The following is a 144,179-nucleotide window of genomic DNA, read 5'->3' on the forward strand; positions in this document are numbered from 1 at the left end:
GCCTGTGAACTTAACTATGTGTAGGTGAATGTTTAATTATCGATTCAGCTAGGTTACTTGCAAATTGATAACCAAACAGAAGATTGAATTTTAATTTAATTTGGAACCATAATTGCAGCCCAAAATTCAGAAAAAATTATTACATTGGATGCAACACTGAAGTGAAAAGCATTAGGTTCAGAAGAGCATAACATAGATCTGCAGGATGAGAATTTATAAACTGAGCAAATATTTGTTGCTGGAGCATTATCTTCATATTTTTAAAGCATCAACCAAGTGACTTATAGTACCTAATTAGAGAAAAATACACACGGATACAAAGATGAGTTTCGTTTTCTCATCGAGACATCTGGAAAAGGATTGCTGGTCATACTCCAGACAATGCAATTAAGGACGGGAGAAATGGCCAAATCCCTTGGAACAGATCGCACAATTTTCAAAGCTAGGAAAGTTTGCTGTGATGATTCATACATCATGAATATCTATGTCTCAGATACTGAGCATGTAACTTTCAAAGGCTTCCAGCTGACTTCCAAGAGAAGCTGTTAACTTCCAGAGATACATAAGTCTTTTAGGGAGAAAAGGAAACCTTCAATTTAACTAAATAGGAAATGTAGATGAAATCTTGATATTCTTTGATACGCCAAAAATTATAAAGTCAATCCTAAATGTGCTAAAGCAGTCAGGATCATGAGCACAGAATATAAAAAGCAGTATTTTTCTGTTATGTAACTGCATATGCCTGGAAGCGATTCAGGAGAAGATTTGGATCCTGAATTATTAAGAACATTTGTATATTCTCCAGGGGCAGGAAGTCTTATTACATAGCTGATGTCCAGAGGCCTCTAGCCTATAAATAGGGTGTCTCACTTGTCTCCTAAATTCTAACAATGAGCTAAAGGAGGAGAGCAAGAGCTAAAGGAGGAGTAAGAAGGAGATGCTAAGAGGAGAGAAATGAATAAATGGCCTCTAATATTTGAGAGTCTGCCAGAAGAGACAGCAAAAAGACATTGAAATAAGGTAAGCAGAGAGAAGGGGATGGGGGAGCCAATGGAATGTGCTATCAAGGAGGCCAGGAAAAATTTATGTTTCTAGAAGGAGGGAGTGACCAACCATTAAATGCTGCTGAGATATCGAGTAGGGTGAAAGCTGAACCATGTCCACTGAATTTAGTTACAGGCAGCTAATGCAGACTGAAGGAAAGTGGTTCTCATGGAATAGTGGATCAGAATACAGGTTAGATTGGTCTGAGAAGTTAATGGACAAATAGTGGAGACTAAAATTAAATAACTCTTCGTGTAAGTCTAAGTGTGTAGAAGACATGAGCTGAAGGAGCCCTTAGGGTGAAACCTTTTTAAAAATTTTTAGATGGAAGAATTTAAATGTAAAGTTATCAGGAACAGAATAATTCACTGTGGTTCAAACTGCAAGTTATGACTCATTAGTGTGTTGTGACAGTAATTTAGTGAGTGGGGACCAGCATTGAAGAAAAAAAAAAAAAAAAGAAAAGAAAAGAAGACAGAATATCAGCATATCATGCATAATAAAATAATCTTATCTTAAGAAATTTTGTTTAGGGGGCACCTGGGTTGCTCAGTCGGTTAAGCATCCGACTGGCACAGGTCACAATCTCACAGCTTGTGGGTTCCAGTGGTCAGCTCAGAGCCTGGAGCCTGCTTCGGATTTTGTATCTCCCTCACTCTGCCTCTCCCCCACTCATGCTCTGTCTCTGTCTCTCTCTCAAAAATAAATAAACATTTAAAAAAAAAAAAAGAAATTTATTTGTATAAATTGTCTACTGCAATCCACAGTAAGAAATATTTTGTATATTTATACATGATACATCTTATGTATATTGTAAATATATTGTATATATTATATATGACACTTATAGTATACATGTATAATATGTATATATTGGGCTGCAATGTAATATATATTTCTTATTGTGGGCCACAACAAAACTTGTTGTGGGTTGCAGACACTCTGAAAGCTAAAGTATTAAATGTTGGCACACATTCTGGAGAGGGAGGGGACACAGATTACATGTAGAGGATCTGGCCTTCAAGAAGAGGAGAAACATGTACTTTTTTTTGTATTAGGAAAGCAGGAGGAGATGATTGGTATAAATGCAGGTTAGTGATATACTTGGCAGCAGAATGTTGGAAGGAAATACTTTTTGATGCCTCCGATCATTGTAGTTTAATACAATGGAATCATCTGCTGAGAGTAACTAGTAGAGAAAAAGTATCATGGTTTATAAATAATGGATGAAATATGAAATATTTGTTATAGAAAGTAGATCAAGATGATTAGAGAATGATACTAAGATTGTGTATTTGGGGGGTTGGAGGGAGGGGAGGGTGGATGATGGGTATTGAGGAGGGCACCTGTTGGGATGAGCACTGGGTGTTGTATGGAAACCAATTTGACAATGAATTTCATATTAAAAAAAATAAGATTGTGTATTTTTTGAATTCGTAGGCGTGTCAATCCATTTAGGAGTGTTCAGGTATCTGAATGTAGATACAGACACAGGGAATAAAGATTGTTGGGTTCAGGGTTGGGGTTTTTCCCATCGGGGGCTTTGAGAAAATGAATGGACAAGGGAGGTTAGTGTATTGGTACCAAAATAACTGAAATTAAAGATTGTAGATCAATCAAAAATATAAGGAGTTTGATATTTTGGAATAAAAGTAAAGAGGTCAGTGGAGCTGGAGGCTCAAAGACACTGAAGAATAGCGAGAGTTGAGGCTCCTGAGCAGGCATGTGGAGTTTTCACCAGAGTGTGAAATGTTTGTGATTTTGGAAGTGGAAATTATTTCAGTGATAATTTGTCAGTGGAGACAGTATGAAATATACCATTAATGATAAGGAAGTCATGGAACCTTTAAAATAAGATGTTGGGTAGATTGTCCACATGGACATTGAATTTTCTGAGATCATGGCAGAAATCAAGGAGAAAAGGGATACTCTGAGCTAGGTACCAAAATCTTGAGTGAATGAGATGAATTGGCCAAGAGGTTGGTAGATGAAAACAATGAGGAACGGGAGTTTTTAAAAGTGTATGGAAGAGCTTTTGTGGAGCAAGGCAACAATGAGAACTCAAGCTCCACATGTAACCCATAAACTATCAAAGAAGATAATATTGCCCAAGAACATCAGCTCTGGATTCAGACTGCATGGACTCCCTTGATGGTTTTGTCTCTCTATATAGTTCTGTGACATTGAGAAAGTTGTTTAATCTCTCTCTCTCTGCCTCAGTATCATACCTCTAAAACATGAATAAAATTACCTACCTTGTAGGACTGCTGTAATAATTAAGTGAAATACATTTATGAAATTTATATATGAAATAAATTCATGTATAGTATAGGTTAGTGCTTGTACACAGGAAATACACAATAAATACACCAATAAATACACTTTACTGTTACTATTGGCTATTATTTTCTAGAATGTTTGAACAACCTCTGTTTGGGAGAGCTATAAAAGGTTTCTCAATAGTCACCTAATTTTTTTATTTTATTTTATTTTATTTTTTATTTATTTTTTAATATATGAAATTTACTGTCAAATTGGTTTCCATACAACACCCAGTGCTCATCCCAAAAGGTGCCCTCCTCAATACCCATCACCCACCCTGCCCTCCCTCCCACCCCCCATCAACCCTCAGTTTGTTCTCAGTTTTTAACAGTCTCTTATGCTTTGGCTCTCTCCCACTCTAACCTCTTTTTTTTTTTTTTTTTCCTTCCCCTCCCCCATGGGTTTCTGTTACATTTCTCAGGATCCACATAAGAGTGAAACCATATGGTATCTGTCTTTCTCTGTATGGCTTATTTCACTTAGCATCACACTCTCCAGTTCCATCCACGTTGCTACAAAAGGCCATATTTCATTTTTTCTCATTGCCACGTAGTATTCCATTGTGTATATAAACCACAATTTCTTCATCCATTCATCAGTTGATGGACATTTAGGCTCTTTCCATAATTTGGCTATTGTTGAGAGTGCTGCTATAAACATTGGGGTACAAGTGCCCCTATGCATCAGTACTCCTGTATCCCTTGGATATATTCCTAGCAGTGCTATTGCTGGGTCATAGGGTAGGTCTATTTTTAATTTTCTGAGGAACCTCCACACTGCTTTCCAAAGCGGCTGCACCAATTTGCATTCCCACCAACAGTGCAAGAGGGTTCCCGTTTCTCCACATCCTCGCCAGCATCTATAGTCTCCTGATTTCTTCATTTTGGCCACTCTGACTGGCGTAGTCACCTAATTTTTAAAAAAAATTTTCGATGTTTATTTTTTTGAGAGATAGAGAGAACACAAGCCAGGGAAGGGCAGAGAGAGAGGGAGACACAGAATCCGAAGCAGGCTCCAGGCTCTAAGCTGTCAGCACAGAGCCCGACGCGGGGCTCGAACCAACGAACCGTGAGATCATGACCTGAGCCAAAGTCGGACACCCAACTGACTGAGCCACCCAGGCCCCCTCACCTAATTTTTTAGTTAAAGTAATGTTTGAGGAAGCTGGTAGTGTTGTAAGGATTTACTGGTTTTATAGAAAGAGTTCCAGAAAGCCTAGTGAAATTATTTTGGAGGCAAAGAAAGTATGAGTGGATGCTAGATGAGGGGACAGACATACTAAGAATCACAGACATGAGAATAGAGCTAGGGACAGCTTAGAGAACTTGTGTTCACAGTGACACTGCCACAATGACATACAGTTCACACTGAACTCTCACAGAGGCTGGGATAGAAGGCACGGATATGAGGCAAAAATGCATTTAGTACCAAGAGTTTTTGGATAAAAGAAGGATATTTTGGCCTTACAGATTTCATGCATATGTGATCTGGAAGAAAGATCTTATAGGTGTGGAAAAGGTGCAATATTTCCTTTCCTTCTAGTGCCATCAGCTACAATGAGAGCAACTGTTCCTAGCAACAATGGGTAAATGAGCACAAGCCACATGGTCTCTCATGGAAGTAATAGAAGATGCACATTGGCCATAATTCCCAAACTTATCCAACTGGTATAATTCCCCCTCACCCCAATCACCATTGTTTCTCTATTTTCACAAAAGTCATTATCATAATCTTAAACTAGTACATTCTTCTGTACTTATTTGTTTTGTTTACTTGAATTTGAAGACCATGAGAGCAGTGATTCTATCTCTTTTAGTATGGCATCTACAATGCCCAGATAGTCACCATGTTGTCAAATGGAGGCTATGCCTTCTTTCAGTTCAGGAGACTTATATACACTAATACATGGAGTTACTTTGCCTTATAAAAGTATCATATTGCTGTGCAGTGCCTACTACTTGATGTAATTTGCCATTTGGAATTTCTCTTTCTTATGATCCAAAAAAATGGAATCATGATGAGTCACTAAGCACCAACTAATGGTTTTGTTGTATAATAGTGTAAATAATTGTATTCTGTCTAAATTTAGAATTATTTCTGTGAAACTTCACACATTTTTTCTTTCCCTTAAGTCCTCAGCAAGATAGAACATTTGGTTCATCCAAAGTGCTGTGCTTGAAAAGATGCAGAGGAAGTTTGACAACTTACCAATGCATTCCTCACTACACTGGCCTCTGCACCCCTCTCTGACTTTCTTTCACAGCCCTCAAGATGAAGTGAAATTTGTTGCAGGATTATAAAGATCCAGTAGCTTCACGAAGAATTCAGAATCTTTGGCATTTTTTTTTGCTGGGAACAAATGGTCAATTGGAAAACTATCCTCAGCAGAAATGAATAGACATTACGGAAAGCACAATTTTCTAAATAGCAATAAAGTGGTAACTTCATATAGACGTTTGCTTTAATAGTCCTAAGGGATGGCAGGTGTTTTTTGACAGCAAAGGCCAGATTCAACATTTTTTAAATTAAGCATCTACTAAGATTCTTCATCATGATTCATAGTTTGTAAAAGGATTATAATAAATGTTGACATTTCTATCTTTTGTTTTATTCTCTGCTCCTTTTCAGCTTGCTTTGTTGAAATTTCTTAAGGCTTAACCTGGGCTCTGCTAAATTATCTTTATTCACTCTTTACCTGTTCCAATTTCAACCTGTATATACAGTTCATATACTCTCCTAAGATCCAGATTCATATATCCAATTGTCTTCCTGACATATCCACTCAAAAGGGCTGACGTTCTCTCAAATTAAACAAGTGCAAGAAGAGATTTACTGTTCCTTATTCACCAAACCGAGTTTCTTTGTCTTTTCCTCACTCTATTTGGCCCCACCATCCACTTACTCTGTCTCATAAAGCAAAAATGTTACTATTTTTCTTCATTATTTCTATTTCATTAGGAAGGCCAGTCAAATCTACTTCAAAGATATGTTTGCCATGTGCCCACTCCTTCCACCCATCTACATCAAGTCACCCATTAACCCTTTCTGTATTACTTCAAGTGTCTCCTGACTGTATTGACTTCAGTTTCGGAAAAGCTTTCCTTCCCAGAGAAAGATCACGTCTCTTTTCCAATTTTTTGCTCTCATAAAGTGTAAGGTAGGGCTCTCATGAGCCTGGCCTGGGTCCTACGGGCATCCCAGAACCAGGTACTAGACCAGGTGGAAAAACACTGCTCTAATTTGTCAAGAGCAGCTATGTGGAATTCTGGTTCAAGTGGAGTCAGCTCTACTCAATCCACAGGGACAGAGAGATGGGAAAGATAATTCCCTAAAGGAACATCAAGGCACTGTTTCCAACAGAAGAGGAAATAGATGTTGGGAAGGCAAAAACAATGTAGGTGTACTACTTTCACTGTCGCCTTCCTGCAACACGTTCTCCGTGTATCAGATCAAATGCATATTTTTAAAACTCAGGTTCTGTCATTTCATTACCTTTTAAAACTCTGTTCATGGTTATTCTTGCATTTAAAACACATTTCTAACCCCTTGTAATGGCTGCCAAGTCCAGGCAGTATCTGGAACCGGCCCACTGTTCAGTCTTATCTCATGCTACTTTCTCCTTCACCCACCACACTCTTCCATGAAAGTTATTTTTATAGCAAAATTATTTTCCCACATCAGGGCATTTGCACTTGCTGTACCTCTACTTAAAAGTATCTTTCGCCCATTCTTGCTATCCTGTTCTTCTTATCCTTCATGTCTCCACTCAAATGTCACTTACCCAGAGAGGCTTCTCGGCCTACACACCCCTACACTCTTAGTTTTCTACTGTGGAGGCTATCTCTTTCTTGCATATGCTTCTCACAAGCTCTAAACATTAGTGGCTTTTGTCTATCTTCCCAAATGGCATAAAAGCTCCAGAGGAGAAGAGCTATGTTACCTTTTTTCATCACAAACTCAAAACTTCCCACAATCTCTCTGGGTCAATATAGTCTGAATCACTGAATCCTTAGGGCTATTTCTGCCATTGTTCATTTTGTATATTTACTTACACGTCCCTGGATACCTGCAGTGCTGCATCAGCTGCTATAATATCTAATTGTTTTTGCCACTAATCCTCTGTAATGTTTATTCTATAGCAGCATTAACAAAGTTCTTTAGTCAATTACTTATTTTCCTATCTTTAAAAAATACCTTTATTTATAAATATATATTAGTCTTATCTGTCTTCCTGTAACATTACATTACATTCCTTCTCCGCAAAGGAACAGATCTAATTTTATCCATTTTTAAATCAATATATCCTCCAGTTACTGTGTCACGTAAGCTTTATTTTTCTGGTTTCTTTACATTTTCAATACCTTGTAAGGTCTGAATAGGATACATTTACAGTCTAGACCATAGCTCATGAAAATGTAAGATAAAGTGATAGCATAGGTTTTAAAATACCAAATGTAGAAGGAAGAGAATACAAATGTTTCCGTTTATACCTTGGAATAAAGTCAACTAAGAAGCACATCAACTAGCAGTATTCAATGTATGGACAATATTTATCTACAAATATGTCAGGAAGAAGAGGCTAGTGATATTTTTTACTGGACTAAACAGTATAATTACAAGATTATAATCATATAAGGCTGTGCCCATTCCCTTTTTTCAGGCATAAGACTTTATCACATACTTTTGGCATATAGAGTGTATAATTTTTATTATGTGGTGAAACAATTATAGTAAAGATTGACTAATCAAATGTTTTTAAATGAGGATTAAATAAATTGCCTGGCATTAAAAATGTTTAATGATAAATCAGAGTATAAATTACTTTTTAGAAGTGGATTATGGATTAATTTATAGTTTTTTTGACTTAAAATTTAATGTAAAAGCTATTACTATAGTGTAAAATTTAACATTATCATTAACATTTGTATGATGTACATTCTTCAGGTAGAAATCAAATTGTTGTCAGGGGCTTGGCAACAGACATGTTGAATCAAGTCCAGCGTGCCATGGTTCTGTGGAAGGATCAATAACGAGTATTCTCAACAACGTACCAAGAATTGTTACAGGCATGGAGTTAGGTACAGAAATCAAGGGGACAGACAGTTATTGCAGAGAAAAAAAAAAGGTGTTCAGCTTCATTGATATTGAAAATATTTTTTATATGGTAGATTTTGCCAGGCATTTTGTGTTTTAAGCACCTTTCCACTCCTTTCAAAAATAGTCATAAAATTATTAGGAGGCAAATCACCTGTTTGGAGTCATTACACCTAAATTCTTACATGGATCCTTCCTTTCATACAATTGTGCTTAGGATTTTTCAGATCTTGTCAATGACAGTACTACAGGGCTATCAATTGGTGCTTTTAAGAGATCTTCAAGAGAAAATAAAAAAAATTAAACAGACTAATTTTTAGAGCAGTTTTAGGACTACAGAAAAACTGAGCGGTACATTTAGAGACCTCTCATAGATCTCCTCTCCCCTGCAGAACTTCTATTATTTTTCATTATTTTTAATGTTTCTTCAATTGTTATACTAGAGAACTGGCAGAATTCAAATATGACTTCCATAAATAAAATTTACTCTAAGCATCTCTAGAGCTACAAACTTTAGAGTCATGATTAAAAGTATGGTCTTCAGTATCAAATAGTGGCATTTGTGGTCAAATCCTGTTTCTGTTGCTAGTTAGCTATGGAAACTTGAGCAAGTTTGTTAACTCTTTTGAGCCTTAATTCTATTGTCTGTAATGTAGGCATAATAATAACCACCTCATGAGGTTGATGTGGGGATTAAATTAGATTATGCAAATATAGCATTGATACAATATCTATCATAGTAAAGAGTGGGTGCTATTATTTTTATTACAAATGAACAAATGTCATTTTTTATAGCATGTTATGGAATTTGAGAAATATTTAAGGAAAAGTTTAAGGATACTTAATTTATGGCGGAAAAGTAAAGTAAAAGGTAAAGGAGAACCCTGGGCTTTGGAGTGAAATTGTTCAAATCTCAGTATCACTACTGAAAACTGGGTGACTCTGAACAAGTAGTTCACATTACCTGATCCTCTATTTCTTAAACTTGAAAATGGAAATATTGTTACTTATATTTAGTCTTGAGAATTAAATGAGATAATATATCTCCCAAAGTGTGTTTAACATCATTGGCCAAAGCATCTGATTATACTTCCATAAGAAACATGCATATACATAGTAACCTTTTCTGATTGTGTGTGGTGATAAAATAGAACTATGAAAAGTGTGAGCTATTTGATATAATTCATTTGGGTGCTCAACAAAGCTTTTTATTTTTTTTTTTAATTTTTTTAATTTTTTAATTTTTTTAAAATTTACATCCAAATTAGCATTTAGTGCAACAATGATTTCAGGAGTAGATCCCTTAGTGCCCTTTACCCATTTAGCCCATCCCCCTTCCCACAACCCCTCCAGTAACCCTCAGTTTGTTCTCCATATTTATGAGTCTCTTCTGTTTTGTCCCCCTCCCTGTTTTCATATTATTTTTGTTTCCCTTATGTTTATCTGTTTTGTCTCTTAAAGTCCTCATATGAGTGAAGTCATATGATTTTTGTCTTTCTCTGACTAATTTCACTTAGCATAATACCCTCCAGTTCCATCCACGTCGTTGCAAATGGCAAGATTTCATTCTTTTTCATTGCTGAGTAATACTCCACTGTGTGTGTGTGTGTGTGTGTGTGTGTGTGTGTGTATACACACACATACCATATCTTCTTTATCCATTCATCCATCAGTGGACATTTGGGCTCTTTCCATACTTTGGCTATTGTTGATAGTGCTGCTATAAACATGGGGGTGCATGTGTCCCTTCGAAACAGCACACCTGTATCCCATGGATAAGTGCCTAGTAGTGCAATTGCTGGGTCATAGGGTAGTTCTATTTTTAACTTTTTGAGGAACCTCCAAACTGTTTCCCAGAGTGGCTGCACCAGCTTGCATTCCCACCAACAATGCAAAAGAGATCCTCTTTCTCCACATCCTCGCCAACATCTGTTGTTGCCTGAGTTGTTAACGTGAGCCATTCTGACAGGTGTAAGGTGGTATCTCATGGTGGTTTTGATTTGTATTTCCCCGATGATGAGTGATGTTAAGCATTTTTTCATGTGTCAGTTGCCATCTGGATGTCTTCTTTGGAGAAGTGTCTATTCATGTCTTTTGCCCATTTCTTCACTAGGTTATTTGTGTTTTGGGTGTTGAGTTTGATAAGTTCTTTATAGATTTTGGATACTAACCCTTTATCTGATATGTCATGTACAAATATCTTCTCCCATTGTGTTGGTTGCCTTTTAGTTTTGCTGATTGTTTCCTTCACCGTGCAGAAGCTTTTTATTTTGATGAGGTCCTAGTAGTTCATTTTTGCTTTTGTTTCCCTTGCCTCCAGAGATGTGTTGAGTAAGAAGTTGCTGTGGCCAAGATGAAAGAGGTTTTGCCTGCTTTCTCCTCGAGGATTTTGATGGCTTCCTCTATTTTGAGTTTATTTTTGTGTGTGGTATAAGAAAGTGGTCCAAGTTCATTTTCCTGCATGTCGCTGTCCAGTTTTCCCAGCACCATTTGCTGAAGAGACTGTCTTTATTCCATTGGATATTCTTTCCTGCTTTGTCAAAGATTAGCTGGCCATACATTTGTGGGTCCATTTCTGGGTTCTCTATTCTGTTCCATTGATCTGAGTGTCTGTTCTTGTGCCAGTACCATACTGTCTGGATGGTTACAGCTTTGTAGTATAGCTTGAAGTCTGGGATTGTGATGCCTGTCAAGAAAGCTTTTGACAAATTTCTATACCAAAATTTACCTACATATAAAACTCCTAACAGATTTCTAACTGTGATTTTATCATAATTGACTTTACTAAGGTATTGTAGGTAAACAGAAATAGCCACATCTCTGTGGAGACAGTCGTCGTGCCATATACCCTTACCCTTTCCCTCTATCTATATTCAAAGGGCTCCATAGTTCTCAGCTGTACGATCTTGGGTTAGTTACCTATCTTTGTATGTTTTCACAATTCAGCTATAAAATATTTATTATGGCAGCACACTTAATAATGCAATTACATATAAAAGATGTGTGTGTGTGTGTGTGTGTGTGTGTACATACACACAAAGCTCTTGCATGGCCCCTGAAGGTGAACAAGTTAACAACCAAAGTATAGAATTTAGTAGGGAGTCAAGAGAGAAGGGTTCTCTTCTCCCTGAGAGTGGAAGGTTTTTCTTCTAGCTTTTGTGCTGGAGTGTTAAAGACAAGTGCGTGCTCTGCTTGGGAAGCTCTCTGTTTAGAAAGGTCAAACAGATCTATTGCAGGGCCAAGAGTAAAGGAGATATGGAATAAATTTGTAGAGTTGATCCTGTCTAGGATTTAAGAATGAGAGTTGAAAAGTTTATTGCTTTGCAGAAGAGAGTAAACAGAGCTTGTAGAAGGCTTAGCTAAGAATTAAGAATGTGCATACAGGTGGCATATTTGACATCATATTTCTTGTCTTGAGAGAATAGGAGAAATATTCGAGGGAGTCAAATTTCTGGCTAATGATTACCAAAGCGGTTGTAGGTTTTGTCCCCCACGGGATCCAAACTAATTTAACACTTTTAATGACAATACTTAATAACATACGTTGGTTTTTGCTCTGTTTGCTTTGTTTTGTTTTACAAACAGCACTAAGTTATGAAGCAGTGTAAAATCAAAGTTCCGAGAGACTTAGAGGCAGATGAAGAGACTGACTTTTAGGTAGGTTAGCATCATTTTAGGTAGAATAGCATCCCCAATTCTTACCACGCCTCATGACAGAGCTTGGGTGAGTCCATGGTTTTCCCTGCCGACTGGTCTTCTCAGTACACCATGATGAAAAGCAGTAGATGGAGTTCTATGCTGTCAAGTGCAGAAATACATCCAAATAATAGCTACATAACAGTAAACAGTAAGATTTAAGTAAGCATTACATTTTCAAAAAATGTTTTATAAGTGCTGGTGACATTTGAAGAGTGGCCAGCCACAGGTGCTTTCTGATGGATCTTTTTTTGTAGGACGTGGAAGCAGGTGATGGGGAGACTTCTACAGGAATGGGGTTCGTGAGAAGACTAGGTCCTCTCCCTGTCTTTTGAGGATGCTAAAAGTTTCTATCCTTTTCTGTCTGGAAGCTATACATTAAAAGATACGGTTCTGAGTCATTCTAATAAGATAATCTTTGTATTTTCCAATCAGTTCAACTGTTTGATAGTATTGTAAAAATACAGCCATTTAGTGAGCCATGCAGTTTCTTCAATGCTGAACATTTTTGGTACTATCTGACAAAAATATTAAATGAAAGGCATTTATATATTTAAAATATATCTAACATGTATTTACAAAAATCTAATACTTGTTTAGGTATGCAGAAATAAATACATGAGGAAAGGAAGTGAACCATAAACTCATTGACAAATCATGAAAAATGACTGCTTCACATCAGTGCATATTGCCCAGAATATGATTTTTTATTTCTTAAAGCACAGTGATACATAAATATAAAGAGGAACAGTAAAAGAAAAAGCAAAGTATTGAATGCTCTGTAACTGCGAGTTTCATAATCTACAATGACAAATACTAGAATAGTTGCTGAGGGTAGATCATTGGCATTTCTTTAAGTGCCTAAAGGGCATCTTTTACTGGGAAGTAAGTGCTTCCAGTATGTCATTGGATTTATGATTATACTGGCTTATTTCCACCTAGTATGTTTACATGGCGCTTGAATTTCAGTTTACATTTAGTAATGTGTTTAAAACATTTTCATTTATTATCAATCTGATTTTTCTGGGCCTAGCATTTGTTGATAAATGCAGGGGAAATTGCATATCAACAACCTGCAACTTTGTCAGGGTCAGACAAAATCAGTCCTCAAATGTTCCTGCTCACGCTGAACAAAGCTGCATTTTTGGTGACACGGGTGATTGATGTCTCTAGTCACCTGACAGCATATTTTATTTAGAAAAGATTATGTCCTCCCTCCCCAGTCTTGACCACATGGTCAATTTTTAACTAGGCTCTTTTGAGAATCCTTAATTTCCTGATTTTTTTTCTTCACATCTTATCTAATCTTCCAATGTCCAACCTAAGGTAGATCATAAAAGTGTATATTTTTAATTTCTATTCCCAATCTTACAAGCATTTACAGATATGGCCATTAAATTGGCCTGATTAACACTGGGTCCAGTTTTATCTCCCTTGCTAAGAATGGTCAGTTCTAAAGAAATCAAAAGGAAACTAAAATGTATTGACTGGCATTGAGTTGATATTTAATATATCTTTTTAACCAATTCTACCTGCATGATACCTATGAAATTCACATCCTTCTATTTTTTCCACTGCTTTTACTTAAATTGAATATTCCAAGTATTTTTGGATGACTGGCTTACTGGAAGAAAAAAAACCTTAACAAATTGTCTTATGTCCAGTGTAGGTACATGAATTCATTTTAGATGTTGCTCTCATATGGATATTTCTAAGCTATAGTTCTTATCATATTATGCTTTTATTCAAAAATTTGGAGTGGCTTGTCATTGTCCCATGGTAGATTGCAAAGAGGAGTGAGCATATTTAAGTGAAAACACAAGATGATGCATTATGATATGGGAGGAACAATATTAAAACTTTACTTGTATTATTATAGTAATAAAGAATATATACTTTATAAATGAGTAAACACATTTAAAAGTGTGGGGTGAGATACTTTCTAATAAAAGTACATTGTTATTAATATTGGAAACCACTAGTGTTTAGAATGATATCCAGGTTACTTAGCAGGCATTCATTTTCTCTAGAACCTTTACCTTAAATATCTCTTTGCACTGTATTATCATTCAGTCTTTATGATAGTAAAACTGAGATGATTTTACCACAGAAAATCCCTACTTTCCTTCTGCCTAGAATGTGTCCTTTCATCTGTAGGCTCTAATCTTAACCATTTTTCAAATTCCAGCTCAGAGGCTAATTCCTTTGTAAATATTTTAGTAGTTAGAACAGCTTGATTATAAATAACAGAGAACCACTCAAATTGGTATGATTAATAAAGGAAATAAAGGCTCGTGCCACTGAAAAATTAAGATAAAGGGAAGGCTTCAAGTGCATTCATCAGGCCCCAAAGTCATTTATCCGTGATGCCCTTGACTCTTCATTCACGTGATTGTTCTCCTCAGGATGGTTTCCTTAATGGTTACACAATGTTGCAAGGATTCTAAACCTTACATTTGCATTCCACATCATGTAGAGCAAGAAAGAGAGAACTGCCTCCCCCCCCCCCCCCCCCAATTCAATAAAAGTCCTTGGCTTTACACTGAATTAACTTAGGTCATCTGCTCACTCATGTGGCCAGAGAAATGATGATTAGTTTAGGTCAGCCAGGGCCTACTTTTAAGTTAAGCTAGTCAAGGTCTACCCCTGGAACTGGCAGGTCATTAATTTCATGGCTGCTTCATAATGGAGATAAAAACAATGTATTCTGAGTAGGTAGACAACAATGTCCACCATAAGCCTTAAGTCATTTACCAGCTAAAAGTAGACTCTTCATCTCCTGAATTACGATGACACTTTGTTTATGTATTGTCTTTTACTCTTATTTTTCCCTTGTGTTATTGCAACTTTCTTTCATATTTACCAGGCTTTAAGCTGCTTAAGGGGAAAGTGCCTATATCTGATTCATCTTTTTATCCACCTTCCTCCTGTCTAGCATCTGGCATAGTGCTTTGTTAACTTATTATTATCTAGAACAAACGAATACATAAATGAAAAATAAGCACATGATTGAATGATTGTGTAAAATCGTTACCTTGAAATATGTTTCCTTTCATTAGAAGATTTCCAAGCAGGTGTGCCTGGGTGGCTCAGTCACTTAAGTGTCTGACTTCAGCTCAGGTCATGATCTCATGGTTTGTGGGTTCGAGCTCCATGTCAGGCTCTGTGCTGACAGTTTGGAGCTTGGAACACGGAGCTTGCATCAGATTCCTTCTCTCTCTGCCCATCCTCCACTCATGCTCTGTCTCTCCTCTGTTCCTCAAAAATGAATAAATGTTAAAAAACTTTTAGAAGGTTTCCAAGCAAAGTGTGGTTCAACATATTCAGATATGGAAAGGACTTATTCATTAGAGAAAAGCTGGATATAATTATCACTAAGAAAACTTCCATTTCAACAGCTTATATATTTAAGATTTGATCTTCTGAGAGAAGGAGTATCTTTTAAATGTCTTCTTCTCAACTACATATGTTTTGTAACCCACAGATAGTCCATGAAAAAATACTACTTGTGCAGAATAAAACAAAGGAAAGTACAAAGTGATTGGGAAGGATGGCATGTTAGCCTGCCAAATATTATGCTTCTCTGAACAGGAAGAAACTTGACCTTGGACATTTCTTGCTTGCATTTAAATGAATAATAATCACTTAACACTATTACTAGACAAATTAGTTGGCCTTCTTTTGAAAAGATAATTTCTTCTCATCAGAATTTTAATTAAATGAATAAAGTGTTTTTAAGGTTTTTAGTTTTTGAGCTTCCAGATTCATGTTGGATGAAGATTTTGTTTCATTTAATATAGAAGCTATAGTTAATGAAAATTATTTTTATATAACTTTACTTATCAGAAATCTCCCCCATCCCAATGCTTCATTCAAACACTGAATATTAAATCCAAATTGATCTCAAGACCCACAGACACCATGGCCTACCTGAATGAGTACTCCGTGTTGGTGGCTTACCATCAAAAACTGAACCCATGATCTGCCCCCATCAAAACAGCTTCTCTTCTGTTAGGTGTCTTGGTAAGTGACTTTTTCATCCATAGAGTTGTTCTTTTCAGAAACCAGGGAGTCTTCTTTGACACTCCCTCTACCTCATTCACTCATATCCAATTCATTATCAAATCTTGTCAATCCTGGGGCAGCTGGGTGGTTCAGTAGGTTAGGTGTCCAGCTCTTGATTTTGGCTCAGGTCACGATCTCACAGTTCATGAGATTTAGCCCTGCATCGTTGGGCCCTGTGTCACTGCTGGAGCCGGGCCAGCTTGGAATTCTCTCTCTCCCTCTCTCTCTCTCTCTCTCTGCCCCTCCCCCATGTGCTCTTTTTTTCTGTCTCTCAAAATAAACAAACTTAAAGAAAATCTTGTCAGTTTTACTTCCCATATTTACAAAATGTGTGTCTTGAATGCATTCACTTCTCTCAACCTCTATTGCTACTACTCCAGGCCGCCATTATCAATTGCCTGAACTTTGAAAAATAGCCTCCTAACTCATTTTCCTGTTTCTAATCTTGTCTTTCTTCATTCTAGTACCCATACTTTCACCAGAGTGTTAAAAAAAAAACCCACTAAAAGCATTTAATAGCTTTCCATTGCTCTATAAACATAAATTCTGTAAAATTTAGGCAATATAGCTCCCACCTGTTGATCAATCCTTATCTTTGACTAATCCCTCTCTCTTACTTTGCTCCATCCACACTGACTACTTGGTTCTTGAAATACACAAAATTCTTTTGACTACATGGCCATTGTACATCCTGTTTCCTATACGTGAGACATTCCCTTTGCCTCCCCCATCTCCCCCTCTCTCTCCTTCCCTCTTTCCCTCTCTCTCTGTCTCTCTCTCTCTCTCACACACACACACACACACACACACACATAATTTCTTCCTAGCCTAGCTAACTCCTACTCATCTTTCAAGTCTCAGATTAAATGGTATTTTTTATTTGTTACAGAATCTTTCTCAGAACCTTTTATCAGATTAGGCTAACTCCTCCTGTTATAAACTCTAATAGCTTTCTGTACTTTTATGTAATTGCATGTATAACAATCACATTAAATAATATTGTGCAATTATTTGTTAAATATATGTTTTCTCCTTTATATTATAACTACTATGATGGCAGGCACTGTGTCTTTTCTGTTCATCATTGTATCCCTACTACCTAATATAGTCCCTAACCTTTAGTATGAATTCAATAAATATATATTTAATGAATGCATAACAAAAGAATGCATAACAGAAGAAAAAGATTTGTTGAATGATTCTATTTGTCAAAGCATAGCTCAAAACAAAGAAAGATAAGATGTGGCCACCGAGGAAGGGAAAATGTGAGGCAATAAGTCACAGTAAAAGTGTTGTCCACTTGAGTTTTTAAAAATGAGGTCTATAACATCGCTATTTTTCTCTGCCTTTTACCTTCCAGGCACTGATCTTAACTTTGCTTTGTTTGTTCATAAACCAGCATTTTTTTCTAGCCTTATCCTCTCTCCAAATTAATCTCTATGTCACTCACAAATTTCTATTGATTTTTTCTTTGTAATATCACTACACTTGAAAAAATCCCATTGGCACTACCATATTGCAGAGCACAATTATCTTATCCTTCGTCCTCTACAAAAATCTCCTAAAATATCTTCCTACCCTCAATCCACATAGCACTGTGATGCCAGATTAATCTTTGCAAAACAATTCTCTGTTCATGTTACCCACAGGTCAGAAGTCTCTATTTGCTCTGTCATTCTATAAAATAAATAGAGGCACTACTTTGGCCTTCTTCACCTTAATCCCAAATTTTCTGTCTCTTAGTATGAACACTCCATATATTCTGCATATAGTCTTGCCTCCACAATTTTGTTCATTCCTTTCTTTCCTACTTTACTTGCTTTGTACTCCAAAATATTTCCTGACTACTCCTGTTGACAATCTCTCCTTTCCCTGAAGTTTGTTCTCACCTACATTCTGGGATAATCACGTAATACCATATCATAGTTTATATCAGTTATTTTTATTTTAACATAACCTCAACTAAACTGTTAATCATTGAGAACTTTACTATAGCCTCATCATTCTGGATAGTACCTGGTAATGTAATTGCAGTCTCTTGTAACTCACTGTAGTGCTAACATTTAGAACAGAATTTAGTACATAATACAGCTTAATGAATATTTATTGCTGCTGCTGCTGATGCATATTACTTAAAGAAGGAGAGGTGGGCAGGATGAATAGAATGTCTTGTGAAATGCCAAACATGCAGAGTATTGCTAGTAGAGAAGCTAATTGAATTCACCAGCCTTGAGATTCCTAACAGTTTGTTGGTATCAGCATTAGTTGAATCATTCCCTGATGCAAGAGAGTCTGAGGCAAGAGCATTTCAGTAAAAAGAATGGCATGACCAAAGGTTCCAGGGAGGGGAAGGGGTGGAAATATGTATGAAAGATGGACTCATTTGATAAGAAGAAGCGATTGCTCACTCCGTGGAGACCATTATCTTGTAGGGAAAAAAATGAAGCTGTGTTTATGTGACAAAAATATCTTGAAAATCTGAATAAAAAGAGTTTTTCTTCTTATACCAAACTGTCTTTTTTAATTTTTTAAATATTTATTTACTTTAGAGAGAGAGACAGAGGCATAGAGAGAGAGAGAAGGAGAACACAAGTGGGGGAGGAGCAAAGAGAGAAATGGAGACAGAATCTGGAGCTGGCTCCAATCTTTTTGAGAAACCGAGAAAATTTTGGTCAAGAGAATAATAGAATTGTAGTATTTGTAGATATTTAGCAAACTAGGTAAGAAAAACTATACAAACTGAAAACCTGAGCCCAATCTCCTATTTTTCCATCCATATGTCAAATAGTGGGGTCATTTGCTGACAGATAAGTGAACTAATTTTTGATATTGCTGTACTATAAATACTGTTGTTTTATAAATCCAAGCTGTTGCTTGTATAATTTGGGTATTTTTTTTTCTTTTTAGGTGAGATGTTGGTATTGATCAATAATAAACTAGAAAGGAGTAAAAAAGTTAAAATCCATGGTATTCAATATTTACTATAAAAATATCTTTTATATTCTTAACTTTGGGGATGAAGGGAGTGTCTATAAATACAATAATTATGAAAGACTATTTTCTGGTTAATCGATGTTTAGCACATCTAACTAATATAAATTGGCTTCTTAATGATAAGCCAATATCTTGTTCTGATATTCAGAGGAACATTTGAAAATTTGATATACTCTGTTCCTTCGTCCTTAATATAATTTTATTTACATATTTATGTACTTTTTAGATGTTACCAGGTTAATCTGAGTTAATCTTGAATATTAAACTTTGCACTCTGTAAATAACATGGTTATGTTTTAAGATTGTTTTGATTCCTTTTGGTTTTTATTGGTCCTAGGCCTTTGCTGCAGGATGTACTAAGTAATGAAAAAACCGGTTATGGAAAGTATGTAAACAGGTTGTTTTCATTTTGTTTTGGTTTTGCTTAAAGTGTGAGCTTGGGGTGTTCCAAGGCATTCAAGTTACCATGCTGGTTGCTTTTCCATAGATGTAAAGTATCTAAGATAGTTACCCACAGAAGTGTTCACATCATCTTAATATGTCCCCATCTTCCCCTGTAGTGACCAATGTTACCTGTGATGACAAACTTATATTTGGTACCCGTAGCTTAATTATTCATGCCCTCGTCATATTCAAGAATATAACCAAGTAGGGCAAAGCAAGGGAGTAAGGTACATGGGCCCATAATAGTCCCTTCCCCAAATTCAGCATTTTTCTTTGTGATCTGGTGACCTCTTAATCACTTTTCTTATTTTCTTTTTATCTATCTATCGATTGAGAGAAAGAAAGCATGCACAGGGGAGGGAGGGAGGGAGGGGGGGGAGAGAGAGAGAGAGAGAGAGAGAGAGAGAGAGAGAATACCAAGCAGCCTCCACACTGTGGAGCCCGGTGTGGTGCTCAAATTTATGAGCCCTAAGATCATGACCTGAGTCAAAATCAAGAGTCAGACACTTAACTGATTGAGCCACCCAGGTGCCTTCACTTTTCATTTTGGATCAGGAAATGGTGACATTATAACATCATTTGTGTTTAGGTGGTGATAACTATGTATCTGAACTGTGGTCATATGAAGTTGACAAGTCCCTTCCTAAAAGATGGGATGGTGACAAAGCGAAGTAACCTTGGGAAAATCAGAGACTTCCCTGGCAGACGAATGAAGTCTTCCATGGCCTCCTGCTTCCAAGTATAAGAGTACCGGAAGGTAGAAAAAGTGTATGATTTCACTTTTTGTCACACTCATTGCTAGTTGAGTAAAAACATTTATATTTATTTATTTATTTATTTATTTATTTAATTTGGATTGATTTTAACAACTTGGGAAAGCACTGGAAATATACATTGCTTTTCTAGTGGTCTAGCTGGTATTGCTCTAGTCTGGAAGGTTGAATGCATCGAATGCTCATTTAAAAGGACCTAATGGTCCTAGAAAGATGGATCCCTGTTTCTGGTTGAAATTACATTTTAATAGAATTCTGACAAAACAATATGCATTTTAATAAGTTTTGTGAAATGGCAACATTGTCAACATACAAAATAAATAGCAAGAGTGATAGTAGTTTTTGAATCAGCAAATGTAACTGGAAAGTTCTGGAATATTGTGAGGAGCTATAGAATGTTTAAGTCAGGTCCTGGCTTTATGTTTACAGTAGTAAAGGAGGTTTTGAGATTTATAGTCAAGATCTCAGAAGCATGAGATACATGCTATTAAAAATAGTTATCTGAACTGTGGGGTTAGGTGATGTAGGGAAGAATGCAGTGAACAGACCACAAAGTGGGAGATGAATTGCATGTAGATTATCATGACACACAGAGTTGTGGTCTGAGAGTAATGCTTTAGATTTTCTACTTTTCCTGCTGTATCTCCAATATTTCTACGTATGTCTAGATCAGGAGTTGGCAAACATTTTCTATAAAGGGACAGATGGTAAATATTCTAGGCTTCCTAGGGTATATGGTCTCTGTTGCAAATACTGACACTATGGCCACAGATTATGCATGATAAAATGGGAGTGGTTGTGTTTCCACATGACTTTATTTACAAAAATAGGAGACAAGCACAGTAACTATTGTTTGCTGACACTTTGTCTAGATTCTTACTTACCAAGTCAGATCTTGCCTGGATCATCACATTAGCCTCCTTCTTATCTCTGAAAAAAGTATTTATATCTTTATTCATTTGTTCAAGAAATTCTATAGAACAGGTAATACATATGAGACACTGTATCATACAACACAGATACAGTTGTGAAAAAGATAGATGACTTTCTTTTCTCTAGGAATCTAAGAAACATTGATAAATAAAGAATCAAGTAAAAAAGCTAATGAAAACTTATTTTAAGAATTATAAAGGAACTAAATACCATGATATGAAAGAAATTAATTGGAGGTAGGAGATCAACTTTAAATAGTGGCCAAGGAACGCTTTCTGAAGAAGGTGACTTTAAAGCTGAAACCTGAATGACAGGGAGAAACAAAACAAAACAAAACAACAACAAAACCCCAGCCATATCACAAGGGTGGGGAAAGTGCATTCCAGGAAAGAGAAATAAAAAGTATAAGAACTCTGAGGTGGGAAGGTGCTTGATATGTTCTGAGAATAGAAAGGAAGCCTATGTGCCTAGAATGGAGGAAAATAGAGGTATCAGATGAGGTTGGAGATGGAGACAGTATCCAGAACAAGAAGGCCCTTGAAGGTCATGGTCATGTGTGTGGAATGTTTTCTAATTGCAATGGGAAACTGCTGAAAATTCATTATCAGTGAGGTAACATGATCTTATGTATGTTTTACAAGAATATTCTGGCTGCTGGATAATCAATGAAAGGGGAGGTATCTGCAATGGCTCAGATGAGTGATTCTGAGAGTGGTTGTAGTGTAGAGAGTGACAAGAGGCTGGATTGGATATGCATTTAAAATAGAAAAATAGGAATTGCTAATATATTGGATACGGAAGTTAGGGGAAGAGAGGAGTCAAGGATAACTCCTGATGTTTGAATTGAACATCTAGGGGGCTGGTGGTGATATGTACTGAGATTGGGAAGAGGGGAGAGAAATGGATGGGAGGGCAGTGAATCACGAGTTCTGCCTTGGCTAAGTTGGGTTTGGAATGTCAATGAGCATTTAAGGAAAAATATAAAATAGGATATAGGATATGTTTGCACTTCAAGGGAGAGTTCTGGACTAAAATTTTAATTTTGGTGGCAGTAGCATATAGATGGTATTTAAAACTTTGGACCAGGCATCTGCTTCTGGCCACATGGAATAAAGACCTGGATATACCTGTACACCTTAAACAAACAAACAAAAAGAAAAAAATGTTCAAAAAAGTAGTTTTCAGACATTGAACAACCAGCATCTGAGAGAAGGAAAAAAGATGAGTCAATCCTACTATTGATCTAACTTATTGCCTTAAGAGAATTTCTAGGACTCAGTACAAGGAGAGGGAACCCAAACAGAGCCTCACAGTTTTCCTGAGTTGAGAAAACAGAGTTGAGAATGCAGAAAGAAATTTATAGTGCAACACGCTGGGCAAGAGAGCAGTGGATAGTAGGACAAAGCTCTAGAAACTTAAAAGGATTCCCCTCATTTTCAGCTGATTACTGAGTTCTGATCAGCACTTGAAGTGAGCAAACGCCCCAAGCCTGGAGAAAGAGTAACAGTCTTTGATACTTCCTCCTCCTTCCAGCAGGTAGGACTTACAGGGGAGAAACTGGCAGATACTTCATCACGTGATTAAAGTCAACATTGTCATAATAAGACACAGTGATATCATGGATCCACTGATCTAATGTGATGAAAATCACACCTCTCCTTTGTGGTATTACTTCCAAAAGTCTACAATGCCAGTGTAATTATGAGAAAACATCAGACAAACACAAAGTGAGGGGCATTCTACAAAGCTTATGACCAGTGTTCTTCCCAAGTGTCAAGGTCATGAAAAATAAGGAAAAACAAGGAACTGTCACGGACTGGAGGGGTCTAGAGATGTAACAACTAAGTCCATTTTGGTACCTTGGAACAACAAAAAAAGTGGACGATCATGGAAAAGCTGGGGAAATCCAAAGTACATTTGCAGTTAAAAGTACTGTAGTGATGTCAAATTCTCACTTTTAATAATTATACCTTGGTTCTATGCGATAGTAACATTAAGGAGAAGCTGAACGAAGGGTATGAGATTACCCTCTCTACCATCTTTGCAACTCTTCTGTAGGTCAAGAATTATTTCACTGTAATTTTTATAAAAGAGCAAAATTAAGTAAGACTCTGGAAACAATAGAGCAGAGCACGACACATCACTGGTTGCAGCCTCTCTGATTATCCACACACAAGAAAACCTCAATGATATTCATCCAGTCCTTTGATATAAGTGTATTGGGGTAATACAACAGGCCAAGCACTATGCTATGATTGGTTTATAGAAGCAGATGAAAGATATGTGTTATTTTAGTTGCCAAAGAGAATTATGAGTGTTATAATAATGGGTATTGTGGGTACAGGGATATTGAAAAAGTTTGAATTTGCAATGATGATGAAACTGACTTGGGGCTCATCCATAAGTGTCATTGAATCATCTTCAAGATCTGATTGTCTTCAAAGTTGATGTGTAATGGGAAAACCAAGGTTTCATAGAAAAATAGCAAAATTACAACTGAATAGTTATAATCTTGTATACAACTAAAATGCTTCTAATTTCTAATGTTTGTTCAATGATCTTTTTTTTTCCCACTGGTGTTTTATGATCATATGCATTGTAGGCTTTTTCATTGCCTGAGTGAGTTTTGGTTTGATCGGAGTCAGGAGCATAGAGAAAGCTTGCCAAAGCTTCCCAGGTATAGGCTGAATGTTCTTGATGTATTGATCAGTATTCATGTTGTGAAATCAATATCTGTGGTTTTTTTTTCTGTAACACTTCCAATATTCCTATTCTGTGCCTCCTATTAAGGAACATACGCAACAGAACTACATTTCTACCTTTTCTTCATTCCTTTGTGGAAGGTAATATTTAAAAAGATTATTAAATATATTAAAATAAGTACCCTGAATTTTGAAAGAGTGAAGAAAAGGTATTTATAAGATTTGTATGCCTCTGGAGTCCTCCTGGGATTTTTTGCTGGCAGCATAGCCTGTAAATATTTAATATTTTCCAGAAATTATCCTCAGAGGCTCAATCCATTAACTCAAGTGCATGCTACAAAAACAGATTTGTATACTATCAACAGCACATGAACAGAGGAGGGAAAGAAAATGAAATGGTTTTTCTATCAAGTACCATGATTTAGAAATCTCTGTTCTATGGATTCAGCTCAGTGCTTAGCAATACTGCAAGTTCTAAATTTAATTTGTTGAAATTAGTGAATGAACGAATAAATGAATATATCAACCAGGGTTTCATTTAAAGAGCTTAAAGCATCGCAACCTTTTCTTTGTCTCTGGCAATGTCCTTGGTAAAACTATTACAATACCTGGTGCTGTTCAACTATTTCAGAAATGTTTCCTATATACCAGTAGATGGCAGTCCCTCTTTATTTCTCATTTCTTTATTGAGAAAAAAAAAGGAAGCAAGGGACTGCAAAAGAAAGGGATGGAAATAGAAGCAGATAAAGATAGATATTTAAATGCAGCACATTGTGTTTAATTTTTATGAATGGATTTTTAAAAGTGAATTGTTAGGAAGTAGGGAAAATTAAAAAAATGTTTTAAGTTAATTGGAAACAAGACATCAAACACAGTTGACTTTATGCTAGCTCATCAAATTTCATACCAATGTGTTACATTTTGATTAAATGACAACTGTATTTCTTTCTGAAAATAAGCTCATCAATAGCCACGTGGAATATGTGGTTTTCCATGTAAATGTCAGCCAGTTTCTTGTCATGCTGAGTACTCAGGTGAGGCAGGCTTCAATTATTAAGGTTTTTGGGCTGCACCTTTGCTATCAGCTTGCTGCTTTGGGGAGTGCTTAGGGAAAGCCTCAAACTATTTTTATCTCCAAAATGTTTAAAATTTGTTGAGCAGCTCAGGATGCTACAGACATCCGGACAAATGCATGCCCTAGCACTGAAACATAATATGGAAAACTGCCCCAACAGGAGCTCATTAGACATTTCCACAGAGATTACCAATATGTGAAACACATTGATGCATTCAAATTGCATTTCTGCTACAGTAGTTGCCAGGGAGCAAACCGAGATCACCAATTTCATTTCCTTTAGAAAGTATCTTTATTTGAAACCTAAATCATGGGTTCTAGAATAATTTCCTCAACCTCTTCCCCTCATTACATTCATCATTTCTCCATCTACTCCAGACCTCTCACCCTGACCTTCTTCCAATGGGAAAAAAATGACTAACTCCTGGAGAACAATTCAGAATTTCAACTACTGGGTCCAGTTTCTATTTTTTTTTTTTTTGTATCTTCCTATTTTGTCCATTCTACAATTTGTCAACAGGTAAAACCACCACAACCTTAAATGAGTTCTAATTCATATAACCTTTGTTAACCAGAGAATACAAGTCTTGGTAAAAATGCATTTGTCTTGAAAAGGTGTATCGTCTCATATATTTCTCATAAAATTCATTCTTCTCAAAATGTAAACTGCTATGTGGATAGTTTGACAAATTTTATATTGCAAAATTGTGCTCAGATCTATGTCTGTATTTAGCTGCTATATTTAGGAGATATATAAAACCAACTACATAGCTATAGTAGAACTAGGAAATGACAGGAATGATATAAACAAATTGCAAAAGACACAGAAAAACACTTCCTGTTCACAATGAATGTATGTGTTTTCCCTTGACCTGTCTGGAGATAATAGTCAGAAGGCAAACAAGTCAACCACTACAGATGCAACTCTTATAGTTTTTGATGTTTGAGTATGTTTCCCCATTAGACTTTGAAATGGTTGAGGGCAAGAAACATTTGCATTAATTTATTCATGTAATCATGCTTTTGTCAATCACTTATTGCATACTTAATATGTGACAAGTTGGGGATAAAAATGACAAAAATGCTGCAAGTGCTGCCTTTAAGAAGCTTACAGTAAAAAAAAAAAGCTTACAATATGTAAAGGTAAAAGAAACACATAAAAAATAGGGTTAATAGTCATAGGTTCCATGATAAGAGCATGTATTGACTACAGTGGAATCACAAAAGATAGTGCTTTTCTGTTTGCTTGGATGTAACGTCGAGTGATGGAAAATTTCATTTGAGAGGAACTCCTGAGCTATTTGGAAAAATGTATAGTTCATCAGATTGACAGACTGCTATGTAAAATATTCTATACAGTTGGACCAGTGTGGAAACAGGTATAGGGTTGTTGATTTGCAAATTGGAAATTTGTGTGGGGCAGTACAAAAGATAAAGCTGTAATTATAGGTAAGGATATGGTCAGGAAAGCTTTTAATGTCATGTGATGGAATTTGGACTTTATAATGTGGGTAAATGGAGTCAGGAATGAATTTTATGCATGGAAGTGACAAAACCTATATATATGTGTGTGTGTGTGTATATATATATATATATATATATATATATATATATATATATATAATTTGGTGGTGAAGCAAGAAAGGAATTCATTTCAGGGAGCCTAACACCAAGAAAATAGCAGGCTAGTGCCTCAAGACTGTTTCCCAAATGGCAAAACTACTTCTAGGTTTGTATAAGGAAAACGTGAGACAAAGGTCAGTGGGTATGTTCAAGTAGGCAAGCTTAGTGGACAGACTCAGGGATGGGAATTTGGCAACAGGGAGATCTATTGGAAGACTTTGCAATAGTTTAGGCAAGAAGTGGAGGATGAAATAACCCCAGGAAGATAGGTAACAAGGTCAGTTTTAGATACATTTAGATTGGGGTGCATGTTGGGTTTCCAAGGAGAGACAAATGGCCACACATGGAATCGAGGGAAATCTAATCTCTAGATTAGAACTGTGGATTTGGGATCTACCCATGGGTCTATCCATGTAACTGATAGCCATGTATATGGAGTTACTGAAGCTATATATATGGATGAATCATCTAGAGAGAGAAAAGAAGGGAAGAAAGGATACAACATTGGGAAATGTAACATTTGAAGTGTAAATAGACAAAAAGGAACTCTAAGATGAAAAATATAAAAAGTTAGGAACGGCAGATAGAATGGATTTAAGGAAGTGAAGGTAGAAACAAGCAGGCAACATGACAAATGCATCAGAGGTAAAATAGGGTAAAAATTGACAGAAGTCTATTGAATTTGGCAATTAGAAAGTAATGAGAGTCTTTTACATGGTGGTTTATATGGAGTAGCAGAGTATAAGCCTGATGGTTGAAGGTTGAAGAAGGAATGGAAGGTAAGGAGAAGGAGATAAATATGTAGCTTTTCCTTTTAAAGAACTCTATAAAGAGAAGAAAGAGATACACCCAGAATCTTTCATAGGACCTGGTAGTGAGTGGGTGTTAATGTGTGTCTTTGGAAATGAACTTACCAAGTATACTTTGTCAACACTACAATCTTATTTGCAGACATAGTGAGCCATGTGATATCCATAAACATTCATGTTCAATAATTGGAGGTCATTCTTTTAAGACACAGGTGGAACAGCCTGTGTGTAGTTTGGTCAAAGATTAAAGCTCATGTCCTTTATGGGGACACAGAGTGGAATTTTTAATTCTACCTTGAAGAATGCTCTGATTTCACCACAAGGATGGGGTTTTTCCTTGCCTAGTATAGTTTGGTGCTGCAGCTTGGGAACAGGTTTCCATGGACTATCTAAATAAAACATGAATGAGAGTGTAAAGACTGGATGGAAGTGAGGAGGGCTATTAACTCATAAACTGTGAGAGCTGGAAGAATCCTCAGAGATCATCCGATCACAAGTTTTTCAAAACTTTTTGTTTTATTAACAGAATCTCATTTGACCAAATAAGTTCACATGTGTAATTCTAATGTACAACACTGATAAAATTGGAATTTAATTAGTATAAATTTATCTTATAAATTTAGATTTAAAATAGTCTGTTTTGATGAACACAAATGTCTAAAAATCTGAACATGGAAGTTGTAATTATATTAGTTACAATCTCCAATTTTATTTCTATATTTTGCTTTGATTGTACTGTTCAGAGAAAATCCTGGATCACACAGTAAGTTGTTATGAATGGTAACTATTTTTTAAAACAGATCATTTGGAACCTTAGGACACTCATCAAATAGTCTATCTAGAAGGGCAGGGAACCTTAACATTTGTCTATTCATGCATGGATTGTAATTAAGACTATTATGAAGCACCTTCTCAGTGTATTACAATGTATGAAGTCCTTTGAGGCTTAAATTTAACTTCATAAAGGCTGACTCTCTCATAAATCTTTTACTGAATGATTATTGTACAATGAGCTACAGACATGGAGATGAATAAAGACACAGCCTTTGCCCTTAAGAAATTTACAGTGAAGAGGGAAAATTAGATTCATTAAAATAAAAGCATCAAAACATCAAAGGTGGACTAAAAGAAGCATGCAGCAATGTATAGACTACAGTGTAGAAACAAAAGAATGACAGAGTAGCTCTGTGAGGTTATGAAAATGAGTTCTATGAAGCTTCCTGGAGGAGGTGACGCTTTTACTGTTGTGATGGATGGGTAGGATTTCACCAGGTTTGCAAAGGTAGGGAGAAAACTAGTAGCTGATAAAGGATATTTTGCCTACATGATTGAAAAGATCTCCCACCATTTTGTAACAATTGCTGGGAGAGTAAAACCTTGGTTTGTGAGCATAATTCATTCCAGAAACATCCTTGTAATCCAAAGTACTGAATATCAAAGGGAATTTCCCCATATGAAATAACAGAAACTCAGATGATTTATTCTACAACCCAAAAATGTTCATATAAAAATTATTACAATACTGTAATATAATACAAAATAAAGAAAATATAAAGAAAAATAAATTAATCTGCACTTACCTTTGAAAACCTTCATGACTGGTATGAGGGAGACAAGAGAGAGGAGGGTTATTGTGTAGGACAACTTTCACTATCACTAATGGAATCACTGCAATCTATTGGCTCAATGGAATCTATTTCTGCATGGGGGCCATTGTACATTCTCGCATGGATGTTGACTACAGCACAGTATTAATAAACTCTTGTCATATACTGTATTTAATGAAATTGGCAATAAGGCAGCAGAGGAGAGGGTATATATCTGCAGGCAGCCTGACTTCGAATAAAGCAAAGCATTCCTAAGCTTACTCTTGTACAAAAAAGCAAAGGACTGTCCATAGGTGCTTTGAAGTGACCAAAAATACACTAGTTCCAGTTGTGGGCACCTTCCAATGTTCTGAAAAATCACTGATTTCTGCCAAACACTGTAGCCTGGGACCAAGCATTCAAGCATGGGATGATCATCCACAATCCCACAGTGAATGAGCGAGAGAGAGAGAGAACCGTGGGCTCAGTTGTGATCATTTGACATTGGCCTCACATTCTACTTGTATTGCAAAACACCACTTGTTTATCAGGTTAGAATTTATTAAAAATGTTTGCTCGTCTTGAGAAACACTCACAGAACAAGCTACTCGCAATCCAAGGTTTTACTGTATTTTGTCAGAGATACAAAAGTGAGTTAACAAATAATTCTTTTACACTAACAATAAAGTCAGAGCCTGATATTATTATGACATGATATATAGTGTGCATTTACTGTACATGTTACTCTACCATGAAGAAAATATGGACCAAACAGAAATGCCCAAACATTGAGTGATGTTTAATTGTGTATGTTGTCTGAGTGCTTTAGCATGGACTCTGTATGTAAGCAGACATGTACAGGCTGGGATTGAAATAAAAGGTCAATATTATAGCCTAAGCTTTATAGCTAATGACCTACATATAAAAATTCGTATGTAAGTAAACAGAGAAGCAAACTAAACATCATTTTCCAAGTTTATACAAAGATACATTAATATACTGGAGATCAGAAATAGGTAAAACTTTGGCTTATAGTTCATTTTAATGTTCACGTACTCATTTCTAGTTTAAGTATTTAAAAAATTGAAATATTTGAATATTTAAATATTTAAAGAGATATTTGTACACTCATGTCTATAACAGTGTTGTTATTCATGATAGTCAAAGGGTGGAATCAACCCAAACGTCCATCAACAGATGAGTGGATAAATAAAATGTAGTATATACATACAATGGAATGTTATTCACCCTGAAAAGGAAGGAAATTCTGACACATGCCACAACATGGTTTATGAGCCTTGAGGTCATTATTCTAAGTGAAATAAGCCAGTCACAAAGGACAAATACTATATAGTTCCATTTATCTGAGGTAGCTAGAGTAGTGATACTCATAGAAACAGAAAGCAGATTGGTGGTTACCAGGGACTGGGGGAGGGGGAATATGGGGAGTTAGTTTAATGGATATAGAATTTGGACATTGCAAGATGAAATGTTCTGGAGATTGATTACACAACAACGTGCATGTACTTAATACTACTGCACCGTGCACTTAAAATAGCTAAGATGGTAAACTTTTTAAAAATGTTTATTTATTTTTGAGAGAGAGAAAGAGAGAGAATCAGAGCATGAGTGGGGGAAGGACAGAAAGAGAGAGAGGGAGATGCAGAATCCCCAGCAGGCTCCAGGCTCTGAGCTGTCAACACAGAGCCTGATGTGGGGCTTGAACTCATGAATCATGAGATCATGACCTGAGTTGAAGTAGATGCTTAACCGACTGAGCCACCCAGGCGCCCCAAAGATGGTAAATTTTATGTTATGTGTATTTTACCACAATTATATACACACATAACTAGAATAAAATACTTATGGAATCCCTGCAGCCCCTCTGGAACACAATGTAAAAGTCATGGATTTATTGGCTTTGAGGTGGAGCCTTAATTCAGAGCACCTGACCACTTTGCCCACGTGTGCCTAGTGTTGGGGGTGGAGCAGGTCTAGGGCTTTTTCCACCTGACTCTAAGTTCAGAGTTCTTTCCACAATAAAATACTTTGTTTTTATCCTATTTCTATAGGATGAAATAGAAAGCCTATTTCTATTAGTGGCACGCATACAAATAAAGGAGATTAGTACCTATTATGTCTGTGTTGATCTTTGCTTTGTTCTAGCAGATAGAAAAAATACCATGTTTGAGTATGCATTTTGAAAAGAAAGCTAGAAAGATACAGATCTAAAAGAGATATTTACACTTAAAAGGTGCATTAATTTATTCCCATACAAATAATTTAAACAAATAGGAGTTTCTTTTAAACTTGGATGTCTTAAATACCATATGATTTCACTCATATGTGAAATTTAAGAAACAAAACAGAAGAACATAGGGGAAGGACAAGGAAAATAAGATAAAAACAGACAGGGAGACAAATCATAGGAGACTCTTAAATACAGAGAACAAACTGAGGGTTGCTGGAGGGGTGTTGGGTGGGGGGATGGGCTAGATGGGTGATGGGCATTAAGGAGGGCACTTGTTGGGATGAGCACTAGGTGTTGTATGTAAGGGATGAATCACTAACTTCTACTCCTGAAACCATTACTACACTGTGTGTTAACTGACTTGGATTTAAATTAACAAAAAAACCACTTGGATGCCTTGATTTTTTTGTCTTATTATGGGTAGGGCACAAATATATTTGTTTGGTTTATCTTAGGTTAAACTGTGGACATAAACTTCTATTACAAAAGGAACGAACAAAAAAAATGAATTTTATATGAGGCCTGACTTAATTATTGTACAAGAGGTTTTATGGCATTTTAGAAATGAGTGGCACCACTTTCTACAATACTGCATCTTGTAAAACTAAATGGCAGAAAATTAAAAACAGATTGAGAACATGTTTAAACTTAAAAAAAAAAAAAAACTCTTATACTCCAACACATTTAACCAAATATAGATTAACTCTGGGAAAACCTATAACCACTGCAATTTGCTTAAGTTGTGTTCACATGCCATCACATAACCAGAACAAAGCCTGCGATTATGCAAGTAGTAAATGTAACAGCATTCCTTAAAGATCAATTGTACATGTCACGGTATAATAGTATGTACTTAATTCATTTCATAGTTATATCCACAATCACATTTGGATTTGGAAAGAAATGCAAGGTTTTTTTTATAGTAATTAAGTACCTGTTAAACATATTAGAATGCATGAAGTGCTTTGAGGCTTAACGCTAACCTAATAAAGGCTCCTCCTCAAATGGTTAATGGAAAGACTAGATATCATTAGCATATATTCTGTGGTAGCTTGGTGAACAACTCCCTCAGTGCCTCTCCCTCCCTCATTTTATCTCTGCATTTTTTTTGTTTTTTCTTCTCCTATCCTCCTGCTTACCATGTTTTACCCACCTATCCTTTCATTTGTTACTCATGTACTAACTGTATAGTTGGTTTACAAATGTTCTCTTTGTTCTCAGTGAATGAGTGTGTGAGACAATGAAGTGTGTGGAGAAGCTAAGGGCAGGAAGAGTGACAAATGGTAGATTAATTCTGCAACATGGCTGAGAAGACTGAGGCTTTTGATTTCAGCTGTGGTTTAAATATTGGGAATTGAACAGAACACTGGGAATAGATGTACACAAAATGAATTTGAAAAGAGGCATTAAAAAACAGATATTTATTTTAGCCTGGAAAATGTAATGAAGAAATAAGAAAGCAATACTTTACCAAATGTAAAGAGAAAGACTCAATCCCTGGTTTTTCTAGAAAAATTAATCTCAGCAAGGAACAGATTTGAGAAATATATATATTAATACATCCGATTCTAAGATTATTGTATATAGCCCATGCTTCCTCAAAATCAAACATCTATTTTTAGAATGTAAGTTTCCTGACAGTATGATAAATCTCCAGTTCCCCTGGGGTGGTTTAGGCTAAGGTATTTTGGTTAATGGAAAGTTTGTGTTGACTGAGGCTTGCCAAATAGCTCATATTTTTCACTGGATCCTAATGTTTTGAAACTCATAACAAATAATTAACATTTATTAAGTGCCTCCAATAATTACTGATCCCTTAGCAGGCCTTCAAAATTGAAAATACAGCATCAGGATTCTTCAGGCCTCTGTTTGGTATTCCATCATTTTTTAAAAGCATCCCAAATTTAATTAAAGAATCATTAATATGTTCTTAAAGAGGCCTGCTTTACTGGTACTTGCACAGTGGCTTTGTAACACACTCCTTATTTTAATGATGCAGTACATTTGTAAAACACCTTGTACGTGCAGCTCGGAACATCTTGAACGCAGGCTCTTAGCTTGTTCCCTTTTGAATCCTCAGAATGCTTCTCTGCATATAGTAAACTATTTTCAATAACACTGAATTTGTGACTTTAGGCTTTTCTTTGCAACAGAGGAAAGAGTCTACATTCCTGAAAGGCTACCGGCTAATGATATTTTCTCAATATGATCTGTGTCCAAACAGGATCAAGAAATATTTGGTCTCGGGTCTTTGGTCTTGGTGGCTCCCAAGTTAAGCATCCCACCCTTTGATTTTGGCTCAGGTCATGATGTTGCAATGTTGAAATGGAGTCCTTCATCAGGCTCCATGTGTGGAGCCTGCTTAAGATGATCTCTCTTTCTCTCTTTCCCCATCTTCCCCTTTCCCTGACTTGCTCTCTCTTTATCTCAAAAAAAGAAAAGGAAGGAAGGAAGAAAGAAAGGAAGAAAAAAGGAAAGAAAGAAAGAAATATTTGCTCTCACTAAGAAAGATATTGAAAATGAAACAAAAAAACCCTTATCCTACATTGCTCTAAGCTGCTGGAATTGCTACATTTGAAGTTTCTGGTTCTCAGCCTCAGAAATACTATAACATGGCTGAGGACAATTTAGATAAAGCACAGGCAACTTTTATTAGTAGAGATCAGAAATTATAAGCTTTAATTTGATGGACCTTAGTTATAAAAGAAATCTTATATTTGAATTGGATAGCAGACCTAGTGAAGAAAATAATTTTGACTTATTTTCTTCTCATAGGTACTTAAGTGACATGTGAAACTGCCCTTCTAAGCAACATAAAGAGAGCAAGAAAATATTTACTTTCCTTGATTATATTAGTTCTACAATTAAGAGTTGTGTTGGAATATAGCCAAGTAGGAATCAGTTACTTAAGTAAAAATCTATACATACTCCATTTCTTATCATGATTACATGAGCTTCTCTCTTTTGTTTTTTGAGGAGAGAACAGCCCAAGATATTCAACTATTTATGAACTTTTTGGTCAATCACCCAGAAACATAATATTTATATATGAAGTTTGTGATAATCAGTAACCTCATAAAATATGTTTGGTATAGGTTATTGTATTTGCTTACTTAGTCAATATTTCTTTTTATAGAAAATTGAATTTAGTTACTTACGCAGTAAATGAATTTATTAGCCTTAGGAAAATTAACTTACTGCTCTATAAATGAACTCCACCATCCTGTAATCAATTCAACACGATGTGTGGGTTCTCTGGTTTAAAAGAACATTTTGAATAGCTCTCTTCTGTAGCTGCCAAAAATTAGTGTTGGCTTTGACAGATTTAATTCAAATACAATCGTAAAGCCTGGAGCCTTGTGTGACAATAGCTTAAAATATAAGACTTTGAGTTAGAGAAGATAAAATCTTGGAGTAGTAATCACCTAAGAGTAAAAACAAAAAAAAAAAAATCATGAAGACAATGGATAATGTTAAAATTGACTTATTTACTTGAATAACTCAAACTTGAAAGAATAAACTCAAGACAAATGAGAGTACATAACTAAATTCTAAGAGATGTTAAAGGCTTAACCACGAATTAGGTTGAAAAGATTTTAGTTAAATCAATGAAGGATGAAGTCAAGATCAAGGTAGGGAAATAACACTAAACTTCTGAGTTTGCATTAAGGGAAATTACTCTGCTTCTTGACCAAAACATCTTTAGATGCTACCATCAGAGAAGCATTATTGGACTAGATAAAATGAATTATTCTGGCTAGTATAAGAAATCTGCACATGTAAGTAATTTGCTAAATATTTGCAATTAGATGATGACATTTACAACATTTAAAAAAAATTCTAACTTCTACCATCAAACACGCTGTTACAGAATTTCCCTTTCTTGTTTTGGGCAATCCCATAACTTTCTGGTCACTTTTGGGTAAAAAAAAAAAAAAAAAGAAAGAAAATCCAGTCCAGTCCAGCACAGTTTAAATCATGTGAACATTTTAAGCACCTATTCTTCCCTTTGCAAAATAATGGCTAACCCTCAGTCTGAGGGTCTCCATGTGAAGAAGGACATAATCAACTTTTCATTTGTCTCTTGCCTTTTTCTAGGATCAGGGGTGGGGAAATGGGCAGAAGTCATTTTACTTAATTAGTGGTCTTGTAATCCTCTTGGCTTTCAACGAGACGGGTAATGGCCGGCATCTAAATGGTGACTTCTTCATGTAGAACGTGTATAAGATCACTGGGAATTTTGGAGAAGGTTTTCCCGCTGAAGAGTTTCATAATGAGGAACCTGATCTTTTCAGATCTTCCTCAGAGACTTATGATTATACTATGATAAAAAAAAGAATACATCCTGTTTGTGTGAATATCATTATAACTAGTATTTATTTAATGGTTGACAGAATTACAGTTCCTCTCTTTTTCTCATAGATATATAAGGGCCAATAGAGTGTATGGACATATGCGGCAAAAAGAAATGAAATTCATACATAGTTCACACCTAAGACAATTTTTGTTACTATGTATTTTGAAGTGCTCAGCACGAAAATAACTTTCCCCTCCCCTCAAAAAGAGCCTACTTCTCAGGAGACTGAGAACACTTCTTCCATTTAAAGACAAATCCTTTACTTTGAAAAATAAAATAGGATAGCTTATTAAAAATTCAGTTTGCTACATCTGATTGAAGATTCAGTCCAAAGCCAGTTTGAAAGACTCGCATTTTAATTTTCATGTCGTAGTTTTTAATTATGTATTTATTTTATGCAGCTTTTAGTGTTCTGACATAGTTAAGCAATTGTTGATAGGTGTGTTGAATTTACTAAGACTTCCTTCCTTACTGAAATGATCTATTTCTGTTGAGCTGCCAGTTAAAGATGATCTCACACTTGCTGACACATTATTAGTGATGGGTTGTTAAAGGAATGTTGATATTTCTTTATACTGTTTATTTTGCTTCTTCATATATCATCCTGACCTTATTTACTTTGCCCTTTGCACACCTTTTGTTTTCTTTGAGACGGACATAGAATAAGTGTTCATAAAATCAGTTATGAATTATGGGGGAAAATCCAAATACGAGTTAGCTGTTTTACAACTAACAGACCTTCTCTTCTAAAAATATAAAAATTAAAATTAGAAAGCCCCCTTTTTAGGTCAAAATTTTCTCTTATTCATGGCGACTATTTTGTGTTTGAGCTACTATATACTTACAAAATGCTCTGTTAAAATTTTTCTAATACTTTATTGTTATAACAATGATTACAATATATCATCTAACTGAAATTATTTTTCAAGTTTTTAATCTACTTAGTGACATCTTGAAATCATTTCATTCATTTATTCATCCTTCTACATTTTTTCCTAAACACATGTCATATGCAAGCATTGAGCTAGATCCCGGAAGATGTGCTGGCAGCTTCGAGTCTGAGTGTGGAGGTAGAAAAGGGAAAAAAGAAATGTAAGTATAAACCAGAAAATTAGACATTGTGATGAGTGTCTGAAGAAAATAAGCACAAGGCTCTTAACAGCACTTAGTACATTGTAAGTTTGTATGACAAACTCACCAATCATTTGATGTCAAGTATACGATACACACATACATTCTCACCCCCTTAATAAATCACTATAGTTTACTTAAACTTTTAAAAACTGGGGCACCTGAGTGGCTCAGTTGGTTAAGCGTCCGACTTCGGCTCAGGTCATGATCTCACGGTTTGTGAGTTCGAGCCCCATGTTGGCCTCCGTGTTCACAGCTCAGAGCCTGAGCCTGTTTCAGATTCTGTGTCTCCCTCTCTCTGACTCTCCCCCATTCATGCTCTCTCTCTGTCTCAAAAATAAATAAACGTTAAAAAAAATTCAAAAAAAACTTTTAAAAACATTCAGTCAAATATAGCCTTTCAATTTTGACATCTGTATTATTTAAAAATTATCCCAGAAGCATCAGTATCACCTGGGTCTTATTAGAAATACACATTTTCAGGTCCCACCCCAAACCTATGGACTCAGACACTCTGGGGTGCTACTCAGAAGTATTTTAACAAGTCCTCCAGCTGACTCTGATGAGCATGCTCATGCTAACATTTTGAGAACTACTGATTTAAATTTTTTCTGGAAAGCCTCCCTAAACCCTCCACAGTTGAGTCTAAGTATATAGGCTTCCCATGTGTATTTCCAACACACGGTCAGCAAGCTACAGCCCTCGGACCAAAACCAGCCTCCAGTTTGTTTTCTCTAATAAAAGTTATTGGGGGGGGTGCCTGGGTGGCTTTGTCAGTTCAGCATCCGATTTTGGCCTAGATCATGACCTCGTGGTTTGCGGGTTCGAGCCCCGCATAGGGCTCTGCACTGATGGCCCGAGCTTGCTTTGGATTCTCTGTGCCCGCCCCCTCTCTCTTCTCCTCCCCCTACTTGTTCTGTCTCTACCTCTCTCTCTCTCTCTCAAAAATAAACTAACAAAAAGTTATTGAGGAGGGCACTTGTTGGGATGAGCACTGGGTGTTGTATGTAAGCGATGAATCACAGGAATCTACCCCCAAAACCAAGAGTACACTGTATACACTGTATGTTAGTCAACTTGACAATAAATTATATTAAAGAAAGTTATTGGAATACAATCACATCCATTTGTTTATATACTGTCTATGGTTCTTTTAAGCTGCTGGGTGAATGCTGATGAGCCTATTTCCTATCTGCTTCTTTTCAGGAAAGAAAAGAAAAAAAAAAAAGCTGCTTCCTGCTCCAGTACTATAGCATAACACTTGTCACACTAAATGACCATTAGCTGTTTACTTACTGTTTTTTTTTTTATTGCCAGCACTTTCCTGGATTCTAGGCTGCTTTCGCAATAAAACAAAGTTTCTGTCCTCACAGAGTTTACATTCTGGGGTGGATGGGATAGACTGAACAAATAAATGTAATTTCCTTTAATCAACAACAGGCTTGGAATTGTGGATTGTTCACTATGGTGCCTACGCCAGTGTCCGGTCCACATTGGACATTCAATAACTGTTAAATAAATGAATTACCAACGAATAAGTGAATGTGTGCCACAAAGTGACAGGAAAGGCAGTTCTGCTTGCACATGACAGTCAAGAATGTAGCTGAGCTGTCTTGGAATTATTTCACTCTTCCTTACTCATAACTGATATCCTGAGATTCTGCATTTAGTGAGCCTCAAACCTCATTTGGTGTTTTGGATTGCACAAAAATTGTTACAGAATTTAGAAAATATTTTTTAAAAAGTAACTCAACTCTAAAATTTAAAGGAATACATCCTTTTAGGAGAGCAAGCAGGGGTTCACAAATGTGACAAGTACAATGAGTCATGACCATTTCTGCAACTCCAAGAGTTGGGAATCATCACATTCTACCTTGCAATGGTTTTGTAAGATATAAGCTATAGATATGATATGAAAGGATACTCTGGGTCTCGGTTGAGTAGTTCATTATACAAAGCACTATGATAGCATATGTGAAAAATGTTTGTACTGGGTGTGTAGCGATTTTACTTTATGTTGTTTATATCAAGAAGAAATTAGTCTCACATCACTACCAATTATATATCAATCATCCTGATGGTAAAATTCTGATCTAATATATTACTTTGTTCATAGGCAAATTCCATCTGATATGGCAAATAAGGAATTGTATTTTACTTCATCTGTATAAGGGACAATGAAAACTGCTACAAAAGTAAATCAAGGGCTTGAAGTGGTCAGTGACTTTCAGATGGAAATAAGAATATTACAGCCAGCTGAAGCTTTCTTTGCATTTGGAACCAAATATTAAGTCTACCTATGATAATGACATCTAGCCAGTGAAGGAGCCAGATTATTCATGCCTACTTTGATTTGGTTTACTATTAAGTAAAATTGAGATGTTCAATGTGTTTTCTAAGTGACCATTTCTTTTTTTTTTTTTTAATTTTTTTTTAACGTTTATTTTTGAGACAGAGAGAGACAGAGCACGAACGGGGGAGGGGCAGAGAGAGGGAGACACAGAATCCGAAACAGGCTCCAGGCTCTGAGCTGTCCGCACAAAGCCCCACACGGGGCTTGAACTCACGGACCGCGAGATCATGACCTGAGCCGAAGTCGGACGCTCAACCGACTGAGCCACCCAGGCGCCCCAAGTGACCATTTCTAATTATGTGACTAGGTAATCAGCCTATTCACAAAAAAGCTCCAGCAGCAACAAACAGATTCTGGTGTGAGGGGGCTAGAGAGATTGTGTGACTCAGTCCCTAATCAAGCACATGGGTATTCAGCACAAAGCTGAATATATAAAGTACATATGAAGTGCTTAGCACAGTGCTCGGCATACAGTAAACACTAAATAAATGACTGCCATTATTATTACCCACAATCTGAAGAGTGAACATTAGAGAGGGACATGTCCTCTGATTCACAGGTAAGAGATGTCACATCTAGAAGGTCGTCTCTTCCTCCAGCAAGAAAAGACTTATGGAAGTGATATCATTTGAGGTAAGTCATAAATAATAGTTAATATCTGAGAGGTAGAAACAGGAGCAAGTTCAGAGACAGAGGCAAGCTAAGTGCTTTTGCTGCCCTCTGCCTTCTCTTACAATTACTCATCCTGAGTAGAGCACCTTCCAAAGACAACTGAGCCTGGGAGAGGAAAACCAGGTTTTCACTTTGCTGAGGTCTTGGCAGAAGGCACATCTGCAGGACATTACTCTTATCTGGGCCTGCCTACAACTTGCATCCTAGAGAGAAAATATCGTAAACAAATTAGAGCTCTGTGCTTCCTGAAAAGGGGTTGTTCCACTGAGATCTGTGGAGCACTGAGAAGAAAGCTAGCATCTTTCCATCCACATTTGTGGTCTTATAACAACCTACTGGTCTCTCAGGTCCCCACGTTGCTCCCCAGAAGCCAAGGAGTTTGGGAGGGTTCTCTTTATCTCTTCAACTAGAAAGATATTAACCTTTATAATGGATGAGAGTAGAGGGGTTTTCTATTGAGGACTTAATAGGTGACCAAAAATATGAAGCTGGTACATGTCCTGCTCAGAGGGCCAGAGACTGCAGGTTTCCCACCAATTGTGGCATTGGCATCACCTGAGCTGAAAGCAAAGGGAAAGGAATGCATTGGAGAAACAGAGTGCCCATGGAAAGCCATGGGTAACCATTACTAGAACATAAAACTTCAGAACTTCTAAACTGACAAGGGAAAATGATAACAGTAATTGGATCAAATAAGTGAAATCAAGTTTGAAAAACATAAAATGAAAAATATAAAAAATATAAAAGAAAAATATAAAAAAGAAAATAACAATGCATAATGAATAGAGGCATTATTGAATGAATTGTGCTGTATCTGTGCTTTGGAAGTTTATGCAAAATTGGAGAAAATTAATACAAGTTATATAAGTTGACCTGGAGATATTTCTGTGAGGTATTAATGAGTAAAAGAAGCAAAATGTAGAGAATTATATATAATTTGATCACACTTTTATAAAACTAGCAATGGAAAATCTAGATAATTATAAGTTGGTATGCATGAATATATTTGATTGGTTTATGTATGATTATATGAGCATGAAGAAAAATGTATAGTAATAAATACTAGATTTCTAACGTGAATTACAGGGTAGGAGGTAGGGAGGGCTTATATTGACAAGAGATAATGTAGATAAACATGCAAGAAAGAGGGGGGATGAGGGAGTCAAGTAACAGGAAAAGAATAATCAACGGTAATTTGATCAAATAAGTAAACAAAACAAACTATAGTAAAAATTGCATATATGAATGGGAAACATGTTTATGCAATTAAAATCATTAGGACAAGTCAGTTAAACAAAAAGAAGTTAGGATAAGAAGAAATTTAATAATCACACTTGAGTGTGCGTGTGTGTGTGTGTGTGTGTGTGTGTGTGTGTAGCCACAGGAAAAAACACGGAGAGATAGAGAATATAGAGAACTCTTCACAGAGACAGCAATTTATTTTTTTATGTCCATGGAATATTTTTAAAATCAGTCTTCTGCTTGCTGACAAAGAATAAATGCAAACATTTTATTTACTTTAAAAAATTATTTTTTAATTAATTAACTAATTAATTAATTTATTTATTTATCTATCTAACATTCAAGTTACATAACATATAGTGCAATAATGATTACAGGAGTAGATTCCAGTGATTCATCCCCTACATATAACACTCAGTGCTCATCCAAATGAGTGTCTTCCTTAATGACCCTTGTCCTTTTAGCCCATCCCCCTACTGACAGCCCCTCCAGCAACCCTTAGTTTGTTCTCTGTATTTAAGAGTCTCTTATGGTTTGTCCCTCTCCTTGTTTTTGTATTCTTTTTGCTTCCCTTCCCTTATATTCATCTGTTTTGTATCTTAAATTCTTCATATGAGTGAAGTCGTATGATATTTGTCTTTCTCTGACTAATTTCGCTCAGTATAATACCCTCTAGTTCCATCCAGGTAGTTGCAAATAGCAAGATTTCACTCTTTTTGATTGCTGAGTAATACTACTTTGTAGATATATACCACGTCTTCTTTATCCATTCATCTTTCAGTGGACATTTGGGCTCTTTCCATACTTTGGCTATTGTTGATAGCACTGCTATAAACATTGGGGTGCATGTGTCCCTTCAAAACAGCACACCTGTATCCCATGGATATATACCTAGCAGTGCAATTGCTGGATTGTAGGGTAGTTCTATTTTTAACTTTTTGAGGAACTTCCATACTGTTTTCCAGAGTGGCTGTACAAGTTTGCATTCCCACCAGCAGTGCAAAAGAAATTCTCTTTCCCCACATCCTCACCAACAGCTATTGTTGCCTGAGTTGTTAATTTTAGCCATTCTGTCTGGTATAAGGTAATACCTCATTGTGGTTTTGATTTATATTTCCGTGGTGATGAGTGATATTGAGCATTTTTTCATGTGTCTGTTAGCCATCTTTTGTCTTCTTTGGAAAAGGGTCTATTCACGTCTTTTATCCATTTCTTCTCTGGATTATTTGTCTTTTGGGTGTTGAGTTCGATAAGTTCTTTACAGATTTTGGATACTACCCCTTTATCCGATACGTCATTTGAAAATATCTTTTCCCGTTCTGTTGGTTGCCTTTTTACTTTTGCTGATATTTCCTTAGCTGTGCAGAAGTTTTTATGTTGATGAGGTCCCAATAGTTCATTTTTCCTTTTGTTTCCCTTGCCTCCAGAGACATATTGAATAAGAAGTTGCTGCGGCCAAGGTCAAAGAGGTTTTTGCCTGCTTTCTCCTCAAGGATTTTGATGGCTTCCTGTCTTACATTTAGGTCTTTCATTCATTTTGAGTTTATTTTTGTGTATGGTGTAAGAAAGTGGTCCAGGTTCATTTTTCTGCATGTCGCTGTCCAGTTTCCCCAACACCATTTGCTGAAGGGACTGTCTTTATTCCATTGGATATCCTTTCTTGCTTGTCAAAGATTAGTTGGCCATATGTTTGTGGGTCCATTTCTGGGTTCTCTATTCTGTTTCAGTGATCTGTGTGTCTGGTTTTGCACCAGTGTCATACTTTCTTGATGATTACAGCTTTGTAATATATCTTGAAGTCAGGAATTATGATGCCTCGAGCTTTGGTTTTCTTTTTCAGGAAGAAAAAGGTTTTCTTTTTGGCTATTCATGGCCTTTTTAGGATTATTTGTTCTAGCTCTGTGAAGAATGCTGGTGTTATTTTGATGGGGATTGCAATGAATATGTAGATTGCTTTGGGTAGTATTGACATTTTAACAACATTTGTTCTTCTAATCCAGGAGCATGGACTATTTTTTCCAATTTTTTGTATCTTCTTCAATTTCTTTCATAAGATTTCTATAGTTTTCAGTGTATTGATTTTTCACCTCTTTGGTTAGGTTTATTCCTAGGTACTTTATGGTTTTTGGTGCAATTATAAATGGATTGATTTCTTGATTTCTCTTTCTGTTGCTTCATTTTTGGTACATAGAAATGTAACCAATTTCTGTGCATTGATTTTATATCCTGTGACTTTGCTGAATTCATGGAACAGTTCTTGCAGTTTTTTTGGAATCTTTTGGGTTTTCCACATAGAGTATCATGTCGTCTGTGAAGAGTGAAAATTTGACTTCTTCCTTGCTTATTTGGATGTCTTTATTTCTTTGTGTTGGCTGATTGCTGAGGCTAAGACTTCCAATACTGTGTTGAATAACAGTGGAAGAGTGGACTAACAGCAACAAAGACACCACCAGAAACTCTGGTACACCACCAGAAACTCCAAGTCTACCAGCTACACAATGGCAATAAATTCATATCTTTCAGTACTCGCTCTAAATATCAATGGACGAAATGCTCCAATATAAAGACATAGGGTAACAGAATGGATAAGAAAACCAGACCCATCTATTTGCTGTTTACAAGAGACCCATTTTAGACCTAACAACACTTTCAGATTGAAAGTAAGGGGATGGAGAACCATCTATCTTGCTAATGGTCACCAAAAGAAAGGCAGAATAGCCATACTTATATCAGACAATCTAGATCTTAAAATAAAGTCTGTAACAAGAGATGAAGAAAGGCATTATTACCAAAATTATGGGGTCTATCCACCAAGAAGTTTTAACAATTGTAAACATTTATGCCCCAAGTGTGAACACCCAAATATATAAATCAATTAATCATAAACATACAGAAACTCACTGCTAATAATACCATAATAGTAGGAGACTTCAACACCCCAACACCCCACTTACAGCAATGGACAGATCATCTAAACAGAAAATCAACAAGGAAACAATGGCTTTGAATGACACACTAGACCAGATGGACATAGCAGATAGATATATTCATAACATTTCATCCTAAAGCAGCAGAATACACATTTTTCTCTAGCACATATCTGGAGATGTTCTCTAGTGGAACATCTCCAGAATAGATCACATACTGGGACACAAATCAGCACTCAATAAGTACAAAAAAGATTGCAATCATATCGTGCATATTTTCAGATCAAAATGCTATGAAACTCAAAATCAACCACAAGAAAATATTTGGAAGATAAGAAATACTTGGCGACTAAAGAACATTCTACTAAAGAATGAATGGGCTATCTAAGAAGTTAAGGAGGAAATTAAAAAGTACGTGGAATCCAATGGAAATGATAATACCACAGCCCCAAACCTCTGGGATGCAGCAAAGGGAGTCCTAAGAGGGAAGTATATAGAAATCCAGGCCTTCCTAAAGAAGGAAGAAAGGTCTCAGATACACAACCTAACCTTACACTTTAAAGAGCTGGAGAAAGAACACAATATAAAACCCCAAATCAGCAGAATATGAGAAATACTAAAGATTAGAGCAGAAATCAATGCTATCAAAAAACAAACAAACAAACAAACAAACAAACCAGTAGAACAGATCAATGAAACCAGAAGCTAGTTCTTTGAAAGAATTAACAAATTTCATAAATCCCTAGCCAGTCTGATCAAAAAAGGACAGGACTCAAATAAAGTCAAGAATAAAAGAGGCAGTATCACAACCAATACTGCAGAAATGTAAACAATAATAAGAGACTATCATGAGCCAATAAATTATGTGCCAATAAATAGGGGAATCTGGAAGAAATGGACAAATGCCTAGAAACATAAACTACCAAAACTGAAACAAGAAGAAATAGAAAATTTGAACAGACCCATAACAAGTATTAAAGAAACTGAATTACTAATCAAAAATCTCCCAAAAAACAAGAGTCTGGGGGCAGATGCCTTTCCATGGGAATTCTACCAAACATTTAAAGGAGAGTTAACACCTATTCTTTTGAAGTTGTTCAAATGAAAGGAAATGGAAGGAAAACTTCCAAACTCATTCTATGAAGCCAGCATTACATTGATTCCAAAACCAGATAAAGACCCCACTAAAAAAGGAGAACTGCAGACCAATTTCCTTGATGAACATGGATGCAAAAATCCTCAACCAGATACTAGCCAACCCATTCAACAATACATTAAAAAATTATTCACCACAACCTAGTGGGATTTACACCTGGGATACAGGTCTGGTTTGATATCCATGAAACAATCAATGTGATACATCACATCAATAAAAGAAAGGACATGAACCACATGATCCTCTTAATAGATGCAGAGAAAGCATTTTACAAAGTATAGCACCCTTTTTTGATAAGAATCCTCAAGAAACTAGGGATAGAAGGATCAAGATCATAACCATATATGAAAGACCCACTGCTAATATCATCCTTAATGGGGAAATCTGAGAGCTTTCCCCCTAAGGTCAGGACATGTAAACACTTTAAAGTAGAGATTTTACAGATCATGTTCTCAGATAGTTAATCTAACAATCTAGAAGTTCTTAAAAATTAGCTACTTGGAATTTAAGAAACAGTCTCTGCAACATGAATTCAAAAGTGAAATGACAAAGTAGAAAGTTATCAAAGGAAAATTCTTTACACTAAAACTCATGGGACACAGTTAAATCCATTCTCATAGAAAATTGTACATTTTAAAATGGCTTTGTTATTAAAGAAGAAAGACAAAAAATACAAGAACTTAGTATTTATCTTGATAAATCAGGCAGAACAAACAAAATATGCTAAAACAAAGTAGTGGAGACAATACATAAAACTACTATCTGAGAAAATAAAATAAAAAAAGCTGTAAATAAATCTGAAAACAGATTCTTTAAAAGATTAATAATATAAATTGTAAGCTCAGTTAAGGTAAAAGTAAAAAATATACATTAGGATGAAAATGGAGATATAATGCATATACAAGTGAGATTTAAAGAATTATAAAAATACTCTAATTTGAAAACCTAGATTATGTAGATGTTTTCTTAGCAAAAAGATGAATTACCAACACTGACTCATGAATAAGCAGAAACTTGAGAAATCAGTTATTGTAAAATAGATTAGAAAGGAAATTTTAAAATGTGTCTAAATAAGGAACCATAAGCAGAGTTTCGAAGATGAGTTTTCTCTAAATTTTAGAGGATAGTTTTAATTTATTTAAATTACATTAAGAAAATGAGAGAGCTGTTAAATCTGTTGTATAAAAATAACATTAATTTCAAAACGTTAATACACAGAGAAAGAAAATATAGTTTAATGGTACTTTGAATTATAGATGAAAATAAAATTATCAATTGGAATTTAGAAGTGAGACATTCATAGACAGGATTGCAGGAATATGAGGGTGAGTACAAAATCAAGAAAAACACAATTCATGATGCCAAGATAATAGTGGAGAAAACCAAATTCATATCACCCTAGATCCTGAAAGTTCTTTGATGAAATTTAGCAGATATTCTTAATGCTGACTAAAATAAGAAATTACTTGAGTAGGATAGTGTTTACTTGTAAACAATGAGAAGCCCATTTTCTTATTATTCAAATTAAAAAATATATTTTAGCAAATGTAATAAGAAAAGAACATTAATTAGTATTAACATTGGAAGAAAATTATCCAAATTTTTGCTAAAAATTGAAATCTAAGAAATCTAAAATTTTCTAGTCACTTTAAGGAGAATTTTCAAAGTGGTTATGTACCTTAAAAGTGTACAGTCACCAATACCTATTCTTTATATGTGATGCAACTAGCTATAAATGGAAATGGAATTATCCTATTCAAAACAGCAACAAACACTATAAAATAATTAGGAACAATCTTAAAAAGACCAGTTTGAGACCTATATGAAGACATCCATAAAATATTTCTGAAGGGAACTAATCAAAACGTAGACTAAAGGAAAGATGTACCATGTTCTTAATGGGAACACTTAATATCATGAAAGTGAAAATTCTTCTTAAATTAATATACGAATTACAAGAAATTTTACCTAGAGGTTCTAAAATATTTTCTTTGGAATTAGACTGAAGTAATCTATACTTTTCCTAAAAGAAAAATATTCAAGAACAAAATATTGGCTTAGGGATGTATGAAGAAATTAGTAAAACAGAAAAGAAGTTTTAGTTATAGGCTACAGCATGTGTATGTGAACGTATGCAAGGTAAAGTAACTATTTCTGTTCACTGCAAAATGATGATTTATTTTTACCAGTAGTAGTATTAAAAATGTCTCTCCTTCTGGAAGACAAGAGAGTCTGATCTCCTCCATATTCTTTTTCTTTCTTTTCTTTTCTCTTCTTTTTTTTTCTTGAGAGAGAGGGCATGTAACTGGGGGGAGAGGGGAGAGGGAGAGAGAGGGAGAGAGAGGGAGAGAGAGGGAGAGAGAGGGAGAGAGAGGAAAGGAGAGAGAGAATCTTAAGCAGGCTCCATAGTTAGCACAGAGCCCGCCATGACCTGATCTGAAACCAAGAGTCAGTAGCTCAACTGACTGAGCCACCCAGGCGCTCCGTTCCTCATACTGTTATGCATAAATACACAAACACACAGAGACAAATAAATAAATAATCAGTAAGTAAAACAAAAGAAAACAAAACTCTTAGGAAAAATGTTTGTAGAATATTTGTATAATCTATAAGTTTGAGGTCTCTTAAAATAAGATGGTATATTCAGACACCAAGGAGCAAAAGTACACATTTAAATTTGATAGAGAAAAATTGGAATTTCAATAAACATACCATGAGTGAAGTCACATATGTGATTGATTAGAAGAAAACTTCAGTGTACATAAAACATAAAGCCTTAAAATTCACAGTATATAACCAACTCTTAAATTTGATAGCATAAAGACAAACGATAATAAAAATAGGTAAGGGATTGGTTAAATACACAAGCCACAGAAGAACAAATTCAAATGGCCAATAACCATAGGAAAAGATTTTCAGACACACTAACAGAAAAATGCAAATGAAAATGATACTGAGATATCTCTTTTCACAAGTCATATTGGCAAACAAATCACCTACAGACTGGACTGCAGCTGAGTCCTTCTTCAGATGAAGCCCCAGAATTTTCTGTATCCACCAACCAGGCCAGAGGAACCATTTTGCTGTCATAGGTGCAGAGATCACACTTGGAAAATAGTATTTCCTGGAAATTCCTAGCAACTTGCTGCACAAAACTGAGTACCTAAGAATAATTACAAGTGTCTTTATTGTTCAGTATCTATATACAGCCTTCACAGTTCTTATGAGAGTGAATATATTAATCTGCAGACATAAATAATCTCGTCAGTTAACTCAGTATTACATCAACAAATGATCACTTGGAATTTTTTTTTAACAGAAGTTTCTTTGGGTTGAATTAGTGTAAATCGATCTACTGAAGCCCAATCTTTAGAATATAACTTTTAAAACCCTACACGATCTGCACTCCTGCCAACCCATCTCCGTTTCCTCCCTGACTTCATTTACTGTCACTTCACCCTTCCTCCACTTCGCACCATCTACAGTGTCGTCTTCGTTTACTTAAAAAGCATGAAACTTGCCCTCACTCCAGACATTTGCACTATCAAAAGGTTCTTCTGGAAATGATCACCTGGTATCTCCAAATTTATACTTCTATGACATGTACATAGCAGTTTAAACAACTTGTTGTTTGGAGAAATATGAAATGATGTTAGACTAAGTATGTTCACTTATTCATTTAGTTTTCAATCATTGAATATACATTTATTGAGTTTCTATTTTGTGCAACAGAGGCATGAAGTGTCAAAAGCTCGAGGAGAATATAGGATGATCTTATCGACCTCAACTTACAAAAAATACTGAAACTCTAGGCCCAGAGAAGTCGAGTTGCTTGTCTAGTACAAAACTTCCCAAATGACAAAGCAAGGGCAAGTTCTCCTTGTTCCCATTCTCCCTGCTACACTTTTACTAATGCTATATTCTTAAGAATTTACCAGAAATTTAACAAATTAATAGATCAAAAAATCACTATTGGTGTCATTTTAGGACTAATTAATATGTTTGCATAGTCAACATTTGTGTCACTCAAGACTCACTAGCTTTGAGGAGGTAAGGGGCTATATGGAATTCACTGACAATATCTTTCCATAATCAAAAAGAAAAGCATTCAAACCTTATCACATGCTCCTCCAAATTTGCTTACAATGTAATTTCATCCTTGTTAGCTCTAAGTATTATTGAAGGGAATTGAAACTGACAAGCCTCCATGGTAATAGTTTATGAAATTAGATTAAACATTTATTGATTAACAAACCAAACTTTATGCCGCATTTCAAAGTAAATCATTCAAAAGTCTTATAACTAACGAATGTAGCACAGAATGTAAATCTTCCACTTCATACATTCTAAGCTTTAACATGTGAGGAGATAAAAGTCTGGTGTACTCCACAAATGACAAAACCTGCTACAGATCAGGTTCTTGCCAATTTCCATACATTTCCATTGAGCTGAGGGGAGAGGGAGGGAGGGGGACTATGCGACATAAATCAGGCATTTGTGCAGCAACTGTAAGATAGGAGTACCCATATATATCTTTAAAAATGTTTACTTATTTTTGAGAGGGGGGAGGGGCAGAGAGAGAGGAAGGAAGACAGAGGATCTGAAGTGGGTTCTGCACTGACAGCAGAGAGCCCCATGAGAGGCTTCAACTCACTAACCCAAAGATCATGAACTAAGCTGCAGTGGGATGCTTAACTGACTGAGATACCCAGGAGCCTGACATAGTACACATATTAATAGATTGAGGTGTTTTGTTTTCCATCTTAAGTATATTTAAAGTAAATTATAGATAACATGTACTTAAATATTGTATTTGCAGTAACTGAATTAACTCCAAGATATATTTCAGATATGGAAGAAGGTGGGTAAATTTTGTAAGAGAGCAATACAAAGGTTTTGTAACCTATCTTATTTTTTAAAACTTGTTCGGATTTCAGTTGGCCAATCCCTTTTACTAAGGAATAAGGAAAATACTGATAAATACAAACAAAACAATATTTGCTATTGACAACACCCCCTCTCTCATTTTGGCAAGACTATAATTCTTTAAAACTCTTAATTATCATCATTCATGAGTGAATCACCTCTAGAAATTACATAGTTATGAAAATTGCTGTCAGGCTTCTAATATATATTCAATGTAAAAAGACCTTACTATGGAAGTCAGTTATTTAGGAGGTAGTGGTTCAAAATATTAAGTTTATATATACTTGTGCATTCATTTATTTAGTAAATATCAATTAAATATCCATAAAAATGCCAGGATCCCACCAGGTGTTGGAGATACAAGGATTAAACAAAAGACTCATCTCCTGTTCTAATGAAGCTTAAAATATCAAATTGGTAAATTGGCAAATATAATATAGTAAGATAATTGGTAAGTCTTCAGCTAACCAAACAAGATGAATTTTGTGGTCTTTACTGTTGAGTCCCTTAAAAAAATGTTATACACCTACTTTGTAGCTGTCACTTTTTTCATTTATTATATGAAAGGGGAAAAGCCATTTGTGGTAGATTTTATTGTCCAAAAATGTTCAAAGAAGTATTTCGAGTCTTCCATACTCTTCCAATGCTTGCTATATCACCATCAAGACTAGGGATCTATTTTCTTTCTCTTTCAACTTGGAAGGGATGGTATCTGTTTTGACCATAAAAGTATGGTAGATATGATACCATGCAACTTCAAAGACTAGATGTAAAAATTACATCGTTTCTGCCTGCATCTCTCTTAGGACCAACCACCATGTTATGAGAAGCTCTGGTTAAGCAGAGGGTCATGTGTTCAGTTTTTGATTGACAGCCCCACTGAGGGTCTCCACAGGTAGCCAGTACCAACTAGGAGATGTGTGAGCAAGCAAGTTTTCAGATGCATATAGACACTGAAGATGCTGAGTGGAGCAGACAGTAGCTTTCTCTTTCCAAGCTCTACCCCAAATCGCACATTTGTGAGTAAAATTCTTTTGGTATTTTAAGCCATTAAGTTTGAAAATTTTCAATGCAGAAATAGATAGCTGGCTCAAAGTGTCTCCATATCTAAACTTTGATTCATTTCAGTAAAATACTTCTGAGAGTACTATATAGTGTAAGAACGATGCTCCTTGGAAATTGACATCTACTACTCTTTCTCCAAAATTGCCTCCTGTTACTCATATATACTGTTTATATTCTAGTGAAATATAATCTCTTACTTTTACCCTTTACTAACTCATTGCAGATATATATATATATATAGATATATATATATATATTTTTTAAATACTTATTTTTGGAGGGGAGAGAGAGAGAGAGAGAGAGAGAGAGAGAGATCGTGAGCAGGGGAGGGACAGAGAGAGGGAGAGAGAGAATTCCAAAGAGGCTCCGCACCATCAGAGCAGAGCTGGTCACAGGGCTTATTCTCACCAACTGCATGCTCAACCAACTAAGCCACCCATGCACCCCTCATTCCAGAGATATTTAGTGAACACCAACTATGTGTGCAGCGTTTTGCTAGACACTCATTTCCCCTGAACACACTATGCCCCCTCATAACTTCACCTCTTTGTACATACTGTTCTATCAGAATAACTTTCTGTACCTCTCTGACATCCTTCAACCTACTTCTATAACCATCTCAGATGTCACCTCTATGGTGAAGACTTTCCTTACTCCATTGGTAGTAACTCGATTTTTCTTGTATTCAGAGAACTATGCATATGTCTGTCATTGCTCTTACACACAATTATGATTCTCAAGTTTAGTCTAATTTCTTTATTAGAGTTTGAGCCTCTGGAGGTCAAGAACAAATATCTTTAGGAATCTTCTGGTCTCTGAACTTTAGTGTCAGGGACATATTAGTTTCATAATACACAATGGTTGAATATTGTTTTTTTTTTTTAATTTATTTTTGAGATAGAAGAGAGTGTGTGTGTGCGTGTGTGTGTGCGTGTGTGTGCGTGCATGTGTGTGCACTAGCAGGAAAGGGGCAGAGAGAGAGGGAGAGAGAATCCCAAGCAGCCTCTACACTGTCAGCCCAGAGCTCAAAGCATGGGGCTTGACTCCATGAATCATTAGATCATGACATGAGCCGAAATCAAGAGTAGGACGCTTAACCCATTGAGCCACCCAGGCACGCCTGAATATTGTTAAATAATATTTAAATATTAAGTGCTGGAATTTTTGGTGCTTTTATCTTAAGAGTATTTTTAGTATTTTATGAAAGTACTGTTGTACACATGATAATACCAATTATGTCATTAGTTATTGGAGGTACTGAGCTAATTAACAAATTTCATATATGTCACCATGAATCTAGCAAGTAGTAATAGTTTTTGTCCACAACTAGCCTCAGCTGATTTTAACAACTTAACAGAGATTAAAGATTTTATTGCTTATTTCTAAACTCAAATTTTTTTTAGTTTTTTGATCACTCTAACATGATTCCATAAAAAAATTTTCTTTAACTTATGAACTGCAACAATGAAAATAAAAGTCTCCTTAATGTTCAACTAACACACATTTTTCAAGAAGCATTCAGAACATTTTCTGCTTAATAGGATGTTTCATTCAAGTAAATTGGTATGATTGTTAATGGTACTTTTCTTTTTAATCATAAGAGTCTTCTGTACTAGGAACTGAACTGTTACCATTTACTGAGCTACAGTTCACTGGAAACAAGAAGGAGATGGAAGGCCTTTTCTTTGATCTTCCTATTTCAAAGCTCAAATTGGGGACACTTATATACTTTTTAGTTACTTTCTAAAAGGGTTCATTAAGAAATAATGTCATAAAATCAATGACGTTAGTTTCAGCATTGTGAACACGACCATTATCAGATACATAGGGAACCTAAGGGCTCTTTAGGAAAAGTTTCCTAAAATGTGAGTGCTACTTGGATGGGAGCCTCTGGGGATGAGAAGGAAAAAAGTACATAAAATAACTAATTAGGACTATGCAAAATAGCCTAATTATGTGGACTGAATCAATCAAATGGTGCCCTTAACACTCGGAAAAAAATCTTTTTCTCAATGTTCAATCATTGAAGCTGTATTATTTGCACAGAACAATAAGTGGTTCACTGGTAAAAATATTTCAATGGCTCTTCCATATTGTTGTTTGGTTTCATGTGTCTTAATTTCTATCCCAGAGACACTTTGGGAATATATTATAAATAAACACAGAGATATCTCACTGAGAAGATAGCTCTGAGAAATGGGGCATTTTTCATAAGTAAAATTTTTATGCAGACTTAATTTGTTCCCAAGTAGAATAGATGCCTATGTATTGTGATTTTAGGGAAATCTGATAATGACTCTTACTTTTTCCCATGTTTGCACACCCAAATTTAATATTCTCTGGTGGCTGAATTTGTTTTCTTTTTTTTTTATGAGAAACATATATATATATATTTGACATCTAGATTGAGAATGTGAGAGGCACCTAGGTGGCTCAGTTGGTTATTGGTTAAACATCTGACTCTTGATCTCAGCTCAGGTCTTGATCTCAGGGTCATGAGTTCAAGCCACCCCCCCAACCCCCACCCCTAGCAAACACAAAAGATTAAGAATGTGACTATTCTAAGGAAAAGAAATTGATAGTGACTGTGGGTCTTATTAAGTTTTAAGTGGTTAATAATACCTTTTTTTCTAGAAACAGATTGTAGCAGAGTGGACTATGGACCATGGAGAAGAAAAAGGGGCACTGATAGACAAGTTTGCCCATTTTATCATTTTGCCTGGGACCAGCTCCATTCCCACATAAGTAAAACATCCATTTAAACAGTGAGCTATATTTTGTTTCTCATAGAAATACATCTAAAATATATTATGAATCCTCTTGATCTTTACAGAGAGTATACTGCATAAAACATAAACTTTCTTCATGATCTAGAGTCATTATTTTGTTTTTCTCTAAATTATCTTAGATTGTGATATTTTGTCATAATTCTGTTGTCCCACTTCTTAATGGCAGCTGTCCCAGCTCTGTCTATCCCTCACTATCTCTCATATACTCAGTAGCTCTGTATGTTCAGAGTCACAACATCCTATGCCTCAGTCCTCAGTGTAGTATGTGGTCGCTGTTACTTGACCTCTTTAAGTCTTGTTTAGGTGGCTAATGACAGTACTTCCTAAAGGGATGGTGCTGAGAACAATTAATTAAATAAAACAAAAATGAAACAAATTTTCCAGGACATTAAGCCAGTAGCTTGAATTTTGAGGTTATAAAAATCTTTCCAGAGGGTACATTGATAACTTTTCTATCATAGGATGTTCCTAGGAGGTTGGAGGTACTTTTCACTAATATTTAAGTGTAAATGTTGTTTAGGAGAGAGAGAATTAGGATGCTTGCCAGAAGAGTGGGTAGAATCGTAGTTTTCCATACTAAAATCAAAGAATAAAGTATAAGATCAATCAATGTATAATTATCTCATGAGGTGCATTTTTCTTTTGTCTACCTACACGGTAGCCCTTTGGCGTTAATGCCTGTGTTTGGTTATTAAACTGGTATCACTGACTACGCTTTCTACCATGACAGGTGCACAGCTAGCACAAGATCGAGGGGAACAAAAGTGTAAAAGGGAAATTCTCTTGCCTTAGATACTGTGGGGCTGCCCCTCCACTGAAGTCTTGGGAAGTGTCCACGGGATTTGCATTCCAGAGCATCATTTCCTAGTTGAAGGACTTTGGGAACCTAAAGGGAATTTTTAAAAGGTCAGTTTTTAGTTGCTTACGGCCTACCTCTCCTTCCTCAGACAGTTATTGCTGACACTCAGCACAGTCATGGAGAATATACAATTAAGAATCCTGCTCGGCAAGTCACCTTTAAATTCCTATATTTTATTTGTCCCTTAGCATCTATTTGGAGTGCTACCATATTGGAACCTTGAAGGCATATGATCTTTATTATAATGGCCACTCTCCAAGGAAATATATGCTCTAAAATAAAAGGCAGGCCACTGTGACAAAAAGTATCAGGACTTCCACTCTCCCATCAGATCACTATACATAATCTTCAAGGCTCATCTTTTCCTGGCCTTTATCTTCTGACTAAAAACCATTAGTGGAGAACAATAGCACATTGATAACCCAATTACTTGGGGTTCTTTCATCCTGAACATTCTCACACCAAATAATTTGGGGGACTTATAAATAGTCAATTAGACTTGGAGGGGAGGAGTTGATAGTGAGTGAATCAGAGTTTATCTAATATTCCTTAGGAGCAAACTAGAGGGTGAGCTTGACACCCACCTAAGGACAATTTTGTTCTAGGATCACATCTTCTTATCTGAAAAGTTCTCAGGTGGTTTGGAGGGGAGTATTGTCACAGTGCAACTGGCTTTTGAGAGTTACATTTGACAAAACTGAAGTAATTAAGGATCACTGGCATTTTGTTAAGCTATTCAAGGGAACTAAAGAACCACGCTGATGAGAAAACAATGCTTGCTTGTTTTGAATCCCAATAAGACTGCCTCTTTGTTATAATGCTTTCCATAGAAACCTCTTGGAAAAGTATATGATTCCATTCCTGACACTAGCATCCTTCGGAAGAGATCAGAAAATTTAAGCTATGGTCTTCTTTAAAAAATAAACATTAGATTTTGCTTTTAAGAGAAAATAAAATAGTGGGCGTATAAATATTGATAGCTTATGGGCATATTCAGATGTAATTTTTAAAGACATTTGGTTTAGACACTCTAACCTTAAGTCTGATGGTATTTGACTTGACAAGATATTGACCAAAACGATCCCTGATTCATCATCGTTGATGAGGAGTAGTCCAATGAAATAGGCTAAGCTCATTTTCTCTGAAGTCAGTCTTTGTCCCCTCCCTTCTTTTTCAGAGCTGATAATTATCAAGAGTCCAAACCTTAAAACTCCTCAACAAGTAGGATGGTCTTGACACAAATACTGCCAAGCAGTTAAGGGTCTATTTTAAACCTTCAGACACATAGTGCCACTTAGATTGATATTTTAATACCAAACATCATTACAGAGAAGACTCACAAAATAGCAAGAATTATTATGGATTGAGTTCACTGAAGGAATTGGAAGTCAGGTCAATGAAGAAACACAAGACGTGGCCAGGGAATGTCTATTTCACATTGGCAATTTGTTCTAACAATTCAGCCTTAGATAAAATGTTCAGCGATTTCATGCACACCCACATAGTAATGCTAGTAATTTGTCATTATATCAGGAAAGCAGCCCAAGTATGCTTGCTCTTACGATATTACTTTTGTGGTGTCACCATGACACATTCTTATGATCAGTAGTTTTGTTAAATTTCATTTGGATTAAACTGACGTTGCTATACATATCTTAGGGAAAAAAAGTCTTCTGGCCAACTTTTTTAGAGGTTGAGAAAAATCGACAGATTATGTGCAAAGACTAGCGACAGTGGAGATATCAAAGAAATAGTGTTTGAAAAAAAGATTTGAAAGGCAAGACACATAATCGTGCAAAGAGGGCTAGTAATAAGTAATTGTACAAAAAGAATGATATAACTCATGTTATAGTTTTTAAGGAGTTAGCAAAATGAATGAACACCATGAGCAGGGCTGGTCAAGAATGGCATTAAAGAAGTGGGGCTTCACTGTGTAGGGTTAGTGAACAAGGGAAGAAATAAATGACATTCTAGACAGTGAAATAACTCTGTGGGGAAGGACGGAGGCAGGGATGTTCAAGGACTGCACTGTAGATGAAAGGTTCATTTTATGCTGGGAGTGAAGTGGGAAATAGGGTTGAGAAAATAAGAGGATCAGATAGTGAAAGTCCTGCATTCGTTTGTGAGGGCTACAGTAACAAAGTTCCACAGACGGGGTGACTTACACAACAGAAATTGATTCTCTCACTTTTCTGAAGGCTAGAAGCCCAAGAACAAGGTGTTAACAGACCTGGTTTCTTCGGAAGCCCTTTTCCTTGATTTGCAGATGATCACGTCTTCATATGATCCTTCCTCTTTGTGCATCCTTCCCTGGTTCCTCTTCTTGATTGTTCAAGGTTCCTCTCCTTATGAGGACACGCATCAGGTTGCACTAGTGCTCACTCTAACAGCCTTGTTTTAACTGAATCACCTCTTTAAAGGCCCTGTCTCCAAATAGACTGCCATTCCGAGATATGAGGGGCTAGGGATTCAACATATGCATTTTGGAGGGCCACAAGTCAGTCCATAGGAGATTTGCATGCCAAGTTGAGGGGAAGGTTCCATAGAGACAGCTTTAGTGACCTGGGATCTAGTTCTGACTGAGTCAGTCCCTTTCTGTGTGGCCTTGTGTGCACTTTGACACCCATTCCAGTCCTACACATATATGGAGTTGAACTAGAAAATCTCCAAGGTTTTCCTAACTAAAGTTCTCTATTTGGGGGAAATTCCTTAAAATATGAAAATAGATCATCTAGCCATAAGTCAATTGACATCATGAGTCAGCTTATTTATAGTCAATTAGACCAAGCATAGCCTCTACAAAGCTCTTCCCAAACTCTTTTTAGGACCAGTGGTGTCTGATAAGATACTAACAGATATTTCTCAAAAAGTATTAAGGTCATAAAAATTCAGAAAGTTTACAAAATTAGTTTGATGGGAGGACTTTGTTAAAGTTTTAGATAAGCCAAGGCATTTTGTGGAAGCTACCAAACCCCAGTACAGGTGCATTATCCTTTTTTCCTAATGGAACATTAATATCTTCCAATTTGTATAACATTTATAAAGAATAAAATCAAAGTTGTTTTATTGGACTAGTTAAGCTTATTATCTGCAGCCTTGTTTTTACTCTTTTATAAAAGAATCCTTTTCTGATAACATTTGAAACAATTTGGGAAGTAGTCATTATAAGTGCACTTAAAAAATATTTCAGATGAAAGTTCAAGCAAGTGAACAAGAGATGAGGAAAGAGGAGAGAATAAAATACTCTAGCTGCCTTAATTCTCCTGATTTTATAAACAGTATAAGACTTCTCTTTATGTCATAGGACAGCCTGGAAGAATATAGAGAAGGCTCATGGGGCTGCAATGGCTCCCACTTTATCTTTTCTGGTCACTTGCTCACTCACAGGATTTGAAAGCAGTGTGTGTGTGTGTGTGTGTGTGTGTGTGTGTGTGTGTGTGTTCTGGACTCAGGCAAACCAGTTCTGAAACAATTCAAGCCTGAGAACGTTAATCATGCTGGTTCCTACCACATTCTGCCCCTAGGTCATTTGAAATTTCGAAAACATAGTGTTTAAGAATTAACTCATTTACTCACAGTTGGTTCTGGGGCTAGTCAATGAGAACTAGGCTTAAAAAAGGAAGGCCCAGCTCCTTCTCAGTGAGTTCATGGAGAGCCATACTCAAACATCTTTTTTTTTTTAAATGATAATAATTTCAGGAATAGAGAATTTAGTGATTCATCACTTACATATAATACCCAGTGCTCATCCCAACAAGTGTCCTCCTTAATGCCCATCACTCCTTTAGCCCATCTCCCCACCCAACACCCCACCAGCAACCCTCTGTTTGTTCTCTATATTTGAGTCTCTTATGGTTTGTCTCCCTCTCTGTTTTTATCTTATTTTTGCTTCCCTTCCCTTATGCTCATCTGTTTTGTATCTTAAATTCCATATATGAGTGAAGTCATATGATATTTGTCTTTCTCTGACTGCCTAATTTAGCTTAGCATAATACCCTCTAGATCCATCCACGTAGTTGCAAATGGCAAGATTTCACTCTTTTTGATTGCTGAGAAAACTCCATTGTATATATATACCGCAGCTTCTTTATCCATTCATCTATCATTGGATATTTGGCCTCTTTCCATACTTTGGCTATTGTTGATAGCACTGCTATAAACATTGGGGTGCATGTGTCCTTTTGAAACAGCACCTGTGTCCCTTGGATATATACCTAGTAGGGAAATTGCTGGGTTGTAGGGTAGTTCTATTTTTAACTTTTTGAGGAACCTCTACACTGTTTTCCAGAGTGGCTGCACCAGTCTGCATTCCCACCAGCCATGGAAAAGAGATACTCTTTCTTCGCATCCCTGCCAACATCTCTTATGGCCTGAGTTGTTAATTTTAGTCAGTCTGACTGGTGTGAGGTGGTATTTTTACCGTGGTTTTAATCTGTATTTCCCTGATGATGAGGGATGTTAGGCATTTTTTCATGTGTCTGTTAGCCATCTGGATATTATCTATGGAAAAGTGTCTATCATGTATTTTGTCCATTTCTTGCCTGGATTACTTGTTTTTGGGGTGTTGAGTTTGATAAGTTCTTTACAGATTTTGGATAGTACCCCTTTACCTCATATGTCATTTGCAAATATCTTCTCCTATTCCATCAGTTGCCTTTTATTTTTATTGATTGTTTCCTTAGCGTGCATAAGCTTTTTATGTTGATGAGTTCATAGTTCCCAATAGTTCATTTTTTATTTTGTTTCCTTTGCTTCCAGAAATGTGTTGAGTAAGAAGTTGCTGCAGCTGATGGGTGCCTGGATGGTTCAGTCAGTTGAGTGATCCATTTTGGCTCAGGTCATGATCTTGTGGTTCGTGGGCTCTAGCCCCACGTTGGGCTTTGTGCTGACAGCTCATATCCTGGAGCATGCTTCAGGTTCTGTGTCTACCTCTCTCTCTGCCCCTCCCCTGCTCACACTGTCTTTCTCTCTCCCAAAAATAAATAAACATTAAAAAAAACAACAACAAGAAGTTGCCATGGCCAGGTCAAAGAGGTTTTTGCCTGCTTTCTCCTCAAGGATTTTGATGGCTTCCTGTTTTACATTTAGGTCTTCCATCCATTTTGAGTTTATTTTTGTGTACGGTGTAAGAAAGTGGTCCATGTTCATTTATCTGCATGCCACTGTCCAGTTTTTCCAACACCATTTGCTGAAGAGACTGTCTTCATTCCATTGGATATTCTTTCCTGCTTGTAAAAGATAAGTTGGTCATACATTTGTGGGTCCATTTCTGGGTTCTCTATTCTGTTCCATTGATCTCTCTGTTTTTGTGCCAGTACCATACTGTCTTGATGATTACAGCTTTGTAATACAGCTTGAAGTACGGGATTCTGATGCCTCTGGCTTTGGTTTTCTTTTTCAGGATTGCTTTGGCTATTTGGGGTCTTTTCTGGTTCCACACAAATTTCAGGATTGTTTTTTCTAGTTCTGTGAAGAATGCTGGTGTTATTTTGATAGGGATTGCATTAAATATGTAGATTGCTTTAGGTAGTATCAACATTTTAACAATATTTGTTCTTCCAATCCGGGAGCATGGAATATTTTTCCATTTTTTTGTGTGTCTTCTTCAATTTCTTCCATAAGTTTTCTACAGTTTTCAGTGTGTAGATTTTTCACCTCTTTGGTTAGGTTTAGTCCTAGGTATTTTATGGTTTTTGTTGTAATTATAAATGGGATCGATTCCGTGATCTCTCTTTTTCTGTGCATTGATTTTATTATATCCTGCGACTTTGCTGAATTCATGGATCGGTTCTAACAGTTTTTTGGTGGACTCTTTTGGGTTTTCCACATAGAGTATCATGTCATCTGAAAACAGTGAAAGTTTGCCTCCTTCCCAATTTGGATGCCTTTTCTTTCTTTGTGTTGTCTGACTGCTGACGCTAGGACTTCCAATACTATGTTGAATAACAGTAGTGAGAGTGAACATCCCTGTCATGTTCCTGACCTTATGGATAAAGTTCTCAGTTTTTCCCCATTGAGGATGCTATTAGAGGTAGGTCTTTCATATATAGCTTTTATGATCTTGAGGTATGGTCCTTCTATCCCTACTCTTTGACGGTTTTTAACAAGAAAGGATGCTGTATTTTGTCAAATGCTTTTTCAGCATCTATTGAGAGGATCATGTGGTTGTTATCGTTTCTTTTATTGATGTGATATATCACACTGATTGTTTTGCAGATATTAAACTATCCCTGCATGCCAGGTATAAATCCCACTTGATCATGGTGAATAATTCTTTTAATGTATTGTTGGATCCAGTTTGCTAGTATCTTGTTGAGAATTTTTGCATCCATGTTCATCAGGGAAATTGGTTTGTAGTTCTCCTTTTTAGTGGGGTCTTTGTCTGGTTCTGGAATCAAGGTAATGCTGGCCTCGTAGAATGAGTTTGTAAGTTTTCCTTCCATTTCTATTTTTTGGAACACCTTCAAAAGAATAGGTGTTAACTCTTCTTTAAATGCTTGCTAGAATTCCCTTGGAAAACCTTCTGGCCCTGGACTTTCTTGTTAGGAGGATTCTGATTACTGATTCAATTTCTTTAATACTGGTTATGGGTCTGTTCAAATTTTCTATTTCTTCTTGTTTCAGTTTCCATAGTCCATATGTTTCTAGGAATTTGTCCATTTCTTCCAGATTGTCCAGTTTGTTGGCATGTAATTGCTCATAATAATCTTTTATTATTGTTTGTATTTCTGTAGTGTCGGTTGTGATCTCGCCTCTTTCATTCATGATTTTATTTATTTAGGTCCTTTGCTTTTTCTTTTAGGTCAGTCTGGCTAGGGGGTTATCAATTTTGTTAGTTCTTTCAAAAAACCAGCTCCTAGTTTCATTGAACTTTGTACTGTTTTTTTTTTTTTTTTTCGATATCATTGATTTCTGCTCTAACCTTTATTATTTCCCTTCTCATGCTGGGTTTGGGCTTTATTTGCTGTTATTTTTCCAGTTGTTTTAGGTCTAAGGTTAGGTTGTGTATTTGAGACTTTTCTTCATTTTTTATGAAGGCCTGGATTGCTATATACTTCCCTCTTATGACAGCCTTTGCTAAATCCCAGAGGTTTTGGACTGTTATGTTTGTATTTTCATTGGCTCCCATATGCTTTTAAAATTCCTCTTTAATTTCTTGGTTAACTCATTCTTTACTAGGATGTTCTTTAAAATCCAAGTATTCATGGTCTTTCCAAATTTTCTTGTGGTTGATTTCTAGTTTCATAGTGTTGTGTTCTGAAAATATGCAAGGTGTGAACTTGATCTTTCTGTATTTGTTGAGGGCTGCTTTGTGACCCAGTTTGTGGTCATTTCTGGAAAATGTTCCATGTGCACTCGAGAAAAGTGTGTATTGTGCTGTTTTAGGATGAAATGTTCTGAAAATATTTGTTAAGTCCATCTGGTCATTCAAAGCCATTGTTTCCTTGTTGATTTTCTGTTTAGACGATCTGCCCATTGCTGTAAGTGGGGTGTTGGGGTGTTGAAGCCTCCTACTATTATGGTATTATTAGCAGTGAGCTTCTGTATGTTTGTGAATTAATTGCTTTATATATTTGGGTGCTTCACACTTGGGGCATAAATGTTTACAATTGTTAGAACTTCTTGGTGGATAGGCCCCATAATTATAATAATGCCTTTCTTCATCTCTTGTTACAGACTTTATTTTAAAATGTAGATTGTCTGATATAAGTATGGCTACTCCAGCTTTCTTTTGATGACCATTAGCATGGTTTTCCTTCCCCTTACTTTCAACGTGAAGGTGTCTTTAGGTCTAAAATGAGTCTTTTGTAAGCAGCATATATATGGGTCTTGTTTTCTTACCCATTCTGATGTCTCATGTTCTTTTTATTGGAGCATTTAGTCCACTGACATTTAGAGTGAGTACTGAAAGATATGAAGTTAGTGACATTGTGTTGCCTGTAGAGTCAGTGTTTCTGGTGATGTTCTCTGGTCCTTTCTACTCTTTTTTGCTTTTTGTCTTTTTTGTTTTGTTTTGTCTTTTCTCCATTCAACGTTCCTCCTTAAAATTTCTTGCAGGGCTGTTTTAGTGGTTGCAAACTCCTTTAGTTTTTGTCTAGGAAACTCTTTGTCTTGTATTGTGAATGACAGCCTTGCTAGATAAAGAATTCTTTCCCGCATATTTTTTCTGATTCAGCACATTGAATATATCCTGCCACTCCTTTCTGGTTTGCCGAGTTTCTGTGGATAGGTATGCTGACAACCTGATTGTCTTCCCTCATAGTTTAAGGACTTTTTTCCCCTTGCTGCTTTCATCATTATTTCTTTGTCTTTGTATCTTGTGAATTTGACTATGCTTTGGTGATGGTCAGTTTTTGTTGATTCTTATGGGAGTTCTCTGTGTTTCTGGATTTTGATGTTTGTGTCTTTCCCCAGATTAGGAGAGTTTTCCACTATAATTTGTTCACATAAACTTTCTGCCACTTTTTCTCTCTCTTCATCTTTGGGGACTCCTATGATTTAGATGTTATTCCTTTTTAATAAGTCACTGAGTTCTCTGAGTCTTGTATCATGCTCTTTTGCCTTTGTTTCCCTCTTTTTCTCTGCTTCGTTATTCTCCATAATTTTATCTTCTATATTGCTGATTCACATATTTCATTCATCCATCCTTGCCATCCTGGCAGCTATTCGAGACTGCATCTCAGTTATAGCATTTTAAATTTTATCCTGACTAGATTTTACTTCTTCTATCTCCGCAGGAAGGGATCTATGCTTTTTTCAACCCCAGCCAGTATTCTTATTATTGTGTTTCTAAATTCTAGTTCAGACATCTTACTTATATATGTGTTGATTAGGCCCCTGGCTGTCATTTCTTCCTGTTCTTTCTTTTGGGGTGAATTCCTTCATTTTGTCATTTTGGAGATAAAATAAAAAATAAAAATTCAAAAATGGAAACCAAAACATAAAATCCAATACAGCAAGCTATGTTCTAGGTGTATTTTGGTCTGCTTGTTGAAAGGAGCTTGATAGAATAGAGAAAAAAGGAAAAAAAAAAAACAAATAAAGTATGAAAAAAATTAAAAATTAAAAAAAATACAATAAATCATATAAAATGAAATTGAATAAGAAATTAAAATAAAAATAACATAAAAAAGAGAAGAAAAATAAACTTTCTCTCTCTGTATCTGAGAATGAGGAAGAAAGGAAAGAAAGAAAAAATAATAATTTAAGTAAGAAACAGAAGCAAAGAAAATGAAACCTGAATGAAGTTACATCCAGTTTCCCCTAGAACTGATACTATGAAGCCCTCTATAGTCAGTACACAGGTTGAGTGACTTGTTTTGGTCTTCTAAGGGATGTGCTTGGAGGGCACAGTTGGGCATGCTTGGTGTAACAGCTCCGTTCTGCACTAGGTGGCACTGCTTTGCTTACTGGGGTGGATCAGCATAGCGCACACGCATATCTGCACATGCCTGTGTGCAGGAGAGGTGAAAATGGCTTCATCCAGCTTCCTAGTCTCTGACACAGGAACTTTGTGCTGTCACTGACCCATGATCAAGTACCCCTTCTTTGCCTCTGGCCTCTGTCCACTCTCCACCTCTACCCTGTCCATGTCTAAGCTGTCTGCCTGCCAGGCCTCACCTCCCCCTATAGTTTTATTTCAGATGTGGTTGTGTTTCAAAACCCCATACTTCAGAGGCCCTGCAGCTTGGACCTGTGCCAACTCTCTGGGGGAGGGTCTCATTGAGCAATGGCCAGGTGCCGGCTTGCCTCAGAAAATGTTTGATCACACAATGGCAGAGGTTCAGAGATTATGGCAAACCACAGCACACAACCTGCAGAAGGTTTTGCCACACTCTGGTGTCTTTGTCCCAATATCAGCAAATGTAGCTGCTCTCTGTGGTCTGCTGGGACCTTTGTCTGCCAGAAGGCCATATGGCCTCTACCAAATGCACTCCAAGCAGGGGAACCACTTCTCTCCATGTGGCAGTTGGACTCCTCAGACCCTGCTGCCTGCTCCTTGGGATTCCCCCTACTTCCTCACCAGAGAACTGCCAGGCACTGATCTCTGAGACTTTAGACTTTGTGCTCCCCTGTTTATAGAATCCTGGTGGTATTGAAACCCTCTCCTTTCTTCCCATCAATGGTTTTGGAGAACAGATTTCTTGTTCAGTCCCCTGAGAGTGTTTTCACTCTTTCTCTCTATTTCTCTCCAGCTACTTCTGGGGGAGTGTTTTTCTTGCACCATCCTGGGGCACCACACTCTGCCCCTTTCCCTTTTCCTGCCCTCTCTTTGCAAAAACAGCTCCCTATCCTCTGTGGGTTTTCTCTCCCAGTTCACTTCTCCACACTATGTTCCTCCTGAGTTCTGTGGGTCAGGTTATGCAGATTGTTGTGCTAATCCTCAAATCAATTTCCTACATATTCAAAACAGTTTGGGGCTGATCTGGCTGCATCTCAGGGATGAAACAAGCTCAGGGTCTCCATGCTGCTCTGCCATCTTAACACCTCCTCCTATACTCAACCATCTTTAAGAGACAGACGCAACATACAGCAATTTCCAAGTTTCTTGAACTATGTCCTTCTCTGTATGTGTATGGTTTGCACATGAGACAGAGTCAGAGAGACATGAGACAAGAGAGTATTCTCTCTTCTTTTCAATAGACTGTTTTTCAAAGTAGTTTTAGGTTTACAGCACAGTTGAGCAGAAAAGTATAGAGAGCCCTCACAGACTGCCTGTCCCCATATGCATATAGCTTCTCCACTATCAACATCCCCACCAGAGTGGTACATTTGTTACAATCAGGAATCTATATTGACACATCATCATCACCCATAGTCCATAGTTTACATTAGTGTTCACAGATGGTATTGTACATGGATTTTAGCAAAAGTATAACAACATGTATTCACCATTATAGCATCATATAGAATGGTTTTGCTGCCCTAATAATCCTCTGTGCTCTGAGAATTCTTTTTTTACTAGTGTTTGCTGGTATGGCAGTGGACACATTCTGAGAAATGTTGTTGTAAAACAACTGTGGCTTGTATGATTGAATAGGTAAAAAGCCTTGTTTCTGCTTTATTGAAGCCAGCAAGAGGAACTGATTCAAAACATATGCTACTTTACTGTCTACTACAACTCCCTGACAGTGGACCATGTGTCTCACTTTATACTTTGCTAGTACAAATAAACTATTTAGGTGGGTTGGGAGCTTAAGAACCTAATTTATTGCTCACTTACATTCAGTAAGTATTTCAAGGAAGGTTTACTTACCTTCTCTCCCAGGAATGTAGGAGTGTGCAGCATGGAGCCACATAAGAGTTTGTATGTTCTCTTTTTAATTGAATATCATGAGAACTTTGGTTTCAAGAACACAGGTGTTTCACCTGAGGCTAGGTAGTTTGTGAGGTATGAGCACTATTTCTGGAGTGTGAGGCATGTGTTGTGATCATGGAACATGCTGAATAAAATAAAGGCATGAATTTTCACCTTCAAACCTGAATTCATAGAATTTCAGAGTCTAATTCTGACAAATACATTAACACGCATATGGGCATTTTTGTTTTATATGAATATCAAACAGCACCACAGAAAGATAATAGCCTTCCTGAAATACTCTGAAGGTCTTTGCAGTAGCTATGAAATATCTTAAATAAATTTCAATTCCAAAGAACGGTAATGGGGAATATTTTGTCAGTATGGTTCAATCTTAGTTTTCAGAAGGTTCAGAGAAGTAAAAAGATAAGAGCACTAAACGTGGACATGGGCATGTGAATACTTTCCCTAGCTACCTGATGCTGAGCAGATACTAACTCCTTTTTAGTTCTCTGTCTTTATAAAAGGAGGAGGTTGGATCAAATGATCTTTATGTCTTTCTATTCTTTTTTTTAAATGTTTATTTATTTTTGAGAGAGACAGAGAGAAGGAGAGAGAAAGACAGACAGAAGGAGCCAGGGAGGGGCAGAGAGAGAGGGAGAGAGAGAGAGAGAGAGAGAGAGAGAGAGAGAGAATCCAAAGCAGACTCCAGGATCCACGCTGTCAGCCCAGAACCCAACATGGGGCTCAAACTCATGGACTGTGAGATCACGACCTGAGCTGAAGTCAAATGCTTAACACTTGTTTGTAATTCTATACATTAGACAATAATAATAGGACTTGTGTATCTGATCTACTAAAAATCTTGTCTTCCTTCCTTCTATCTTCCTTTTATTCTCCCTTCCCTTTCACAAATATTTATGACACTTGTCTGCCATGTTTTGGTCCCTATGTTGGGTGATGATGGCACCATGATAAACAAGACAAGGTCCTTGACTTTAAAGGGCTTTTAATTTAGCGAGAGAGGCAGACAAGTGAATTGGAAATTATAATATGGTGTGACAAGAGGTGTGAGGTGATAAACACCATGGGAGAACATAAGGGATACCTAACCTCATGGAATTATAAAAGGCAGATGTTAAGCTAGTATACAACAGAAGGGCCCGACCACTTAATAAAAGAGTGAGATAACTTCTGAACAGTTTAGTAAATAGCCTCTCCCTGTGCTCCCAATTGTTTTTCCTGACACTGTGGCCATTCAGGCTTCTCTCTAAAAGATCTCCCCTCTACACTTTTTCATGAACCTGCCAGTAAGGGTTAATCTCTGAACACTGTCAGCCTTCCATGATTCTTTTCCAGCATTACAGCCTATGTCCATTCTGAATGCTCACCAGTGCCCAAGCCACACTTGTTAAATGTTTTGAATATCACCCTTGGTTCATTCACTGCCTCTTGAAGAACTGAAACATGAAATATACAAAAAGGGTGAGTGTGGGTGAAAAAGTGTTCCAGAGGGACATCAATGTGTAGACAGGTCCACTGGTGAAAGAGAGAGGCTGGGAAGTTTAATAAATGGAAAGTAGTTTAGTAGATCACTACTGGTGAGTACTAAGAGAGAAGTAGTGGGAGAAAACTCTAGCGATATGGGCAAGATCCAGGTTATAAAGTGCTTTACAAGTCAGGCTACGTAGTTTATGCTGAATATAGAAGGATGTTATTTATATATTTCTGAAGATGGCACTACTGTGTTTGGTGGAGTTAGGAATGCCAGGGCAAATACTACAGAAAAGTCTAGATATCAGTATTGTATAGGTATCTACTACCTGTGATATCTGTGCCAAAACTGGTGTTATAAGTAAGGCCCATTTGCTATCCCCATACTCACAGAACTCTTTCCAGGGCATGCTAGAAATATCAATGTTTACTTCAATACCAGAGAAATAGCTATATGCAACACAGGCCTTTTCTTCCCATTCTATTAATCATTCTAGGGAGAAAGGGAGCTGGCATCTAGGAAGTACAACAAATTATCTTCAGATTTTAGTCATTTTGAAAATTGTATTTAATAGTGTTTTGGGGAGTGACCTACAAGGGCTTTTAAAAGTTTTTTTTTTTTTTTAATGTTTGTTTTATTTTTGAGAGAGAGAGAGAGAGAAACAGAGAGACAGCACGAGTGGGGGAGGGGCAGAGAGAGAGGGAGACACAGGATCCAAAGCAGGCTCTAGGCTCTGAACTGTCATCATAGAGCCCGACGCGGGGCTCAAACTTATGGACTGTGAGATCATGAGTCAGCGCTCAACCGAATGAGCCACCCAGGCACCCCTACAGGGGCTTATTAGACTGATATTTTTAACAACCTAGATATTAGTAGAGTGTAATAAATGTTTAATGGTTGCATGAGTGGATCAATAAATGAATGAGAGGTGGTAATTCTAAGGTATAAGGTGGAAATATCTCTTCCCTTTTCTAAATGTTTCTCTACCGTTGGAGGAAACGCCATGAGCCTGATCCTCCTAGCTTCTTTTTTCAACTTTTCCACTCTTTGTGAAGAGGAGTGACTTAGCATTACTGGTGAGTTTTGGAGAAGTAACTAGGTATGTATTGCTCAACCAGTCTTTGCTATAGCTCCTGGATTCAGTTAGCGCTAGAAAGCACTAGAAAGTATGTTTTCTGTCCTATTTCTTGGGCAGGCTCTTTGCTCTGGGGAGAAGGGGTGGTGGGAGTGACTTTCCTTGTTCCAACGCTTCCATGTCTTGGTAGCAAAGTTTGTCTACCTTTGGGATTTGTTATTAGAAAGCCTGCTTGCCAGCATATATTAGTCAGACTTTCCAGTCTCAGTCATAAAAGTGGTAATTTGAACTCCATTTTCTGGCTCTTTTGTCTTATATTTGTATTGGTTCAGAGATCAGGTAGAAGATAAGAGGGCTATTTATTAGGCTTTTTTTACAATGCATTGATGAGTTCTTCTCACTCAAGCCATAGGAAAACATTTTCCTGCTAAATTTAGAAAGAAAATTTGCTCACATCTTAATATGAAACATATTTACTTTTCATTTCATGCAGTTGTATATCTTTTTTATAAATGCTTAAGATTCCTTAGGTTATGTTTTTGTTTATTCTGGTCTCTATTTCTGATTTTTTCTTTATTATTTCCTTTATCTACTAAATTTCAGTGAAGTTTCTTATTTTTCTAGTTCCTTGTGCTATAATGTTAAGTCATTTATTTGAAGTTTTTTTCTTAATACAAAGCATCATGGCAGATATTTCACTCTAACATCTGATTTTGCTGCATCCCAGAGGTTTCTGGATATTGTGTTTCCTTTTTCATTTTGAGACATATTTTGATTTGCCTTTTGATTTCTTTTTTTAAAAGTTTTTATTGATTTGAGAGAGAGAGAAAGAGAGAACAGAGGATGGGCAGAGAGAGAGAGAGGGGGACAGAGGATCTGAAGTGGACTCTGTGATGAAAGCAGAGAGCCTGATGGGGGACTCAAACCCACAAATTGTGAGATCATGACCTAAGCTGAAGTCAGACACTTAACCCACTGAGCCACCCAGGCAGCCACCAGTTGATTTCTTATTTGGCCCATTGCTGGTGCAGTAGTGTGTTGTTTAATATTTGCATATTAAATATTTAATATTTACATTGTAGAGTTTCCAGCTTTATTGTTGATATTTAGTTTTTTACCATTGTGGTTGGAAAATATACCTGGTGTGATTTCAGTCTTCGTAAATTTGTAATATTTGCTATGTCTCTTTGTACGTGATTTAATCAGGGGTTCTTCTGTGTGTGCTTGAAGAAAATGTGTATTCTATTTTTCTTGGATGGTATGTTTCATACATATATCTTTTGGACCCATGTATTCTGAAGTATACTCCAGGTAAAAAACATTCTTGTTGGGAAAAAATAATCTTAGTTGAGGGGACTTATTTAAAATAAAGAGAGCATATCAGAGGTGGGTGGGGGATGGGTGCAATCGATGATAGAGATTAAGAGTACACTTATGATGAGCACTGACTAATGGTGTATAGAGTTATTGAATCCCTATATTGTACACCTGAAAGTAATATAACACTCTCTGTAAACTATACTGGAATTAAAATGAAAATCTTAAAAAAAAATAAAGAATGGTAGTTTTGAACATTGAATCTGGAAAGAGCCATGTGTTCAAACCTCTGCTCTACTGCTTATAAGCCATGTGACCTTAGAAATAATTGTTTTCTGTGCATTTCAACTTCCTTAAGTATAAAACAGCATGATCTTAGAGTCTGTCTCATTACATTGGTCTAACATTATATATGTAAATCACATATAGTAGAATATGGCACATAGTATGTACTACATGTGTTTGTTGTTGTTATTGATCCAGAAAATGAACCTGAGTTTGGAAAGACAGTCTAACTCTCCCTGTCTAAGCACTTTCCAGTTTTTTTAATGACCCATTAGTTACATTCAACCGTGGTAGTAATTAATAATCTAAAACAAATTCAGTTTTCATGACTTGGTCAGAATGGTCATTTGGAATTTGACTTTATTAATCTTATCAAGATAAATATAAATATTGATGTTATATGAGTGGGCCGGGTCTTATAAAATAACATAAGGTATTTTTGCTTTTCTTTGTAATAAACTTAGTTAAGATATAAAATGAGAAAGTGACTCAGTTATCTGTCAAAAAATCATACTGTAACTATATGACCAGTCAAATTTTAGAGTTTAATTGTTTCATTAGCACACTATTATTAATTTTTCAGTGTGTCTTTCTGTCCTTTGTCATAATGATGTTGCTAGCGATGCTTCCTATGTTACTGAAACATGAAAAAAGCTTTTTGCAATATCTTGTATTTTCTATGTATTTTATGACCTTGATCTTCTTTGCCATCTGCTCTTTTCCTGGCAATGTTTCTCCATTTCTGTGATAAGGATATTGTTGCCCTGCCAGTGTGATTATTAAATAAAAGCAAAATCATACCCCAAAAATTCCTGTTAAATCATTAATGGCTTAATGGCTTTCTGTGGTTGTATATTTTCTAATTCAAGGATTCCAAATATATTTTTCCACCCAAAATTAGCAACCAAGGCCAAATATTACTTTCCCTAAAAATTCTGAAATAGTAACACTTGAACAAATTTGTGCTTTCCAGTCTGCAAGCAGTTCAGAGAGGCTTATATTGATATTTATTAATTATAATGTTTCAATATATTCTCAGAATATAAATATCAATAAATACAGAAGTAATGAAAAGAGTCATTAGAGAATATTATATGAAACTATGGATAAATTTGAAAACCTAGAGGAAATGGGTTGTATTCTAGCAAAATATAAATTAATAAAATCAATTCAAGAGAAGAAAATTTAATAGGCCAACTGTCAAAAAAGGAAAATAAAAAGAAAAGCATTGAAATGGTGATTAAGGAAATATCATTAAAAAGGGAAGCTATGTAACTAATAAATAAATGATGAGTTCTAGGTTACTGAAGTTCAGAGGGAATGTACAACTTCCCAATTTTATGAAGCCATCATAACTTTAATATTAAAACCTATAAAGAGGGTAAAATCTCCTGTATTGCTACAGAACAAATTTTCTAAAAAAAATACTCAAACACATTGCCAAATAAAGCTATCATTGTTCCCAAGGATTATACTAGCATAACTCATTTCCTCAAAAAACTAGAGAAAAATGTATACATTTACATCATTAAAATACTGAAAATATACTTTAAAAAGAAATTCAGAAGACTTGCCTAATTAGAACCCCAATAAACAGGAATATAAGGAAATTATATAAATATGATAAATATTATCATAATCCAAAGCAAATATAAATATAAATATAATTTGTGAAATGTTAATAAATACTTTAATTACAATTAGAATTGTAATTAGAGGGGCGCCTGGGTGGCGCAGTCGGTTAAGCGTCCGACTTCAGCCAGGTCACGATCTCGCGGTCTGTGAGTTCGAGCCCCGCGTCAGGCTCTGGGCTGATGGCTCGGAGCCTGGAGCCTGTTTCCGATTCTGTGTCTCCCTCTCTCTCTGCCCCTCCCCCGTTCATGCTCTGTCTCTCTCTCTGTCCCAAAAATAAATAAAAAACATTGAAAAAAAAAAAAAAAAAAAAAAAGAATTGTAATTAGAAAGGGATACCTGCTAGCACTGTGATTACTCACTATTATACTGAAGGATGTAAAATACATACTGAGAGAAAAAAATCAAATAATATTTATAAATTTTGGAAGAACAAAAATTATTTGGTTTTTGTTGGTGAGTTGATTGCATAGCTGGCAAACCTAAAATATTGTAGAAAAAATATTATTCAACAGAAAAAGAAAATTGGGAAAGTTATTGTATAACAAAGTAAACAGACAAATAGTAACCATTCTTGCTATAAATAACCTGAGGAGTTAGGAAAAATCCTAGTCATAATATAAACAGAAATCTATAAAGTATTTAATAAAGAATATGGGGAAGGAAATTAAGAAAATTACAAAAACAATAGCAAACAAATTATGTGAAAAATAGGATATTCTTGAATGAAAAAATTTAACATCACAAAAAAATGACAATTCTCCAAGTTATTAGAAATTTAATGCAACAACAATTTGAATCCTGATGTGAGTTTTGAAAAAAAACTGGTAACTTAACTTGAAGTTTATATGTAATACCAAATATCAGAGAATTTAAGGAAAGTATGAAAATAAAAAAGAATGGTCAGAATTAGTTATAAAGCTACAGTAATAAGTGCATATGATATTGCCATGGAAAGAGAAAATAGATCAGACAAAAGGAGAATAATCCAGAGAATCCTGAAATAAATTCTATTATAAAGAAACAATTTTTTAATAGAAAAATATGGGCAAAGAATGAAATGGCCAGCTAACAAATGAGTAATTTTATTTGACTAGCAAGAACTGGAAAAGATTCTCAAGTTCAATATCAGAGAAATAAATGTCAGGTCAAAAATGAAATAGTACTTTATTCTACCAAGCTGCCAGAATTAAAATGTACTCTAAAACCAATGGCTAGCAAAAGCATGTGGAGCAATTCTATCATTTATCACTGGTGAAAGACTTTTCTCATTTTATTGCCTTACTGAGAAACAATCTGGTACCATATATATATTTTTTTAAATTACATTTTTCTACAAAGCAACCCCCTTCCTAGGAATCTATCTACTAAAAATAAAAACATAACGTATAAGAGTGTTTCCGTGGATTTTTCTAGAATCATTGCTCTTGGGGACAAAAGACTGGAAACAAAATTAATCAACATCAATAAAGGAATGGTTGAATAAATTACACAGACAGAATTTCCCTATATTTATTTGGTGGAATTTTCTCAAAATCTATGGAGAGAGATATGAAAAATCCTGAAAAGACTGTAACGTGATGAATTTTTTTACAAAGAAAACAATGACATCGGCAGGATGGTGGCCGTGAAAGCCAGAATCCACTGAAGAGTGTTTAACGTCTCATCTGCCAAATCAGCTAGCCCTGAATACAGATGGCATTGCAGCATTTGGCCTTTGCTGGTGGTTGATGACAAGCAGGAGGGATGGGTGTGGGAAGAGTCTTTCCTAAATCTCAAGCCCTGAACACTATTCCCCACAAGCAAGAATGCTTCTAGGATGAACCTTGAAGCCTATGGCATGGACCTGGGTTGAGCCCCACACTTGCAGATCTAAGTGCTAGTGGCAAATATTCAAACTAGCACTCTGAGGGCTAACGTGAAGAAGCTTCCCTCTGAACAGCAGTTGAACATGGGTCCACTGGTCCTGAAAGATGGGAAAATGTCATTCTAGAGGAAGGGTGATGGCCTCTGTTGCCCTCAGCTGACAGAAAGTATTCAGATTTATATCCCCATATCAAGAGTTGGGGAGATGAGTGCTGCCAGGCCAACTTGAGGCCATTTGATTATTTAGAAGATTCCTGTTTAATTTTCAAATATTTCGGGGTTATTCAGCTACTATTACTGATTTCTAGTTTAATTCCATTGTGGCCTAAGAACGTAATTTATACAATTTCAATTTTAAAAATTTGTTAAGGTGTGGGGCACCTGGATGGCTCAGTCAGTTAAACGTCTGATTTCAGCTCAGGTCACGATCTCACGGTTTGTGAATTTAAGGCCCACTTCAGGCTCTTTGCTGACAGCTCAGAGAAATAAATGTGAATCTTCAGATTCTGTGTCTCCCTCTCTCTGCTCCTCCCCTGCTCATTATCTGTCTCTGTCTCTCAAAAATAAATAAACACCAAAAAAATATATTTTTTAGTTTGTTAAGGTGTATTAAAGTATGGCCAAGAATGTGACCTATGTTGGTTGAATGTTCCATGAAAGCTTGAAACAAATTTATGTTCTGCTTTTGTTGAATGGAGTATTTTATAAATGTCAATTAAATCAAGTTGATAATGGTAGTTCTGTTATGTCATTTACATCGTTAATGATTTTCTTCCTGCTTAATTCATCAGTTACTGAAAGAGGGATGTGTATTAAAGTCTCCAACTCTAATACTAGATTTCTCTGTTTCTCATTTTAGTTCAATCTGTTTTTGCCTCATATATTTTTATGCTCTGCTGTCAGTGGATGCATGTTTGAAATTATATCTTCTTAGAGAATGAGCTCTTTATCTGTGAGAGTGGTCCTTGTTCTGAATTCTTTTTTAACTGAAATTAATATAGCTACTCTAGCTTTGTTCTGGTTAGTGGTAGCATGGTATATCTTTTTCCATCTTTTTACTTTTAACCTGAGTCTTTACATTTAAAATGGTTTCTTGTAGATAAAATTCAGTGAGTCTTACTTTTTTCCATTCTAATAGTCTTTGCCTTGTAATTAATTTATTTCAGCCATTAACATATGAAGTGATTATTTATATAATAATCTTCCCCTTTTCCTATTTTTTTTGGTGTTTTTATTTCTTTCAAGTTTTTATTTAAATACCAGTAAGTTAACATACAATGTAATATGAAATTCAGACATAGGATTTAGTGAGTCTTCACTTACATACAACACCCAATGCTCATCACAAGTATCCTCCTTAATATCCATCACCTATTCAGCCCACCCCCACCCACATCCCTCCATCAATTCTCAGTTTGTTTTCTTTAGTGAAGAATCTGTTTGATGGTTTGCCTTTCTCTTCCCCCCCCATGTTTATCCATTTTGTTTCATAAATTCCACATATGAGTGAAATCATATATTTGTCTTTCTCTGACTGACTTGTTTTGCCTTGGATAATATGCTCTAGTTCCATGCACATCATTGCAAATGGCAAGAGTTCATTCTTTTTATGGCTGAGTAATATTCCTGTGTGTGTGTATGTATATGCATGTATGTATATGTATGTGTATATATACATGTATGTATGTATATGTATGTGTATATACGTATATACATGTATGTATGTATATGTATGTGTATATATGTGTATATACATGTGTATATATGTATGTATATGTATACATATATACATACACACATATGTATATATGTGTGTGTATGTATATGTATGTGTATATATATGTGTATATATGTATATATATGTATCTACATATATCTACATATATACACATATATATACATATACATACACATATATATGCATTCTCACCAACAGTGTAAGAGGGTTCCTCTTTTTCCACATCCTTGCTGACATCTGTTGTTTCCTGAGTTGTTAATTTTAGCCATTCTGACAGGTGTGAGGTAATATCTCATCATAGTTTTGATTTGTATTGCCCTGATGATGAGTGATGTTGAACATCTTTTCATGTGTCTGTTAGCCAGCTGTATGTCTGTTCATATCTTCTGTCCATTTCTTCACAGGATTGTTTTTTGGGTGTTGATTTTGATAAGTTCTTTGTAGATTTTGGATACTAACTCTTTATTAGATATCATTTGCAAATATCTTCTCTTATTCCATTAGTTGTCTTTTAGTTTTATTGATTATTTCCTTTGCTGTGCAGAAGCTTGTTATTTTGATGAGGTCCCAATAGTTCATTTTTGCTTTTCTTTCTCTTGCCTCAAGAGACGTATCTAGTAAGAAGTTGCTACAGCTGATGTGAAAGAGATTACTGCCTGTGTTCTCCTCTAGATTTTAATGGTTTCCTGTTTCACATTTAGGCTTCCATCCATTTTGAATTTATTTTTGTGTATGGTGTTAAGAAAGTGATTCAGTTTCATTCTTTTGCATGTTGCTGTCCAGCTTTTCCAACACCACTTGTTAAAGAGACTGTCTTGTTTCCATTGGATATTCCTTCCTGTTTCATCAAATATCAGTTGACCATATAGTTATGGATCTATTTTTGGGTTTTCTACTCTGCTCCACTGATCTATGTGTTTTTGTGCCAGTACCATACTGTCTTGATCACTACAGCTTTTTAATAACTTGAAGTCCAGAATTGTGATGCCTCCAGCCCTGCTTTTCTTTTTCAAGATTGCTTTGGTTTTTGGGGGGGTATTATGTGGTTCCATGCAAATTTTAGGATTATTTGTTCTAGCTCTGTGAAAAACGCTGGTAGTATTTTCACAGAGATTGCACTGAATGTGTAGATTGTTTTAGGTAGTATAAACGTTTTAATAATGTGTTCTTCCAATCCATGAGCATGGAATATTTTTCCATTTCTTTGTGTCCTCTTCAATTTCTTTCATAAGTGTTCTACATTTTTCAGAGTATAGATCTTTGCCTCTTTGGTTAAGTTTATTCCTAGGTATCTTATTGTTTTTGGTGCAATTATAAATGGATTTATTCCTTGATTTCTCTTTCTGCTCCTTCATTATTGACGTACATAATTGCGTCAGATTTCTATATGTTAATTTTGTATCCTGCAACTTTTCTGAATTCTGAATATTAGTTCTAGCAAGTTTTTGGTGGAGTCTTTTGAGTTTCCTGCACAGAGTATCATGTCTTCTGCAAATAGTCAAAGTATGAATTGTTCCTTGCCAATTTGGATGCATTTTATTTCTTTTTGTTGTCTGATTGCTGCAGGTAGCACTTCCAGAATATGTTAAATAACAATGGTAAGAGTGGACATCACTGTCTTGTTCCTTACCATAGAGGAAATACTCTCAGTTCTTTCCCATTGAGGATGATATTAGCTGTAGGTTTTTAATATATGGCCTTTATGATGCTGAGGTATGTTTTCTTTGCCCCTACTTTGCTGATGGTTTTTATCAAGAATGGATGCTGTACTTTGTCAAATGCTTTTCTGCATCTATTGAGATGCATATGAGATCATATGGTTCTTTCCTTTTTTTAAATTTTTAAAAAAATTTAAAAAAAAGTTTAATGTTTATTTATTTTTGAAAGAGAAAGAGAGAGTGGAGGAGGGGCAGTGAGAGAAGGGAGACACAGAATCGGAAGCAGGTTCTAGACTCTGAGCTGTCAGCACAGAGTCCGACACGGGCTCAAACTCACGAACTGCGAGGTCATGACCTGAGCCGAAGTTGGACACTCAACCGACTGAGCCACCCAGGCGCCCCTATCTTTTCTTTTATTAATTAATATGGTGTATCACATTGATTGGTGAGTATGGTAAAACCTTGGATTGTGAGTAACTTGTTCTGTGAGTGTTCTTCAAGATAAGCAAACATTTCTAATAAATTTTAACTTGATAAACGAATGTCTTGCAATATGAGTAGTATGTGATGCCAAACGTTACATGATCACAACTGAGCCAATGGTTCTTCTCTCTCTCTTTCTTTCTCTCTCACTGTGGGATTGTGGGTGATCATCTCCCATACTCAGATGCTCGGTCTCAGACCATGGTGTTTGGAAGAAATCAGTGATTTTTCAGAACATTGGAAGGTGCCTGCAACTGGCAGTGTATTTTTAGTCACTTCAAAGCACCTGTGGACAGTCCTTTGCTTTTCCAAAACTTAGGAATGCTTTTCTTTATTCTAAGTCAGACTGTCTGCAGATATAGACACCATCCACTGCTGCCTTATTGCCAGTTACATTAAATACAGTATATGACAAGAGTTTATTAATACTGTGCTGTAGTCAACATCTGTGAGTGTATACAATGGCCCCTATGCAGAAAAACATTGAAAAGAAAGGTAGTAAGAAGAAGAAGATTATTGTGGTGGAAATTAAGAAGGAAATCATCGAGAGGTATTAATGAGGTATGAGAGTGGCCAAAAGTCCAAGATTTTATGAGAAGTCTACATTTGCATCTTGTTTGCAGAGGAGGGGGAGAAAAAGGCAGAGGAATCCTTCACTTCAAATGAAATTAGGAAGATGTGTAAAATGTGGGAAACAGTGTAAAATTTTATAGAAAAACACCACCTGAATAAGACTGTAGCAGTGCGAATGATGAATCTGTTTAACGACAATGCAATGTCACATTTCTGTGAAATCTTCAAAAGGAGGCAAAAGTGTCATTGGATAGGTTCCTTGTTAAAGTTGCATGAAAAGGAAAAGATTCTATTGAGCCAGTATATAGCAGTGATTCTGTTAGTGATAGTGAAAGTTATCCTGTGCAATAACCCTCCTCTCTGTTGTCTCCCTCACACCAGCCACGAAGGTGTTCAAAGGTAAATGCAAGTTAATTTATTTTTCTTTATATTCTGTATTTTATTATTTTGTATTATATCACAGTATTGTAATCATTTTTCTTTATATTTTATATTTTCTTTATCATTTTATATTACAGTATTGTAATCATTTTATATGAATATTTTTGGGTTGTAGAATGAATCATCTGAGTTTCCATTAGTTCTTACGGGGAAATTCACTTTGATATACAAGTGCTTTGGATTACAAGCATGTTTCTGGAACAAATTATGCTCATGGACCAAGGTTTTACTGTGTTGAATCATCCTTGCAACCCAAGAATAAATCCCACTTGATCATGGTGAATGATTCTTTTAATGTACTGTTGGATTTGATTTGCTAGTATGTTGTTGAGAATTTTTACATCCGTGTTCATCAGGGAGTCTTGGTCTGGTTTTCTCTGTTTTTAATTGAACATTTTATATAATTACATTTTTTATCTCCTTCTGTAGCATATCACTTATCCTTTTAAAAAAATTTAGTGGTCATCTCAAAGTTTACAGTATACATTTTAAACTCACCTAATCCCTCTTTAAATAACACTATTTGGCTTTTCTGAATTGCAGGTAACTTAAAGTATTCCAAATTCCTCCCTCCCATGTTTGTGATATTGTTGTCATTCATTTCACTTACCCATCTGCTATAATCACTCAATATAGTTTAACATCTGTTGCTTTAAATAGTTATCTTTTAGATCACTGACAAATAGAAAAAATAACACATTTATTTTATCTTAATTTATTCTTTCTCTGATGTTCCTCTCTTTTCAGTGTAAATGCAAGCTTCTGAGAGGATTTTCCTCAGACCTCACCCTGAGAACCTGGTAAGTTTCCTGAGAGAAGGCCCATGCAACTGTTATAAGCACCTTTAAGACTGAGGCCCCAGAAGTTAGCTTCTCGCTCTCAAGCTAGTCCACTCAGCCTCTGGCATTTAATCAAAATTACCATTTAAAAATTTTATCATTTAATGGCTCCAGCAACTTTTGTTCCAGATAAAGCAGGTCATGGTTGTTGTATCTCTGCAGACGTGCCTGTCTCTTCAGATTTTGGAATGGCAATTTGCCCTAAAACCTCAGTTCTCTGATGAGTTCAAGAACAACCATTAACTATACATTTTGCTGTAATTGTAAATACTGAATTCTTGACTTCCTGGCTCTTTGTATATCAAAACTTTCACGGATATTTCAGAAAGTAAAAAATGCAAGTTCCAGGTAATTTTGTATAAAACATTTATCTTAGAATAAAAAGGGCAACCATTTCAGAGAAACAAAACCCCTCTGTGTTTGTTTATGTGCTTATACATCTTTCTCTGAGGAAGATCAGTGTGATAGAATTCCCACAAAGTCATTAATGCTGGTCATTGCATGTAGTTGAGACATTTTCATATTGTGTTTGTTAGTTTTCTTATTACAAAAAGCGTATATCCCTTCTTTAGATTATTATTTTTAAAAAGTTGTGCACTTTGCCAGAAGCATTTACCATTTGTATTCATGAATAATGATGATAAACCTTTATAAAGAGGAGGGTTCTAAATGCCAGGTAGGAAGTATGACCTTTATTTGAGAGGCAAAGGGGTGCTCCTGATGAATTTTGAGCAGAGAAATGATATAATTTGAGTTCTGCTTTTAGAAAACTTATTTAGCTCCTATGTGTTGAACAGGCTAGAATATTGAGGAACTCATTTAGGGGGCTATCCAAATTATGTTAACAATTATGTTTTCTATTTGTACACTGCTTTAGAATTTATTGAGCACTATCATTTATATTAACTTATTTATTTCTCAAACTTCACTGTAAGTGAGGCAGATTAGAGAGTTTTACCTTACATTTGGAAATATGGACAATTGTTCTAAGTAAATTAAACAACATGCCTTGACCTCTGAGTTACTATGTTTGACAACTAGGGTGTAAAGCCAGAAATGTTGTGCTCTATTTTGTCATGTGTCTTCTGGACAAAACTAAACAAAAATAACCCTGTATTTTTTATAAAGCTTAGAGTTTATAAAGTGTTTTCATGGAATAATCTTAATGAAGTGGCATTAATATAACTGAAAACAAACAATCCATACCCCCAAACAAGCACACAAACAAAAAGGATGCTTGACAATATGCCTGATAATGAGTTTAAAGCAATGATCATAAAGATCCTCACTGGGCTGGAGAGAATAGATGAACTCAGTGAGAATTTCAATAAATAGATAGAAAATGTAAAAATGAACCAACCAGGGTTGAAGAAAACAATAACAGAAATGCAAAATACACCAGAGGGAATCAATAGTACATTTGTGGATGTAGAAGAATGGATCAGTGTCCTGGAAGACAAGTTAGTGCAAAGCACCCAAGCCGAACTGTGAAAAGAAAAAAGAAAATATAATTTGAAAAAAAAATTAGGCTAGTTCAAAGGACCTCTTGGATAACACCAAGAAAAAAAGCCCACATAATATGGATCCCAGAAGGAGAGGAGAGAGAGAGAGAGAGAGAGAGAGAGAGAGAGAGGGAGAGAGAGAGAGAAGCAGAAAACTCATTTGAAGAAATAATAGAAAAAAGAATGCTTGAGAAAAGTGAATAAATGAAGGAAAGTAGGAAAACAAACATTGTGCTGCATGAACTTTTATTACACCATTACTTTTTTTATGGTGGCTAGTAAATCTGTATTTTGCAGATGAGGAAATGGAATCATAAGGATGTTGAATGACTTGCTGAAAGTCACATAACTTTTCAAAAGTCACTTCTAAGATATAAACCCAGATTTGTCTGATTCCTAAGGTAGAGGAAATCATAGCTATAAGGATAATGGTATTGATGGCTATTGTGTTGTTGTGATACAAAACGATAATAAAAGCCAAGCTTACTACAGCTATTGACAACCAAAAGGTCCCTTTGGTTATATACAGCGAAGTTTTCATATTCTTTAGCAATGGAGTGGAGAAAGCCAAGAATCAAGCCTAGGACTTAAAAAAAAAAAAAGGATGGAACTAAAAGTCAGTTAACTGTCTAACAAAGGCAGGTTTCTTATACTGAGATGAGGGACATGGTTCGGAAAATCCAGGACCCTGATACATGGTATGGAATTTTTATGAGGATGCTTTCAAATGTTTTTATATTCTGAATCCTCTGAACCTGTAGACAAAGTCCACCTTCCTGATAAAGAGCCAACATACCCTGAGGAGTCCAGTTCTAGCACCTAGAAAGAGCATAGACATCTTGTTTTACCTTTAACTTTTATTACATCATTACTACCCCATATAGTAGATATTAAATATGCATTTTGTAGATGAGAAAATCCTATATGTGATGTTTTTTAGGCCTGATTCAAGGCAATTATAAATCTTTAAGCTTGCCTGGCAGGGCTTATGGGGGAAAGCTGCCCACCCCATTTCAGACTTGGTACACAGCCAGTACATTGCAGTTTTCTGGAAGTCATTGTAGTCAAGGACTCAAGCACTCTGGTCCAGCCATGTTCATATGTATATCTATATTTGAGCCAAAGAGCCTCCACCAAGACCTAGTTATTAGGGGGCTTTGGCTGAGGCACTTTTTTCCACTTTGACTGAGTACCTCTTTACTGCTAATCCTTACTCCTCTGACTACCCCTTGTCCATAGATCCATAAAGAGGTAGCAGTCTTCTGTTAGTAATCCCTGGACAGTAAGACAATTCCCCCTGTCTGCACTGCATTCACCTAACACCATCCCAATGCCATTTTGTGGGGAAAAAATTCAACACTGGGGAGCTAACACCTCTTTTTTGCCTCTTGTGTTTACTGTTGCAGTAAGTAAATAAAGGCTTAATTTTTACTTTCAGTTTCTCTCAGTGTCCTAACTGACCACCACTAAACCTGATTGCATGACAAAATTGGCACAGACAGCAGAAATGTCAATTGCATGAAATGTCATTCTGGAATAGCATGAGTAAAAAGCCTGAGGGTCCACTGGGCACCATTGACCATGCTAATGTACCTTTCTTGAGGAGTGCTAGAAGATTGTTTACAGAAATTTTTCAATTCTAAGGAAGACCACTCATCTTTCTCTTTAGCCCCTGACTCCCTAGCTGAGCTTGCCCAGTGGCTCAAACTAGAAACCCAACCAAGGGTCTCAAAGAAAATTATGGAAGCATTTCCTTAGCTATTGCTTATGGTCTTCCTACAATGGGACCAAAAAGTGTCAGATAACTCTCTTGCTGAGTTATGTCTAATGACTATTGCTATCTTTGTGCAGATCCCTGGTGTTAATGCATGTCCTGTGACACAGCAGGTTGCTGATAATTGTGTGTCCTGTGAAAACTCATGTAAAGCCCTTTGGAATTACTTTGCCTAGCAGCCCAAAGAAACCTTAGAGATGTGATTAGTTTGTCTCTACAATGAAGGAGGTCATTTGTTAAACTCAGTGAAGGATAGGGCACCTTCTAGGGTGTGTTACTATAGTCTCCCCTTCAGAGTGTCCCATCAGAGGCCACATTGCCTAAGGGGGAAGAGGGAGCAGGGAGAAAGGAAGAGTGAAATACCCAAGATCCTCTTTCCTCAGATGGTATTATTTTGAGATCAAAAAGTTTGGTTCACTGTGACAAGTTCCCTGCCACTGAAAAACATGTTTGGATTATCCTCACAGAGGCTATTATGGTTGATGGTTTCTTGGGTCTGCAGTGAGTTATTGAAAACAACTCTGGTCTCTGATGAGACCATTTACCAGACTCAGATTGCTAGGTTTGTCCATGCTGCTCCTGCTAGTTAGCCAGCCTAGTTAAACATCCTCATGAGGTCAAGTCAATCAGTTCATGACACAATATGAGTGTTGATTGGCAAATTTCCCAGCATGGAAAAAGTGGTAATGCCAAAATAGCAAATCTTGGCCACCAGAAAGAGTAGCATAAGAGTAATAAACAGACATGGTTTACTAGATGATGCAGGCCAGGGTTTTCCCAAAAATATATTTGCATTCGGTTTCTTGTGAAAGGGGTCTTAAAGAAGGAGATTGATGGGCTCCCTATAAACAAATTTGCAGCTGGGTACCCAGCCACAGAGGTGACTAACAGGTGCCTTGCTCAGTTCTTCATGGTAATGACCATGTGACTGATGCAGATACTATCTTCTAATGATACCTCTTCTGGTGAATCTAGAGATGAATTGGAGAGACCCATCAAGATTTACCTGAACTTCTCAGCTTTTAAAAATAAGACAAAGGGTTAGGTTAAGGTCTTATGCCTCCTGGGATGATTAGGGGTCCTATGTAAAAATTAGGGTTCTATGAGAAGGTGGGGGAGAATTGTACTTCTTGAGCCTTTGGATACAGTGAATAGGTGGCTATGGTCTCTGCAATCCTTGACACCAGGAAAGAACATGTAATGAATTCTGGTTTTGGGCCTGAGACCACCATCACTGGAACCCTTGCCTAAGCCTGGCTAGGGATAAGTCCATTTGGGTCCCTACAAACCTCCATTGTTATGTATCCCACTACTGAATGGTATAGTTGTATTGTCTATGTGCATTATTGCTCATCTCAGCTCCCATACCTTGATGGAATTAGCTGCTAATAATCCTAATAGAATGATTGAGATCATTTTAGTTGGGTGTGTGGAAAACTGTGACCCTGCCTGACTACTGTCCCTAGTGTTAGTCTTTCTCAAAAACAATTATCAGTTGCTTATGGGACAAAAACAAATAACTGCCCTCATTGCTGAGTTTAAGGAAATCAAAGTCCTCTGTAAGACTATTTCTGCATTTGAGAGTTCCATCTATCCTGTACATATGACCTCTAGTACCTGAAACTCATCTTTGAATATTGGTAACTAGTGCCATAGTGCCACACCTTTGGCACATGCAGTACCAGACAATGTGACTATTGCCCCAGCCAAGGGAATTTGATGTATGGCAACTGATAATCATAAATGCTTTTTTTCCCCCAACATATCCCTCTATCACAACCTTGGTCAATTTAACCTTATGGGAAATTAGTTGCAATACAACTTTAATGTCCTTTCACAAGTCTACATAACTTTTTTGGCTACCTGCCATCACTGGGTAGACTGTGATCTAGAAAAACGTTCCTTTTCCAGAGGGAGTTCTAGACTTATTGATGACATCCTCCTGGTGGGCTCAGACAAAAGCACTGCCCAATAAGGACTGGAAGCCCTTATCCACATGGATAAGGATCGACATGGATCCACATGCAGCCACACAGCTGGGGCATTAACACCGATGAGATACAAGGTCCTAGTACCCAAGTCAAGTTCCTGGATATTAGGGGCATGCTTTCCATTCCAGAGGAGATGACTGCTAGAGCATTAGTTATCTTTGCACTGACAGATAAAAAAGAGGCCCAGCAATTAGTATGTCTATTTAGCTATTGGCACTCACATAAACCCTGCATGTAGAACTTGATGACATCTATCTACCAGATTAGCAGAAAGGCTGCTAACTTTGTGTGGACACCTGACCAACAGTATGCTCTGGAGGCCCTCCAATGGGCTACCTAGGCTGCCCTTTCTTTGATTCCCATTGATCCACATTTACCATTTGAGTTATTGGTCTTAGCAACCTCTCAGTTCACCAATTGGGAGTTATAGTAGAGGGATATCACTATGGACCAGCAATGCTATTGGGATTTTGGACCCTTAAGCTCTTGGAATAAGCTAAAAGCTATACACCCCTTTTGAGAAGCAATCATTGGCTTCTTATTACACCTTGGTGGGTACTGAACACATGACCCATGGCCATGAAGTAGACTCACAATCAGAAATCCCAGTCATTCCATGGGTCTGAGCAGGGGCCTCAAATTGTGAAATGGTGGCTTTGGGATTCTCAGAAAATGGTACACACAGGAGGGGGAAAAGCCTGGCCCACCTGGGGTCTTGCAACGATGAAAGACCTCAGACACCATGGAAAGGTCTCAGGAATGCTCCTCCACCCCATAGGAATATAGTTCAAGGAGCTCTGTGTCTAGTGGCTCAGTAGAGACCCAAATATAGAGACGTTCAGGACCATACATGGGCTTGGTTCACTGATTGCTCCTCCTGATTAACTTTTACTAGGATTGAATGAGATGCAGCTGCCATCCAACTTGACAGAGACCTGTCTCTTATGGAGCATGGTGATTGATGCTTAGGATAATTGGCAGAGCTAGGACACATGGGTGGCTCAGCTGGTTAAGTGTCCGACTTTAGGTCAGGTCATTATCTCATGGTTCATGGATTTGAGCCCTGCATAAGGCTCTATGCTGATAGCTCAGAGCTAGAACCTGCTTCAGATTCTGGGTCTCCCTTTCTCTCTGCCCCTCCCCAGCTTGTGCTCTCTCTCTCTCTCTCTCTCAAAAATAAATAAAAATTTTTTTAAAAAAAGGATAATTGGCAGAGCTTCATGCAGTATGGATGGCTATCCAGACCACCTCAGCAAATGAGCCATGCTATATTTTCATTGACTCATAGGCTGTGATTAATGTCCTGGCTGTTGGTTTAGGCCACTGGAAAGTCCTGGACTGGCATATAAAATAAGCTCCTTTTGGGGGATAAGACATTTGGATCAAAATGTGTTTTGTTCCGAATAAGCTTTTTTGTTATTCATGTCACTAAAAAGACCACTGTATTGATAAAGGGAAACATAATCAATGAGCAGACCCCTTTTGTGAACTAAATATGAAAAATGAATTGTTTTCTGCCCCAGAGCCAGCAGATGTGCAAGCAGTTGCTTCCTGAGTCCATGAGAAGTGGAAAATGGAAATTCAGTCATCATCCTAGATAGGACCTAGGCAGATACGAACTACCACTATTAATCAGAAGATACTGAAATAGTGTGGAAAAGCTGGCCTGCCAGCTATATTCTAAGTAAGGCTAAAAATACTGCCCAAGGACCATTCTCTTGAACCAACAGGCCAGGGTCTTCTTTATAGATAGATCACTGTGGGCCTCTCATCCCATGCAGAAGGTTCTACTGAATCTTAACTGTGTTTACTTTTTCTTCGGGTTTGGCTTCACCATCTCTGTATTCTTCTGACTCAGGCCCATTATCTAGGTCCTAGAAAGCCATTTTTTTTTTCTTGGTTTCCCTGAGCACATTGCCTCTGATAATGGACCTGATGATGATAATGGATGTCTAGCTCAAGGTGCAAACAATGGGCCCAATTATGGAGCATAACGATGAACTCTCCCTGCTCCATAAAACTTCCAGGATCCAGGGATTGCTTAGCATTTAAATCGACAATTGAAGGACAGACTTAAGAGGTACATAGGAGAGGATGGGGTAAGCCCAGCATAGACTACGTATTTCAGGTGAGTAGTCTGGACTCTCAATGCAACAATTCCTCAAAAGGGTACTTTTCGTATCCTTCTTTGACCAAGCTGCACAGCTATTCCTTCAACTGTATACTCTTCCTTCGGGATTATAGATACCTTGGACTCCATGGGGGACTTCCATGCCACTGACCCTTTACTGAAGACCCAAATTGGTGGAAGATTAGGATGGCAATTAAACAGCAAGGGGTGGGAGACAGTTATCTCTTTCTCTATTTACCCCCTGGAGACAGAGCATGGGTTTTTGCCTACAAGGATCTTGAAGATATTGACCATTAATTTAAGTTCTCTAGTTCAACATTTTCCTTAAGACGATCTTGCCACTTGGCCCTGAGTAGCCCTGCAGAATGGATATAAGTACAGTAAAACCTTGGATGACAAGTAATTTGTTCTCCGAGTGTTCTGCAAGATGAGCAAATATTTCTAATAAATTTTAACCTGATAAAAAAGTGATGTCTTACAATATGAGTAGTATGTGATGCCAAATGTCACATGATCACAACTGAGCCAATGGTTCTTCTCTCTCTCTCTCACTACAGGATTGTGGGTGATCATCTCCTATGCTCAGACGCTTGGTCTTAGACCATGGTGTTTGGCAGAAATCAGTGATTTTTCAGAATGTTGGAAGGTGCCCACAACTGGAACTAGTGTATTTTTGGTCACTTCAAAGCACCTGTGCATAGTCCTTTGATTTTTCATATAAGAGTAAGCTTAGGAATGCTTTGCTTCATTCTAGGTCAGGCTGCCTGCAGATATAGCCTCTTGCCTCTGCTGCCTTATTGCCAGTTACATTAAATACAGTACATGACAAGAGTTTATTAATACTGTACTACAGTCAACATCCACATGAGCGTATATAATGGCCCCAATGCAGAAATAGATTCAATTGAGCCAATAGATTGATTCCATTAGTGATAGTGAAAGTTGTCCTACACAATAACCCTCCTCTCTCTTGTCTCCCTCACACCAGCCATGAAGGTTTTCAAAGGTAAGTGCAGGTTAATTTGTTTATTTTCCTTTATATTTTGTATTGTATTATTTTGTATTATATTACAGTATTATAATCACTTTTATGAATACTTTTGGGTTGTGGAATGAATCATCTGAATTTCCATTATTTCTTATGGGGAAATTCACTTTGATATATAAGTGCTTTGGATTACAAGCATGTTTCTGGAACATGGTTTTACTGTATATAAAATAAAAATTATACTAAACCACAAAAGGATCTAAGCCAGAAGGTTTACTGGAAGGTTTCCTTGCCCACAATAGGAAAAAACTGCCCAAGTTGCTGTTGATGGGGAACAATTCTCCCAATTGATAGCATATGAACATCTTCAATCTAGGAGCTCAGATATGGGGAAAGGAGAATTAGGTATTTAACTTCCACTCTTTTTGTTCCACAGAGTAGCTTGTGTTGGCTCCTGCATCACCGAATTCATTGGTGTATCCATATAGGTAGCTGCCAGCACCATGAATTTGATGAGCTATCAGATATGTCACCCCCTGCCTAATCCTACAGATAAAAACATCTGATTGCTGTACTACTGAATATCACAAATGGACATTTCTTTAATCATGTACCTTTCTGGTACCCTGGGTACAGCAACCTTATTATCTGGATTTGATGTATTGCTGCATTTGAACTCTGATACTGCAGAACAAAATGCTTGCCACTTCTGTCAGCTCACTCCTGTCAAAGATTGTGGCAAACGAAACATCTGGAGGAGGGGGCATGGGATCCATTATTGAGGCCATTTTGTTTACAATGGTGCTTCCTGCTATGCATAGATGTAGTTATTCTTTCGTTGTCTAGGTCATCCAATTGGAAGAGTTATGTGAAGCCTGTCCATGACCGTGGCTGAGGTCATTAGTGATACCACCTCAGATTTGGAGGAGCCTATGTGCGTTGGCCTTGGTAGTGCTGGACAATCGCACAAGCCTCTAACTCTTGTTGGCCAGCGAGGAAGGAGTGTGCCACTGCCAAAGTCTTGTGTTGCACCTGAATCAAGGAAACTGACAAAGTAGAACAGTACATTACGAGGCTTAGTGGGAGGCTTCCTGGATCTCTAGAGTAGACCCTAATGGGCTATGAGGCATCTTTTTCTGGTTTGGAAATGGTTAAGGCCCATGACTGTGTTCATTACTCCTGGTAGGCTCGATCATCCTGCTTGGGGTGATTTTGACTGTGGCTCTGGTCTGCTGTTGCCTCGGATAGATTAACATGTTACGGTCATAGCCCCTCGGTGTTCAAATCATTTGAGTCCTTGACAGGGTAGCCTATGCTACTCTCTCAAGTAGCATAAAGGATCAAGAGATAAAGTTGAGGAGTTCATCTCAAGGCCAAAATTCTAGGTAAGATTTTTTAGGCCTAACTCCAGGCAATTATAAGGCTTTTCTTGGCAGGTCTCGTGGGGAGAAGCTGCTCTCCCCACATCAGATCTGGTGCACAACTAGCACATTGCAATTTTCTGGAGGGAGCTGCAGCTGAGAATTCATGCACTTCTGGGGTAGCCACGTTCATATGCATATCTGTATTCCTAGTAGAGGTGCCCCTACTGAGACTTCCTTATTGGGGGTCTTGGCTGAAGTACTTTTCTCACTTTGATGAGTAACTTTCCCTTTCTAGCCAGTCCATGGGTCCATAAAAAGACTGGAACCTTTCATTCAGGACTCCTTGGCAGTTAGATGATTACCCCAGGCTGCTTGTATCTATCTGACTTCATCTAGTGCTGATTTATAGGGGGAAAAGAGAACACCGGAGAGCTGGCACTCCTTTTTGCCTCCTGTTTGCACTGTTGTGGTAAATGAATAATGGTTTGATTGACATTTTCAGTTTGGATAATTGTCATAATTGAATACCTCAACAACTGATCACATAACTTCCTCTACCCTCCCTTTAGGAAGACAATGCTTCCTTCCCTCCCAAGGCAATATATGCTGTCTTCAAGATACACCCCATCTCCCCTCCTGACTATGTCCTACAGCTGGGGTTAAGTTGCAGCATCACCCAGCTGGGGAGGTGATGATCCTGATGAGGGGGCAGAGGGATTGTATATACCAGAGTATCTGTGAGAAATAGCCAGCATGTACCAGCAGGAGCTGGAAGAATACATGTGGGGCTGGATTTGAAGTTGCTAGATCAAAGTGGTTGAAAGATAAATTTGGATAGAAAATAGTTTATTGCCTTGAAAGCATTCTCCTGACATACATAATGTAACACTCTGGCAAGAACCCAAGATCATGTACATTGCTACTAGCACAGTGGCTAGAGCATGCAATAAGCAAATGCCAACACTTGGAAAGTTGCAATGTCATGGAGGAAAGTAGAGAAAGGGATTGGCATAGAGGAAAGTAGAGGTAGGAATTAAAGGCTTTGGGGAAGTGAATGTGTTGGTAGAGACACACTGTGTGTGGCCATAAGAACTTCCAGATTATTATATTTCATGAGAAGACAAAGAGGACACAGAATTTACCAAGACTGTGTTAAAGAATTTGCTGATGCAACAGACACAAGCCTCACTACACTTGGGCAGTAGTGGCTCTCTTTTTTAGATGTGGGCTGGTGGCAGGACAGGCTCTGACCCGAACTTGGATCACTGAGAGAATGGAAAGGACAGGCCTCTGTAACAGTGGAAACCAAGAATTGGGACTTAATTGCCAAAAGCCAGGGGTCCATAGGAATTGTAATGAGTATTGGGGGGGGTAAAGTGGCAGCTGAGGGGCTGATATTCAAAAAGTTCTGAAAATGGTTAACAGAATGTAACTTCCCTACAACTGACTAGATGGGCAGCTGTAAGGGTCTTACTTAGTTTGTATTAGCAGAAGAAATCCAGGATAGATTGTTGGGAGGCTAAGGATTGTCTCCCAAATAGAAGATCAAACTCCCTAAGTCAGTATCCAACCCTGGGTTAGCTCTCATTGACAAAGATGTCCTGTCCCTGGGGGAAAGGACTCTGCAATGCCATGGCAACCATACATAGTGATGTCTTTCCCAGTGTTCCTCAAAGGAACCTATGGCATTTTATCAGCTAATAGTTCTCTGGGGGAAAGAGAAGAGCTAAACATTTTAAGGATTGTAGTAAATAGAGTGTGCCTTAATATTTGATATTTGGAGAGCTGAAGCAACATCATGACATTCCTGTTAGAGTGAGGGCATATAAGGTGCAGGTGATGAATGAACTTTAGAAAGTTCTGGCTTACAGTGGATCCAATAGGTCTATTCACACACCAGATTATAACCTCTTCAGTCTCCAAGTGTATAATCTCCTGTCTAATTGTCATCCCCTCTGTCCTCAAAAGCACAATTAGGATACATACTTTGCAGTAGATAGCACACCCCCTCTATTGGTTCCTAAGCCTCTAAGGTAATAATTATTATAATGAGGGAGCCTAAGTGGAAGCCTCCAAAATTCACACAAACACAGATAACAAATAAAAAATAATACTGCACCCAGGGGTGGGAAGTATAGGGAGTGGGAGTGGTAGGTGGGATTAGCCCCTGGCGGGGGGGCTACTTTTGAGGAGCTAAAGAATTTAATGATGATTGTCCCCATCATATCCATGTTTAATTCACCAGAATGTCCCCTGCAGAAACAGAATAGACCCTGGAAAGTAAGTGTAGACTACCACAAACTCAACTAAGTAATAGCCACATATTTCAGTGGCTATGCCACATATGGAATCTGCTAGAGCAGACAAAGATGGCTTCAAACTCCACTTCGGCATCTGCTTGAAGGGAAGCCAAAGTGCAACAGGGAGGGATTGCAGAATATGGTCATTTCTATTCTCATTTCAAAGGGAAAATCAAGGCAGGTATAGTCCAGAATTAAAAAAAAAAAAAAAAAAAAAAAAAAGAAAAGAAAAAATAAAAGTAAGTATGTCTCTCAATCTTTCTCCTGGCCATCATTTCATTTTGCTGTTAATTTTAGAAACAATTCACTCTCAAACACATACACAGACAGACATACAGGCAGACGATAGGCAAACCAACAGACTTTCTATTACAAGCTAAGTATTCATGACCATCCCTAGCTTCTGGGCATGATTATTTATGAGATGCGGCATGCATGATGTATCAATACTAACCTGTGAGAAAAACATGAATCCTAAACAATTTCTAGAATACTGAGTGCATCCTACTTTCTTTCAACATTTTTTCTTAGACTTACCTGCGTGTATATCACATTATCACCTGAATATATTTTCTTTATAATGTTAAGGAAAAAAGATATGCTAACACAAGGTGCTCTCTGTGGTCAAGGTGCCGAAGAAAAACTAAACATCTAGAGGCTTTTGGTGGGGACCAAAAGGGCATATATCTGTTAATCATAAAGGATTCTGACATCTGTCACTTATTCTATGAAAGAACATTTGGGCTGTAAGCATAGTGGACCTCTTGTATTTCTTCATCCAGAAGCACCCTGCCACCACATTCTTTATCTAAAAAACTATGAAATTATTTCATCTTTGTAGAATGATTGGATTTTTACAACTACATGTCTGTTTCACTATGGATAACTTTAATTTGGTATGTTTCAGATGATGCTCTATTGAACTCTTTGTTTTCTTCTCTGGCAGTGACAGTAATCAGGGCTGTGGCACAGGTTTTTGTCAGGTGGTTCCTTGAACAAAGGTCCCTGAAGCAGGAGCACATGGGGGTTGAATTCTCTCCATGAATCCTGACTTGATATTGGATCAATATGAGAAAGGGGTGCTCTTTGGTAATTTATCTACCCAGAGATGGCAACTTTTCCTAATTCATACAAAAGCATTTTATGTACTATTGGTACTTTGCCCATTGGTTCAGGTAGTCAAATTGTTAATTGATATTTCTCTGTTTAACAATAAAATATATGTTAGGGTTTGATGGTCTCTACTGTACAACTTGAATACTTTTATATCAATGGGTGAAAGCTTATCAATTTGAAAAGGCATGTTTTCCTAATCTTGTCCTCTTTGAAATAAACTTACTTTCAAATGAAGTATTAGCTCTTAATTTCATAATTTCTTCCTTGGGAAATTTCCAGACTATTCTAGCTTTAGTCATTGGTAATAACTTAAAATTTTACAAGCAATTTGCTCTTTTTTCTTGTGAGTTAAGCTAAATACACACCCATTTTTAAAAGCTTACATGTTCTAAGCTTGAGGGAAGATAGTATCCACTTCCTTTTGACAAAAGGAAGAAGAAATATTTGTGTATTAATAATAAAGGAACCTGACATTTGTTACTTTTTTACTTCCCAAAGCCCTTAAACACCAAACCCGCTACATAACTAGAATGTAAAGCTGCTTGAATGCAGATTTTTACGTGTTGGCCCATAAAAGAGGGCTAGTACATAGTAGGTACTCAATAAATACTCGTCATACAAATGAATAACATCATGCCTCAAACCTGAAAAAAAAAATTCTAACCTTTAGAAATCATATTTTCATTACCATTTCTGATTTCTCATATAAAGACAGACTCAAGGGGTACCTGGGTGGCTCAGTTGGTTAAGTAGCCAACTTTGGCTCAGGTCATGATCTTGTGGTCTGTGGGTTCAAGCACCGTGTTGGGCTCTATACTGACAGCTCAGAGCCTGGAGCCTGCTTCAGATTCTGTGTCTCCCTCTCTCTCTGCCTCTGCCCCCACTCGCACTCAGTCTCTCTCTCTCTCTCAAAATAATAAACAAACATTAAAAAAATACAGACTCAACGAAGCAAACTTTCCATACTATATATCAAGAGATCCAGGCAATGCACCATGGCATCCATTGCACAGAATGCTATGAAGAGAAAATGCAATTATATGTGATAATAATGTATGTTCCAGATACTATATAAAATAGTATCTATAATAATGTATGGGACATTATAAGTTTTTAATATATGTTAAAATATATACAGTAAAGTAATAATTTATATTTCATGTATAATTATGTATAATTAAACTTATACCTCATTTACTCTTCCCTAATTTTTTATTGTAGTAATAGTTCATATCCATTTGAGTACCATTAAACAAAATGAGCAAATTTTTTTTTCTATATCTTATATCATACTTTTGCTGCAGCACCCAATGTTTTGGATGCTTTCCAGTATTTATTCATCAAACAAGTCAGAAGAGTAGAATGAGTTACAGATAGTCTCTGACTTATGATGGTTCAATTTACACTTTTTTTGACTTTCCATGGTGTGAAAGTGATACACATTGGGTAGAAATTGTACATTGAATTTTGATATTTTCCTGAACTAGCGATGTATTAGATATGATCTAATACTCTTTCCTGATGCTGGGCAGTGGCAGTGAGCTACAGCCCCCAGCCAGTCAGGCCATCATGAAGGTAAACAATCTGTATAGTTAAAACCATTTTGTTCTTTACTTTCCGTAAGTATTCAATAAATTACATGAGAAATTCAATGCTTCATTGTAAAATAGGCTTTGACGGTTGTGCCCAACTATAGGCTAATGTAAGAGTTTTGAACACATTTAAGATAGGTTAGGCTAAGCTACAATGTTCAATAGGTTAGGTGTCTTAAATGCATTTTGCACCTACAATATTTTCAACAGGTGATGGGTTTATTGGAGTGTAGGTCCATCATAAGTTGAGGAAGATTTATACTTTTTAAAATTTATTTAAGAGAGAGAGAGAGAGGGGAAGGGAGGGAGGGAGGGAGGGAGAGAGAGAGAGAGAGAGAATGATCTAGGGAGGGACAGAGATAGAGGGAGAGACAGAATCCCAAGCAGGCTCCAAATTATCAGCACAGAGCCCAATGTGGGGCTCAAACTCATGAACCGTGAGATCATGACCTGAGCCGAGATCAAGAGTTGAACGCTTAACCCACTGAGCCACCCGGGTGCCCCAAGATCTATACTTTTAATCATACTTTAATGGAAGCGGAATAATAAATCGGTACATTTGAAACAAATTCTTTTGCTATTTTTTTCTTAGAAAATTATATACTATGGTTCCTTCACATTATCTCCAGTTAGCATTACTTAGATTCAAACTTCAACACTATAAACAAACAAACAAACAAATAAATACCTATATTAATGAGGAATAATTCAGTTAGATGACCTACATTCAGGAGTTCAAACTAGGGTTGAAATCATAAACATTATGTATAATCATGAAAATGTCCAGTTTTTACATGGGAGAAATATGGATGGTGTATTGGCTATATATTCTGGTTATTATCAGCACATATACGGATTTCTATAAATCAGTATGCCAATACTATGCTAAATATTAAAAATATATTGAATTAATTTTAGTAATTTCTGTCACGTTAATATTAATAATGGATCACGTTTAAATCTTGACAGTAAAGGATTAAGATAATGATACCCAGGGGTGCCTGGGTGGTTCAGTTGGTTAAGTGTCTGACTTCAGCTCAGGTCATGATCTCACGGTTCATGGGTTTGAGCCCTGCATCGGGCTCTGTGCTGACAGCTCAGGGCCTAGAGCCTGCTTCTGATTCTGTGTCTTCCTCCCCTCAGCTCCTCCTCTGCTCACACTGTGTCTCTCTCTCAAAATAAAGATTTAAAAAATTAAAAAAAAAAGATAATGATACCCAAATTAAACAGTGACTATTTTATCTTGTCCAGAAATAGAAAACTGATTTGAAAATGTATTGCAGGCTGAGCATTTCTTCCTCCTTGATCTGTTATAAAAAGGACATACTACAGCACCAGAAATGTAAGCCCATTAAAAGAGGGAACAAGATTCAGTATCTCAAATGAGGTAACAACTAAACAGAGGCAAATTTGGATGTTTAAAAGAAAATGAATCTATACAAAGGTAAAATTATACCCTAACTCTAGAAAACTTTATTTTCCAAACCAATCCTATCTTCTGCTATGATCCAATATGAAAAAAGTCATTACTAATGCATATATGTATTTCAATAAGCTGATTTGACTGTACATGTTGCTTTCAGTGAAATCCTAATTTTAATCTGAGGGCACTATTGTGTTTTTAAGGTTGAGATCTATAATAACATTTATATTTTTGTTTCTTATGAAAAGTATTTCAATGGTTTAATCTACAGGAATATTCTTTTCCCGAAACTTAATGAAAACTCTCATTCAGTGCTGTTGGTAATAGAAACCAGTACAGCTACTTTGGAAAATAGTTTGACAGTTTCTTAAAAAGCTAAACATAATCTTACCATACAATGCAATAGTCATGCTGGTATCTATTTAGTCAACTGATTTGAAAACTTATTTCTACACAAACAACTTGCACAAAAAGGTTTATAAAACCTATATTCATAATCACCAAAACATGAATGCAACCAAGAAGTCTTCAATAACTGAGTGGATAAATAAATGTGATATAGCCAAACAATGTGGTTCTATTCAGCAATATAAAGAAATTAGCTATCAAGCTGTGCAAAAACATGGATGAATCTTCAAGGTATATTTCTAAGTGAAAGAAGTCAATCAACAAAAGTTACATACTGGTATGCCATTTGGGAAGTGGCAAAACTATAGAGGTGATATACAGATCAGTAGTTGCCAGCTATTTGGGAGGAAAGAAGGTTGAATAGGTAAAGCACAGGGAACATTTTTAAAAGAATTCTTTAAATAGCCTGTATGATTCTGTAATTGTGAATACATGACTTACATGACACTACACATTTCTCAAAGCCCATAGACTTTTATAGAACAAAGAGTAAATCCTAATGTAAGCAAATAATCATATAGTGATATATCTATATAATATAAAGAGACTTATTATAAGGGATTGGCTCACGTGATTATAGAGGCTGAGAAGTTTCAAGATACACAGGTCATAAGCTGGAGACTTGGAGACCCAAGAGAGCTGAATTGTAGTTCTGGTAGGTTTGCAATCCAAGAAGAGCCATGTTTTGGTCTGAGTCCACAAGGCTGGAAAATACCAATATTTCAGCTCAGGCATGGAGGCAGGAGGAATTATATTTTAGTCTTTTTGTTCTATTCATGTCTTCTGTTGATTGGATGAGGATCACCTGCATTAGGAAGGGCAATCTGCTTTACTCAGTAGATCAATGCAAATGTTAATCTCATACGGAAAGATTTTCACAGACACATTCAGAGTAACAGCTGGCTAACTGTCTGGGCATTCTGTGGTCCAGACAAGTTGACACATAAAAATAACTATCACATAGGCTGTAACAAAGGAATCTAATTACATTACAAATGTATGAAATAACCTCGTTGAGCAGGTAGAGGCAAAACGTGCTGATCTAAGTAGCTTTGGAAATGAGTAGAGGCTATAAAACTACAGGAAAAAGAGCTGAACATAAGCACCATGCCTTTGGTTAATAAGATTCTTTCCCATGGAGTTACAAGTTAATAATTCTGAAACTACTGACATGCCTACTGGACTTGAATACTTACGTGTTATAGATAGTGGATGGTGGGAGTGTATCTTGTGCTACCATTCAACTTATTACTGGTAGGTTCCAGAAATAGCCCCATTTTACAAAGAAAGGAAGTCAATTCATTTGAAAATTATAGTAAGATTGCCAGGACTGAGGTTAAATAATTTGTAGTCACACTTTTCCTGGCTGAGTAGTATTTAGCTGTGCAGATGCATTCAGTGAGAAAACAGATAAATTCATTAAGATTTGGGTTTCTGCTAGATGAGTGGCACAGAAAGACAGATGAGGAAAAAAGGAAAATAATGAGCTACAAAACACTTTTTAAAATAGTTTTTATATTTTCGTTGAAAATCAATATATCTCCCTTCCGATTTATACATTCCTTTGGAATGCCCTTCCATTTCACATATTTTGATTGTAGGGAAATCATAGAGCAAAATGAAAATTTACTTTTTAAAAATTAGATTCCAGTTGGCACTGTTTGATAATTGAGAGATCATTTTATAATTCTGGTTAATTTTTACTTTTTTAAAAAAAATGAAAACTATATTTTAGCTGCACTTATTTGAAATAAAAATGAATATATTAAAGTATTGATCTGCCTGGCTAATAATAAACTTCAAGCCCTTGAATATCATTTGTAAGGTCTGTGATTGCAAAACTTTTTATATTTGGCTTGAATGTATTTTAGTTTTTTTAACTTAAAGATCCTACTTTGAACTGATTTGAATAAAACTGTATGGAATTACATATCATGACATCAATTTACATTAAAATAAAGAATATTAGAATACTGTTAAAACAGAGGTAAAATATTCTGACCTATGTAGTAACTCAGGGAATACTTAATTCTGAATCACATATAATGTGTACATATATTGCTAGATATAACAAGAGTTGAAATTTTGCTGGTGTCAGTGAACCAGATGGCTGGTCATTTTTCTTTAGTTATGAGGCAAAGTTAAGAAACAAAGCTGTCACAAAGTGTTTCATCAGCCCATCAAACCACAGACTCAAGAGTGAAAATTTTCATTATGCATAATGCAAGACACCTAACCATTCTTATTTCACTGAATTTCAATAGATATCCAATTCAGAAAGAAATAATTCAGAATATTATGTGATTTTCCTTATGGCTCTAGAGGATGCCAATATCAATTCAAGGCAATAATCATATTATGAGTTGGTAATATATTGTGCATGTTTATATGAAAGATTTTCATTGCAGAATGCACCGATAACGTAGGGTTTCAACAAATCTGTCTTTAAAAAAATCCTCTATGACTATTAAAATGAGATGTTCTTAAAAATTCTCCAGCTATCATGTACTAATACTTCGGACCCTATTAAAGATCAATCATATTGTCTAACTCCTTTAAAAACCAACCATACTGTCAACTATATTTGGTACATGCAACTATGTATTGATAGGTTATAGTTAATTGCTGAGCAAAAATGAGAGTTGTTTGTGGCCACTGTACATTTTAAGTAATAGGAATACAATGTTTTTTGTGATAAAAGAAAAATTAAAAAGGTAGGAAAATATTTATGAGATAAGCTGAAAAACCATCTTAAGTTATTGGTTGGAATTTAGGCCTAACGTGAATAGGAAACTTGGCTACCCTTCTCACCATTAGGCCCAAAGTTGGGCATATTCAATGGTCTTTAAAACACTTATGGATTAAAGATATAGCTGAGTTGAACATCAAAGAATTATTATAAAGATATTACTAACAAATTTGGAAAAATGAATATTAAAAGCATATATCTGAATATTCAGTAACCTAGACCCTAAATTAACAAGTTGATTTATTGTTCTATCCAAGTTAAGTATGATCTAATTCCAGACTTTATTCCCTACATACATTACATACTCATTGCCTAATATATCTAATTTTTTTCAATTATAGATGTTACTTGCTTTCAAGTCATTATTATTTTTTCCACTGAGCTTTTGTAAATTATCTTTAGAGGATTGTAAGGGTACACTGTAGACAGAAGAACATGGGCCAGTCTACATTTTTCAGCTGTTATAAAGGATTATTACTGAATCCCATTCACATTTAAACATTAGTGTGCCTTCATTACTGTGATTTACATTCTTCCATCTGCCACCTTAAGAACTTGTAGAATTACACCTTGTAATTCTAAAAAAGTATGTAATTTGAGAGGCTAGTTTGTGCCAGACATTGTCCTAGGCACTTTGAATACATTGTCTTTAATTCCTACAAATTAACTGTAATAATCCTTACAAATACAAAAATAATTATTGCTGCATATATATTACTTTGCATATAAAGAAACTGAGGCTCATAAACAATAAGGATGTTCCCCAGACCCCCTAACTACTAAGTGATGGAACCAGAACCCGTGTTTGTTTGTTGCTTAAGAGTTGGGAGTCTCTTAACAACTACTGTGTTCCACTTTTGCTCCAGCTGGTGATTGTGGCTATTTCTTCTAAGCCTTAAGTTGAATATCTCTGAAAGCTGGACCCATTTTAGGAGCATCTCTGAAGCAGAATGAAGACTGGCTGGTCATCCTCCATCTGGGGTAGGTTTTCTTCTATAACAGGAACTGTTATTTCTTCAGGGGAATTACTCCTACTAGGGATTTGCTAATGATCATTTTGGCTTGCTTAGATTTCTAACATGCCCACTGCCTTTCTCCTTGTGACAGGCCAGATCTGTGGGCCACAAGCAGCTCCATGATACTCCTTATAGTATAATTATATACTATATAAATATAGTAAACTATAATTAGTTTGGGTTTTAATTATGTGGTGGCTAACACCAGCAATAGGAGGAAGGGAGAGAGGGAGAGACAGATTGATTGATACATATAATGAGGCAAGGCAGTTTAAATATGCAGAATATTGCATTTATCAAAGCTTTTTTTTTAAAGTTTATTCATTTTTGAGAGAGTGAGCGAGCACGTGTGAGTGGGGGAGGGGCAGAGAGCAAGGGAGAGGAAGAGTCCCAAGCAGGCTCCAAAGTCAGCTCAGAGCCCATTGTGGGATTCAAACTCACAAACAGTGAGATCATGACCTGAGTGGAAAACAGGCGTCAGACACTTAACCGACTGAGCCACCCAGGTGCCCCTCAAAACTTTTTATTCCCAAAGACGTTATAAGAAAGACAAAATTTTTTTTGTGCATTTATTTTGGTTTTTGATAATCTGAAATATTACAAATACTTGTGGTAATTAATAAAAAATAGAACCACAGAGGTAACAGGAACATTTTAGTAGTAGCTTCCAAGTGGCCCCTAATGCCAAGTTAGATTTCAAAGTATTCTCATACCTCATGATTCTGGAAAGGCCCTCATCAGATGGAGAAAAGTGATTGGTAACAAATGGTTTGCAGAGTTGTAAGAAGCTCCTTGGAGACTCAAAAAGTATGTATGTGAGTACAATATATAATTCCACTAAAATTTCTCCAAACATTATACTAACTTTATATGTAATTACTCTCTACTCTTTGTTAAGGACACTTGCTTGCAGAGGGCTCCAAAGCAAATCTTGGGTAGTACCAAAAAGGTGTTCAGAAAAGTGATGATCAGTAATGACGGTTTTCTTGTTTTCTCACTTTTTATGTTCTCTGAAAGTTCTCTCTTTATGTTTCTAAAATGTAGAAAGCAATTGTGTATTTGTCTTTTCTACTTACTGGTGGACTCTTTAATCCCACCAGACTGAAGTTGGAGTTAGAAGGAAAAACAAAGATTCTACTTACTACCTGTGGGGCATTTCATCTTGCAAGGTATCAGTGTTCTTATGTGTAAAATGGGGACAGAAATATTAATGTTGCCCACACAGGTAGAGTTGGCAGCATAATATAGTGGTCAAGCATAGATTTTTTTTCAGTTGAACACATAAAAAAGTCATCATTCTTTCTAGATGTGTGAACTTAAAATTAATCCATTTGAGACTCAATTACCTTATCTAAGAAAATGCAGTTAATATAAACTGTTCCATATTATCATTGGGAGGATTAAATATGATGTTTGTAGGGTGCCTGGCCAACTGCCTCACTATAAAATATCAACTTAATAAGTGGTAGTTGTTACTACTCATGTTAATAATGTATACCTTTATGAAGAGTAACATACAAGTTTATAACATGTTAATCTTATTTTTTCATAATTAAGGATTACATAATTTATTAAAATGTTAAGTACTTCTAACTTGTATACAAAAAAGGAGCTATAAAATTGGTCAGATATTTTGGAATGATGGCCCACTATGTAATTGATACACTGGTATTTCTGGATGAAGAAAAACTTCCAGATTTGTAGCCAAAACAAGAAAAAGGTTTTTCCTGAAAATTTAGAAAAACACAAAGAGGGGTGCATAGGTAAAAACTGTCATACTACACTTTGATTTTAATAGTATGTCTTCTCAGGATTAATAATGACTTCAAAAGTTGTTGTGCAGATTTAATGAGATAATATATGTAAATGCCCACCATTTTCTTGCCATGTAATAACTACTCAATAAATGTATGTTGCTTTCCCCTACAGTGTAAATTGCTTGATGGAAAGTGTTATGATTTTTTCTCTGCTTCTCAAAACTAGTGCCTATATAGAGTAGATGCTTAATAGGGGTTTCCAAAAAGTTACAGTTCATTCACTACTAAATGGATTATAGTTAATTTTTAAAAATTTATTCAGTCACTAGTGTCTACTGTGGGACAGGCACTATGCTAAATGCTGGAGACTCTAAAATGAGCACAACAAGAGTTCCCACCTTTAAAGAAAACAGAGCCTATTGGGTAGGCACATCTACACAAATAATTGTAATACATTTTAAGTAGTTAGGTATGGCTTTAACATAATAGCAATGTGGATAGATAGAGTAATGTTAGGAACAGAAAAATAAAAATAACACTGTTTTCCAAAGTATTAGATATTTTTAGGAAGTTTACTTATTCCACTTAACTTACACTTTGTTAATATCATAATGTGAAATATTCAGATTACTTAAATATATTTTTGGGCAAAAATAATAGTACTCTTTTAGTTACTTCTAACTAAAATGTTGGCAGCATCAATAATGGTGAGTAAAAGAAATCCACAGAAATCTCTGTGTCCTAAACTGAACACTCCATGTTGTAGAGGACTATCATGGGGCTTAAATAATTTGTTCTATTGTTGTTTCTTTTCTGGAGCTCCAAGTCATTTGCTACTCTACATTGTATGGACTCCAACTTTTTGGCCCTTTGGCTTTAGCAGAATAGAAAATGCTAGTTGGTTTTATCTTTTTCAGACAAAAATTCTATTTTTTTTCCAAAGACATTTTTCATAGACATTCTTTTTAAATAATTCAGATATATTGATTACACTCTTTAAGATGCTGCTTTTCTGACTTGTCTTGAAGACCATGCCATAGTCCTTTTTTTTAAATATTGTCTTGCTAGCTCTTTCGAGACAAATGAGTATTTTCTTAAAAGAGATAGCTTTTGTTATTCATAATTTCTAATCTTAAACATATATTATTTAGTCATAATATTAATATTTTAACTTAAGCAATTAATTCTTTAGAAGTTTTTTTTTTTTTAAATCAAAGTTCTGAAAATCTAATAATGAAAAATTGTCACCTGCTCAAACTTTCTATTTCTGCTCAAAACCTGTCTCTGAAGGAAATTCTATTAACTCTTTTATTGTGTTTTTCCAGCAACTTCCTTTTTATCTTTAAATAAAACGCTTATCTTGCTCTTTCCTGACTTATCAATTTTGATTATCTTCTGACTTCCACCTACAATTGTTGAAGATCAAACTATTCTGCACCACTTGCACATTTTGTGGTAGATTTATTGTTTTGCTGGACCCAATTTTTACACCTTGCCCTGTTCCCACTCCTTGGAAGTTTCTTTTCATACCTACTGTGAGCTTGCTATACAAGCTTTTACTCGGGTACTTTAACAACAGTGATACAAAGAAAGGCTTGAAAACACACTGGGACATGTGTACCTCCATTCTTGGATCCCTGACAATGCCATGAGATGAGCCCTGTTTTGTTTCAGGGCAAGAGACTTTGTACATCAAAATCAAGTGGTCCCACCTCCAACCATTCTTGACCTTGCAGTCCTCAGCTGCCCAATGGCTGACTGAAGATATTAGAGCAAACTCAATTTATATCAGCAGAATCTTTCAAGCAACCTGTGGACTCATAAGATGTTTTTTTTAACTATTAAGCTTTAAGATAAAATACATTCGTTCTTTTCACTTTCAGAATAAAATTTTAACAGATTAGTCTGTCTTCTTCCTTTCTCTCTGTCATTTGTTTGAGTCCTCTTGTCTCAGGCTTTAAGCTGAAATTGTTGTTTTCTAGATGTGATTCACCTCGGAACTTCCAGTTGCCAGTCTTCTGGATTGGATATTCTTCCATTTTCTGCCTTTTATCCTTTTTGGTTAATTTCCTTGTTTTGGAGAGCATATTCTCCAATTCCACCCCAGAAAGTATGTATGTGATGTACATATTTGGAGTACTTATAAATCTGAAATTGTCTTTATTCAGTATTCAACTCTTTTGCTATTTTGATTTTTTTCATGGTAAGTTATTTTTCTCCAAAGATTTGAGAGTATTTATCCTATGTCTTTTAGCATATATACTGCTATATAGGAGTACAAGTATTATTTTTAATCTCATTCCTTTGTATAAAATTTCTTCTCCAAGACTTTAGAAGCTTTTTAGGATTTTTTACTCTGGATTTCTTCATTGCAGCACAACATAATAAAGTGAGCACCAAAATAATAAAGTGACTTTGTTTAGGATGATATTTAGAAAACTAGATCTATCCATCAAGAAAAGTAGAACTGGATTGATATTAATAGATCAAGAAAGAATCTAATGGAAGATCTAAATGAGAAAGGTAAAAATATAAAATTAATAAATGAAAAAGAGGAGCATGCTTTTGGGATCTATGAGTTGGGAGCAACCTGAAATTTCAACAGCATAAACTTTTAGATAAATACATTGAGGGGCGCCTGGGTGGCTCAGTCGGTTAAGTGTCAGACTTCAGCTCAGGTCACGATCTCACGGTCCGTGAGTTCGAGCCCTGCTTCGGGCTCTGGGCTGATGGCCCAGAGCCTGGAGCCTGCTTCCGATTCTGTGTCTCCCTCTCTCTCTGCCCCTCCCCCATTCATACTCTGTCTCTTTCTCTGTCTCAAAAATAAATAAACGTTAAAAAAAAATACATTGAATTTGATAACACAAAATAAGAGATTTTTGTTCACTGAAAAAAAACCACAAAGTTAAGAGAGGATATATATGGATAAGAGATTTGCAATGTTTAAGATGAAATCAGAAAATCAGCTATCTAAGAAATCATGCACTTCACGACAAAAATCAGTAATCTCATTAGGAGAATGGGCAAATGATATGGAACAGATAATTTAATATGAACACTAAAGATCTAAGAAGTAGCTTAAAGAGATGTTCAAAATTATTAGTAATCAGGGAAACTAGATTTTTAAACTGCACTATGGTATCACTTACAGCTATGATATTAGTCTAGTAAAATTAAAAAGCTGAATACTGCCAAATACTGCTAGGGTTGTGGGGATACAGAAACTGTTACACTGTGGTAGTGGTGGTTTAGACTGGTGTAGCCATTCCAGAAGCAGTCAAGATAAGCACACAATACTATTTGCTCCAAAAATGATAGTCCTTAATAGCAGCATCTAACATATTGGTAAAAGAGCACCAATAAGCATGCCTGTGGAAGGACAACTTGTATTGGTGGAGAAACAGAGGCAATGTGGATTCTCATAAGTGGGGTGGGTAGGTAAAATATGGTTAACCGCAAAACATGGGCTATTATGCAGAAGTTAGGAGCAATAGATTCAATGTACACATTACTACTTAGAATTAAGTATGTAAAAAAACAACATTTTATCAATCTATCTAATCAATCATTCATCTATCAACATCTATTTCATCTTCATGCCTTTTGTATACAGCTCACACCTCAGCATTTGTCCAAGGAAATTGGTGCCTGGAGTTACCAAAACCCTTAAATATACTACATGGCAGAACATGCTTTGAATTGTTTCTCTTTTCTCATGTACTTTAGATGGATAGTTAGTGAATTTTTAAAAGACACACAAACACAATTTTACTTTTTGCATGCTTCATAAAAATCCTATTTTTATTTGAGCTTATAATATACCATAACCCAAGACCATAATATTTCAAAAAAATATTTAATGGGCATTTTCCATATACTAAGGACTATGGAAAGCTCTGAGCATAAAACAATGAATAAGACACATTAACCTTGGCTTCCTGAAGGTTAAATAATAAATTAATGTGTGTGTGGGCTGGGGTACAGTATATGAGTACTTATTTATGCATAGCCTCATTCAACAAGCATATTTTTTTTAGCTTTACTGAGGTATAACTGACAAATAAAATTATGAGATATTTAAAGAATACAAAGTGATGATTTAATGTAAGTATATATTGTGAAGGGATTCCTCCCATCTAGTTAATTAACACATCCATCACCTCATATATTTAATTTTATTTTTATTGGTGAGAAAATTTATGTTCTACCCTCTTAGCAGTTTTCAATTATACAGATTATACAGTAACATATTGTTAACCACAGTCACATTATATATTAGATCTGATGGCAACCACGTTTTAAACCTATTTTTATGAATTCCACATTTTTTTTAAGAGTTCACATGTAAGTAACACTGGTGTTTGCCTTTCTTTGGCTCGTTTCACTTAACATAATGCTCTCCAAGCTCTCCCATGTTGTTGTAAATGACAGTATTTTCTTTTTTAAGGACTAAATAATATTCCATCGAATCTACATACCACAGTTTCTAGATACATTCACTCATTGATGGGCACTTCAGCTGTTTTTGTAGCTTGGCTACTGTGAATAACTTTACAATGAACATGCCAGTGCAGATATCTCTTTGAGATAATAATTTCCCTTTTTTGGGGTGCCTGGGTGGCTCAGTCAGTTAAGCATCCGACTTCGGCTCAAGGCATGATCTCATAGTTTGTGGGTTTGTTGACATCTCAGAGCCCAGAGCCTGCTTCAGATTCTGTGTGTGTCTCTCTCTTCCCCTCTCCTGCTCACATTGTCTCTTTCTCTCAAAAAATAAACATTAAAAAAATTTTTCACCCTTTTTTTGATATATACCAAGAAGTGAGATTTCTGGATTTAAGGTCATTCTATTTTTAATTTCTAAAGGAAACTCCATACTGTTTTCTATAGTGGCTACACCAGTTTACATTCCTTCTACTAGGTTACAAGAGTTTCCTTTTGTTCATATCCTCACCAACATTTGTTATCTTTTTTTTTTTTTTTTTTGATAATAGACATTTTAACAGGTGTGAGGTGATATCTCTTTGTGGTTTTGATTAGCATTTCCCTGATGATTAGTGATGTTGAGCACCTTTTCATGTAACTGTGGGCGTGTCTTTGGAAAAAAAGTCTATTTAGGTCCTTTGGGTGCTTTTTAATTATTTAATATTTTGCTATTGAGTTGTAGGAATGCCTTGTATAGTTTATAGTTTAACCCCTAATTGGCTCTGTGACTTGCAAATGTGTTCTCCTATCCCATAGGTTGCCTTTTCATTTTGTTGATGGTTAACTTTGATGAGTGGAAGCTTTTTAATTTGATGCGGTCCCACCTGTTTATTTTTAATTCTGTTACCTTTGCTTTTGGGGTCAAACCTCCCATTTTTTTTTTTGTTTTTGTTTTTTTTTTTTGCTAAGACCAATGTCAAAGAGGTTACCACTTATGTTTTTCTCTAGGAGTTTTTTGGTTTTAGATTAAGTTCAAGTCTGTAATCCATTTTGAGTTGATTTTGGGGTATAATATAAGATAGGGGTCCCTTTTCATTGTTTTTTAATTTTTTTCAACAGTTTCATTCTTTTGCATGTATCTGTCCAACTCGCATAGGAGATGAAACTTGTCAATCAGCCTGGCCTGAGCTCCTGGTTGTATCTCAAAGCTTTGTGATGGTCCAGGTCATCTTCTTTGTTCTTAGTGGTTCTCAGTGGTTGAGGGTGTGCCAAGACCAGACAGTATCCCAAGCGAGGATCCCATTCGGTGCCTGGATGAAGGCTGACTGGAAGCCGGATCCTCAGGCAGCAGCTGGGGACGAATGTACTCACTCCTCTTCCAGTGAGAAACAAGGGAATAGGCACTTTTGCTTGCCTTTCTGCACTGGGCCCTGGTGTATAGCCATGGCTGCTGCTGTGCCTGTTAAGAAATGCTTCTTTGATTGCTGTGGTCCTGTGGGACTTGTGAGTGAGAGTCAAGTGTTCCAGAGACCTAACTCTTGGGCAGCACCTGCAAAAACTAGGGCTCAGACGTGTGCACAAGCTCCTTCCAGGGAGATACTGGCAACATGCAGCAGGCTGCAGGGAGACAGCATGGCAGGTGTACATGGTTTCATTGTCCCCAGGGAGTATCATGGCCTGATGCTAAGTATGTACTAATGTAGAAGCCTGACCCTCAGGCAGCAGTTTTCAAAGTATGCAGATGGACCTCTTTCAAGGAAAGACTGGGAAAATTGGGATTATGCCTGCCGTATCTGTACTTGGTCCTGGGGTATAGCCACCAGTGACTCTATTAACAACTGTTAATTACTGCTAACAACTGCTTCTTTGTTTGCTATAGTCTTCTGAATCTCCAGGAAGCAACCCCGCCCTGGCTTTTAAAGCCAGATGTTTTAGGGGCCCATTTCTCAGGTGGGGTCTTAAAAGTTGAAATAAATCCTTTATTTCCAAAGGGGAAGTTCGGAGTTGGGAGTTCCCTCCAGATTGTAGGTTGCTGTTCTGGGGGTGAGACTTATGGTGAGAGTGTTTCAGCCTTTCCTACCTGTTTTTATATGGGCATTTTCTCACTCACCCGAAATGTAGGAGTTGTTCAGCTGGTTTCTGGATTTCTTTCAGATGTAACTGCTCCATGGGTAACTATCCATTGGGTGTGTCTGTGGGAGGAGTGGAATTCAGAAGCTTGATATGTCACCATCTTTGTCAACCTCTTGATGGTTTTATCCCTAGAATGAAAGAAAGCAAATCAGGAATACTGATAACTTTCATTATTTACTCCACATACCAGTCAGTTTGACACTATTTCCATTGTACTTGAGTGCTGCATTTTATGAAGAACACAAAGAATGATAGTGTTGTGTCATAAAGCAAAACAAGAGAAAAGTGCAATTTTATCCTTCTTTTGTTAGGCAATTAGTATAATGTAGCTGGGATTAATTTGGGTACATTTATTCTTACACATACATGTACCTACAAACACAAGTTATAAGATCTCCTCAAAGAATAAAACTGCTACTTGGCTTCTTCAATAATAGCCTTATAATCAATTTAATTTCATTTAATGAAGTTGAAATTTTTATTTTTATGCTCTCAATGCTTATATTGTAAAATGAATCATTAGAAATAATCTCTAAGAAACAGGAAAATTAGAAAAAGAAGGGAAAACAGAATAGTCATTTTCCTTCCTCCCAGATACAAGCAGAGATAACATTTAGGTGTGTTTCCCTCCAATATTTGTTTCAATTAGCACTGAAATAACTCCCTGGTAGCTTATTTCTATATTGTTCCCATAAGCATTTGAGCAAAACTGGTTTCCTTAGGGCTTCTTTAACCTCAAGGATGTCTCTATAGTATAAGAATAGAGAAAGTGACTTGGTGAGTCAGATTTATCTGATTATGATTTTGAAAAGAAATCTCGCTTCCATATAATATCTCATGTATTAGAAAGTTCAGAAAGTTTTTCCTAATACTCATGGTAGAAATTTTGATGGTTAGTCCTTATTTAGGCTCTTTTAGAAAATGATAATAAAGAAGGGTAATTTGCAGCAGTTAGGAATGTTAGGGAGCACAACAGAGAATGAACCTAGGTCTTTAATTAAATGATTGGCAGTAAGTTCCATAAAATTTGATAAAATACTTGTTGAATGTTGGAAGAAAGAAAATTCTGTAATGAAGGAGAAGACATCACCTATCAAGCCACTGTGCCTGATGATGGCGTTGTACTTCAATAACTAGGCAAAGTGGATTGGGTTCATCAGCTAATTCCCTTTAGTGCCAGAGAAAGGGACCTCATGGAATACATTTCTCCAGAAGGCTCTGCTCACAAATAGTGACAGGATTTTCATTATGTCCCTTGAAACACTGTGGCCTGGAATTTAACAGCTATCCTTATCACCTTCTAAAAATAACTTAGGAGAAGTTACCCTAAGATACACATAATGATTCAAACTCAGTTCATGGATGGCTGATCTCTAATGAGTCATACTCCTAAACTTATCATCAGGACTGGCTTCCTGGGGGCATGACATGTGCAGTTGTACAGGGCCTATTGGTGAAGGGCTGCATGTTTGATTTAATGCTCAGCTATCTTCCATCCTGAAATTCTTAATAATTTTTAATAAGGGGTCCAGGATTTTTTATTTTTCACTGCCTCCTCCAAATTATGTAGCTTGTCCTGTACACCATTTAGTTTTATACAGTATCTTCCCAGATAGAAATAAATATGTGTACTTTCTTGAATTGCTGAGAATCATTAAAAAAAGATAAACATTGTGTAAGATTGGTAGCATATTGATGGTGATACTTCATTGCTTCTTTTCACTCTGGGTTAGTATCAAAGAAATGTAATGACATTATGATCTCATGTTCTTTTTAAAAAAAGGGTACTCTCCTCTTTTTTCTCTCTTTTTTTCTGTCACCCCACCAGTTCTCATCTTTATTTTTCTATTCCATCTGCTTTGCTTAAAGCACATAACATCCCATTTCATTGCATTGTGTAAAATGTTTATCATACTAAAGATATTATATTGTTATTGAATATTGGAAAATAAAAAAAGACCATTGTTGAGAATTAAATAGCCCAGATGTATTCCCCATTACTGTCCTCTTATAACCTTTCTCATTTGCACTGCCTTTGTATATTCTAAAACAATGATATTAGGAAACAATTATAGCAACAGTAATTATACTTAATTTCTAATCTTGATTTGACTAGAACATAGAGATCATACACTCTCACTAAACAATTCTCACAGAGCACATATTTATACTGTATCATAAATTAACTTTACCAGGCCAGATAAAGCTCCAATTCCTGCCCTTACAAGTCACAACAATCATGCTCATGTGTTTACAGTTGAAGTTGAATGCAATACTATCTCCTCTCTTAGGGTAACTCTAAAGTATGTGGAAACAATTCTTCTCACTGCCACCTCTCCTCTAGCCCCATCCTGCTCTGCCTCACAAAATCGCTAAACTTGACACTGACACTCAGAGTACAGCCAGTCTTACTAGTTAACCATTTCTGGTTCTACTTATTCTCCCTTTGTATTCTCCTTACTGGCAATACTAGAATCTTCCTTTATCCAGCTTAAACATTGGACTTCAAAATTTGTATTTTAGGGTAAGACAATTCAGCCCATAACAAAATGAAACCTCAGAAGATTAGTAGCTAAAGGTCTTCAATTCCACAAAAATGAAAGTTGGGCTAATTGATTTCTATTATTATCCAATAGTGAGATATATTAGTGTTGAAGCATAATAGTTGACCATGTTTTAAGTCTTTAGTCTTGAAATTGCCAAAAAATTTGGGGCCATCAAAATCAGTGGGTACTAGAAAATGACAAAACGAGGGACATGTTTGATCTTCGTGAATTTTCCTTAGTTAAGCCCTTACTAAATTAATCAACCAGTCCCAAAACCTGATATTCCTGAATGAGTCCATTTAATGAATGAAAACACTAGAGATGTGTTAAATTTTAAAGATACTATATGTCTATTCTCATTTACTTTGACAAGGTTAGATAGATATTTATTCTGTGACACTGGGTTGTTGGGTAGTTTATACGGCCTGATACTTTTCTAAACTTTTATCAACCAGAGAGTAGAACTCAGCCCCATTGACATTACTCAGCTTCATCTTCCTCTTTGCCTGCCTTCTTGAGTAATTCCTCTTCCCACCCTCCAAATCTCCATGCAATAACAGCCTCCCTGATTCCTCCCTCTCCAAAAAGAGAAACACATGAGCAAAGGGCTGAAGTAGGCAATTTTACTTCATATCCACCTTTTTACGTCCTGTCTATCCTTTCAGTTTATACTTGTCTGACTTTTTACCTATGATAAAATGTAAAACTCCGTAGAAGTTTTATATTCCTTTTCAATTCTCTAATTTTACTTTGTTCCTCCAAAATATCTTCGTATTAGTTTGGGTTCCCAACTGCAAGCAAAATTACCAATTCTGCTTCATATAAGAAGAAAATAAATTCATTAGTATGGCATTATGGAGATCACGCAAATTTAAGCAATAACCAAGAATTGCTGAATCGTGCTATAAGAGTGATTTACCTAGAACACAGTGACTGGCTCTGTTATCAGTGAACAAATACTGTCAAATTATATTTTACTCCATGCAATTGGACTCAACTGTACTGCAACTACTATAAGAAATTCTAATTGACTAAGATTTTGTGCCACTTCCCCAAGATTCAAATCCTGGGTGGGAGCATCCACTTGGCTGTGATTAGGTGACATACCCACTCTCTAAGCTGTGATGTCCAGCTGCTAAAGGTATGTGGCTATCAAGCACTTGAAATGTGATTAGTCTAAATTAAAATGGGCTATAACTGCAAAATACATATCAGATTTTGAAAACTTAACCCCTTCCCCCAAATCAAATATCTCATTAGTAATTTTTATGTGGATTGCATAATAAATATAAATATTATTATTAGAAAATCATTTTAAGATTACTTTTACCTTTCCCTTTTTAAAATGTGGCTTAGGGGCACCTGGGTGGCTCTGTTCATTGGGCATCCAACTTTAGCTCAGGTCATAACCTCACGGTCTGTGAGTTTGAGCCCCATATCCAGCTCTGTGCTGACAGCTGAGAGCCTGAAGCCTGCTTCAGATTCTGTGTCTCCCTCTATCTCTGCCCCTCCCCTGCTCATGGTTGGTCTTGGTCTCTCTCTCTCTCTCTCTCTCTCTCTCTCTCTCTCTCTCAAAAATAAACATTAAAAGTTAAAATAAAATAAAATGTAGCTTATGAAAAATTTAAAATTACATATGTGGCCCATGTTTGTGGCTGGACTTCTATTTCTAGCAGACAATCCTGCTTTGGAGTCTTCAGGTTTAGGGGAGATAATAACAACCCCCTTGGGGATTTTACCAAAAAGAAGGAGGATTCACATCCATCCAGAGTCACTTAAGCAAGGTTGCCTCATATTCTGGTTATTTCTTTGTTTCTCCCTGGAACATGATGAAACTTCAGTACATAGATTTTCTCATTTATGTGAATTCTTTTGTATACATTCTTGCATGGGAACCCAATAAATTCTCATTGAATGTCTGCAGAATTTGGTAGCTGTACATCTGTGGTTTTACAGAGTTACTGACATGTTTTTGGAATCCATAATTATGGTGAGGTTAATTTAAATACTACTTCAAAATAATCGGTTAGCAATTGAGAAGTAAAACTGTCCTCAGTACACCTAGGACCATTTGCTACCATTATTTCTATTTCTATACTAGAAGGTTGAGGAAAGAGTGCTTGATTTGCACTAGGCAGTTTCAGTTATAATATCACTTATTATTCTTGACAGCCTTGTCATACCCATTTTACAAATCAGCTAATGAGATTAGAAGAAGTTTGCTAACTTCTTAAGATACCCAACCTCTCAATTGGTATGACTGAAATTTGAACCCAATTTTACCAGACGCCCCAGCTTAGTTTAGGCCTTTTCCACTAAACTATGTATCCATAAGAATGGAATTTAAATTTCTGTTGTTCAGTTTTTACATTTTTTAATGGTTAAAATAAGATAATTTTGAAAAAATCCATCTCCTATCAAAAGCTACATGACTATCATGTAAAAATTTTGCTAAGCAACATTCTTCAGTAAATTAAACATACAGAGCCAGAAAATGCTATGTCTTCATTTCTCTTGTAAATAGGTTTTAAATTAGGCACAAAAGACACAGGAAAATATAATTTGAGTATTATTGAGCCCCCAATGCCTGAATATATCTTAAGATCCCTTGAAACTCTGAAACACAGCTGGGCAATGTATCTTGGCATAATTTATTTTTTTAAAGCCACTCACACCTGGTTGTATTTTCAACATATTGGGTTCTGTGAATTTACTCTTTTGCAAAAAGCACTTATGCCTAGTCAAAATTCATTCTACTCTAAATGAAGAAATCCCTAAGGTTCCCAAAGAATATGGCATCATAGCAATGGGTTGTGCTATGATTAAAGCAAATTATTTTTATATGACATCCATTTAAACAGTATAATATCCATTTCGTGTTCTGGAAGTAATTTTTAGTGAGTATTTTGCCATTTCCATTAATGATGAAGTAATGGAGGACACTGATGGAGGCTTAAAAATGTCTGGATTCAAATTTCTCATTAATAAAGCATTTTAAAGACAAATAGCACTATGCCTGTCTTTGGCAAGGGAGGATTTCTTACCTTGGATATGAGGTCACCTTTCTGTGCTTTACAGGTTTTGGTCCTATAATAGAAGTTGAAAAAAAAAATAGACATCACATGTTTAAAATCAGCATTTCCAAAAGTATATTCCTTGATTTGTTTATTTATTTATTTATCCAAAAAAACCCCACAAAAAAACAAAACAAAAAACCCAAACCACAAAAACCTAAGTGGCTTATTGTTGGTTTGGATTCTTTACTTGCAAGAGCAAAAACTCTAATTCAAAGTGTTGTAACCAGGAGGAGAAGAGACCAGCCAGGTTTAAAACCCTGTTCACTTGTTTTTTCTGACTCTCTGGTCTTTGCTTCTTTCTGTGACACGACTACAGAAAGCTCTAAATTGCTCTTCTTGGTGTTTGCAAACATAAAAGGCTGTTCCTCACCAGCTTGAGACAGAAGATGCCACTGAAGGATTTGAATGACCCAGCTTGAGTTATAGGTCCATTCCTAAACCGGTCCTTACGCCATAGAATGTTTGGGGGGAGAGATCTGTTACCAGAAGTAAAGTCTGGGAAAATAGTGTTAGACAAAACTGTAACAGGAGTCAAAAACATCTAAACAGATTTCTGACCTGTAGGCTATCTCAGAATCTTTAATATGCAATATGAATGATGAATCTGTGGACAAGGAAGGTATTTGACATAATGTTTTCTGAATATATGTGAATATGGAAGTTTCTTTTTAATAGGGCATCATGTTAGATGAATGTGTTATATAGTTGGAGATTTAGTCACACAATAATTAGCTTCTTCAGTTTCTGTTATCAATCGAATGGTCTTCATGAGCTCTTACCCTGCTGAATGGATGGTTTGACTATCAAGTGTCATGCTATAGAGTGAGTATAGGAGTGTGGGTAACTTTAACTGCCAATCAAAAATATCTCAAGAGTTTTCAAGTTTAAACAGTCTCTTTGGTAAGTTTGTCTCTCTGGGTGAAAGGTTGAAGAAGTTGTATTATCTCCCTCATCTTCTCAAATTGGACAGTTGGCTATAAGGGTAAAAATGGGCTTGCTTATGTTACCTGTTGGCAACAGGGTCTGTGTTCTTTCCTCTGGACTCTTGCCAGCCTCTGCTATAGGATGACTGGTCTGACCCATTGGTTCCTTGCCCTGGGGTTTGCTAAAACATGGCTGGTTAGCTTAGAATTTATTATTTGGGCAAAGTTGGGCTTTTGGGCCTTCATTTGTTACTTGACTCCACATAAGCTCTTGCTAGTGTTACATACTCATTTTTATTGAAATGTTTTGTTTTCAGCTCCTGGCCACAGCTGTCTTTTCCATAATGGAGTATTCTCCTCGCTATGTCGTTTTTGTCATGTCATTCTATGAAAGATCACTGGTTCTTTATGTAGCTACTTTCCCATATATCCCCTACCCTACCCACCTTGGGGCATATGGGAAATTCTGGAGCCTTTTCACACTAGCTCAGAGTTGAAGGTAGTTGAGGAGTATAAACTTAGACTTGTTTGTGCCCAGCTACACTTATTGCTATTGTTTATCCTGAAGCTTCGTCCCCATGTTGGCACATCAGGGAAGCTTTGGACTTTCCTTCAAGCTATCTAACAAAGCCTGAGATCTATCCCCACTCCCCAACTATGTGGATGCCTTGACATGCATCCCTTGTCTGCTTCCCCTATTTGAATCCCTCCCCCTTTGCTCCCTCTGCCAGCCATAAGGGACTTTCTTATTGGTGTTTTTATATGTAAAATTAGCTCAGAATTTTAGGAATCCCTTTTCTCTTGTGACGAATCTTTATTCTCTACACTGTTGTCTAGAGACAGATTTAGAAAAAATAGTGAAGTCAACCGTGATTTAAACCTAAAGAAGGACCACTTAGTTGTAGGTAGAGTAATTTCTCTCTGAGGGGACCAATGCCATTGACTCAGTGGGTTGGAGGGTACACAGTGCAGATTTATAGGTTATTAAAGCACATATGAAAATATTTCTAAAGAATATCATCATCAGTATAAATTTTTTGTAGTACAAGCTTTGGGGTATGCTGACCTAGTCCAAACTCTTAATTAACTAATGAGAAGAGACAGCCCAAGAGATTTTGCAATGTCAAACAAGTCTTTAGTGTCAGGGCTAAAACCCAAATCTCCTATTGTCAGATCATCTTGGCCTCCACTTAACCTTTTCAATTTATCTTTTGGATATAGTCATTCATGAAATTTTGAATTAGCAGCACCACACAGATATTACCATCCTCGACCTTTCCTAAGATTCCAACTGGAAAGAATTGGAGAGAACACAAAAGCTGAGAAGTCTTTTTCTCTAGGTAATAATAGCTAATGATTTTAAAGTACTTGTGTGCAGATCTACTTCATGCTCTACTTGTATTAATGCAACCATTTCTCACAGCAATCTAATAAAATAAGAATTATTGCCCCACTTTGTAGAGAAGGAAACTGAGTTACAGAGAAATTAAACAACTTACCTCTGTCACATAACAGGACACGATAAAGCTGAGAATTGAACATAGTCCTCCTCTGGATTCTGTGTTTTGTCCACTACATATATTGCCTCTCACAAACCTTTGGAGGAGCCATCTCAGACTTCCTCTGACTGCAATTTCCATTTTTCAAGGATCTTCTGGTCCAAGAGAAGATGCAATAGAAAAATGGCTATAATTAATTCCTGTATTCAATCCTGGAAGTGTTTTCAACAACTCAGGTAGGGAAACAGAGTTCTAGGTTCAATATCATAGGGATTTCCCGTTATTCCACACCCCATGATTCAAACCAATCTGAATAAAACTGCATTTGGGAAGTTGGAGATAATATTAAAGGGGAAGCTTAAACATTTAACATAAATTGTCTCTCTTACTGTTGGTTTGTGACATAGTCTTATAACATTCAATTATCATGGTTTGAGAAAACCTTTTCATTCCTCTTAGCCCCAGTCCCTGAGAGTTCTCAGTTCAGTATTTCTGCATGGGTAATATGCAATGCCATGCAGGGAATCAAGGCAGCTGAGATTCTTCATGTGCATATTGTTAATAGCTTGTTAATTGCTCCTGACAACAATCTCCAAGAAAGCTCCTGTTTGCAAATTTTTCTGAATTATGAATTTCAATTGTGGTCAGGTGTGAAGATCTAAAATAGCAAGCCTTGGGAAGGGATTGATTATACTTACTCCCAAATGTTAAGTACCCATAACTTAACATTTGGGAGTAAGTATAATCAATCCCTTCCCAAGGCATGAGCTCATCACCAAGATGCTAAAAATACAGCTCAACTTTGTTCCAGCTGTCCAATCCTTTTATTTTTCACAACTGTCTATTTTGCAGGAGCCTTCCAACAATGGAGATAGATACCATTTGATAACAGATTATGAAATGGCTAAAGAGAAAATTTGTGTGGTAGTGTAAAGAGCTCTGACCTTGGATTTGGTCAGACCTGGCACAAATCCTAGTGCAACTTGTTATTTCCCTTGTGATGATGCTGTATCTCATGCTCATGACCTATAAAATGGAAATAATATCTATTTCCCTAAGGTTTTCCTGAGAATGAAAGGCAACATTATTAGAAAAAAATGTCTACTATACCTTAATTTTATTTTTAATATAATATTTACCTTTATTTGGGTTTATAAGGGTTTTCTTTTGTTAAAGCTCTAGTTACTTTTCTCCCAGTTTTATTGAGATATAGCTGACATACAACATTGTATTAGTTTAGGGTGAACAGTGTGATTTGATATATGTATATATTGTATATATTGCAAAATAATTCCCACAGTAAATGTAGTTAACATCCATCATCTCACAGTTATCATTTTTTCCTGTGATAAGAACCTTAAGATCTCCTATTAGTAGCCTAAAATGTTGGAGATGTATAGAATCAAAAGTCTAAATGCAGACTTTTATACAATGAAGAAAATTACAGATATTGTCACTGAATTAACCTGATTAACTCTCAGCTAGGTAGCCCAGGTTTGTAGACTTGTGTTTACCATATTCCAAAATCCTTCAAATGGTATATATGTTCTCAAGGCTTGCTGTTTTTTCATTCTTCCCCCCCACCCCCCAATGTCAATGGTAGGCAGCAAATGTATTTTTTTTTACTTCAATGTTAAAATTTATTAGATATCTTAAGAGTAGTGGTTTAATGGACAAACTGTATGAACATTCTATGAAATAGTATTTCAGAAAATCTGGAGAGACAATTACCCTAACTAAAAGTCTACCATGGCTGTAAACCTCTCAAATACTTACTATACCTAAATTTATAAATCCCTAAATCTTTTCTTCTTCATGAATGTCTTCCTATCATATTACATAATGTTTATTTCCTATAATAACTATTTAGTGCTTTTTTTCCAGCTGAAATACTCTATCTTATGCTATACAGGATCTCAAAAGTGTTAGCACGTGGAGGTAAGATGTATCTTCAGAAACCTGTATCATCTTTGGCTCTTCTCTCTCTCTCTCTCTCTCTCTCATTCCCACTATCTACTCGCAAAACTAGATTACATAGCTCTTTCTACGTCTGTCCTTTCCTGTGTAACTACACCATTTTTTTCCCACCCAGGACAATTTTTTTTCCGTAGATATTTATTGAGTGCCCATATATAACTCATAGTTATATATTCTGTGACAAGTATGAATAAAAATTGATCAATGCCCTTGAGAAAATTATAGTATAATGAGGGAGATAAATGAATAAACAGCTAATCAAAATTCAGTGTGAATAAATGTTCTTTCTTTCTTTCTGTTTTTCTTTCTTTCTTTCTTTCTTTCTTTTTTTCTTTCTTTCTTTCTTCTTTTTTCTGCTATGGTACCTGATCAGCACAAATCTATTAAATTTGCAATGTATCCATTCCTGGAATGGGGACATCAGTGAACAAAATAAATAGAACTTTTGCCCTTTATAATTTTCTTGGCTAGTGACAAAAACAGAAGTTAAGCAAATAATTACAAATACTTAAATAAATATTTACAAGATGCTCTATGTTCTATAAAATGGAAGAACATAGCATATATTAGTTATTTAACATTTATTTGTCAATTAAGTTTTGAACAATAGTTCACAAATAGTTGTTTTCCATAATGTTATTTATGACTGAGTTTTAGCCAAAGTTAACACATGCATGCCCAAAGACATTTCCTCCTATTAAAAGCATTAATTTTTAGTTAATGTTGATTACTCCATGGGCGTAAACTTGTAGACTTTTTCCTTTTAAAGTTCTGATTAAATTTTTCATCTTTTCTTGGCACAGGAACCATTTCATTGGGTCTATAAATGCCACAATAAATTCATTTTCTTTCATATAGCATTAGTCCTTTAAAAGTGCTCTGGTACTATGTAATTTGCGAACTTTTTGATACAACATAAAGGAAAAATACTAAGTATTTTCAGTTCCTGAGTAACATGAATGGTGTGTAGCAGGTTTGCAGTTACTGTTGAAAATTACACCCATTCTATTTTGATCATTTCCTATCAGGTTCCAAATTAACACTGGAGTACTGATTCTGTTACTTGCCAGTATGTGACTTCAGGAAAATCAATTTTCAGGGCTTCAATTTCATCATTAATGACATGGGCATGGTTAAACCTGCCTAACTGAATTGTGTTCATATTCGAAGACTTGATTATCTATAAAGTCAGGCACATAGTAGGTGGTTAGGTTCTTTTTTATCATTACATTTTCTACCATATGATAAGAATCTAATAATTGGCACCCACTTAGAAAGAGGAAAGATACAGAATGGTATTCCTTTGTGTGCTGCAGAGAGCACATTTTAATTGATTTTTATTGGTATATAATTTTTTCAAAATTTATAAGAATTCTGCAGAGATTATAAAGAAGTTGACTCAAAAGAATTATTCCTGGGTCATAATCACTTCTTAGAAAACACAAAATTTGAATGGATATTGAGCTTCCTTTTTTCTTTCCTTCTTTCCCTCCCTGCTTCCCTCCCTTCTTCCTCTCCCTCCTCCCTTTTCTCGTTCTTTTTCTTTTTCTTTTTCTTTCTTTCTTTCTTTCTTTCTTTCTTTCTTTCTTTCTTTTATTTCCTTCATTCCTTTTTTTCCTTCTTTATCTTTGAGAAGGAAAACTATTCTCTGTATAACCATCTATGACTTGCCAAATCCAGCCTTTTAGTTGTTTCCAACAGAAAGCATTCTTTAGAAAGACTCCTTTCTAACTACTAACTCATAAACTCTTATTAATCCTAAGAATATAAAGTAATGTATAAAGGAAGCAACTGTCATAACTCTGTCTTTGAATTGAAAAAAATACATCTATAATATTTTTACAAAACTTTTGGAGATATATATATATATATATATATATATATTTAAGCATAAATATTCATATCTTAATTTTAACTTAGCTTTATGTGCTACATAGTTTTGCAATTATTATTTTTAGTGGCTGCTCATTATTTCCTTGAGTTTGTACCAAGATATATTTAACTGATGCCATTTTGTTAGATGTTAAAGTAACTTCTGTTGAGTTATTGTAACAAAAATACATATTGAACATTTTTACATATAACTTATTATCATAGAACAAATTCTCAAAATTTAATTGTTAGCTCTACAATAAAGAATATTTTATAGATGTCCCACAAATATTTGTTGAATAAATGAAAAAAATTAATGAATGTTGTTTAATATCTCAGATTAATATTACTAGATTATCCTTCAAAAATGTTCAATAATGTTTTCTTCCACTATATACACTAACTTCATCTTCTACCCTTTCAAAGTATTGGTTTTCTTCTTTTCTTTTTGTCTTGTTTAATCTTTCTCCCTTCCTTCCTTCTTTCCTTCTTTCCTTCCTTCCTTCCTTCCTTCCTTCCTTCCTTCCTTCCTTCCCTCCTTTCTTACATGGAGAGACAGTAGCAGTTGAATCTTGAGAAAAATTTACCACTATAGATTAACTGAAATGTTTGGAATGAGATAATTAAAAATAAGGATCCCAGACTCAGGCAGCCTATTTTTTACTAGTTTTAGTTGTGTTACCTAGACAAAGCTATTTAACTGCCCCATGGTTTGTTTTCCTTTTCTTCTATGTTTTAGTAATAGTAAGTCACTTATTGGGTTGTTACGAAGATAACAAGGATATGTCTGTACATATAAGCACTTAGTAACTGTTGACCGCAGTTATTATTACTTTTTACTATCTATTTATACTCTCTGGAGTATAAACTCTGTGAAGGCAAGAACATTATCTAGGTTAGTCTGTCTGTACATATAAGCACTTAGTAACTGTTGACCGCAGTTATTATTACTTTTTACTATCTATTTATACTCTCTGGAGTATAAACTCTGTGAAGGCAAGAACATTATCTAGGTTAGTCTCTGCTGTGTTCCCAACACCTAGAGGCAGAACCGACACATTTCCCACAACTATTTGTTGAATAAATGAAAAAAATAATGAATGTTGTTTAATATCTCAGAGATCAGCATTACTATCTACTGACTTCTGACAGACTTGACTGGATTTTTTTGTGAAGTCAGTTTCTTTGAGGCATCCCAACTGATTATTTACTCTGTGTTGATTTATAACTGACCCTCTGTTTCCAAGACTAGGCCTGAAGTTTGATTTACAGTGTGATTTTGCACTGGCTACCTCAGTTCTTGGAGTTTGAGTATTGGCTCCACAGCATAGAAGTTGGATATTGTCAAGTCATTGAACTCAGTTTTTCTAATGTACAATGATGGTAAAAAGTTTTACATAAAAATTTATTGAGAAGACTGTCCTCATCACAGTGATTGATGTTTCTCTAAGGAGGGTTGAGCAAATCATTTCAGACAGAAAGAATATTCTGTTCTTAAAAGCCTACTGTAAAAGGGATACCAGAACTTCCTTAAATCACCCAAACTAGTGCTTAATCATCCTGTCAGGAAATTCTTTTGCCTGGAGGTGGTTTTGGCATACCCTTTATCAAGAAAGTTTTTGCTTGGTAGACCACCCTCCATGTGTATGTTCTGAGAAGCCCCCAAAGAGGATTTTTGTAAATTCGGAGGGATCATGGTTTTTTTGAGATACAGAACCTTTCTCTAAGAGTGGGGTGACCACATTCCCCTAAGGAACCATTCATCTATTTCCACTCTCAAGTCTCACACTTCTTATATGGAACCTAAATCCTCTTAATGCAATTTAAGCCAATTTCCTGAGGTACATCTCATTAGAGATGGAGAACAGCTGGCCACTATTTTCTATATAATAAATCTTCATATGCTTTAAGATAGTTTTAATTTGCCATTCTTTTCCTAAGCAATCTCTGCCTTCATTGTTGTTTCCTCTCCTGGCCTTTCATCCCCCATAAGCCTTTTTTTTCAACCCTAATTTAGATCTGTTTAATCCTCAAACATTACCAGCCAAATCATCAACTAAATAGAATTTTTAAGATGCTTATCCCTATCTCCCACAGAATATAATGACAATATAAAAACTAGACTTAACTAAAATATTTTCTTATGATTGTACCACATAAAGTATTTCTTACTATTTTTAGAGTCACTATGCACTAATACAGATTTCACAGTGAGTAAGAATTTTGTACTAAATCACAAAGCATGATCAGTCTTACTTGCCTATAAATAGAAAGCACAGTAAATTTTAATGTTGACATCTTTAATTACTTTTCTTTATAATATTCCTCACATAGTGACTACTTTTCTCATTGTTGTGTGATCCAAAAATCATCTGTCACTGCTTTAGAAGAATATTCAAATAATTAATATATAGTTTTGTTATTGGAAAGAAAAATAACTGATATAACTGATAACTTTAAATAAAATTAGGAAGTGATTTTCTTATCTTACAGACACTGCCTTAATTATTTTTATATTAAGATTCAATTAGCATACTAATACTTTGAGTACTTTCAACATAATGGATAACGTAGGCTCTTTTGCTTACATGTCCTTAATTAAGTCCCCCAATGTATTAAGAGGTAAACATTCTTCTTTGTCTTTCACATATGCAAAATTGATACTAAAAGAGTACAAATTTCTTAACCACTCTGGGCAAACAATTATTAATGAATACAGTGAAAAAGAAAGGGTTTTGTTAAAGTTCTATTATTAATTGCTGGTGCTGAGAGATGACCACCAATGTGGATGATAAGAAAGCAAAAACAATTGCTTTGTAGTCATCAGTACCTGCTGAATACTAAATAATTTTTAGATTCTTTTGTTGTTCTTGCCATGCGAGTGAATGATAAGGTAGTCATTCTGAATCAATGTTAGCACTTAAATAAATCAATAGATACACTATCCCTATCCCTTCTGAAGTTACAAACTTACTGGGGATAGAGGAGCAGGTCCCTCCCTGTTTCAAAAGACAGAATTAGGAGAAAAACACCATAATAGGGCCCTTGTTGTGGATGGTAACTTTGCTAGTTATTGCTGTGCAACAAACCACCATAAACTTTGGGGTATTATTATGCTCATGATTTCTGTAGGTCACGAACTTGGAATGGGCAGTGCAATAATGGTTTGTTTTCCTTCCATCATGTCTTAGACCCTATCTGAATGGGTCCAGTGTTTGGGAGCTGGAATAAGTTCACTTGTTCACTCACAAGTCTGGTAGTTGATGCCAGCAGTTGGTTTCGACCTCGCCCCAGGGCTAGTGTCTTGACTATCTGAATGTCATCAGGGATTCCTTGAACGTGTGGGCCTCAAGGGAGTAGAACTTCTTACATAGCAGTTTGTAGGGCTCTGAAGGTGAACATCCAAACTGAGAAGGCAGAATTCGAAAGGACTTTTGTGACCTGGCCGCATAGTGTCAGTTTTGCATTTTGCTAGTTAAAAGCAAGTCACAAACCCATGCAGATTCAAGAAAGAAATTCGACAACATTCTTAGATGGGGAAGTATCACATTTCTAAAAGAGTACATAGAGTGGGAGATATTATTGTAAACATCTTTGGGGAAAAAAAATCTGCCACAAATATTCTTGGCAGACTGGACAACTTGGATCACCCCTTCCACTAAGGACAACTAAAAGTGGGAGAAAAAATCTTTATTTTTCTTTTTAATCTGTTTGAAAGCTGACGTGCTAATAAGATGAGGAGTATTAATAAGACAACTTGAATAAAAAGAATCAGAAAAACATCATACATAGCAATAGGACATACAGGACCTGTAGATGTTTTAGAAAATAGTTATATAAGTTAGAACAATGATACTAAATGTTCAGGAAAATAAATGAGAAGATTGAGATTTTTAGCAGAGAATAGGAAATTAATTACAAAACAAATTCTAGAACTTAAAATATAATAATTGAAAGCAGTAATTCAATGGGTGACTTAGTAGCAAACTAAAAACAATTGAAGAGCTGGCTGGAAAATAGGTCAGGAGAAAGTCAAAATAAAGTACGGTAAGGCAGAAGTATGGTAAAAACAAAATAAATTGTAAGAGGCATAGAAAATGTAAGAGAACATGTATCAGTCTGGTAATTGGAGTCACTAAAGATGAGAAAAAGACAAACGGGATAATGGCTTGAACCTTCTCCCAAACTGATAAAATAACATCAACCCACAGATTAAAAGTATTCAAAGATAACCAAAGAAAAGAAATGAAAATAAAACTATGTTATGCAAATATGCCCAACTGCATTTGACAAGATAGGAAAACAATTAACTGGAGGTAGAATAGCCTTTTTAACAAATGGCACTGGCTCAACTGGACATCTGTAGGTCAAAAACTGAACATCAATCTAAACCTTACAATTGTATACAAATATTAACTGAAAATGGATCACAGACTTAAGTGTAAAAACTTAAGACTGCAAAACATCTTAGAAAAAAAAAAGGAGATAACCTTTGGGAATTAGGAGTAGACAAAGAATTTTTATACTTGATAGTAAAACTACAAATGATGAAAGAAAACTGGTAAATTGGATCTCATCAAAATTAAGAAATTTCATTTGTAAAATACCCTGCTCAGAGGCTTAAAAGACAAGTTAGAAACAGGGAGAAAATATGTGCAAACAATATATATGAAAAAAGACTAGCATCTAAAATATACTAAAAAATTCCTGAAACTGAACAGAAAAAAAAAAAATCAAATAACCCAATTAAGAAATGAGTAGGAGATATGAACACACATTACTGAAGAGGAATGAAGTGACTAACAGGTGCATGAAAAGATACTCAACATTATTAACCATTAAGGAAATGCAAATTAAAACCACAGGTAGATATCACTACACACTTAGCAGTATGGCTAAAATAAAAAAAAAAAAATAGTGACAACACCAAATGCTGATGAGGATGTAGAGAAACGGGATCACTCACACAATGCTGGTAAAAATATAAAATGGTATAGTCTCCCTGGAAAACGATTTAGTAGTTTAAAAAATATACATATAGTTATCATACAACTCAGCAATTAATATCCTAGAATATTTATCCCAGAGAAATGGAAACTTATGTTCACATAAAACCCATATAAGAATGTTCATAGCAGCTTTATTTGTAAAGTCCAAATTGGAAACTATCCAAATGTCCCTCAGCAAGGGAATGGGTACATATAAACTATAGAATACCACTCAACAATAAAAACAAACAAAAACAAAAACAAAAACAAAGAAACAGAAAACAGTGATAAACACAACAACTTGGCTGAACACTCAGGGTATTGTCCTGAATGAAAAAACCCAACCACAAAAGTTACAGACTATATGATTCCATGTATGTAACATTCTTCAAATGTTAAAATTACAGAAATGGGTGGCAGAGTAACTATTATTACATGTAAAGACTAGAGGTGGAGCAGTAGGGGTGGGAAGAAGTGAGTCCAATTATGAAAGGGTAATACTGGAGATTCTTGTGGTCATGGAACTGTTCTGTATTTTGACTGTAGCGATGGTCACATATGCAAACAAAATGAAAAAAAACTAAATACACATATCCACATGTGCAAATTAGTCCATATAAAATTGGTAAAATCTAAATAAGAAGAATGGATTGTATCAATGTGAATTTCTTGGTTGTGAAATTGTTCCATAGCTATGTAAGACGTTACCATTTGGGGAAAGTGGGAGAAAGGTATATGGCATCTCTTGGTATTATTTCCCATAACTACTTGTGAATCTCAGTTATTTCAAAATAAAGAGTTAAACATATAAAAAAAGTGAAATAGCATAGGCATATTATAATATAACTGAACAAATGTACAAGATAAAATTTTAAAAGAAGTCTTAGGAGAAAGAATGATTATTTTCAAAAGAGCATCAATTACATTGGCAGCTTCCCCATAAAACAAGGGAAGCCACAGGAGATTAGAATGATCTCTTTAAATTGCCAAAGAAAAATCAGTACTGATTCATAATTCTATACCCAGAATCCTTATTCCTGAAGAATGAATAGAGACAGTATCAGATAAACAGAATTGGAGAGAATTTATCATGGGCGTCACCGCAATAAAGGATTTTCTTTAGCAAGGAGAAAAAAAATCCCAAGTTGATGATCAGAAAAGCAGGAAGGAATGAGGAGCAATAAAAATGGTTAAGTATGTCATGAAATCTAAGTGATTATTTACTGAATAAATGTTTGGAGCAAGTTTAAAATATATGTAGAATCAAAACAAAGGACAAGGATGGTTTATAATTTAGAGCAGGATAAATGGAATTGTCTGAGTCAGGTAAAATTACCAATTAATGTTCAGCTTTGACAAATAAAGGATGTTTCAGTTTAGAAAGCAGGAATCAAGAAACTAAATCTAGCACAGGGCTTTTTTATGTATGGTCTTCAAATGATTTTTACAGTTTTTAAAATTTTATTATTCTTTTTAAAGATTTTATTTTTAAGTAACCTCTACACCCAATACAGGGCTGGAACCTACAACCCTGAGATCAAGAGTAGCATGCTCTACTGACTGAGCCAGCCCTGTGCTCCTGATTTTCACACTTTAAATCATTATTAAAAATATTAAAAACTAAGAAGAGTATGACAGAGACTTTATGTGGTTGGCAAAGTCTAAAATATACTATCTAGCTTTTTTTTTTTTTTTTATTTTTGGGACAGAGAGAGACAGAGCATGAACGGGGGAGGGGCAGAGAGAGAGGGAGACACAGAATCGGAAACAGGCTCCAGGCTCCGAGCCATCAGCCCAGAGCCTGACGCGGGGCTCGAACTCACAGACCGCGAGATCGTGAGATCGTGACCTGGCTGAAGTCGGTCGCTTAACCGACTGCGCCACCCAGGCGCCCCCTATCTAGCTTTTTATAGGAAAAGTTTACTGACCTCTTTCCTAGAGCAAAAACTAAAAGAAGAATGTTTTCAAGCTAGTAGAAAGAAAATGAAATGATAATGAAAAAGAATCTCCCAAAGGAAGACAAACAGAGAACACAGAACAAAGAGAGAGCACTGAGTAAAATGGGAGAGAGATTTAAATACATTGGTAATTATATCAAAGATAAATGAAATAAATGCTGTAATTTTAAAAAGAGGCTATTAGTTTATATTAGATAAATATAAAAACCTAATTATATAATATTTAACAGCAATACATTTTAAACATAAGGCTCAAAGGTTAAAAAGTAAAACAGTGATAAAATATATAATATGCAAATACACTCGCCCCCACCCAAAAGCTCATTTATCTATATTAAAACAAGACGTCAATTGAAAAGTATTAATAGGCATTGCAAAAGGCATTTCATAATAAGGAAGCCTTCAATTTGCTGGGATGATGTATCACTCCTAAAAATGTATAAAGCAGTCTCTATCACTCCATCTTAAGAAATCACGATTAGTGGAAGGTTTTAACACACTTCCTTTTAAATTGATACAACAATCAGGCAAACAGTAAATATATAAAAGATATGAACAACATGATAAATAAATTAGGTTTAATTTACATTTATGAAATATTGTACCTAACGACTGTAGTGTTCACATTATTTATGATTCCACACAGAACATTTCTAAAATTACCACATATGTTTATAAGAAAGTCTTAGCATATTTCAGAGCATTAAAATCCTGCAGAATATGTATTTTCTATTATGTAATTAAGCTATAAATCAATTACCAAAAAGATAACTAGAGAATAAATCCCAAATCTCTAATGTTGTGAAATTGGCAGATAAACTGCTAAAACAAACAAACAAACAAACAAACAAACAAACAAGGTTTAATAAATCACAGTGGAAATTAGACAAAAGGAAAACTGTGGACTGATAAACAGTAATTTTCAGAGTAAATTGTGAAATGAAAAGAAAGTGAAGAATGAAATATGTACATATGCTCATTTGTGCAAAAAGAAACAGAAATTAAACTAACATGATTGGTTCTCCAGAGAAGGGGTGTAAGGCTAGAGGAACAGAAAAGGGGTGGCATGGAGTGGGGTGGGGGGGCACACTTTTCTGAGTGAAACTTTGTACAGTTTTGACTATTAGAGCCAAGTTGTGTGTGTGTTTTAACAAATTAGATCAACAGGGGATTGCAAACAGAAATAAATGAATCAGGTTATATTTCAGGGGTTCCAGGATGGCTCAGTCAGTTAAACTACCGACTCTTGATTTTGGCTCAGGTCATGATCTCAGGGTTCATGAGTTTAGCACCACATTGGGCTCTGTGCTGACAACTCAGAGCCTGGAGCCTGCATCGGATTCTGTGTCTCCCTCTCTTTCTGCCCCTCCCCCACTTACACTCTGCCTCCCTCTTTCTCTCTCTCTCTCTCCCTCTCCCTCAAAAATAAACATTTTTTAAAATTTCAAATATATAAATTAACCACACCTGTAAAGAATAAAGGAAAAAATTGCCTCAAGGAACTCTAGAACCAATATTGTGACTATTTACCATTAAGCTAAAGATGACTCAAAATGCAAAAATAATGCACTTATTAATAGGTTTCTTTTTCATTGAGGTATGGGTTAGCAATTCTCAGATTAAATATGTATCCTAAGATTGAGAAAATACTTTGGTAGTAGGAGCCAGATTTCTATCAGAAAAGGGAATCATAAAATGGGAATGTTTTTGTGACATTTAATTGAAATTTGTTCCATCAGCATGAATTAACTTATCCTTAGATTGATGGACAGATAGAATAATTAGATTGATAGAATAGAACCTAAATTTAAAGCTTTTTATTTTATTTGAGAGAGAGAGAGAGACAGCACGAGCAAACAGGGTGAGAGACAGAGAGAGAATCTTAAGCACGCTCCATGCTCCTTGTGGAGCCTGATGTGGGGCTCAGTCCCACAACCCTGGGATCATGACCTGAGTGGAAATCAGAGTCTAATGCTCAACTGACTGAGCCACCCAGGCGCCCCACATAGAACCCAGATTTTTAATTCTAAGTTCTGTTTTCTACTGGAACATGGCTAATTCCTGGGCTGGACATGAGAGAGTCCATGATGAACCTGGAACATCTTGTTCCAACAGAAAGTAAAAAAGCATTACAAATGTGTGTGTGTGTGTGTGTGTGTGTGTGTGTGTGTGTGTATACATAGGGCATGTCAAAAGGCACAGAAGCTCATTTGAAGGGAAGGGCTACCTACCACTTATCAAATCTGGATTAATTCTGAGTATCAAAAAAAATAATTATATTGATGAAATTAAATTTAGAGAAAGGCCTTTTTTCTTTCTTTTTTCATGTAGAATGCCAACTATTAATTGCAGAATGGCTGATGGGATTAAAAAAGTCAGCATTTTGCAACCACTATTGTAATAATAGCAAATGCTTGCTAAAAGTAGAAGAGGGAAGTCTGATGAGGAACAAGATATTCATACAATTTCAAAAGCATCTCCCAACAACATACATATAATTTTGAAAAGGAAAACAGTATTGCTATAATGTGAAAACCTGGAAGATACCACCTTTACAAAGTGTTTAAGATTAGCATGTCATGGGACAAATAGATAACATGTGCTCTTGCTATGTTGTGGTCAGGACACAACATCACTTCTGTGGTTGACATTCCCACTAAAAATGCATAAAATGAATCAAGTCATGAGGAAACTACTGAGAGACAAAAATTGGAGGACATTCTATGAATTAAATGTGTATGCTCTTCAAAAATATCAAGGGCATGAAGGCAAAGAAAAACTAAAATATGTTTCTAGCTTAACTCTAGAGAGTTATAATAATTAAATGCAATTTTAATTAGATGTTTAGTTTTGCTGTAAAAGAAATTAGTAGGTCAATTGTCAAAATTTGAAAATGATCTGTAGGGTAGATAAAGGTACTGTATTAATCATACAGTGTTGTATAAGAGCATGTACTTATTTTAGAACTGAAATACTTAGGGGGTAGGGGGCATGATGTCTGCAACCTGTACTCAAAGCTAATGTGGTAGAATAGTAACATGGAGAATGTGAGTGAAATACATGTGAAACTTGTTCTTACTATTTGAACATTATTTAAGTCTAAGATTGTTTCAAAATAAAAAGTTAAAAAAATATTTTATATCTATTATAAAACACTCTGTTGGCAATCTATACTGGTGCACCTACTTCTATTCTCTGAAGGCTGCTTACTGGTAACGTGCAGTTCCTTGATAAGGACCTTTGGCTGCCTGCAGGAGCATTATGGTCCATCTGGAAGGAAAGCCAGAAGTGCCAGAAAGTTAATGGCACTGGAAAAAGCTCTCACCCAATGATGGATTAGAATATACAGTGGATAAATACCCAACACTCTTTGACTCTTTGTTAGGTCTTGAGGTACATTTTGTCTCCCTGAGTTCACTTAAGGAATTAAGTTCTAGTAGCCCATACTGCTAACTTGCTTAATAATGTATCCCCTAGTGGCTTTCTTTCCTGTCTCACTTCTCTATCCTTAAGCCAGATTGCTGGGATTTTCTCTCAAATACATTCATGCACTTGAATATTTGTTTGGGAGTCTGTTTCTGGGTAAACCAAAGTAAGACATTAACTAAAGGACATGATTATAAATAGATCCTCTGTATTGAATACTAGAATTTAGATCATATATTGGCCCTATGACCATATATGTCTACTGCTGGTGGTGACTAGAGTAGGAATAATTTCTGGTATACTGTAACATCATGATTACTAAGATCCTTACCTTTAGTGAATTGGGATGGTAACTGGGTGACAGAGAACATATTGGCCCATGCAGTATATCTAGCATTTGGCAGATACAGAGCAATAATAATTATAAGGATTGTGGAGTTAGTTGGTTATTATTAATCAACATTGAAGCACTGAAGGAATAAAATGATAGGCTTAGGACAATCAACTCAGAATACAGGGTAAACATCAGAAGGTCTTTATGGCAACATTTAGAGACCCTCATGTCCTGCAAGTGGAAAGCCAACTATATCAAAAATAATGTCTGATTCTGAGAGTAATGAAGTACATAAAAGACAGAACTCACAGTCTTGGCAAGGCTATAAAGGGGACTCTGAGATAGGCTGAGATATTTGGGTGGATGTTCTTGACAGCTTTCTGTTCCTAGATTCCATTAAACACTTTGGGATTATAAATCACCTACTTCCCCTTAGAAGATGATAGCAGCCCCTTGGTAGAGAAAGGCAAGTTTGTATTGACTACAGGACATGCAAAGTCGTTACCTGATTTATTGTGTATGACCAGAGAACTTACCAGGTGACTGTATGCTCAGAGGATATTCTTCTCACTACAATGATAACAAATCCCCAGTGAGAAAGTAGACTTTGTTGGAAAGTTTTATGATGGCTATATAATGTAGATAAGTGTTATTGGTAGGAAATGCTATCATGGAGCCAATAGTGATGGGTTTTTAAAATAGCAGCACTAAATTGCAGAAGGCAAAGTAAACATAATTAGTATACTTTTCAAAAAGGATGGATCTTGACACACAGGGTTCTATGGCAATGGTTAAAAGATGATTGTATTCTTATGGTGAGATGGATGTAGGGGTCAATAAGGATATTGGTTGAAATATAGAACCAAAATAGATTAAAGTGGCACTACAAAGGTAATAGAATAGTATTTTTCAACTGGCCTTTGCCTCACAACATATATTAAAACTGTATACATGACATATAGCGAATGTTTAGGAAGGCATACAAAAGTGCTATGCCTTATTACTATTATTTTTTGTCCACAATACACAAGTAAATCGACCTCTATTCATCTTCTAAGAGCCCACTATTGAGTGCGCACTTCAGTTGGTCTCTTCTGAATGGAACAGAAAGTCTTCAGACAAACTGTTCCTCATGACTTCTATTCTTCGAGCCAACAGAGAAATAAGGGACACAAGAGTCTATTTCTGAACCCAGTTTTTCTCTTACCTCAATGTCTTTTTTATCTCACTATATTGAGACAGATATAAAACAGCATTTCCAAATTTGTGTTATAGTTTTTTTCTTCTTTTTAAATGAGTCATACATAGCTGATACAGTTATAATGGTTTTCAATTCCTTTCAGCTTAAATTACTGCTAATGGTGATTCAGAAAGAAAAACTTCTTGACACATATCTTAGTAATTTTAAGAAAAAACTGCTTATGTACAAGCTTACACAATCAACAGGCATAAAGAAATAAAAAATAAAAAAATAGCCAGTAGAGGGGTGCCAGCGTGGCTTAGACGGCTAAAAGTCCAAATTCAGCTCAGGTTATAATCTTTGCTTCTTCACTTTCAAGCGCACACGTGCAAATGCACACCTGCTCTCTCTCTCAAAGTAAATAAACTTTAAAAAAAATAGCCAGTTAATATTTCAGTCATGTGTGTATGTGTACTTTTTCTTTATCCATTCATCCATTGATAGACATGTTGTTTCTATACTTTGGCTATAGTGAATAACTCTGCAATGAACATGGGAGTGCAGATATCTTTTAAGATAATGATTTCCTTTTTTGGGATATATATAACCAAAAATGAGATTGCTGGGTCATATGGTAGTTCTATTTTTAATTTATTTTTTTCTTAAAGTTCATTCATTCATTCATTCATTTAGAACAAGTGGCGGGAGGGGTTTAGGGTGGGGCGGGCAGAGTGAAGGAGAGACAGAATCTCAAGCAAGTTCCACACCATCAGCACAGAGCCTGCTGCGGAGTTTGAAGTCACGAATTCTGAGATGGTAACCTGAACTGATATCGAGAATTGGACACTTAACCAACTGCACCACCCAGGTGCCCCCTATTTTTAATTTCTTAAGGAACTTTCATACCGTGTTCCATAGTGGCCAAATACAGTTTGCATTTTCTCTAACAGTGTGCAAGGATTTTCTATTCTACACATTCACACCAGCATTTGTTATCTCTTATCTTTTTGCTAATAGACCTCATAACAGATGTGAGGGGATATCTCATTGTGGTTTTGATTTACATTTTCCTGATGCCTAGTGATGTTGAGACCCTATTCATGTACTTGTGGGCTATCTCCATGTCTATTTATGTTCTTTGCCTTTTTTTTCCTCTTTTTTTTTTTTTTTTTTTGCTTTTGAGTTGTAGGAGTTCCTTGTACATTTTGGATATCAACCCCTTATTGGATATAAGATCAGCAAATATTTTCTCCCATTCCATAGGTTGCCTTATAAATTTTGTTGATAGTTTTCTTTGCTGTGAAGATGCTTTCTAGTTTGATGTAGTCCCACTTGTTTCTGCCTTAGTTGCCTTTGTTTTTGGTGTCAAATCCTAAAACATGTTTCCAACACCAATGCCAGGGAATTTACCTCCTGTGTTTCTTCTACGAGTTACATAGTTATAGGTTGATTTGTGTGTGTGGTATAAGACAGAGGATCAGTTTCATTCTTTTGCATGTGACCACCCAGTTTTATAAGCACCATTTGTTGAAGAAACGATTCTTTCCCCATTGTATATTCTTGACACATTTTTTTTTTTTTTTTGGTAAATTAATTGACCATGTATGCATGGGTTTATTTTTTGGCTCTCTATTCTGTTCTATTGATCTATGTGTCTATTTTTATGCCAATACCATATTGTTTTGATTAGGATAGCTTTGTAATATCGTTTGAAATCAGGAAGGGTGATGTTTTCAGCTTTGTTCTTTTTTCTCAAGATTGCTTTGGCTATTTGGGGTCTTTTGAGGTACCATACACATTTTAAGATTGCTTTTCCTATGAAAACTGCCATTTGAATTTTGATAAGGATTACAATGAATCTGTAGATTGTTTGGATAGTAAAGACCTCTTAGCAATGATACATTTTCTAGTCCATAACACAGAATGTCATCCTATTTTGGGGGGGTCATCTTAAATTTCTTTCATCTGTGTATTATAGTTTATAGTGAAGAGATCATGTAATTCCCTGGTTAAATTTATTCCTAAGTATTTTATTCTTCTTGATACTATTGTGTCAAAATAGGATTGCAGGATTATTTTCTTAATTCCTCTTTCTGATAGTTTGCTGTTGGTATATAGAAACACAACTTATTTTTGTATATTGATTTTGTGACCTGAAACTTTACTGAAATCATTTATTATTTCTAACAGATTTTTTTTTAGCAGTTTTTAGAGTTTCTTTAATATATAGTGCCATTTCATCTGCAAATAGAGACAGTTTTACTTTTTTCTTTCTTATTTGCATGGCTTTTATTTCTTTTTCTTGTCCAATTGCTCTGTCTAGAACTTCCAATACTATCTTGAATAAAAGTGAAGAGACTGAGCATCCTTGTTTTGTTCCTGACATTAGAGGTAAAGTTTTCATTGTTTCATCTTTGAGAGTGATGTTAGCTGTAGGCTTGCCATATATGGGCTTCATTACGTTGAGGTGTATGCTTTCTCTACACCAAGTTTGTTGTGAGTTTCTATCATGAACGAGTGTTGAATTTCGTCAAATGTTTTTTTGCATCTATTGAGATGATCATATGATTTTTAATCTTCATTTTGATAATGTGATGCATCATATTTTCATTTGTAGATGTTAAACCATCCTTTAGTCCCTGGAATAAATCCCACTTGATCATGATGTATGATCCTTTCAGTGTACTGTTGAATTCAGATCACTAATATTTTGTTGAGGATTTTTACGTCTATGTTCATCAGGCATATTGATCTATAATATTCTCTTCTTGTACTATCCTTCTCTGGCTTAGATATCAGGGTAATACTGGTCTTGTAAAATGAGTTTGGAAGTATTCCCCTCTCTTCTATTTTTTGGAAGAGTTTGTGAAAGATTGATGTTTGGTAGAATTCACTAGTAAAGCTGACTTTCCCTTGTTGGGAGGTTTTTGATGCTGATTTAATCTCTGTATTAGTAATTGGTCTATTCAGATTTTCTGTTTCTTTCATGACTCAGTCTTGGTAAGTTGTATGTTTCTAGGAATTTATACATTTCTTTTAGGTTGTCCAATTTCTAGCATAGAAACGTTCATAGTAGTCTCTTGTGATCCTTTGTATTTTGGTGGTATCAGTTACAATGCCTCTTTTGTTTTTAATTTTAGGTATTTGAGTTCTCTCTCTCTCTCTCTCTCTCTTTAGTAAATTTAGCTAAGGGTTTGTCTATTTTGTTTACATTTTCAAAAAAAGACAACACACAGCTCTTGATTCCAGTGATCTTTTCCATTGTCATTTTAGTCTCTATTTATTTTCACTTTGCTGTTTGTTATTTCCTTCCTTCTGTTAACTTTTGGCTTAGATTGGCTTTTCCTAATTCCTTAATATATAAAGTTATGTTGTTTATTTGAGATTTGTCCTTTTTATTAAACATTTATCTCTATAAACCTCTCTTAGAACTTCTTTTGCTATATCCCATGAATTTTGGAATATTTTTATTTTCATTTGTCTCAAGATATATACTTTTTAAATTTGTCTCTTGATTTCTTTGATTCATTGGTTGGTAAGGAGCATGTTTTTTAATCTGCACATTTTTGTAAATTTTCCATTAACTGGGATACCTTCATAGTTACACATACTAAACTGACTCTATACCAGGTCAACATTGTAACTTTCTTGACACTTTAGATTGTACAGCCATCCTAGTTCAGTAGAATTTTGAAATGTGATTTATTTGCTTTTGCTTTAACACTAGATGTTAATATGTGAACAATTTATACCTGACCAATACTATTCAGGATTGCAATCTCAATTCTTTTCAACAAATATTTATTGAGTGCTCACTATGTTCCAGGGATCCTGTAAATTGGGATACCAGAGTGAACAAAATACCCTAAAATCCCTGTACTCTTACAGCTTAAACCACATGGTACTTTATATCCTTGCATCAAAAAATAAATTCAATAAATAAATGAAAAAGAAGCCTAGATTCTAACACTTGAAAGACAAATCAGTCAATTTAATATGTCGGCCTTATTGAGATATTGATTCAAATAAATACATTTTAAAAAAAAAGCATTCCTGAGATAATTGGAAATTTGAACATGACTGGTTATTTGATGCTATTACATAATTATGGGTAATTTTAGAATATATAATGCATTTATACATTGCACTTATGCTTAGAAAAATATTACTGTATCTTTTAGAGATAGATAATAAAATACTTTGAATGAAATTATTTGAAGGCTGGAATTTGCTTCAATAAAATATGAAAGGTAAAGGATGATGAGAGTAAAGATGAAACAATAATGTGCATAAGTTGATAATTGCTCAAGCTGGGTTATGGCTGCTTGGGTGTTCGTGATATTTTGCCAATTTTTGTATATTTGGAAATTTTCCAAATCATAGCCAGTTATTATTGAAAATAGTATTTTGTTGTTGCTTTAATTTATTTTCCTTTGAATATTACTGAGGGTATATATTTTTCTTATCTACCACTTTTACTGAGCCTGAGGAGATACATAGCAGATTTGTGACATAACATTTTTCTCATTTGTATTTTATTCACATGTTCCTAATTTTTAGAACAACTGTAAACAGTTTAGCTTTTTTTCATCATTATTTAGAGTAAAATTCAAGAATCTGTCTAGCAACCACTGAATATAGAACGTTGTGTGCCTGGGGCATGCTCAAATTTTATATTTCTGTTACAGTCCTTCTCTGGGTATGTACTGACAAGCCTTTTGTTTTCTTAAGACTTTCTAAATATAATTCTCAGCAAGGAGTCTAGTGAGGAGCCAGATTTCAACAAGTTTCTGAGCATTACTGAATTATTTTCCCTGTTGGCCTATTGAGAGATTGCTTTTCAACAACCTGAGGCTTTGTACTCATACCTTTTGGAATAAATTGTTCTGACTCATTGTCTAGTTCTACATGACACCAAGATAGTAGAGATGGTATAAGCAGACTATTCTGGGAAACAGGTAAGATGGACCTCTTTTTCTTTTCCCACTTAGAAAATTTTGAACTTCACTGAGATCGTTTTATTCATTATATTTTAATAAAACCATGGAATTAATTTCCATGTACTGAAAGGTTTACTAATTCAGCATGTCTTATCTTTTTCTTAAGTAAGTGGCAATTTATGAACTTGTGCCAGGCAAGATAAAGTTAATGCACAGTCATTGATACACAAGAGGGAACAATTACAGATGTTGCCCTGCAGAACAAGAGAAATAAAAATCTGGACAAATTATGCCACTAGATTATAAATCTAAACAAGAGCAGAAGGGGAATATATAGTCAGGAAGCAAAACAGAAAGTGTGGGAGGCAGATAGGAAGGATGGTTTTCTGTTTGGAATGAGACAGAAAAAAAGTAAGTAGTTTAATTGAAATAAATAATATATCCTCCTCTTCAAGTTTGAATTATTTTCTTCCTCTCTGCTTATGAAGCAGGAATGAGATGTGACAATACGAAAAATGCTAACAATAATAATAATAGAAATACTACTACTACTGATAAACATTTATTGAGTACTGATTTAAGAGCCTAGAATTATATTTAAATTTTTCACACATTTCCTACCATAATTATCATTCCTCAGGAGGTAAATACTATGATTATGTCCATTTTCTATATGAGGAAACCAAGGCAAAAAGAGGTAAAGCACATCTCTGAAGGTTACATAATAAGAAAAAGAGCACAAATTTGAACATGGGCAATGTCAATGACTCCAGGGCCAGCACCTATAATTAACATGCTCTATTAAATAATTGGATAATTATACAAAAATGCCAGAAAAAGCAATTACACCAAAATATGTTACTTTAAACAAAGGAGAAGTTTAGATTCAATCAATAGTATGAAGAACATGTTACAGGTCAAGTTCTACACTGGTCACTTCACATATTTTTCTGACTTAATCCCCATAAAATATTTTGTAAGTATATTCTGTAAGTATATGGTGACAGCAAATAAGTAATAAGGCTTGGTTTTTTGTTCCTTTTCTGAATCAATGATATCTACATGGTCTTTCTCTAAGAAGCTATCAGATGGTTTATATTGTTCTTTCTTCTAACTTGCTTGCAATTTTTTTTACCTTTATTGACATTTAGCACATTTTCATTTTTTCACAACCATTGTCACTATCTAGTTTCATAACACTTTCATCACCCCAAAAGGAAACATTGTATTTATGAAGCAGTCTTCCCCATTACCCCCTGAACCAAGCCGCTGGCAACCACTAATCTGCTTTTTCTCTCTGTGGATTTGCCTATTCTGGATATTCATATAAATGGAATCATACAACATGTGGCCTTTTGTGTCTGGTTTCTTTCACTTAGTCTAATGTTTTCAAGGTTCATTCATGTTGTAGTATGCAGAACTACTTAATTACTTTTTATGGCTGAATGATACTCCATTATATGAATATACCATGTTTTGTTTATTTATTCATCAGTTGTTGGACATTTTGTTCACTTACCTGATTTCCTTGATTTGGCTACAGTGCTGCCATGAAGATTCATGTGCAAGTTTTTGTTTGAACATCTGTTTTCAATTCTTTTGGGTATATACTCAGAGTGGAATTGCTGAAACACATGGTAATTGTGAGTTTAATTTATGGAGAAATGGCCAAACTGTTTTCCACAGTGACCGCATTATTTTTCATTTCCACCAGCCATATGGGAAGATTCCAATTTTTCTACATCCTCACTGACATTTGCTACTTTTTTTTTTTTTTTGTAGTTATCCTACTGTGTGTGAAATGATACCTCATTGGGATTTTGATTTGATTTGCCTAATGGATAACAATGTTGAGCATCTTTTCACCTGCTTGTCCATTTATATATCTTCTTTGGAAAAAATATGGTTAAGACATTAAATTCATATTTGAATTGGGTTGTTGGGTCTTTGTTGTTGAGTTGTTGGAGTTTTCATATATTCTGGATATTAGATTGTTAACAGGTACATGGTTTGTAAATATTTTCTCCTAGTATGTGGACACTTTAAACTTCCTTGATAATGCCCTTTGATACACAAAAATGTTTTATTTTAAGGTAGTCCAATTAATCTACTTGGGGGTGCATGATTATAATTATTATAAATTCTTAATGGATTAACATTTTTATCTATAGGTAAAATTCTTCTCTCTTTTGTAATAATTTTTAAAGTTTTAAAGTTTTAAAATAAGTTAAACTTATTTTAAAAAATAAGTTTTAAAGTTTATTCTAATGTTTTTATAGTGACCCCAACAGTCTTTTGGTGCCTTTGTGCATGAAATATGTCTTTCCATTCTTTCATTTTTAATCTACTAGAATCTTTGGAACTTATGTGAATCTCTTGGAGACAGTATATAGTCAGGTCATTTCTTTAAATCCATTCTGCCTATCTCTGCCTTTTTATCCATTTAATGGTGAACTTTAATCCATTTATATTTATAATGGTTACTGATAAGGACTTACTTCTGCCATTTGGTATTTGTTTTCTTTTTAAAAAACATTTTTTAATGTTTATTTATTTTTGAGAGAGAGGCGCAGAGAGAGAGAGAGAGAGAGAGGGAGGGGCACAGAGAGAGGGAGACACAGAATCTGAAGCAGGCTCCAGGCTCTGATCTGTTGGCACAGAGCCTGACACAGGGCTCAAACTCCTGAACCATGAGATCATGACCTGCACCAAAGTCAGACACTTAACCTTAACCGACTGAGACACCCATACGCCCACCCTGTTTTCATTATGTCTTACATATTTTATTTTATCAATTCTTCCATTAATGGTCTTTGTGTATTTAACTGACTTTTCTAGTGTACTGGTTTGATTTCCTCCTCATTTCATCTTCTATCTATATCTGTGTATTTATTGTCTTAGGGGCTATGATGAGTATTACAATTAACACCCTTTGTAAATAAAAATCTAGTTTGAACTGAAAACTGCTTTGCTTTAATAGCAAACAAATTTCTGCTCGTATGCAATTCTGTCTCTTCCCCTTGTTATTATCACAAATTACGTATTTGTACATTATGCTCTCACTAACATGGGTGTATAATTATTGTTTTATGCATTTGTCTTTAAGTTTATTTATTTTGAGAGAGAGAGAGAGACAGCATGAGTAGGAGAAAGAGGGATAGAGAGAGAATCCCAAACTGACAGTGCAGAGCCCGATGTGGACTTGGACTCAAGAACCAGAATATTGTGACCTGAGCTGAAATCGTCAGATGCTTAACCAACTCAGCCACTTGGGCACCCTATTCATTTGTCTTTTAAATTATACGGAAAAAAAAGAGGATTTACAAACCAAAACATACAATAATACTGGTTTTTATAGTTAACTATATAATCACCTTTACTGTTATTTATTCTTTCATATGTCTTCAAGTTACTGCCTAGTGTTCTTTCATTTTATCTTGAAGGATTACCTTTATAATTTCTTGTAGAACACGTATAATAGCAACAAACTCTGTGTGTGAGCTTTTGTGTATCTGGAAATTTATTAACTTATCCTTCATTTTGGAGAAGAGTTTTGTTGGAGATATAATTCTTGATTGATAGTTTGTCTTTAGGTCTTTAAGTATGTCATACACTGCCTATGGCCTCAATGGTCTCTCCTGAGAAACTGACTGTTACTCTTATTAAATATCCCTTGTACTTGGTGAGCTGCATCTCTCTTGATGCTCTGAAGATTCTCTTTTTGTCGTTGGCTCTTGAAAGTGTGATTACAACGTGTCTCAGTGTGGATCCTTTTATATTTATCCTATTTCGAGATTTTTAAGCTTCTTTGATATGTAGATTAATTATTTCATCAAATTTGGAAAATCTTTGGCCATTGTTTGTTCAAATATTTTTTGCTTCTTTCTCTCTCTTTCTCCTGGGATTTTCAAAATGCAAATGCTATTAATCATGGTGGTATCTCACAGGTCCCTTTGTCTCTGTTCATTTTTTCCCATTCTTTTATCTTTCTGCTTTTCAGATTGGATGATCCTAATTAACCTATCTTTGAGTTTGCTTCTTTTTCTTTTGACTGTTCAAAACTGCTATTGAACCCCTGTAGTGAACTTTTACTTCAGCCTTGTACTTCTCAGCTCCAGAATATCTATTTAGTTCTTTTAAAAAATCTCTATTTATTTATTAATATTCTACATTAGTTTATAGATTATTCTGTAATGATTCTCCTATCTCCTTTGATTCTTTGTCAATGATATTTTTCAGCTCTTTGAGCGTATTTAAGACAGTTGATTAAAATCTTTGTCTAGTAAGTCCAGTTTCTGGGCTTCCTCAAGGATTGTTTCAGTAATTTATTTTTTTCTGTGGATGGGCTCTACTTTCCCAATCTCAGATTTTTGTTGTTGTTGTTAAAATGGAAAATTCGAATCTTAAAATGGGATAACCCTAAAATCAGATCTTCTTTCTGCCATCCACCCCAGTTTTTCATTGTTGCATATTTGTTGCCTGAATACATCCATTTATTCAGTGGTTTTTCCAAACTATTTTTGCAAAGACTATATTTTTTGTCATGTATTTTCACTGAAATCTCCATTCCATTAGCTTAACACTCAGCCTAGGGCATGACAGAGATTTTCTTAAACTCCTGGAGCCCAAAAGAAAAACAAAACAAAGCAAAAAATGTCCTCTTGTTTATTGTAGATGGTTTTTGAGCTATGGGAATTCTTTCAGTGTTTAGCCAGGATGTCTACAAATCTACTTTAGGTTTTTCCTTCTGCCTATCCAGCATCTAAAGGTCAGCCAGAAGTGCAACCATAGGGTCCTCTCAGGTTTTTTCGGAGCATATGTTCATCACTAGGCATGCATTTGGCCCTGTAGTTTCTTAGTAGATGCAGAAGTCCTTGGAAGCCCTCATTTTTCCATCTCTCTCCTCAGCATCATTCTTCCTAGGCTGTTAAGTCTGTTTGTTACTTGTCTGCTTCCTAGGTTTTTAGGTCTATTACATTTGCTGTCCTTTGACCCAAGGTGGTTTTGATAGTATATGCTTTTAAATACTTTGGAAAATTCTGCAAAAAGGCTATTCCATACCTGAGAGAGTTTCAAGGGAGGAGAAATAAAGACAAGCCTCTGAGTCAATCCCTCAGCAAACCACCAATCAGGTCAAAATACACAAGCACAGCGATCCACAATTATTTGAGGACCAGGTTTATATTGACCCATCAGGTCACATGAGGAATGTAGGCTGCTGTCCAAGCAGCTGCTGCTGACCTGGGGGATGGAGAATGGTAGGCAGATAAGCAAAAATGTTACAGCATTCCCTAAGTTTAATCTGTGAACTTGGAACAAAGAAATATATCATAGTGTGGAGGTAAGAACTAAAGTAGATAATTATGGTCAGTTGCCAGTATTTCCAGTAAATAGTAAGTGTTCAGTAAGTGGATACTATTATTACCATTGCTTATGAAAAATGTGTGTTTTTTCTTGTTTTGGTTACTGTGTTATAGACAGAGAACAGAGTAACTCTTGTTTTTTAATGTTTACTTATTTTTGAGACACACAGCATGGGAGTAGGGGAGGGAGGGAGGCCAGAGAGAGAATCCCAAGCAGGCTCTGCAATATCAGCACAGAGTCCAACGTGGGGCTCAAACCTATGAATTGTGAGATGATGACCTGACCCAAAATCAAGGGCTGAACACATAACTGACTGAGTCCCCCAGGCACCCCATAAACCTAGGTTTTATTACCTGCTAAATGGGCATGATAACAGCAACCTACCTTATGGGTTATTGTGAAATTAATGTAACATTAAAACACTCTGTACCTGATATATAGTAAATACTAAGTATCTACTGCCTAACACAGGATATGAATAAATATTCATTAATAAAAGTGAATGAAACACTAAAAATATAACGACTTCTATTGCTTTTTAAAAAGTGAATCTTTCAGGGGCGCCTGGGTGGCGCAGTCGGTTAAGCGTCCGACTTCAGCCAGGTCACGATCTCGCGGTCTGTGAGTTCGAGCCCCGCGTCAGGCTCTGGGCTGATGGCTCGGAGCCTGGAGCCTGTTTCCAATTCTGTGTGTCTCCCTCTCTCTCTGCCCCTCCCCCGTTCATGCTCTGTCTCTCTCTGTCCCAAAAATAAAAAAAAAAAAAAAAAAAAAAAAGTGAATCTTTCTATATAACAAAACTAGTGTGAACTATAGTCAATTATTTGATGCTTTCGGCGCTGTGAAAATATTTTTCAGGTGTTCTCGTGAGCTGTGAATGAAATCCTCGGAGAGTGCATTCAGCTCTGCAGCCTAGAAGTAGTTAAGTCAGTAGACCTCACAGAGATCATTGTGCAAATTTTCATGACAAATCAAGGAAACTAATTTCTTGTGTTGACTGCATCTACAGTAGCATTTCATTGTAACTACACTTCAAACTTGAACCTCTTTATTATACTGTAAATGAAAGTTCAGGATGTAGATTCTCTGTTCTCTTAAAAGGTATCATTTTTGCCTGCAGTGTAGATGTAAACGTTCGAAACCCACAACACAACTTTTAATTAGCTAAATTATCAGGGAGGGATTCTGCAAAATAATGTTTCTTTCTCTGGAGCATACAAAACAGCCTCAGAGCACAATTTACATTTCTGTATTCCCAGAAACATGAATATGCTTTAGCAGTTGTGTAATACAACCTAGCCTGTCACTTAACTAAATTGCTATGGTGACAAAATATTTAATGGGTAGCTAATCTTTAGCAATAAATCTGTAGCATCTCTTTTCCTTTTTAAATTGTCAATAAGAATGCATAAAGTTGCTGCCATCTAGCTCATGTATCATATTGATATTCCATTTCTAAAAATTCCAGACATAACAACGCCATCATAGTGATAACCAAGGGATGAGAGTAAAAGTTTAGTATTATCTACGATATTTTACTACTTATTATTATAATTTTATATTCACTGGTTTTTATACGCCGCAGTTTTTGAGTGTTTCTGTGGAAAAGGAATTGCCTTTTACTTCATATAGCCTCAATAATTTTGTTTTTGGCAGCATTTAGTGAATCAAATTTAAAGTGTGTTATATACCAAACATAGAGTGCTAGTTACTGACCACACAAAGTCAGGCAAGACATACTCCTTGCCATTAAATTGTTGTGGCCTAGTTGAGAAAAGAGGCTTATAAATCAGTGATGACAAGTGTGGTAGACAAACTTTAAGATGAGTCTCAATGATACCCA

The 144,179-nt window shown here is 35.9% G+C and overlaps 1 long non-coding RNA gene across 3 annotated transcripts; it reads left to right on the forward strand.

Annotated features, from left to right (window-relative positions):
- Positions 1–599: 599 nt before the first annotated feature.
- Positions 600–107,596, forward strand: LOC132661162 (uncharacterized). 3 transcript variants are annotated; one of them, XR_009602092.2, is made up of 5 exons: positions 600–1,020; positions 78,691–78,708; positions 79,498–79,550; positions 99,794–99,908; positions 107,242–107,596. It is a non-coding gene; the product is annotated as an uncharacterized LOC132661162 (long non-coding RNA). The 3 variants fall into 3 exon arrangements; XR_009602090.1 differs by having other exon boundaries at positions 605–1,020; positions 107,367–107,596; XR_009602091.2 differs by lacking the exon at positions 600–1,020 and adding an exon at positions 39,812–39,885 and having other exon boundaries at positions 107,367–107,596.
- Positions 107,597–144,179: the final 36,583 nt, after the last annotated feature.

The sequence above is a fragment of the Panthera onca genome, chromosome D1 (assembly GCF_046562875.1).
Source record: "Panthera onca isolate mPanOnc1 chromosome D1, mPanOnc1 haplotype 2, whole genome shotgun sequence".
Taxonomy (NCBI): domain Eukaryota; kingdom Metazoa; phylum Chordata; class Mammalia; order Carnivora; family Felidae; genus Panthera; species Panthera onca.